The sequence below is a fragment of the Lepidothrix coronata genome, unplaced genomic scaffold (assembly GCF_001604755.1).
Source record: "Lepidothrix coronata isolate B3197 unplaced genomic scaffold, Lepidothrix_coronata-1.0 Scaffold182, whole genome shotgun sequence".
NCBI classification, from domain to species: Eukaryota; Metazoa; Chordata; class Aves; order Passeriformes; family Pipridae; genus Lepidothrix; species Lepidothrix coronata.
Window position 1 is genome coordinate 1,640,674 of NW_016690362.1, and position 127,959 is coordinate 1,768,632.

Genomic DNA, 127,959 nt, shown 5'->3' on the forward strand with positions numbered 1-127,959 from the left:
TTGATTCCCAGGCACCCCTCACAGGGCCACATCTACCCTTCCTGAAACAAGAGCATAACTGCAGGGAAGGGGTCTGCTTGATGCCTGCCCTGGAAAAAGAGAAAAAAAAAAAAGTCATTCAGGAAAGAAACATGTACCAACCCATAGGGGTTAATTGGTTGGTCCAACAAAAGACATGAGAGATTGGACTTCAGGTTTATATTATTTCTCTTTATATTATTTCTCTTCAGCCAATTCATCTCCCCTCTCTGTTATTGAAGAAATAGTTGGGTTTTCTCAGGGGTTAAAAAAAAAAAAAAGCAGAATATGTAAATGGACAGCAGGATGCCTGGGGAAGAGCTCCCAGGAATGGCGGACAACCTGCTTATGAGACAAACTCTGAAAAGTAAACATGACTTCTGAGCTCTGGCCCTGACTGCTGGGCTTCAGCCAGAGAGAGCACAACTGGAACTTGCACACAGTCAGCAGCCCAGCCTGAATGCAGTGCTGCCTGTGCTGCCCTGAGGGCCTACTTCCCTTGGCCTGAAATTGCCACTATGTTTTTCACATCTCTCTTTTTTTGCTGTTTCAAAGCTGATTTTATGATAGGCTTGGAGGGAAGGCATGAGTGGGTAGTCATGGTTCAGAGAGTCAAAGCACTACAGGAGAGCCCAGGGCTTGTGCTGCTGGTTTGGAGCCTCCTCTTAGAGAAAACATTAAAGGAAGCTGGGGAGAGCAGCTTACCTAGTTTTCTTGCTGAGTGGCTGCCCCTGCTGTATGCTGTTGGTGCTGTGCGGCGGCATCTTCCTCCCTTGTCTTACAGCTCTGGATATCTTGCTCCAGAAGTGTCACCTTCTGCAAAGAAGAGCTACTGGAAATATAAAGCTGCTGCTTCCTAAACAAGCAGCTTTCTGATGCAGGAGATAACTTTGCACTGTGCAGTTTGATTTCTGGTAGCTGTGCACACTTGCTCCCACTGTATGGAGAAGAAACAGCAAGGAGAATGAGCTAGTTAGGAGACAAGAATAATGAACACAAGATGATTTTCTGTACGAAGGTATGCATAAGCCGTAGCTGCTTTTATGCAGCAGTTTTTACTTGTGGAACACAGAAGATTAACCTGCTCTGCAGGGGTAGGCAAGCTGCTGACCACCCAGGTGCTCCCTGCACCCTCCAGAGAAATGGGGTGAAGGGACTTTTTAAGCAAAGCCCACAGCCGTATCTCCTTGTACAACAGATAGATTTAGGCTCCAGCAAGTGTACTTTTGGAGGGCAAAGTAGTGGAGCAGTGACCATAGGCTCAGAGTGTGTACTCCACTTCTGAGAAAAGTCTGAATTTGGATCACAGCCTCGCTGACTCAGCAGCATGTTCCCCACTCACTGCTAGACCACTACATGCTGAGAAAAAGCTGACATGCCTGCAAGGCTGTTGGTATGCTTTCCAGCTGTACCAACTACTATTCTGAAAGCAGTGAGGTCTTCCTCCACACCATGCTGTGCTAAGCTGTGCCACCTCTGCTGCTGGTGGAGGCGAGTGGCTTGGCATTGTACACAAGAAACTGAAAACCTCATCTGTTTTTCCCTGATCTCCCAAGACAGCCTTAGCCTCGAGCATGGATTGTGAATATAGTCTTCAGTTTGATGTCACTGTGACCCATCTCACTATTGAAATAAACAATTGATACTAAAAGCATGAGGAGATGGAGAGGCCATGAGAGGTGCATTTAAAAGCCAAAACCAAGAGTAAGTGACACATCTCCTGTGAGCATTTAGAGTATTGATGGTGAGTTTTGCTGGTAAGTGTAACACATAAGAGAACTGCCACTTCCTTCATGAGAGAGCTGCAAGTGGATTTAAAGCAGTTTTTATCCATGTAAGTGTACATAAATGTCTTTTCTCCCACAGCCCCTTTCACCTTAGTCACCTCTCAGCTGAGTCAAGTTCCTGCAGCAGTCATGCTGCAATGTGCTTTACACATGGGCATCTGATGAGACTGTCTAGGTCAGGTTCCATATGTCTGATTTTACATTTTTATATCTCTACCATTGTAAATACTTTTCTTCCATCATTAGTCTCTTTACAAGCATGCCAGGTTGTTTCATGGTACTGTCTTACCCTCTGAAACTGACTGTATTGCAGGGTTATGAAACACAGGGGAGAGGGATCCTCAAAGATGACACAGGATTCATCTTCCAAGCTCAGGGTGGGGTGGATTGTCCTTAAAGTTAAGCCTTTCTTGTAGCTGTCCTACTTGTTTTATAAAATCTCCAGCTGTGGAGATTCAGCAATTTGCTTTGGTGGTCTCATCAAGTGCTTTGCTTTCCTGACCATTAGCAGATTATCCAGTGGCTATGGCAAATGGTGTACTGTGTTACACTTTGCAGTAAACTTTTACATATTTGAGGTCTGCTACTGTGTCCCACTTAAATTTTTTCTTTCCTAGACTAAACAAAGCCTGCTTCTTTCAGTCTCCCCCCAAAGGTCAGGTTTTCCAGACCTCTGATCCTTCTTGTTACTTCTCCTTTGGACTCACTCCAACTGATGCATATCTTTCTTAAACACTGGCACCCAAAGCGTGACACAGCACTCCATCCACGGCCTTAGAAATGCTGAGGGGAACAGAAGGTTTGCTTCTCATGTCCCACAAATGACACTGCTTTGTACCTGCACTTCTGGACGTGGATTTCCTGGGGGAAGGCCTGAGAAAGCTGCAGCTCTGGCATTAGCATCTGCCTACATAGCACACATGCCTTGCCATGTCACTGCAGTTGCATAGCACTCCCTGGCCGCTAACAGGACAGTCTGCTCCATATCTGTTGATGTCTGCTCTTCTGTGTTTGCTCTGCAGAAATAACTGACATAGCCTCAAATCTCACACCATGGACTGCTCCGCCTAGAATTAGACTGCAGTAGATGCCTGGCCTGCTCGTATTGCATTTTGCATTGTATCAGATTTCTACCATCCATCACTCTCCATGGTTTCCCAGGTCTGCATCATTGCACAGAGAAAAAACTGTGAGCAAATGAACTTCATGCGTGATCAGGTCTTACACCAGCTCTCTGCGACTTGTCAGGGATGGAGAGGGTGTGTGACCACAGCACAGAGCAATCTGGCAGTGCATTTCTGCAGCAGTATCTTCATATGCTTCTTCATATATCCTGCAGATCTTCCCCCAGGAATGCTTCTCTTGTGCAAAACTGTCTCATGGAGGGACAGATGAAGCCTGGAGTCTGCAGTCGGCTACTGACCACTGCAACAGCATGTGAAAGCTTGAGCAAACACTCCCAAAGCGCTTTGCTCTAAACATACCTGAGCACAGTTGTGGGTTTGGTCAGGCAGGGATGGCTGACACACTATTGCAACAACTGTGACCTACTGCTGCATGCCCTAACCATACTAGCTATAACTGTAAGGGACCCAGCATATCCCAGATCAATGATGAACAGCATATCAATGACTATTGCTGCTCTGATCAGTGTTAGACTTATAGGTTAGCGGCAGATCCATGTAGGAAGGAAGCCAGTGCAGTGTGCTGTTGCTGAAGTATGCCAAGGAAACCATACTTCTGCCTTGCTCAGAAGAAATTAAATGTTTGTTGTCTCTCTCTCTGGAAAGTGATTCCAAGCCATGGCCAGAAAAAGGTGCTCCTTGAAAACAGCCTGAGGATACCACTGTACAAGTGATGCACTTGGAGATGGGTGAGGGATTTATTTCAAGCATTGTCTATTAAATAGCAGACTTGCAATTATGGAGAACATCAAAGTGAATGGATTTTAAGTGAAGTTTTTAAGCCATGGCTAAATAACGATAGGTCTGAATGCTCAGGGACTCTCTCATAAAAAAAGATTTTCTGTGAGGGCAAAGGTGGAGCTTGAAAGAGACTAATCCCTGTGCTTGCCTTTCTGCTACCATCTTGCAACTGTTCCCTTTCCTGAAAGTCTTAACAATATTTGCCTCCAAAGCTTGTCACACTTACTCCATGGTCAGTTCTCGTGCCTGGGAAGTGAGAGGAGCAACAAATTCTGCCTCTTGCACCTTCAAGCCACGGGCATGTCATCTGGCAAGCTCTGCTTAGTCAGAGAATGAGAACAAGAGACTCAAACCTGAGTCTCTCTTTCCGTGGCACCAGGAATGAGCCATCCTGTATTTCATCTGTGGTCTCCAGAAGTAATTGGGTTCTCCTGCTTTCTTGTTACCTTAGTCATGTGGAAGGCACAGATTGGCTCTGCCTTTCAGAGCTCTGCTCGTGCAGGTGGGTAGCTGCTGCAGCAGCTGCTGTACCATGTCTCCCTCTGTGCCTCAGGGCAGCCTCTTCCCCTCCCTCCACCAGTAGGGATGGGACTGAGCATGGCCTGGATCAAGCCTTTGCTTCGCGTGTGAATACACCAGTTGTCAGGAATTTGTGTGCTTATGGTCTCCAATTTGAAGTGTGCTCTCTTCTATACTGTAATCCATTCCCTGTCTCTTGTAGGAACATGGAAAATGCTATTGTATTTAGCTTCTCTGGTCCTCAAATCTCCTTATTGTTTGGGCCAAACAGAGGTATTGTACCTGCACTATGAAATGGAACATCATTTAAAGACTGACACAGAAAACCAAAAGGCCTGTGCAAAAAAGCCCACAAAGACCTGCCCCTCTGTACAGGGCAACTTGCAGGCAAAACATGAAAAAGAGATGTACTTGCCATAGGTGACTAATGGTCTCTATGCCCATATCACAGAAAAAAGATGGTAACCCCACTGAGGTGGTCATTTAACTGCACAGTGTGTTTCATGGCATCTAACATGACTCTACGGTGCCATTGGATAATTTTACTCCTTAGGTCCCTCTGCAGAACCAGCTCAGCAGCTGCCCAAGTTGCTTTACTTGCTTGATGCTCCTGTGCGCTGCTGAGCAGCAAACACCTTGCCCTTCAGGGAGCAAAGGGGCCTAGATGAGCAATGTTGGTCAAGTACTCCTTGCAGGATGAAAGTAGATACAATAGGTATATGATAACAGGAACATAGGACTGGAGCTGTAATATCTTTTTCTACTGTTGTTCAAGTGACATCGTGAAAGCAAAGGGAGCAATCTAATGTATGCTCTGCTAGAAAAGTAAAATCATCATTTTCACAAAATTACACACTTCAAACAATATTAGCAAATATGTATGAAGACAGCTCTGTAAGTCACTTTGGCCTTAAAGCTCATGCTCTGAACAAGCATGGCTGAGCCCCAGTCAGTAGAAGGAGGAGATAACATCCTCTTCAAGTACTTGTGCAGTCCCACAGTCCAGGGTGAAGGACTGGGGAGTCAATTTTGGAAGTTGAGGTAACAGGGAAGGGAAGCAAAGTGAAAGAGGACTTAAGATAGTGAGGTCACAGTAGAAGAGGAACGCAAATTGGATAAAGAGGCTCTGAAGGAAAGAAGATGTTTTGTACTTGGGAACATCCTATGGGCCGCTTTTTTCTTTCCTCCAAGCACGGCATTCCTGCCTTGGTTGTTCCTTTTTTTTTTTTTGCCTCACTTCCAGCTATCCCTGGATGACCATGGCAATTATTCCATGGCACTTCTTAAAAGCAGAAGTTTTACCTAATTTCTGGGCACAAGCCCCTCCCTCCCCAGTTCTCATGAAGCATGGTATACCCCACTGAGCTCCACCAAATTAATATCTGCATTTCTTAGGGGCTGAGTTCTTACTGGTAATGTGTCCTGGATTGGGCAAGTAGAAATTATGGAAAAGAATTTAACTTGCTAAATTCTTTACCGTAACAGCCCAACACGCAGTTCAAATTTAAGTGCCAAATCCCAGAGCAAAAAAGTTTTTGTGTACCTGCAGAATATAGGGACTGAAACTCAGTTGTCAGACTTCCCAAAACAAAATTCAAGGGCCACTTCAATACAGCCTTGTTCACTGTTGTACAGTGGCCAAGCTCACCTGCCAGACCTAATCATAGAAGCTTATGGATGTTCTTGGCAAAAAGAACGTATGTCCCCAGGGAAGCTTGCAACCTGTAGCTAACATGTGAAGCACAAAGAGAAGGAGCAGCAAACAGTAACCAGAAATACCCCAGTGCCCTTGGGCCCCTTCCTCTTTTCCTCTGTTTCAGGCTGAAGAAGTAGGATGTACATCCAACTGTTCCCACGGTGACTCTGTCCCCTGGCCTACAAAAAGCCCACCCTCCCTTCATTGGATCAGAAACACCATACTGGAGACCCACTTGGTCTAGCAGGGTTTGAATAACACCCAAGGAAATCAGTAATGAAAGGAAGGGAAACCAGAGTACTGCTGTGGTTACAGACACCTCTCCCATCAGCAGCACTGGCCTCTGTAGCTCCCCTTGTTGCTGTGCTTCCCTCTCCTATTGCAAGCTCATCTCTTCCCCTTTGTCGCGCTGGTACAATTCTTTGCAAGTGCAAAGGTCAAGTGGATTCAGGAACTATCCCAAGTTTAGAAAGTCTTTTTTTCCCATCCTCACTATTGCTCGTAAGTTCAGAAACCTCTGGCCAAGAACACTCACTTCCTTTTGTTAAGGAGTTTGTGAAAAGCTGGGATGGGCTTAGGAGTGAAAAATTAAGATATTTCCCAGAAATCCAGGCAAGAATTTTGAGAAGTGAGGATGAGGAAGGTAGAAATACAAATGTCAGGGACAATTAGGAAAGAGGCTCTAATACACTAGAAATGTCACAGTAGTTCTTGATTTTTTAATATTTTATTGCACTGATGGTGTACATTAAATTGTCTAATTCATCCTCTGCCCCATGCAAGAATAAGTACATGAACAGGATATTGGCAACTAAAAACACTTTTCTGTTTATAGTATCACCAGCCCTCATAAGAGAGATCACTGGGTGTATTTTACATAGGTAAGAATAAACAACATTATGACTATGGGGAATAGTTGCTTTGTGACTCAGCTCCAGGAACCAAGGGGGTAGCATCCAGAAGATTCAGCCTCACAGGAATGCACTGCATGTCTTAAGGCTTGGATCTCCATGATGTTCAGCATTTCCTGGAAAATGATGAAAATCCCCACTCACTAAATGGCAGCTGACACCACTCACCACATTTGGGAAGGTCTGAAATGTGGCTTTCAGTAATGGGCTCTTAAAGTATAAGGGTGGGGAAACAGTAGAGTAGGACCCCCTGCCTTAAAATACAAAGCCTAGAACTTTTCTCAAGGAATGTGTTTCCTTCCCTCCTCCTTTTGTTTCCCCAGATCTTACCAATTCCCATATTCTTCCACATTCATCACATGGAAAGGGTCTTGATAAAGAAGAAAAATTAGAAGATGCAAAACTTTTATACATGTTCGTTGTCTCTATCAGGCTGTAGCTGTTGATTCACAATTTGTTACTGGGTGTTCACTGAATGGTTGTAAGATATAAAAAGTGGCCCTTTCTCTTCAAACCTTAATGATTTACCTATTTTCCCAAAGTAAATTCCTCCACCCTGCTCCTCAAGAAACAGCCATCATCATCTGCACCTCTCTGCAGTGCAGAATGGTGGGGGAAGTTTCTTTTGAGTCCATTACCAGCTCTCTAGAGTAACATGACTATTTTGCATTCCCTGGCACTTCATCATGAAGCACATCTAGGAGGATTTCCGAAGTGCCTGGTAGTTCTGGCTTACTCAGCTCTGGCTCCCCGGAGCTGGAATGCCCTCAGTAGCCTGATTTCCCAAATGGTCTCCAAATGGTGACATCTTACATTTCTTTTGAAAATCATGAGTATGACTGTATTTACATATTTAAATAATCTTTCTATCTCGAGTGATGCATCGCAGAGTGAATACAAGTCTCTGAACGGTGCACAGCAATTCTGATAATTATATTTGTGGTTTTGATGTCTGCAAGCGTACATAAGGAGCATCATACGACACATGAAGACAGAGTACCATACAGAGCATCTGTCCATTATAGTCTGCACAGTTATTTATGCCAAGAAGTGAAAGAATATATCCAATTTCACCTCCAATGTTTCTTAAGAATCAGGAGAAAAATTCCCCTCTTGCAAGTGGAGCTTAGGGCTAAATACTGCTTGATGTGGAGCATTTCTGCTCAATTCAACCTGATGCTTTGCAGTGTCCTTCTCGTCCATTCTCAGTATCCCTCTCTTCCACATTCCAGGGCCTAAACTCTCCGCTTCCTCTGCATGTGGATGAATTGGGACACAAGCTTACTCTGCTCTGGATGGTGTTGTGGAATGGTGTTTCTTTGGGCTTCCTCTCACTTTTGTGAGAGATGTCATTGTGCTTCTCAGTGAGACCAGGGGAAAGTAACAATTCTCCTGTCCTTTTTTCCCCATCTACTTGTTTGCGTCAAGTGTTTGCGTGTCAGTACGTTCCTTAAGATGTGTTTCTCTACTAGGGAGCTGCTAGATGAGCCAAACACACTTCAGTTTAGTGTTTTCCTGTCAAACAGGATATTTGTGGCCAGAAAGCGGCAGGAGTGTCTCGGAGGCCCTGGCGCAGTGCTGGGTGCTCCATGGCTGCACCTGCTGACTCCGGGTGTGAAGCCTCAGCCACCAGAGCTGGCAATCCCAACCTTGACAAGAGGTTACCAGTCAGGAACAGGATAAAATGGTCTTTTTTTTTTTTTGCATTCTGAGTGCAGGCAAACCTGTGGGACCCCACAAGGAACCCATGTTTTGAGTGGAGCAGCGGTCTGACTGCAGGGCTGTGACTGAGCACCCTCACTCCGGGGCCGGCAGGATGAGTCACCAGCCCTGCCACACGAAATTATCCTCGCTGTGACAGGACCTGACACACCTGAAGTTGTGTCGAGGAGGTTTAGGTTGGCTATTAGAAAAAGGTTCTTCACCCAGAGGGTGGCTGAGCACTCCCAGGGGTGGCAGGCTCCCCAGGGTCACAGCACCAAGGCTGACAGAGTTCAAGAAGCATTTGAACAATACCCTCAGGCACATGCTGTGACTCCTGGTCCTGGTCCTGTGCAGGGCCAGGAGTTGGACTCGATGATCCTTGTGGGTCCCTTCCAACTCCGAGTGTTCTGTGATACTGTGATTCTCCGTAAAATGCCGCCCGGGCTCGCTCCGCTCAGCCGTACCGCCTGTGAGGGCGCTTCAGTCACAGGCTCCCGGGCTCCCGCGCCCCATCCCGCCGCGGGACAAATGCCCCGAAAGCGGCGCTGAGCTTCACCGCACCGCACGGCACGGCACGGCACGGCACGGCACGGCACGGCACGGCACGGCACCGCACCGCACCGCACCGCACCGCACCGCACCGCACCGCACCGCACCGCACCGCACCGCACCGCCCAGGCCCAGCCCAGCGGACCCACCCGCGGCCTCGGCCCCCGCCGCCGAGGCGTCGGCGGTGATGGCGGTAGGGCGGGGCTACCGTAAACCGCCTATCGGGTCTGATTGGTACCGTGACGGACGTTAGAGATAACCAATAAGAGAGCGCTATCGCTGATGGGTGTGGGCTCTGCCACTCGGGCCGCGGCCAATGAGCGGCGCGGAGGCGGGCGGGGGGCGGGGCGGTGTGTCGCGCCCCCGCGGCTCTGCGCGCGGCCGGAGTGGAGAGGTGGGAGCGGGCGCCGCCGCCGCGCGCTCGGGCTGAGCGGCCGCGGGGCCGGGACGGGCACAGCGGGCACAGCCGCGGGACCGGCGGGACGGGACGGGACGGGCAGGGCAGCAGCAGCCGCCGCCGCCGCAGCCATGGATCACTACGACCCTCAGCAGACTAACGACTACATGCAGCCAGAGGAGGACTGGGATCGGGACCTGCTCCTCGACCCAGCCTGGGAGAAGCAGCAGAGGAAGGTGGGCGCACCTCTGTCCTCTCCCCTCGCACGCCCATCCGCCGTGCTGCCGGGATCCCGCCCCGCCGCCCCCTCCGCCACCGCAGCGGGGCCGGTGCGCGCTCGGCCGGGGGCTGGCGCGGCGCTGCGCGGCGTGGCGGGGCCGCGGGGGCGGGCGGGCGGGCAGGTGATGGCGGAACCGGGAGGGAGGGAGCGATGTGCGGCGGCAGGGCCCCCACAGCAACAGATGTCCGCCCTGTCACCGACACCTGGCCCGCAGGTGCGGCCGGGCGGAGCGGGCACGCCGGGGGGCGATGGCGGGGCCCCACCGCATCCCCCTTGCACGCCCGCCGCCGCCCGCGCCCCGGCCCCGCCGGCCGGCGGCGGGACGGCAATTGGCTTCTGGTTTGAATGGTGTGGTTTAGGGCAGGGCTTGCGCGGAGCTCATGTCCAAAAATGGTAACATTCGGCCCTTTTTTTAAACCGAAAGGGTAGCGGTGGGGAGGGGAGCTCAGGAGGAGCTCCGCTCGCTAGTTATTTTTTTTTTCCCCTCCTTCTTTGAACCAAAAGCATCCTGTATTAGATCACTCAGGAATCCTAATCCCCGAAACATTTCCGTTTTAGTCACTCCATCAGACAACAATAAAGCAGAATTTGGAAAGGCACTCGTGCTGGCATGGCTGGGGCACCGCGGGGTGCAGCAGGCTCCCGCCGAGCTTCCCAGACAGTCGCTCGTTCTCTCTTGGCTCTTTTTGGATCGCGCCTTGCGCTTCCCGAGCTGCGAGCAGGCAGGAGAACCCCAAACCTTCCATGCGAGAGGGGATGATATTGCCTTTTATACATGGATGATATATTAATATATATAGTGTAGCCTGATGTGCAGGGCTTTCTGTAAGGAGCTGGGAACAACTGGGAAGGATAACGCACCAGTGAGAAGGTGCTTATTCCTCTTTAACCCTTTTCCTCCCCTACTCCTCTGCTTCCAGATTATGGGTTTTCAGGTTCTCCCGTTCAGAGCTGTCTGAAATGGTGCCACTTAGAAGTCTTTCCCCTGGAGCCTGATGAGTTAATCGAAGGTGATATCTACGGACCTTCTGTCATTGGTTTCCTCACTCGGGATCTTGAGTGGTGAGAGTAGAGAGCATAAGAAGTAAAGTATACAAACAAGGGCATTTAATGGAGAAAGAGTTGATAGTGTGTGAGCTTATGTTTCAACAAAGGAAAAGCGAGGAATGTAATCTTGATCTGGGGTGTGAGTCCTGGATGGCTTATCGGAAGCCGGAGCTCTATTCCTTTGAGGAGGGAAGTCTCTTCCTTTTCAAAAGATCTGCCTGGCTGCAAACTCTGTTTCCAGGCCTACGCCTACGTCTGGCCAATACATCTAGAAACAGCCAGTGGGGCCCAGAGCGAGATGGGCAGCCTTGCTCATAGGCTGTTAAGGGAAATGGTTGTCATGCTGTGGGGTTTTTTTGCCTTTCATGGTGCAGAGTGAGGTAAAATATTTTCTGTATAGTGGGACACTGATTTGCTTGTCAGAAGCAGGAGTGGAACGTTTGGATTCAAAAGAAGTCTCAAACCCCAGGTTGTGGTACATGCTGTAAATATGCTTTTAATATTACTTCCTTCCAGGAGACTTTAAGTCCTGTTGGTCCTATCACAAGAGGGTGACAGAGAGCTACTCTGTTAACTTGGGTTACTTGTGCAGAGGGGAGAAGCCAAGAGGGATTTTTAAGGAATGAATACATCTGCTTCAGAATAATCAAAGCCAACTTCTTTTGATGGTAGACTGCTACCAGTTGAACTTGATGTGCTGGGAGTCACTCTCCAGCTTGCTGAGCGAGAGGGCTCTATATGGTTAAATGTCAGTTATTGGTGGTGAGATCACTTTATTGTTTCTCTTCCTGCTGATAGACAACTGAAGCTGTTCCCTTCAGCCATGAGTGCAAGCTCATGGTTTTATGGGGACCCACCCCTCTGGTGTCTGTAGTTAGGAAGGATCAGATCTGGGAGTGATGGCTCTTCCCAGTTGCAGCCCATCAGGTTAATGACCCCCCAGAGGGATTGATGACTGGACCCCAGGCTGAGCAGGCTGTGCAGATATCAAAGACAGTCTTGATCCTCTCACGGGGGTCTGAATGTGACTAAAAGCCCTGTTGGGGTCTTGGGGCTTGCTTCCTTCAGAGGTATGGAGGTAGCAATATCTACCAAGCATAAGCCTGGGATGTGTGGTGCAGTAAAACTGTCACTCCTTCTTGCCTGTGAAATGAAATCATTGCAGTAGTTAAATATTAATGTTCATTAAAAGTACATGTTAGTTAATAGCTTATGGAGATGAACAAGAGAGATTCATGCTTCCCAAGTATTTGTGTAGGTTCTCTTCAGGCTCAGTCTTTTCTGGCTGACTCAAGTGTTTTAGGTTTTCCTTCACCTAACTCTGATTGAAGTACTACTGAATTATTGTTGTATTTATAGCACTGAAGCCAGCCAGTGAGGCAGACTTGAAAGTTTGATGCTTGGGCCCTCTCTGGGAGCAGGGACAGCACGTCTAAAGTGGTGACATGGTCAGTAATGGAGTGAGCAAGTGTCTGTGCAAGAAGTGTCTGTGTCTTGCTGGCTGTTTTCAACCCATCCCCTTTGTGTCCTGGCTCAGTAAGGCCCTGTGGGCTGGGTATGGCTGTGCCACAGTGCTATCCTGCCAGGCTTTGTGCTGCTGGAACTAATTGAAACTTGGGAAGCAAGCAGTCTAGAGATGTTGCTCAAAGATGAATTATGTCCAGCTTCCCTTCTCCTGGCTGCATGGATTCAGCAGAACTCAGGGTGGATGTCAGAAGTGGGAGCATCTACTGATTTTTAGTAACAGCCTCTACAGGAGCATTATAAGGACAAGTTTGCTGAGTTTTTGGGAGCTGGTTTGCAGGTTCCCTCCCTGCACTGAGACAGATATTACAGCCTTTGCTCTTTTGGATGGTGCTTTGCAATAGGTAAATAGGCAAAGTGCAGAGTGAATTTCTTATTTGAAGGGTGAAGCCTGGCCTCTTGAATATGATACAGAGAAGAAATGATGGTCTCGCACCTCTTCCTACCTGTCTCTTCCTGGGAAGCTACTGTTTTACGATGTAGGAATAAAATGACAATTTCTGGGAGGAAAGCGGCTTTCCATATGAAGCCTATTTTTCATGTCTATCAGAAGAGACTTTCTAAGAGATTTTCAAGAGCTTGTCACAGCATTGCTATTCCTAAGTGGCAAAAAATACAATGTGCAGAATGAATTCAGCTACTTTTCATCTGATATAAACCTCTGCACAATCTTTTGTGCAGGAGCAGGGGGTCTCTTCTGGGGATTAAAATACTTTCTCCTTTGAACTACATCTCAGTAGTTTGAACTGTTGAACTCATCTCAGTAGTTTCTTTTAATAGCCTTTTCTTTCTTCTGCCCTCTCTCCTGTCTGGAGTCAAGCCTCCAAGTAGCACTAGCCAAGGCATAACAAGATTGATCCTTCTGTTTCCTAGTGTTACAAAGCAAAACCTGCTGAAAGCCAGTGCAACAGACTCACCTTGCTGTCGAGATAGACAAGCTTGCCATGTAAAAAATACACACATGGGTGTTTAGTGGCCAAGAGATTGTCACTTACGCCCACAAGGACATTTCTCCCAGTTGATGACAAATGGCCAGCTGCAGTGTTAATATTTTCCTGACGGGCTGGTTCAGGAGCTGGATTTGGCATGAGGGACTAGGTGAACCACTTGGTGCTCAGCATGCCTGCCTCATCTTTGCAGGTGAGGTCAAGAGTAATGGTGAGAAGAGCAACTTCCATCCACTGCCTCCTGAGCATCCCAGAGAGGTCAGGAATGATACTGGGGTGAAGCTGGTGTTGTTGCGGGGGGGCTGGTAGGGGTCAGCCTTCAGGCCCTCCATGCAACAGACTCTCCCATTGGCCACTCTCATTTCATGAGCTGGTTGCTCAAGGTACACCTCATTCAGGTTTATTTTGAAATCTGACCTGAAGCAACTGTTCCAACCGAAGAGCCAGCAGGAAAACTTTAAATGCCAAATTGCTTTTTGACCTGACAGCTGCTGTCTTGACAATATGAGTAGGAAGCAGTGTTCATTTGCAGCATGTAGAAGACAGCCATATGTAACTTAAATGCTGTAGGGAATGATAGTAACGCTTTTCTTTATTTAAAACAAAAATAAAATTGATGGACATAAATGTCCTTGTCTTTATCCAGTGCTGCTCTACCTCATCAGGTTTGACATCTCTGTGGCAATGTGGCAATAAATGATATCTCTGTCTGAGAGAACTGCACTGTTCAGATTTGTGGTGCTGCTGAAACAGTGATAGCACAAACTTTGGGAGCACCTTTTCTGCCCTAAAGAAGTGCTTACTAAGCACAGTGGTTCATGAACTTACAGAAATTCCCTGTTAGAAACTGCAGTCTCCCAGAACCCCTCTCATCACTCTATGCCGTGCACTGCATGTAAAGATACAGTAACCTAAAAAGCCATAGGTCTTGTGACCCTACTGTGTCTGTATCCAGCAGGTCTTACTGCTCTTGTTATGATTTGAATTTTGCTGTGCTGTTTGAGATGGGGTTGTTAATGATAGAAAGTATCCGTTAAACAGAGCCCTCATGGAAACACCCCATCTCCAAGCCTGCTGGTAGCCTGCTCAGATCAGGTGGTATGAGTGTGACTTATTATCTCTGAGAAAATGTAAAAGTCACAATCACAGTTTCTTTTTCCCTCCTATTCAGAATGCTGTGTAAGGGGGGAAACTAAGGGAAAGTAGGCATGGGTTAGAGGAGACCATGTTCTTTGAGGGAGACTCTATAACAGATCCCGAGGATCAATTTATGAGCATGATACTCACCAAACTGTACTGAACTTTTCCTTCTAATCCTCTAGGGAAGGGTGAAACACCTCAAAGGCATCCAGCTATCAGCCCAGTGATGTAAAGTGTGTCTGTCTGGGGAATTTCTTGCTGACTGCTTCAGGCAATCAGTTTAAATTCTTGTGCATGTGATTTAGTAATGACATTTTTCCTGTGCATAAGTGCAAAGGCTAGAGAGGATAACATTATTTTCTGCCTTGACCACTTGCCTGCTTGCAGTGCTCATGGCTTAGGGCATCTGTGTGCCACTTACGGCATCTTTAAGTAGAAGCTGTTTGGAAACCAGTTTTCTTGTCTGTCTGGTGAGAACTTGTCCCCTCAGAAGGAACCAGGTGCTTTATAATTCAAGTTTAACTGGATGTAACTGAGAATGTGGGCTGGTAAACCTGTTCAGTAGACGTGTTCGTGAACACTGGAATCACAGTTTTAGAGCCATGTGTGTTACAGTGGTGAACCAGTGAACGATAACTGCTTTTGCCAGCCCTGAGGTCCCAGCTGCTCCTGGTGTAGGCACTTTGCTCTTCTCGTGTGTGCTGTGTGAGAGGTGCAGTTCTCATGCGTTTTTAATTGGAGGAGGAGCAGGGTTCAGTTGGCCTCCCCAGCCAGGTTGTGAGTCTGTGTGCTTTTCTGTGCTGCCTCACTGGAATCCACTGAAAACATTGACCTGAAGTTCTTAAGGTTGGCACAAGCAGCAGTGACTGAGATGGTGAAAACTTGCATGGCTGTGCTGGGGAAGGACTGAGAGTATTTTCCAGCTGCCTGTGGATTATCACTGTTGTGCCTGACACCTCAGCTGCTCTCTGGGGTGAACTTACACTAGAAGAGAATGGCTGTGCTCTTTCTTACAATGAGGTGTGGAAAGCAGTCACTGTAGAAAAGAGGCTGAAGAACTGTCTAGGGAAATGTTGGGAAGCTGCAAAAATACAACATACAGTGGACTTGTCTCACCTTAATTTGTTGTGTCTGCCCCAGGGGCTTGCTGGATGTACTGCTGTGATTTTTTTAGAGATATTTTGTGCAATCTAAGAAATGGTGTTTGAGAAGATGGAAGACAGAGTGCAACAGAGAGAATATGTATGAGAATATACAACTGATTTCTTGCCATGTGCGACTATTGGAAACATGATGGTTACCATAAGGAATGTGCTTAGCATGACTTCTACAAATCTTCTATAGCAACTGTCATCCCCTCATATATGTGAACTGTGCCTAAAGGGGGGTAAAAGACATATAATATGCTTGACAACTGCTAGGGTAGGAAAAACATAACCTCAGCTGGAGAGGCACTTGCCTTTTCTTCATAGAGGCGTAAGATTTGCTCTAACTCTGGGATTTTGGGGCTGAAGCATGTTACCCAGAGCTTGGATCTGTTGGGATGAGTTGGTGTAGAGTGGTGAGATGAACTTGCCAGCAGCAGTACTGTCTATCTGGTGCTGGTCATGCCAGAGAAGTCTATTATTGAAATCTGTAGAGCCACCCACCACTTTATTTTGATCCTGGCATGTGACACTGACATACAGGTTCCCAATAGTCACCCAGATCCCTCAGACAGAACTGGGGTCTTCTTGGGCAAATCATGAAAATGCGTAAGTGAGCAAATCATGAATATGATTAACAAAAAAAAGCTCACTTCCCATTCCCCTCCTGCCGTTGCCTTCCCTGCTCTTGTTCCCTGCCTTCCCTGCTCTCGTTCCCCCTCTGCATGAGAGCAGAACTTGGTCATAGGATGTTTGTGGTGTGGCCTGCTGCCAGTTTTACCTCTTGGCTCCCTATTAGGCAGTAAAGCAGAACTGTTTTTTTCCCATGCTGGTTTCCTGTCGTTGTGTCTTTCCCGCTCAGCTGGCAATGAGTGTACCCTATTGGTAAGGGTTGGGTCAGGCCTTTGCAAGCCAACCCTTGTACCAGTACTGCAGCTTGCTGTCCTCATGCCTTTACCTGCAGTTGTCCTCCTCTTTTTCTTCCAAATCCATGGCTGCTTTGAAGCACTACAACATAAATGAGGCTCTGCAGAGACATTCTCAAACCTCAGTGCTCTGAAACAGCTCCCACTGGCAGGGCTGGGGTATGTGTGCATAAACAGAGAGGATTTTGGTCTCTCATCCAGATGAGTTCTCAATTTAACATTTTATTATGTAGACTGGAAATGTGTTCAACACTGTGATGTGAGAAATGACAGCAAAATTGGCCTTCCTATTGTATTAGAGCCAAGATGGGAAGTGCTGGCAAGTGAAAAGACCATGTCTTGGCTACACTGGCTCCAGTGGACACCAGCGTTGTGTGCTTCCATAGCACCTGTCTGTCACTCAGATTGGAGTGGTTTCAAGTAGGTTTCTGAACACCAGCAATCCAGAGCTAGTGGGCAATCTTACAGAAACACACCAGTGTGGATCGTTGATAGTAGGTGGGGCTGCAGGGCAGATTTCTTAAGCAGCAGCTTTTTCCACATCCTCTTAAATGGCTTATGTGGTCAATGGGAAGGCAGGGATGACTTGATGGATGAGCTGGTTGCTACTTTGGCAGCCTGCTTGACTTTGCAGTGACTGAGCATTACTGCCTGTCCTTCAGGATAGCGCAGGTGGGCTCTGCTCATGTGTCCTGTGCGTGGCCCTCATTTTTCAGAGGACCTTGTGAAATCTTGTGTCTCTGTCACACAACACAGCATGGATGTGCAACTGGTTCACTCTGCTCTTTCCATGAGCACAGTGCTGGGTGGCTGGAGAAGTTTCACACAGAATACTTGTGTTTCCTTTTACAACACTGAGGACACCTCCTGTGTCCTACAGAGATGCCGAACAAAGGCCAGTTGGCAGTGGAGGAAGGACTTCTGCTTTCCATGGCCTTTGGATCAGGCAGCCAGGACACTTGCTACTCCTCACTGCAACATATGATGCTACGCACTCAGACTTCACTGCCGCTGTAAATGGAAGTTACATCTTCACTGCAGGAGCTAGCCCATAAAGGCCTCTGAGAGACGAGAGAGAGTGAGAGAACCATGTATGGTCTCAGCATCCCAGCCGAGTGCTCTTTTCTTCATCATGGAAAGTGATGTGTACATCCTAGAGCCCTGTTTCCTGGCCAGATTCCGTGGCACTACAGCAGCTGAATTTCTCTTGCTATCCAATGTACTTCCTTACCTGTAATCCCCCTCACTTTATTTAAATCTACCCTTCAGTAGATGAAGAGTTAGTTCTGCTACTTAAATGTATTAAACCCAAGAAAGCTCTAAATTTTGACTCCATGGGTGAAAACAAAGCAAACTAATTTCTTAACTACTAAACAATGTCAAAAAAAGAGGCTGTTTAAAGCTTTTTAGACCACACCTACGCCAGGGTTTATCAAAACGGAAAGCACTTAATTTCCTAAGGAAAACTTTGATTGCTGCCAAAATCAGTTCCTACTTTTTAAGCATATTTATGCTTCCAGGTGAGTTTCCTACATGGCTTCTCTGGTTTGGGAGGTGTGGAGGTCTCCTACCAATGAAATAGGGGAGAGCAGTAGCTCGAGTGCAAGGGTGTGGTGGCAAAAGGAGTGTGGGGGTACGTTTGTTCAAGCTTCTACCGTCCCTCTAGCTCTGCTTGTAGTGTTGCTGTACAAGAGGAGCCTGTCCAGAGGAAGCATTGTTATTGGCACACCTCGTTCTCTGCACACAGCGTGAGACCCTGTGCTTCATCAGTGCTTGCTCATCAAGCACCTTTTGACAGAGGCACTTGGAGGTGGCTGCGCAGTGCGGAGAAGGCTGGGTGGGAGCAGTGGGGGAGTACATTCATGAACAGGAACCAGTCTGTTTCAGAGTGGCCGACATGTGGAAACTTGCTGTTTCCCAAGGGTTTTGTTGGGCCGTTGGGGAACTCTGGCCAGGGATGAGACTACTTCCAGCTGTGGTGAGCCAAGTCTGAACTCACTCTGGGCAAGATGCCCAGATACATTGGTTTTCTCCTGGCAGAAGTCCTCGCTCTCCAACTGGTGATACCAAGCTCAGTTTCTGCCAGTCCTCAGCTGAAGACCTCTGAAGGAAAAGAAAGCAAGGAGACCAAGCAGAGCAAGATCCTCCTGAGGAAGGGGCAAGGGGAGTCACTGAAGAGCTTGTGCAGGGGATGCCAATAGTGGTGTGTCACCACTAAGGGCTGGCTATTGTGAGTGAGGGCTGGTGAGAAGTGTAGGGACCTGCTTTTCCTAGGGCGAGTAGAGAAGTAAAAGTGGGTGGTTGTGGTGCAAGGGTTTGGCTTTCCTTGGTTAGGCAGAGCTACCTGACCTGCAGGGACATGACATATTGCTGGCAGTACCATCAGGGTAGTCATCTGTGAATGAGTATTGTTCCTGTCATTGTGGTTTCAACACACTGGGGATTTCTTCTGTGAAGCAGGATATTGCTTTCCTCTTTTGTGGAAGGTGCCCTTTAGGGTGGGGAGACTGTGTATCTGGGAGCCTTGCCTTCCTCAAAAAAGGTATGGCCACAAAAAACTTAATCTTCCAGAGTTGGCAGTCCTTCTTGTGCAGTTTCTGCATTGGGATAGGGCTTTTTGCAGGGATTCATTGATCCAGTTTGATTTTCTGCAGACTGCTCTGTAGTCAGATGCCATGAAAGAGGAAGGAGATGTGTGTGGCAGATGTGCAGGGAACCTACCTGCATGTTTCTTGTACGGACTTCTGGTCCTCCCAATGCTGGCAACAATTGCTAATGAAAGGAAATTTATGCTCTTTTTGGTGAGTGTTCTTGGCTCTTGATAGTGTGGGTGTTTTTATGAGGCTGTTTGGTTAGAGCTAGCATGTCTCTGCTAAAGAGTTTCTAAAATGCCTGTAGTCACAACTCCTTGCATGCTGAAACAAAGCATCTCAGGCATGATACTATGTCAGTAACTTAGCATGCACACACCTGCCTGCATCATGTCTTTTCAGTCCAGTCATGGAGAGGTGGTGGAGCTGAGAGGACCAGCGTATTAACAGAAGACCTTCTGTTCCTGCAAACACACCTCCTCCAACACTGATAATTTTCATGAGCCAGCATATCATTTAGTGACACATTACACTGCTCCTTGCTGTCGCAGCCTGTTGCAAGTAGTCTGACCCAGCCAGCTACTAAGAGCCTCCTACGGGGTGGACTGCTGAAATCTGTTTCCATCCTAAACCCAAAGGAGTATTTCCTCCCCCTCCTGTAATGGGTTGTTTCTTTAAAGCTGTTAACTGGCCATAATCCAACCATTACTACTGTAATTAGTGAACTGCTTACAGTAACTAAAGCATTTGAAGCATAATATCCTCTGTTTGCAGAGCTTGGAACAACTTTTGCCTGCAGTCCTGTGGGAGGTAATTACTGCCGATGGCCCAGGAGTGGGTGCAGGGGACACAGGGCAAGCCTGGCACAGCTGCCACACTGCCTTTTGTGCCAAGCCTCAACTGGTGCCCTGTGGCCTTCCCACAGCAGGGAGAAGTCTAGGAGCCCCATAGATGTGAGCCGGTGTGCCTAGCGCTTATGGTGGTGATCTGTTGTCAAAAAGGAGCCTTCTCTTTGGAAGCTGTAGCAGAAGACCGTGATGTTGGGTGGATCTGGCAGGGCAGCTGTCGACATTGAAGGTGTGATGTAGTAGGACAACGTTTGGTTTATACATGGTAGAAAATTGCTATGTTGCAGCAGGGTTGATGTCTCCTTGCTGTCAGGCTACCCCCTTGACCTATGTGCGGTGCCTGTTCTCGCCCTCCACCCACCAAATTACTAGCTTCACAGGCAAAGCCAAGGGACTTTAGCTTCTAGCCCTGCAGATTGATTCTGCAGGACTTGGGATTTCCAAGCAGGCACATCCCTCGCTGCATTCTTCAGCCACTTCTCCTTTTGGGAGCAGTGAGGCAGCTTTCCTGAAGGCTTCACCTACTCTCCCCGGTATACCCTGACAAGGGGGCAGTACCAGCATGCTTGTCTCTGTTCTGCTTCCTCATGTTTACCTCCTGAGATGAAGCTTGTTGTAACTTAAGCTCTTCCTTCTTGGGGAGGAGGAGGGGCATGGTGAGGATCAAGTGTGGGCAACTTTTAAAATGGAGAGCCCTGCTGGATGAGGAGGAGTGAGGGTGGATGAGAACATGCAAATACAGCAAGAAAAGGCCCTGCAGTGGTAAAATACCTATCTGCCCAGCTGCCAGCCATCAGTTGGCAGGCACACTGTACTCAGTAGCTGAGCAGGGTATTTGTTTGCAATATTTGGCCTGTGATGGGGTCAGAAAAATGAAAAGTCTTTTTGGCCTAAGGAGGAGGTTTTTCAAAAAAACCCAAAGAACAACAGCAACAAACCCCCCCCCAAAACAAAAAACCACCACTACTAGCACCACTGTCAAACCTACCCACCCAAAACCCACTCCCTATGCAGGGTTTTCATTTTGCTCTCGAGCAATTATTGTGCAATGTCTCCAGGCTTCATTCCTGTATGGTGCTGGGCAATAGAGGCACTGTGTGCAGCATGGCCCTGGCAAGTGAAATGAACAGAGAAACAACCTTTGATGAGAATGAGTTTGTTCAATGTGCTCTGGACTTAGCCTAGGAAGGAAGAGATGTTCTCACCCCTTTGGACCTTATGCATGCTGTCAGCCTCTGCCACTGCTGTCTAATATACTTACCTTATTTCCCCAGAAATCTACTGTTGTCCCTGAGCTGTGTGAAAGGTTGAAAATATGCTTGTTGCCATGTCAGTCAGAGTGGTCAGTAAGGTGGGAAGGAAGTCTAGGGTGCCAGTGGCCCGAGATTTATGTGGTGGGCACTGTGATATGCCAAGATCTCGGCCTGCTGGCCTGAGCAGAGTCTGCCTGTTGCCTTGCACTCTCCCTGCATCTTCCTGCAGTCTCTTGCTGGTCTTCTAGCTTGCAGGGTAATTAGAGAAAGGGACCATGTTTCTTTTCCATGTTTGTACACCTCCCTGTGCCACAGAACTCTGACCTGTGAGTGTGGTTCCCAGATGCTGCAAGGCCAAAAACACTGAAAAGATGGTAACCGATTTTAAATGTTCCTTTTTTTTTTTTTTATTTTTAAGTTTAAGACACTTGAGCCAGTTTCAGCGCATCGTGTTTGTAGTACTTCCATGCAATGCTCTTGAGTCAAAGAAATGATTTTCAGTTCCATGTTCATTTGGAACACACTATGCATTTGACTGGTTGTTGGTTTTAGGTGCTGATGCAGCCACTATCAGTACACCCTGACTGCGTGCTTCTCAATCTCTCTTCAGGACAAAATCTAGTGATGGATCACTTCAAAGTGGTGCCTCTGTGTTTCTGTCATCTTTAGCTTCAGATGTCTGCTTTCTCCACACCCTTTCAACTTGCTACAGTAGCAGAGCAGTATTCGGTAGTGTGTTTCTGATGTGGGTGTAACTAGAGAATAAAATCACCACCATGCTACTTTTGTTAAATTTTGCTTTAGTTTAAAGCATCTTGTAGTACTCCGTGATATCTTTTTCTACCTATATTTCTTTATCCCAAATTCTACCTCCTCCTCTTCTTTGTTTCCTTGTCTCACCTTCATTAACAGGAGTTGGGGAGGGAAATCTCTGTTCCCATCTTACTCTGCCGTTGTGTTCAGTGATCCTATGCTTTGGATTGAAGATTGCTGTTCTTCTTAGGTGGGTTGTTGGCTTTCATGATCTGATACATTAACAAAATGATGTGGTGCTGAAAAGACATTCTAAACTTTTTGTTAGTAAGATTTTAATAATTATCTTCATTTCTTTCATGTAGAGACTATTCTGGTGGTGTCATTGTTCTTCAGAGGTTATTTGGAAGTCCCCCACTGGCACTGGGCTCCAGCAAGCCTTGCTCTGCTTTTGAGTTGGGCAGCAGCAGGAAGGTTTGAGGTAGTGTTTGTACTGGGTGCAGTCAGGCTTTGGGAATTGAAGGTGTGGATTTGGGATGCACAGCCCATCCAAAGGAACAGCTCTCTAGGCAAAGAGCAAAGCTCTTTATCAGTGCTGGGGCACTGTACACAGTACACAAGTACACAGTAAGAGATGTCCTTTGGATAAGCATGCCTCTGGGAATGAGTATTGTCCATACTGTAGCAAAGAGCGAGGCATCTGCAAAGCTCACTTGGGTTTGTGTTCCCCTCTGACCTTCTTGTTTGGTGGATTGGTAAGTCACATTCTCCTATGACTTCTCATGTGAACCCTTAGCACAGTTTTGTAAGGGTGCTAATTTGTCATGAATTTGCAGTGTCCAGAAAAACCACCAACTTTCTCATCTTAGCAGAAGAGAAGTATTAGCTAGACGTGCCCGTTTCTATCAAGCTAACTGGGACTTAATTTACCTACTGTTTCTTGCTTGCTTTGCCTACCTACCTAGTTGATAAAGGGAAGACAGTTGATATAATCTTTTTGGATTTTAGTGAAGCTTTTGGGACTGTCTCTCACAGTACCCTTCTGGATAAAATGTCCAGCACACAGCTGGATAAACACATCATGTAGTGGGTGAGCAATTGGCTCATGGGTCGAGCCCAGAGGGTAATAGTGAATGGGGTGACATCAGACTGGTGACCTGTCACTAGTGGAGTTCCACAGGGCTCCATCTTAGGGCCTGTGCTCTTCAACATCTTCATAAATGACTTGGGTGCAGGACTGGAAGGGATACTAAGGAAGTTTGAAGGTAACACAAAACTGGGAGGAGCTGTTGACTCCCTTGAAGGTGGGGAGGCCCTGCAGAGGGACCTCGACAAATTAGAGGACGGGGCAAACGCCAGCCATATGAAGTCCAACAATAAGAAAGTACTGGATTCTGCACCTGGGATGGGGCAACCTTGGATGTACATACAGGCTGGGAAATGAGATGCTGGAAAGCAGTGCCACAGAAGGGGACCTGGTGTCCTGGTCAATGGTAAGTTGAATATGAGCCAGGAGGGTCAACTGTGTCCTGGGGGGTATCAGGCAAAGCATCGCCAGCCAGTCAAGGGAGAGGATTGTCCCGCTCTGCTCTGCACTGGGGCGGCCTCACCTTGAATATTGTGTGCAGTTTTGGGTACCACAATGTAAGAAAGATGTTAAGCTGTTAGAGAGAGTCCAAACGAGGGCAACAAAGATGGTGAAGGGCCTTGAGGGGAAGCCATATGAGGAGGGGCTGAGGTCACTTGGTCTGTTCAGCCTGGAGAAGAGGAGACTGAAGGGAGACGTCATTGCAGTCTACAACTCCTTGTGAGGGGAAGAGGAGGGCCAGGCAGTGATCCCTTCTCTGTGGTGACCAGTGACAGGATCTGAGGGAACGGTCTGAAGTTGTGTCAGGGGAGGTTTAGGTTGGATATTAAAAAAAGGTTCTTCACCCAGAGGGTGGTTGGGTGGTGGAACAGGTTCCCTAGGGAAGTGATCACAGCACCAAGGCTGACAGAGCTCAAGAAGCATTTAGACAATACTCTCAGGCACATGCTGTGATTCTTGGGGATAGTCCTGTGCAGGGCTAAGGGTTGGACTCAATGATCCTTGTGGCTCCCTTCCAACTCAGCATATTCTGTGATTAGTGGGCAAAATATTTTACATCTGTATATTGGGGATAATGCATTTCAGAGCTTATAATATAGTTTATGTAGTGCTTATCTGCTTTTGGCTTATCAGCTTTGCTACTTCTGCAGCCTTACAAAATGGATGAATAAATCTGTGGTGTAATTCCTGTCTTTAAAGTGTATTCTAGAGAGTTTGCCAGAGGGTGACATAAGGTATATTCAAATTTGAGTCCCTGATGATTCCAAATACACAAATCTTATGTTTCGCACCTAATTTATTTAACTTTTGCATATGCAAGTGCTGAGTGTTCTCTCTTCATCTATTTACTTGGTATAAGACTCACTCCAGATGCAGTTTTACAGTCTTTAGTCCAGTCTGACTGTGCTTATCTGTCATTTGTTCTCAGTTGGATGCACTCATGATCAGTACCTGCATATGCTGTGGAAAAGTGAGTTTTCAGCCAGGTAAGAGTTGATCCAGCTGAACCTAAGGTTAAGAGAAGGAGGTGTCAAGGTGGGGAAAGTGAAGGGTAAATGCAGAGTGGGACTGCCCACTTTAATGGCAGCTTGTCAATAAAGTGATCAATGTCAGCCATGAAACCAATCCCTTTGGAGCTGCAGCAAATGTAGACAGGACCTGGCTCCTGGCAGCCAAAGGAGCTTGAGGTTTGTGCTTTGTTCCAGGCTTCTAAATACCTTTTGCTAGGTTAGAAAGCAAAGCAATGCTTTCTCGCTTTATTTAAGCCCTGCCCAAATTCCTTGAATTTTTGCAGCTTGGTCCAGGTGATAGTTCTAGTCTGCATGTGAAAAGAAAAAAGTGTCCACAAACTCTCCGTGGGTAGGAATGCAGTTTAAAACCACCTCTAGCCATGCAGGATATCTGAGACTGAAGGAAGGGTTTTGGAGTGGGGAATGGAAATCTGCCTGACACAAATAAGTCATGTTGAAAGCTGTGAGACTGTGCTTATGGCTTGATAGAATAAGGGGGCTGAAATTAGCAATAACTGCTTGAGAAATAGCTGTTCCTTCCTCCCCTTGCAAGGCACAGCCTCTGCATTGCTCCAACATTTGCTACTTATGGACATGAACTGTGAGCCAGATGAAAGAACTTAATTGGCGTTAAAATTAATTTACCAATACAATAATAGGGAGAAGAGTTAAACCTAGATCTCTCTCCACAGTGAGGGAGCAGCAAGAGAACGAGAAAGAACTGGAGAGAGTCTAAGAAAAAAACCCAATCTTGACTTTTTGCTGTGGAAATAAATCCCAGCACATCTGTGTTCTGAACATCACATTGCCTGGGTCCCCAAGCACTGGCCCTGGACTGGGATTTGGCGTCTGTCTCATTTTCAAGTCCAATGCAGTCTCCTGCCTTCTGGAAGCGAGTGCTTAATGGCTGGTCAAAGAACTACTGTGCAGCAGCTGCTGAGCTGGGAAAGAAGCTGCTTCTGTTACCTATGCAGGAATGTTTGCTGCCTCCTCTTAGGCCCTGTAGAGATTGCCAGAGCTCAGTGCAGTTCTCACAAACCCAGTTGCTGAAGCTTTGAGGAAACAAAGCTGCTCAGCAAGTGCAGTCTTTAGCCATCCAAGTTTGAAAGATCAAAACCTGAAGACTTTGCCATGATGCTTTGCAGAACACCAAACTTCTTTTATGAACAGATACCAGTAGTCTGATACCCATCTTTTAAAGAGGGACAAGGCTGCTGTAGGGAGTTTAGGGAGCAAAGGGTTGTGATGTGGGTTGGCGTCTCATTCTTGGGAGCTGGTGCTTCCCTTTAGGAATAATGTAAAGGGGGTTGTTTGCTACTACAGTGAGGGGCTCGTTGCTGCTATAGTGAGCTAAATGGGAATTCCCTGACAGCAGGGAGATGCTCTGCTGTAGTGGCTGCACTGATGGGTACCTGGCTCTTTATTCCCTATCCAATGCATAGTGCTCTAATCTGATCTGGTTTTGCTATCCTGTCACTGTTCATATGGACATCTGTTGTTCTGCTAACTTGCTTCAAATGTAGTTCAAAGTCGGCAGCATGAACATGTCAGGACGCTGTGCTGAGTCTTTGTGGGTAGACTTCAGCCTACAACAGTCCTAAATACAGAGAAACCACACAGACAGCTGGAGACAGGCTCTAAATTATCAGAGTTGGGTTCTTAAGCATCAGGAAGTCAGGGAAAAAAAGTTGCAGAGTAGCCTGCTAAGCAAATGCAAGAGGCTTAGCTATTCTGCTAGCTGAGAAGGGTAGAAATAAATTCTAATTCACTTAACAATACTTACCTGTGTGCAGAAATGAGTTGGCTTGCTCATGGCATGGGAGACAGTTTAACGTGGAAATGACTAACTTCCTCTGGCAGTTACCAGTACACTGCGTAGGATGTAGGAGGTAGGGTGTGAAGAGGTCCTTGGCCACTAATAAGTGTAGCTAGGCTTGCTAAGTATCAAGTTGAATTTAATGCTGTGAAAACTCAGAAATTAGAGTTGGATTGCCTTATTTCTGCAGGAAGAAAATGTTTCCCTTACTAGCACATTGCTCTGTGGCCATCTGACTGCATAAGAGGAAGCAAGAGTCTTGCAAAGGTTGGGTCCTACATGCCTTGATAATAGGATATGTGATCTAGTGGAAGGAAAGAGAATCCCATGGGAGAGAGGGCCTGAAATTCATTACTATTATCTGCTAGCCTGCTGGTTCAGGTCACTTTCTTTTTGCAGCCTGTGGTGGGTGCTGCTGTAGGGTTGCATGGTCATAACTGCATGACACGTGTGGCAGCAGTTGGAGTGGGAGAACAGTGTGCAATGCTCTGCACTGGATGCTTGTGTGGCAGCCACTGTGTCCCTGGGTGATGGCCAATACCTACTGGGGAGTGTAACAATAGTGTGATTGCTTGCTGAGGAAAGGGTTGGGACAACTGTACCCTTGTTATTGAAGCCCACTCACTGTTTATTCAGCATGTTGGGAGTGGGATTATTTCTTCCTGGCCCACAGGCAAGATCAGCTCAAGCCTCCCACTGCGGGATCTTAATTATCCATACCCTTTTTTCTGTGAGGCTGCATGTAATATTGCCCAGCCATATGCTTGGATAAAGGTGGGGTAAATCACCAAACAGCAGACTTCCAGGGGGCTGAATGTGGTTAGAATTGCATACATCCTTCTGCAACCTTCCATTGTGTGGCTCTTCAGAGGAGACAGCAGCAAGCAGCAAGCTGAGGACAAAAGGCCAGTTGGTTCCTGGAGATAGCTTTGCTGTTCCCACTGCAACTTTGTGGTGACGTGCAGCTGCCAGCAGGAAGAGGGTTAAGCCCACATATCACATGGCATGATTCTGTTTACTACATACTTCTCATAATCGGGGCTGGCATCCAAATCCGGATGATTAGCACTTAACAAGAGACCCTGAAACAAGGTGTTTTGTTTTGGTATTCCTCTGAAGCTATGCAGTCTGCCATCATTTCTCTTGCAGAGATGTGGTTCTCCCTGCAGCCTTCAAAGGGAGCTATGGGGAGAGCAGAAAAATAGTTTTAGGACAAAGACTGGATTGGACTGAACTGCATTTATCCGTGATGTAAGCTTGAAGCCAGGGGAGTTTTGCCAGGAATCCACTTATACCTTAACTTGATTTCTACTAAAGGAGGTTTTTGCCTGACCCTCATCTGAGATTAATGCACCGGCTCAACAGTGACTGGTCAGGGAAATGGGACTGTGCACCTTGGCTTAAGGATTTGGATGAGTGTCATTGAGCGATTTGTCCGGTGCTGAATACAAGCAGTGGTGGTGGTGGAGAACTAAGTGTAAAATTTATATTAGTTTTTGAGGTGTGGCTTTGGATAAGAAGGAAGGTGTAATTTTGCAGCACAGTCTATGCTTTATTCTTCCTATCAGCATGGGCATAAGTGTAGCAAACTTCCATGGGGCCCAAGGTGACAGTTCCTCTGTTTCTTTCTCTCTCCTCACAAACTCATTTCTGCCCATGCATATACACAACACGAGACTTTTCCCTTCAGTGTAGTAGCAGCTCATTTGTAAAAACCTGCATTGTCCTCTCTAGAGCTTCAGCATTTGGCAGCAAGCTGCATTGCTGCTGTTTCTGAACACAGATTGCAGAAGTCTGTTTTTCTCAATATTTCCAAAGATCTTTTTCCATCACCCTCTTTCTGTGTTATATGAAAAGTCACATCATCATCCGTGATTAAAGTTTATATGAATTAAACATGGAAGAGGAAGGACAGAGTTGTACTTTTTTCTCCCCTCTCTATGATGAAACCAATGTTAATGGAAAAGAACTTCTCTTGACCATTCTATTTGTTATTGAGGTCTACCTGCTTAGGAAACTCTTGAACTGAAGGGAATTAGGAGAGGTTTTCTGATCTAAGCACAAGCTTGAAATAAACCTGTCCATATATCTGCTAGTAATGTCAGAAGGGCCCTCCTTTTTTTTCTCAACTGCAGCGACTTTTTTTTACACAAAGGAGATGAGTTCCTGCCTCCTATTCTATCGAGTGCTGGCTGTGGCTGCTAACCTGTGGTACAGTTTCTTAGCCACAAGTATTAAAAAATAGCAGTTTGTGTCTCTCTTGAATTAACTTTTTTGTATTGGTTTTACACTGAACTGCATTATTGTAGGAGAAACAGAAAGCTACTTGAACTTCCAGAAACAGTCCCAAATTCTTCTGATTAGAAGACTCATGGCGGATGTCTTAGTGACAAGATACCTTCTTCCAAAGATATTGACAGACCATGTATGGACATTTCTGGAATAAGGTTTTTAGGTCTTCTGAAACAAGTGACAATAAATGTTCCTTGACTGCTTGTATCAAAGTAATTTGACTTTCAGGTGGTAACTTACACTGCTGTCTGTCATGTGTATGCACCTTACCTGGCTCAGATAATTTTTATTTGAGAAAACAGACAACAAACATCATGGCAATGATGACTTCAGGATTGCACGTGAACTGCCATTCGAGTTACCTATTTCTTGTCAGTGGCTTGTTTGGGTTTGTTTTCATAATGTAATATGATGCATTGTTCTGCTAGTTTTATTATTCCTACTGTATCCATGCATGCATATATTGTGATAGAAGTTATTTAAGCATTCCCCAGCCAAGGAATAAAATATCTTGAGTGTCATAGATCTTGGGAGGGGGGAGAAGAGTAGGTCAGAAAATGAACCATGCTCAACAGCCATGCATTTTTTACTATGTAACCATTACGCATAGTCACTATGTGTCAGTTGTGAGACTAAAATGAACTGCAAATGTTTTGCTTAGCAACTGTTGCAAAGGAAAATTGTCAGGCAACAGCAAAATTAGGAATGGAGATTATGGAAGGCACTCTTTGTAGGAGATGAGCTGTACTCTGACGTGTTATCTGTGACTAAGTGATTTGGCATTTTCCTACACAAACATGTAAGAATATGAGCATTTGCGAATAAGCATCAAAGCAAGTTCAGTCTAATCCCTGAGCTTTGTCGGTGCTCTTGCTGGCTTGGCTTTTTGTGTATAGTTGATATCTCTAGGCAGGTTACCAATACAAGGCAGCAGGGTCAAAGAGCTTGACATGGTAGTAGCTTCTACCACCAGTGAAGAATTTGAGTGGCCATCCAGCAGTGGTAACTGAAGAAAGCTGGTTGGCTGAGTCATTCTCCATCATGAAACTATTCCCTAAAATAAATGATGTTCCTGAGAGGACTGTAACCAATACTGCATTTGAGATTTCCCTCCTGTGGAATTACACCAAGGTTGATGGTGATATAAGCACGAGCATGAATGAGATACTGCTGTGTCCACTCTTAAGTACAGAGCACGACAGGGCAAAATGACGAGTGACACCATATGCTGTCTGCAGAAGTGCTTGCTCAATAGTATTGGCAGTGGAGCCACCTGAATGGAGGGTGAGTCTACAGCAAAGTAGGCTATAATTTTATCATGTATAGGTATGCACATATTATAGAGAACACTGTGTTTAAAGTCTCCATGAAGGGGGCTGATCCAGCAGTCTTTAGGCATAAAGTCTGAAATAAGAATTTGGTACTAAGCTAAATGACTGCTTTAAGCATTTATGTTGAGCAATGTCTGTGTTGATGTCTCCTGCCCTTGCTGCTGTAATCTTTACAAGAGACTGTCTTAGGAGAGGCATATGAGTAGCAGTTGGATATCGAAATACAAATACTATCAGGGTAAGAGCACTTTCATGTTACTTATTCATGGGAGAAATGATTAAAGGCAAAAGAAACCTACCTTGAACTGGCACATCACAGATGTGCCTCAGAGTGCGTGGGAGCCTTTCTACTGGGTTATCTGTGAGAGGGTGCTTGACACTTGTCTTGCAGACTGCTTTTTACTTGATTATTAAATTTATGCAAAAAAAATAGATTAGAAAATTATGTAAGGAAGAGTCGAAGTACAGCTTAGGAACAGTCTGCCCAGACTGCTTGCCTAGTCTTGACGTGAAGGTTTTGTTTTTCCCAGTATCCCAGTGTTGCAGTGAGGTTTCTGTAGTACTTTCAATGCCCTTACAGGCCAAGGTTCATTTAGAACCAGAGCACAGTCTCCTCAGTACCTGCCCTTTCTTCCTTGCCTATCTCCAATGTATATCATGTGGGAGGGTGTAATTGCTGTTTTGCTTGGATGACAACATAGCTCAAGTGGAAATTCTCCAAAATGAGAGCTTCCATGTTTGAACCAGGCCATGCAAGAAACTGTTTTCAGCAAAGTGTTATCTTTTCCTGAAAGTTGCTTCCTACCTGAGACCAGAATATTTCTGCAAGTCCTGTCCCTTCTGGTGGAAGGATGCTGGAGGGGACATCCCTCACTGTGATGGGTCTTGGCAGATCTGGTATGAGCATTGATGCCACTTGCTGTGGCTTGGACTTGCAGTTCTGTCACTTTGTCTGCCTCATATGGGTTTTGTGTCCTTATCAGGAAGGACATCTTGTTGCAAGCAGTAGCTTCCGAATAAAGGTAGAATCCCTGCTACCTCATCCTACCCTCAAGTGACATGTCTTGTGTAAATAATTTGCCTTTCTCTGGGCAAGAGACCTCATGTTTATCCTTCACATCAGGAGTGGGAGCCTCTCCAAGCTCCTTGCCCTGCTGTACCTGTGGAGTTTAAGTCGTCGTAGTAAGGGGTGCATGTTGTTCTGTGCTGTAGCTTTTGTACTTGATCCCTCCTGCATCTCCTTCATCGCCATGCTGATGAACACAGTGTGAAACAGGCCCTGGGGACCCTCCAAAGCTGCTGGAGGAGGCAGACACTGGAGAAGCCTGTGCTATCATTAGTGACTCACTATTCCTTGCAATTAATAAAAAAAAACTATTTAAAAAAAAGGTGCTACTTGGATGCACCTGTTTTTCCAAAGGCTGCGCAGCTGGTGGAAAGCAAATGGTGTCTCTCAAGAAGTGAATGGGGCAATGTAAGAAGGCATGCTGCACAGCTCCCAGGCCCTTTGCAATGTAGGTGAGAGGGTCTAAATGAGAGGGTTTAAATTAGATATAAGGAAGAAGTTTTTTACAATTAAGGTGATAAAACACTGGAACAGGTTGCCCAGAGAGGTGGTGGTTGGAAACATTCACCTGGAAACATTCAAGATCAGGTTGGATGGGGCCCTGAGCAACCTGAGGTAGTTGAGGATGTCCCTTCTCACTGCAGGGAGGGTGGACTAGAAGACCCTTAAAGGTCCCTTCCAACCCAAACTATTCTATCATTCTATGCATCTCAGGAAACAAGGTGTACCTGTGTCCTGAAGAATTTCTAGGTGAAAGTAGTGGTTCCAGCTATCCCTGTGCAAGTGTAAAGCAGCGGGCATCCTTGTACTTAGTTCTTCCGGACAAGCCAGACTGAATCATTTCCTGTGGTCACGAGCCACATCTGAGAGTTTCAAGAACAACGTATGTCAGTTGGAGACCTTGTAACTAAAACAACATACCTTTCACATGAGATCAGAGCTTCCTAGAAAGGAAAAAAATCTGAGGAAGGATATGAATTAGAGATATGATTGCATGCCTACTCAGTTTAGGCAAATAATGTGTTGTGGTGGTTCACAGTGGTTTTGATAACCTGTTTTATAGGGGGTGCTGAAGCACTGCTTTTTGAAGCATCCTGGTTCTGATATCCACCCAAAATTAGTATCTTTGTAAGACTATTTCAAAACTTGCAGTACACGAGGTAAGAAGTACCCCATCCTTTGAATGGCTTCGCTTATGTGTATGAGAGAAGGGCACCTCCCTATGCTGCTCTCAGAGCTGCTGTTGTCAGGGGTAGTTAATATGCAACCACAATGTCCACAGAAAGTCTAGATTTCCACAATTATTACTGTACCTTGACAATGTCTTTTTCAAGAGTGGCAAGGGAGGGGCAGGAAAGGGGAGATTTCCTTTGTATTGCCTTAAAAGAGCTAAACAAACTAACTGTAAGCCACAGAGTATTGATCTGACCTTCACCTGAGTCCAATTTGATATCTGCTGTATTGGTATGGGAACAATCGCTGCATAATTGTATTCTGCTCTTTCCTACTGAACTGTTAAGTAGAAGTAAATTGAACATCCCAGATGATTTAAGGAGTTTGCTTACAAAAATGTTTTGTTCCTGCTGCCTCGTTGTGCAGGTTCAGGACCTCACTGTGCTCTGCATGCAGGCACAGCATGGAGCAGTGTGCTCTTACTGTGATGTCCATAATTCTTGTTCGTCCCATTCTTTCCTCACCTGTACTTGCGGTCTCCTGTCTACAGTATTGCTGTTTGTTAAGTGTATGAGTAGGTGGCTCTTCCCTGTTTTGTCCAACTTTATTTTGAATTAAGATTTTCCAATACAGCTTAATCCTTGAGGATTTATCATCAGTGAGTTTTGTCATTATGTTACTCAGCTGTCTTTGATTACATCTAGTTCTTCATGGCTAGGCTGTGTAAAACAAAATATGTTTACACCTTACTGATCATCCTCTTTATCACTAGTAATTACATCAGGTGATATTTTTGCTTGTATGAGATGGTGTGTAACCTCCCGCTTAGTTGTCTCCATGATGGAGACTGGCCACTTTCATTTTCCATCTTCTAGCTAGTTTATATTTCAGGAGAGCTATTTGTCTTGGAAAGGTCAATGGTAACAGCAAAGTTGGGGGAAATAAGTCAAAAGCTGGGCAACAAAGACAAAAGGTGCAGACTGTGTGCTTATTTCTAGAGGTGTGGCAGAATGGGAAAAGCCAAATAGGTTCATTCCTTACCTAAACACCAGCACACTGGGGCAGCATAGGGAGCCAGAACTGGTTAGTACCACTGCTTGTTGAATGGCTTGTTATCAAAGAATGAATAGGTTAATATTTGACTTTGGGGGTGAGGCATTACTTTTCAGGAAGAGGTGAAAGCAATTAGGAATTGAATACAACCGTATGTAGGAAAGTGTGCACTAGCATTATTTTGCATCTTTCAAGAATGGCATGTTGCCTGTTTCATTACTATTGATTTGTTTGAGTTGCCAAGGACAGCTGATGTTTAGTGGTGCTTGGAGGCTAAGGCAGCTTCCTGGGAAAAAAGCCCTACTGATAACCAAAGCAGCTGTGGGCTTTAATAGCCCAGCAAAGGGGAGAGGAGACAGGGACACTCCTTTCAGTGCTGTTTCAATTGGATCCCATTTTAATGGTTAGCCATGATCACTTAAAGCCTTCACTAGGAGGATGATGTTGACTTAATGCCTGTGAAAGGTTCAGTCAGTGTAGCTGTACTCTTGCAGCGGCTTGTTTCAGTGTGATGGTGGTAATGTAGGTAGAGCCTGTTGTCTGGAGGGGCGGTACTCTTTGGGTGTTGTCCGCTCCTGCCCTTTGCAATGAGACAATACTTCCTGAAGTAATGGATTTCCATTCCTTTGCCTGGGAGGCAAGGCCTGTGATTGGGTACTCATTTTGGTCACCTGGCATAGAAGGCTAATGGATTGCTCTTGGCACCACAGTTAAACTAACTTCTTGGTGGGGCTTTCTTTGTGTTGGTCAGCTCTGCTACAATTTTTGAAAGCTTTGTCTAAGTGGGAATTAAGCTCCTATGTTGACTGTACCACATCTCTCTTCAGAAGATGAAGACCACAAGTAGGACATACCTCAGGGATAGGGAAACCTTTCTAGGGCCATAATTTCACCTGCAAGATTCTCTTTGTTCTCAGCTCTCAGGATCTGTGAGGGCTCCTGGTGTATTAGTTGGAAAGCCAGGTCTCAGCCTTCAAGACTTCAGGAAGAACACATGCTTCTTGGGGTGGTTGCAGCGCATGGAGGGCTCCTGAGTTCTCTGTTAAATTCAAACAAGTGGTACAGAGATGAAGAGCAGCATACAGGCCCTTTAAGAACCAATTGGCAAAAGAAGAGCTCAGTATTTAAATTTAGTGCAGACGAAGAGGGAAAAAATTCCCTATAGCATCTGGTTTATATTACTGCTCTTTGCCTCAGTAGATGGTGTGTTTACAGTGAAGCTCTCTGGTGCATAGCGAGGGGAGTGCTCAAGCTGTTCGTTTCTCAGGAACTCTGAGCTCGGGGTATGCCTTGCATCTATCTCCATGTCCTCCCTTTGGCCGCCTTAACTAATCCCATCTCAGCTGTTGAGCAGAGCGGAGGGGTGCCCTCAGGGGTGCCTGAGATGCCTGAGCATAGCGTTCCATTTTCCATGGTTCTCCAACATTGCATACTATTGTGGCTTCTTCCCATTTTGCTCAGCCTAGAAATGGAAGTAAATAGTCCTCTGGTTATGAGTTTATGCAGACATATGACCGGTGGCTGTGTACAAAGACTAATACTGCTGATGCATCCGTGTCCTGGCTGTTTTAATGCATTTAACAGAGACAGTCACTTCTGATCTTTCTAAATGTAAGTTTGAAGCTCAGTGTGGGAGGTGGAAAGAGCAGAAGGATGTCTGGGTTTTAGCTGTGGTAGAATTTCTCTTTTGTGTGTGTGTGTTTTGTTTATTAAAGCATGGTTTGTGGTCTCTGAGCAGTTTCAGCAGAGCCCAGCACAGGAAACCTGAACACAGTAGCAGTAGTGGAGTGAGCTGCTCATCAGAAAGTACCACAGCTTTGCACAGGTAGTGCTTTGCATAGGGTTGTGGTAATCCATGCAAATGCTCGCCTCCACAGGTAGCCTGTGCATCCTGTAGTGTATCTTCTTAAGGACTGACTGCACCTCTGATCATGAATGCTGTAAAAGTACAGCCGTTGGACTTGGCAATTAGCTCCTGCGCTCTGTTTGGAGGACAGGGAGGTTAAAAATTCACTTAATGAACATATCACCTGATAATATATCTTGTATTGTAAATTTCATCATGTTCAAGGATAAAATACAATTTTTTTTAGACCTGAAGCTGTGGAAAAAATAATTCCTTGCCCACAGAGCTAGTGATAATTTCAGTGTTTGCTATTTGAAACTTTTGGGAATAGATGCCATATGCTTCCAGGCAAAAAGAAGAGAATGGAAAATTCTGTATTTATATTCTTGTATAATACAGATTTTTGTTGTGGTCATTCTCTCCAGTTGCTGCTGGACTAAAGCCTGTTGCCACCACTGCCAGACTGAGATTAAAACTTGTAACACAAATTCTTCTCCCAGCTATTTTTGCAACTTCTCCCATCCAAGAAAACACAAAATTAGTCCCTGCCTTCCTTTTTGCCTCGTTCTGTCCCAGAACGAGTCAGAAGCAGTTCTCATCTTGCAATTTTCATTAACTCTTCTCTTTGAACAGTAGCGAAGGCAAATAATAATTAATCTTTGCCTGACCCTATTCAAATCAGTCACCTCAAATATTGGTCATCCATGCATCTCCTTACAGATGAAACTTGAACCCTGCCCTTGCCTCTCTGCCATCCTCTTTAAAACAAACCTCCATCTTTTGAGCTGCCATGTTCCTTTTCCAGTGACTGTCCTCCTAGGGACAGCTTGCTAGCACTACACTCAGGAACTGCATGACTGATAGCAAAACTGGCAGCAATATGTGTGTGCCCTGTTCCTTGATGATGCTTTGGGAAATGCTGGTATGTAAGGGGATGTTCAGCAATTACTGCAAAAAGCCAATCCATCTCAAACTGTTAGAAATGTTCTTTGACCAAAAATGCATATACTCTTTATTGTATTATAGTGCGGGGCTTTTTTTGTTGTTTGGGGTTTTTTAGTTGGTTTTTTTGTTTGTTTGTTTGGGTTTTTGTTTGGTTGGTTTTCTGTTTGTTTTGAGGGTTTTGTGTGTGTGTGTGTTTTCCATGGGGGGGAAGGGGGAGTGATATTGGGGTGATTTCTTGTTTTGATTATGGCCCCTCCTCCCCACCCCCCAGCCAAAAAACCTAGATCCTGGAAACAACAAAATCCCAACATTTTGGCCAGTTTTCTTTCCCTTCTGCAAAATACATTTGGGTATGCAGCTAAGAATTCATTTGTATATGTGGAGTGGTTTCCAAAGGGAATTTCATCTCCCATGATATGCACCCTGTAAAATACCATCCTACTTGGAAGCTTATTGTGGATGATGCCTTTAAACAAGTTCACGCACAGCAAAAGAAAATGGGAGCTTAAGACATCTGAACTACAGCTCCTGAAACACATCAAAACTCCACTGCCAGAGAAAAATCCTGCAACTTGTGACAAAGTATTTTTATTATATGCACTCTTGCTGTAAACAGACCCTTTTCTGTAGAGCAGGAAAAAGATATCTCAAATTGTCAGAGCTATCCTGAAACTCGCTCCATGCTTTCCTGAAAGAGTTGCATTTGTACCTATTGATTGGGAGCACTATTTAAAATGAAAATATCTGGGACTATGTTTAGGATTGAAATGGAGCTACAGAAAGGAAGGGAAAATAGTAACAAGTAATATAGAATTGTCTATAAAAATTTAATTTTAACTTTGGTTCTGCTGCGATTTTACTCTTCTTCTATCTTTGCTCTTTCCCAAGATATTTTCATTAATGCACATCTTGAGACCTTTATCATAGCAAAAAAGAATTGTTCCAATCCTCTTTCTTCCAGCGTAGAGCTGGTTTAAAAAAAAAAAAGCTATCTAGCTCTTTTTGTTAAAAATTGCAAAGATACTATAAACTCAAAGGTGCATTCATTTTCCTTGAAGAAAATACATGATTTTTCTTCTCGAATCTCACTTCCAGTTCTCTGCCCATCTGACAGCTCCTCCTTCACGAGTGAAAACATTGGGGTTTTTTGCTCTCATCCCCTAACTGAGCTTTGGCAGCAGTGCTAACATTTTTATACCCAGAATGATGCCTCCTCCAGCCTACTGAAGAATGCGTCTTTTATACCAATGGCCTTTCCTATAAATGGAAAGGCTCTGGGTATGTGCAGAGCTCAGTGGAAAAAAAAAACCTAGTGCTGGCACTCAGCATCCAGTTTACATCATTTGTCCTCCCTTGTGGTGAACTCTTTGACCTCATCTCCTAGAAATGAGAAAATGCAAGAATTTGAACATGTCTGTGGCTAGGGCTTAAATCACACTCTGTCCTCAGCCATTGGAGTTGCTGCAGATCTGGCTCCTGCCTTCAGATTATTGATATGCTTTCCTGACAGGCCTGTGTGCCAGTCTCCCCAGACAGACACAGTAGTAATTTGTTACATTTGGGCTTGTCGCATGTCTTTTGAGGGTGACTGTGGAGCAGAGTATGACTTTTAATACAGAACTCGGTCCTGGGCTGATCCCCAAGTCCTCACCAGTCAATGGAGATGTCCATTTGCCCAGGGCATCGATGTTGGAACTTGTGTCCCTTATGTCCCTTTGTGCTCTGACTCTCAGAGAACGTAGTTTCAAGCCTCCAGCTCTTTGAGGTGGAAAAGTAGAAACAGCAAACATTTCCTGCTGGGCCAAACTGGCTGATAGCAGTGTTTTCCTCCCTTCTGCAGTGTGTTTCCCACTATGTTCCCTTAGATTTTCCTGTCATCAGGATGGCAAAAATCTTGCTACTAAGTTTAAAAAGAGATCAAATTTTTCTCAGTAGTATCTGGTAAAGTGTTCTGCATGTCTGCTTTTAAATAATGCAGCAGCTCCTTATGGCTCCTTTGGACTTGGCTGGGAGTCATCAGACTTTTTCTGTCATTCTGCCACTTTCCCCCACAGCGCAGGGCCTGAACCCAACTCCCTGCAGTCACTGGAAACATTCTCTGTGGTAGCCTTTGCGTTAAGTCCAGAAAATTTGCTGACTGCCTTTCCCGGGCTTTACCTAGGGCAGCTATTCTAACAAGCTCAACACCCTCCCAAAGTATTGCAGATCCCTGGTGCATGTGTCATAAAAGTCTCACTTCCTTTTTTCCTTTTCATAAAAGTTTTGGAAAATTAGACTGTAAAACCATAGCACAACCTTTTAAAATAATAAACAATACTAATAGATATGAGCTTAGAGCTACTATGCTAGTGGGAATTGAAACTGCCTTTGCTAATGGTTCAGATTGAAAAATAGATCAAAGAAAATCCAAACCTGAATGTTTCTCTTTTGCTTGTAGTCCTTGATATCAGTCCCACATCTGACTTCTTTTAGATAGTTCTTCTTCCTTTGATAAACTGTATAAACAGTCTTAAGACAATATAATCAAGGTAAAAATAGATAAAAATACGAGGTTTTACTCATGAGATCAAGTAAGTTTTTAAAGACTACATTCCCCTCAAAGTTGTCATATTCTCCTTAGGTTCCCAGTCTGGAGTCTTGGTGACTGAGAGCAGGGCAAAGGAGCATGAGTTTGGAACAAAGACAGCAAGTTGAAGGAAGCACAGGAGAGTGCTGTGCTGTCCTCAGCCTGGTGTTATGTTGGTTGAGCTGGCATTGCCTCTCTCTCTCTCCTAATGCAATTGCTACTCTCTTGGGTTTTCTGAAACATTGAACCACAGCAGTCTGGAACAAAGCTCCTGCTGTAGTTACGCTCTATCATAATGTTTAATCTTCAACTGCCCTTTTTTGTTACTTTGTTTTAAGATCTCTATCCTGGTCTGAACCCAACATGCTGGGAAGACCTGACCTGAACTCCCTGTCTTTGCACTACTGAGCCTCAGTTCGTATGTTTGCTAAGTGCTAATCTCTACAGGGGGCTGTGCCCTGGACCCCTGTAACAGCCTCTACATTGGATAGCCCTTGTCAAGCTGTGTTTTCCTACCATCACTCTTTCTGGTACCTTGGCTTAGATACTCAGACACCTCTGCATTGTTTTTCACTGTGCTGTCCTGGTGTACCCACAGACTTGGCACAGATCACTCAAGCACACCTCAGTACCAGTCAAGGCTATATATGCTGCATGAAAATAGGAGATCCCATCACATGCAGTGCATGTGGTGGTAAGTCTGTGTTAGAAGCTTGCAGTGGTGTGCAAATGCCATAAGGCCCATGAAGATGCTCACTAATTTAACCCCTTCTTGGGCTGGGATGTACACTGAGAAATTGCCTGCTATTCAGTACTGCTGTAGATAGTTTAAATCCTTTTGTATCCTAGCTCTTAGATGACATATTCATGCCTCATCAAGGAATATGTCTCAAGATTTCAGAAAAGACCATCTTCGTAATCTCACCACCCACAGAAGCTTTAGCACTTTTGCTATCCAGTTGAAATTAAATAACCATGCAATTCAATTTTAAATATGGCTGTCACCTTATAAAATACCTTTTCCCACAACCACAGGACACACAGATGCTGATCTGTATCAATTTGTGTTGTTCTTAGTGGTTTCACGTGCTGGTTATTTTAACTATAAGAGAAAAAACTGTTGAACCTACAACTGTACAAATATGTGAGCCCACTGAAGAGTTACAGCCTGGGAGGTGAGATGCCTGTGGTCAACTCCCAGGAATTCACTGAGCATCTGATCATTCTGACATGGTTGTCTGTGTGCTGCTGAAGGCCTGCAGGTTCAATAAGACACGTAGTGGACACACTGGCAAGGTTGTGCCACAGTAAAGGCTTACCTTCCCTTAATGCATGAGAAGGTGCAGATCTCAACCCTATCCCAATTGTCTGTGCTGGCTTCACAGACATAACAGCTATAAAAAGTGATGACAACTGCTGCTCTGTGTGAGTGAAAGGAGCACATCTACTAAGGGATAGATAGAGGAGCAGTTCCACCTTTTCAAAGTCTCTCTGTTGGTCTGTGTTGCAGGGGTGGAGATGGGAGGGAGAAGGGGAGTCAAGGTGGTCCCTGTTCAGCGTTCCCAAGGCTCAGTTCTGTGTTTTGCCTTTTGAAAGACATTTACTGGTCACATGGATTAGCAGTGGGACTTTTTTTGTAGTGCCTTTACATAAACATTCAGTATCTTGCCTTCACCCAGATCAATTAAATCCTTTCATCCAGTAATAGATGTGACATTCCCTACTCTGACCTGACATTTTATTTATTCCAGAATGGCTGATGAACCTCCCATACAGCTCCCACATAGGCTCTCAATTATCTTATTTCTGAGTAATGGCAACATTCTTTTTTTCTGACCTCCATGAAGCAATCCAATCACACTCACCCAAACAGCTGCAGCAATAATTTGTCATCTATCACTTTTAAACATGCCCTTCAGTTCATGTCACTTCAGTAGCACCCTTTTCTTCACCTTATTAAATATGGGGTACCTGTCTTTGTTTTCAAGTCCCTATGTCACCTCTGCCATTCTTATCTCTCTGCTGTGAGATGTCACCTCACACTTCTATCAGCCCCTGATGCCAACTGTCTGCTCATTGCATTTTCAAACAAATGCTTTCTTGCATTTGTTTGTGCCACCTCTCTCAATTAGGAGTGATCTGCTATAGACAAGCACAGTCCTTTTGTTTCCCCTACAGTTAGGTTGCCAGTGCCAACTGCGTGGACTAAACTAGAGCAAAATGCACCATGGCAGCAAGATGTAGCTATTGAGAACAAGGTGATGGCTCCAAACATTGGAGTGTGAGGGAATCAGTCCTGTGGTCTTGCATGGGAGGCTGCAGTTCAGACACATTTACGTAGCTTGTAGGGATTGTGAACTGTTTGTTCCTTTCTTCAGATAGGATCAGTCTTTTTCTGGATCAAACCTCTCTTTAGTTTACTATGATCTTGATATAGAAGGTGATAAGAAGTAGGTTGTGGGTGTGCTGAGACCACTGCCAGGCATCCTGACTAACACTGCCTCTTTATTTCAAGGTGCACTGTCTCCACCTTCATCACTGGGTCTCATATTGAAAGTGCTTTGGAGCACAGAGCAGCTTTTCACCCTGTGTATGGTAGTCCCTACCACAGTAAGATCCCTACCTCTGCTTCTTCGGTAGCACATGTGAATCACAGTCATATTGTCCCAGGAGCTGTTTTCTTAATTTTGGAACAATTGCAGATCTTGTTCAAAAGGTGAATCCTCTGGAGCTGGCTTTGTGCTTCACAGCTGAAAATGAGCATGAGAGCTCTGAATGTTGACAGCGCATTGCGTCAGGGACAGTGATGATGGCCAAGGAGGCAAATGTATCCGTAAGTCTTACTTTTCTTCTGTATGTTTTAGCCAAGAGTTTGTGTTACTGGTGACGGGAGTAAAGCCCAAATACATAGTACATCTATGCCATGTAGCTTTCAGACACTCTGTTGGATATAGGTATTCTTCTGATTCCTTGGTCTTTGACAGGGACCTCTCAGGCTTTGTGCCAGACACTGCTTTGGGGGCCTTTCTCACTGGAAAGGCAGCTATAGGTTCTTTTATCCAGAACACTTGCCATCATACCTTAGAAAATCAGATTATTTCAAGTTTTTTCTGTCTTCCAGAGCTGCAGAGTCACTAAAGTTCTGCAGTCTGTAAAGCCCAGCCAGTGTTCTGTGCTAATTTTGCAGCATCCATACAGAGCAGTGGACAAATACATTAAGTCGTTTCGATTATTCAACCTGTTTACTTAGTTCTGCATTTAGAAAGCATGGATAAATGAAGCTGTAACTTCCTCTTCCTCCCATCCCCTTCAAAGTAAATAATCGAAGAAGAGCCACATAGAAAACACCACCTGTGAATCCTCCCAGGAGGCTCTGGGTAATCCCAAATGTCTCTCAACCTGCACTGCAGAAGGGCTTTCAGCCAGATCAGCTCCTGCACTGCTGGCTTCGTGGACTTAGTATAAACTGATACCCCCCCCACCACCAGGGCAGAAGCTCAAGACAAATCTTCATCAGAGCAGTTGTGAAGCAATGTGAATCCACTGGAGGGAAGGTCCTTCCCTGACCTGCTTCAAGTTGAAAGACATCTCCTACCCTCCGCCCGTGCTCTCAGAAAAGCCAGAGCTGGCATGGAACTGCATGTCTTGGTTTGTGGTACAGTGCCAGGTGTTTGCTGTCTTCCCCCCAGCCTTTTCCTGGGCTCAGGTGGGTGACACCTCATGATGAAATCAGTACTGGGTCTGGATAAACATTCTGAAAGCGTTTGACTGGATGGTGAGATGTAAAGTGCCAGGCCTGCCATCAGGGACATAAGGCTGCTTGTGAAGGCTCTCCTCCTGCTGTCCTGGCCCAATCCTGTACTGAGCAGTTGGAGTTCATGGAGCCAGACCATGAATCAGTCTGGCTTTCATTGTTTTGTTGCCACTTTTCAGTCTATAAATAGTTGCATCCCAGTGCTTGGTAAAGTGATTTCTTCCATTATAACTTCAAATGCTGTAAAGCAGTTGGGAAACTCAGCATATAAAATGCAGAGACAAGCTCTGTTTAATTTTTCTTATGAGAGAGCTTGAAGCAAGTTGACATTTATGAGCTGATTTCATAGGAGAGAGAAGAGCATAATGAGTCTTGCTAGTCTGAGCTTCATGATAAACTCTAAAAGACCTTACTTCTAGCCAGTTGATATCCTTGTGTATTTTGTTGGGGGTTTTTTGTATGGTTTTTGCATGTCTGAAGGCTTCTTCTAGGTTCCTAGCTATTCGTGCTCCCTGGTAACTCAGGGATAAAGAGAGCTTAGACTTTGCTGATCTGAAATGCCAGCCAACTCACTGATTAATTGGTCAGTAGCTTTCAAATGCCAGAAGCAGATTCATCTTGAAATGGTGCAGTTCTGTAGCAGAAATGGAGTTAAAGGCTCCAGAGGCACAAATACGTAGAGAAGAACAAATATTTACTCTGTGTTAGACAGGAAGTGTGCTGGATGGAGATTTCTGCCCTCACCACTTAAGCCCGTTGTTAGCTAATAAAAGGGAGTGTTCTGACTCCAAAGCAGTTAATACCTCACCGGTTAAAAACCAATGTAGAACATGCTCTGGCTTTTTCTTTCTTTGTCCTCTCTTCTGGGATATGAGAATTAAAACCTGTGCAAGACACTGAGAACTGTAGTCCACTGAGCAACAATGAAAACTCCTGCACTGAATTACTTGCGCTTCTTGCAAGTGATGTGCTGATTCATTGCCAGTGTCCGAAAGGATGAACTGACTGTCAGGAGGGTTTATTTTCCCTATGCAGCAATTCTTAGCTACTCTGGACAAGGAGAGGCTTTGGCAGAGAGCTTCACATTGCCAGTGGGATCAATGCTGGCTTCTGGTGTTACACTTAGGGCTGGGACTCTTACTGCTGTAGTGTTGTTCTCATCCTGAGCTGGAGAGATGGGTTTTGGGAAGTGGCTAAGAAGTAGTAACTGAGTTCTGTGTTTCCAAGTTGCAGGGGCTCTGCCCTGGAGTTGAAAATGCAAGTAGACTTACAGTTTGCCTTTTCACCCTCGGTAATTCCTTATGCAGTCACCAAATGGTTCTTTACGTGGATGCTGGTAACGCATGGTACAACCTCCTGTTTTCAGGGCGTAGCACTTCAGAAGCAGTGTGGGCTATGTTTTGTCTTTCATCTTGGAACTCAGCAGCTGCAATTAAACCAGAACAGGACATTACTGCTGATGCTAGTGGTACTAAATTCCTTTTGTGGAGGTGGAGAAATTGTGCTGCGGGTGTCTGTAATGATTCCTTCTGAATATCCACTTAATTCCTTCAGCCTTTTTAAAAGGCAAACTCTATTGGAAAGCAAAGCTCTTCATTGTGAAGCATTCATCTCATTGAGCATCATACATGTAATTCTTTAGAGGTCACCTGCTGATAGTGTAACTCGTCAACACAAACCCATGTCCTGGAGAGTGGGCTTGGAACATAAATACCAAAAGGGTTTATCAAATGCCTTTCTTTTGTATTGTGCCTTCAAATGCAAAGCAACGTTGAAGGTACTTCAGGTTAGAAGACGTTGGAGAGTATGGCAAATGGTGACTTTTAATTCAAGATCAAATAAAAGGCACTTTGGGTGGCTCCCTGGACTTGTGATGAGGTGTGTGTAGAGGATCTCCAATACCTGGAGCTCTCCTGCAGGGAGAGGACAGCTATTTGTGAGTATTTTTGGGCATCCTAGCAGACATCCAAGTACACCAAGGACTAATCCAGTAGGTGTAGTATACAGAAGTGAAGGCTGTTGTAGGTCTGCACTTCCTCCCTCACCACTGAAAACCACTAATATGTATGTGTATAAAGCTTCTGTCACTTGCAGCATGTAGACACCAAAGATATTCAATGAGCCAGTTGTGCTTCATGAGGGGTGCTTTCAATGCCCAGTTTTCTTCACTGGGGTTGTTGGTGTGATCTGTCCTGTCCAGCCATGTGCCAGGGTGTCAACAGGATCCAGGATTACTTTGTAATTACTCCCCAATTAAATGAGCACCTCCTTGTCAGCTTATATCACAGATTTGGACAGGAAAAGAAGCTGCAACCAAGCCTGTCAATTGAGTCTGTGTTGAGTGTGGGGAGAGTGTTAAGCAGCCACCCACGAGACCCCAGCAGTTCTTCCAAGTGTTTTAAGATGTAAAAGGAGGATTTGGAGAAGAGGGTGCCACAGAAACTGTCAGAGCAGTACCATCAAGAAAGGGAAAATCACATCAGAGCCTGGGAGGTAGTGCTGGTAATGAGTTAATGCTGAGTGAAGGGAAACTGAGGCGAGATTGTTGAGATTTATTTTTCATGACCTGCCCAGCTTTTCAGTCCAAACCCTTCCAATTAATAAGCTAATGATGGCCTAGTCTGTCTGTTCAAGGAGCAAGAGAGAGATACTTGTGGTCACTGTGGGTTAGCATCCTCTTTAATTGATACAGTATATTCAGCTTCCAGACTACCAAGGTGGAAAGGATCCTATTTTAAAGGTAGCTGGACTTGCTTTATTAGTAATCGTATTGCTTGAAAAAGCTGTATGTGCAGCAGTTTTCTGGCTGCTCTTAATAAACTATTAGTTATTAAATGATTGCCTCAGTCCTTGTTACAGATAATTTCATTTAAATAAAATTCCTTGCATCGTGGACTCAGCTGTAGAATTTGTTGCAAGAACTAGCCAATCTGTCTCGGCAGTCCTGTACTGAATGTGTGGCATTGTAGTAAGCAGGTGCCATGGAGGGTTTGCTTTCAGGCCAGACAGGGAACGCAGCCCGGCTGTGCAGTCTGAAGCCCAGATGCACTGCTCTGTACATGACTACCAGAAGTGCAGTATTTGCAGCTGGGTAAATTGATTTTGTTTTCCAGCTGTGTATGATATATTGTTTGAATATCCTGCTTTCTTTTCCGGTGACTGGAAAGGGAATCCTGCTGTCATTTCCCTTACAACACCAGAAGAAAGCCTGGGCTAGCACCTATAGCTTTCAGCTTACTCAAGACCTCACTTTGCAGAGCACATGTGTAGACAACATAAAACTGTGCTACTAGGCTGAGATTTGTGTGCTAGCGGGTCCATACCCTTCTTAACAGGAGCCAAACCTTTGTGGACACATCTCAACAGCAGAGCTGTGTTGAAATACTTGATTAAAATTCATCCCCCAGCATAAACACAAGGAAGGAGGGTGCCATGGTGGCTGTGAACACTGCCTCCCTTTGAGCACAGTGGTGGTGGTCCAGAGAGGCACTGCTCCAGTGAATTCTTTCTTTGATTGCTTAAGCCAGACCTTTCTTCTGTCAGAAAGAAGGCAAACAGCACTGCTCTGGCTCAGTTACAGCTCCTCCAGGGCTGTTACACAAATATGGCAGTCTCCTGGCTGTGTCAGAAAGTTTACATTCACCCATGGAAAGCAGGGCTACATGGAAGAGTGATTTAGCAAGGAGAGAAGTAAAGAGCATCTGTAAAGGTCAGATAAAGCTGGAATGTCATTGCTGCAACCACAAAGAGATGAAACTGCCCATTTAGGTTTTTTTTTAATATCTGTCATTTATATGGTTGTGGTAGCTTTGACATTTACATTGCTGAAATTGCTCAGCAGCTGAAGTGCCTTATGACTGTTTTCTTGCAGCAAAGAGCTCTCTAGATCTACTCCGAATGGTGTCACGGCACTGCTGCTTTCCAGGCAGAAGCATTCTTTAAAATGTTGACTTACTGTCCCACTTTCCTAGGTTTCAGGAACATTGCCTGAGCCACTTTAGTTCCTGAAAGGTACTCAAATTGGAAAGGACAGCATGGACAGGAAAGGTTATTGGCTTTCAGAAACAAAAGCAAATGTTTGAGAAGTATGAAAGAGTATCAGAGAGTGCATATGTGTATGCACAAATAATACAGGTAGGTTTGCAGTTGGCAGGACTGAGGGATACCTGGAAGGAGCTGGCTGGAGACGGTATCTCATTAGAGTTTTGGCTGCAGGACCTTTAGCAGTCGCCTGGCTGGTTTTTTTTAATTAACTCATGACTGGGCAAGGGCTAATACAGTGAAGAAGCAAGGACTTTTCATATTGTGTGAGTGAAAGGAAGTGCATTCCTGTTAAAATAGGTGTGCAGGTAGGCTTATAAAGGATACCCTAACAGTAAATATGCTGAGGCAGCAGAACAGTTAATCATATTTACTTGCTTTTAGTAACATTTGTTATTCTTTTTATTGTCTGACAGGTTGTATTGTGGTAGAATATGAAGGTCCTATTGTTCATGCAGCACCCAGCACACAAATAGCAAGAGTTGATCTTGGTGTCAGGGATCTTGCTGATGAAGCTGGGGTGTTTAAAAAAATATATATATAAAAAAAGCAAGCTACAAATCATAGCTAGATGAGAGCAGGGAACATAGAGAGCAATAATGAGAAATGCATTTCCACGTGCATGCAAACTCACACGTGCTCCTTCATCAGACATCCTCTATTGTGAACACTGAACAAGAGGCAGACCTGCAGGGGGGCCTTGGTGGTCTGATGTGTCCAAAAATGAAATTAAGTGTATGGAAAAATCCAAGGGCCAAGAAACACAGCTCTGTTTGCACCTCTTCTGCAGTTACCATAGAAAATTTATGGTGTGAGGCTTTTGCTGGTATGTTTTTGTGCTATTATTTAACAGTAAGTAGTTTTCCACCTCTGAAATTTCCATAAGCCTCAAGATTGAGTATTTCTTTTCTTGTCTTTGGGGCAGGGAGTTAGAAGTAAGCAGGAGAATAATCTCCAGGATTCTGTGTCTGCAGACAGCAAGGAAGCACATCTGCTGCTTCAGAGCAGCTTCCCACCTGGCAGTGTATTTCTGCCCTCTGAACTGGGGTGCAACTCACCTCACCCCAGCAAATGCAGGTGGGGTGTTGGTTTTTTTTTTCTTGCCTGGCTGATCCCGGGGCTGGACCTGCACCAGAAAGTTGGCTGGCTGCTCTTGACAGGCCTTTCCACTTTTGAAAACTTGTTTGCTGGTGACAGGCAGCACATCAGGGTTTAGCAGCCACGTAAGCCAATTGCCAGCATTATCTGTGACTCAGGGCGTGGGGAGGAGTGGCTGTGCTGCCCAGAAGGTTGATGGGGCGAGTGGGTGGTTTCGGTAGGTTTCCTAGAATAACAAAAAGTATCCTGTGCAGATGGGTGAAGCCAAGGCAGTAAAAATGAGTCTAAACAAGACTGCCGGGACTACGAGACCCAGCGGACAGCAAAAATTTTAGCTCTCCCTTCTCTTGCCCCCTGCCCCCCCCAACTTTTCTGCTGCATTTCTCCGGGCTTCTCCTATCTGTCTGTCAAATCTCTTTCCATTTTACTACTTTTAAGTAAGAAGATATTTTACCCCTGTGCAGTATATGCAGCAAATGCAACATAAAGCTGTTTTCTGATGATTGTGTTTTGATAGATGTTGCTCTGGGTTGGTCTGTGAAGAATATAGTTTGTGAGTCCCACCGCAGTTATTAAAAGTATTCATAATCCTACTTTCTTGTAAAATGGCCTAATGCATTCACACTGGGCTGCTGATTGTTGCTGTTTGCATATGCTGTTGTGCTACTCATGGTATTATGCTTATTGGAGTTCATGTTGAGCCTGAAGGATGCCTTGAAAAAATGTCTGCACATCTGGGAGTTATCTAGTGGGAAGTGTGTGTTCTGTCTATCAACCCTTCATGATCCATGTTCTTGAAAAGCTGAGGTGTTGGTTCTGCCACTCATGGCTAATGGCAATGTTTTGCAGAATTGTTTCACTGCAGCATGTCTAAGGTCATGATGAGATGGAGATGGCTCCAATAGAGAACCTGGAGTGCTGGCTCTGTGACTTTGTTTTCCTTCAAGCCCTAGGTGACTTTTGCAGCAATAAAAATACTTTCACTGATCTAGCTATCCTGCCAGGCTTTATAATAATGCAAAATTTAGAAGATTTGCATATCATTTCATCTGTGTTTATTGGAAATGTAGACCTGGTCACCCTCTTCCACTCTCAAACTTTGCAGAGGGATGCCCTGTTGAGCTCTGTTAGGATTATCAGTGATTTAAAGCAGAGCTTTCTGGTCTGCTTTGGGCTGATGGAAAACAAAACTAAAATTATTTCAGAGAAGTCATACAAGAAATAAAAGTGCAGCCTTGTGGCCTGTGAGTTAGATCTCAGGCTTCCTTCTCAAGTCAATACAAATTTTGTAATGTCACCCAGGACCAGGCACTACCTCTAAGTATCTTGCTTTGTCTGCTTTCCAAATATGAGAAGGAGGTTCATGGACATCCACGATGTTTCTGACATAACATGCTCTCATATCTTGATATATGATGATGATGTAACATTTGAAAGCATGTCTGCTCTCATTTGCCCTTCTGGAGGAGTGAAGTAACCTGGCAGCAAAAGGGAGCCAAATAAGTTAACCTTTCTTCTTAAAATACAGCTCAGGCACTAGAGTGAAGAATATAGGGCCAAAAGGATGTACTTCAGGATACAGGGCCCTTTTTCAATTAAAATCGCTCTTATTTGAAAAAAAAACCTCACACCTCTTTTATTTCTCAGGGGATTAACAAGAAAAAGCAATAAAAGGTGCTTAATGTCTTACACTTCTTTTTTTCCAGTCTTCCAAATCTGGGAGGAAACCAGGCCATCTTGAAAAAAGAGATCCCAGACTTTCACAATACATGCATCTGTCTAAAGGGCCATTGCCATGAAAGTATTTACAGCTGCACTGTTATCCTGCTCTATCCCACAGTCCCAGTGGAGAGCAAGGACAGAGCACAGCAGTGGGAAGCTCGACAGCTGTTGAGCAATGCTTTTTACAAGTAAAGATTCTGCCACACTATTTGTAGTCTGGCAAACTCAAATGAAAGCAGGTTAGTAGTGAAAACGCAGCTTTGATACAACTGAGAACAAGCCCTTTGCCATTCGGGGTAATGTTTCTTTTGAAATCCTGTGCGTGGTGTAAGCAGTCATGAAGTATTTCTAAATTTTTGGCATGCTATTCTTCGGTATGAGTCCTTACTTCTGTGGTTCCCCAGCAGCCTAAGACAAGAATGGCTGCTGTGGTCCACTCCACCCTCCTGCTTGGCCCATGTATGCCACATTTTCTCCTGCAGAGGCTTGTTAGACTCTGCTGAACTGTCTCCATGCACTACTGAACAGAAGACTAGCCTTAAGAAAGTAAACAGTTCTTTGCTGGGTCATTGAGTTGAATTGGCTCTCAGATCACATCTGGGAGAGGGAGGGAAGAGTTTTCTTGTAGTAGCACTGAGCTTGGTTATTTTTGAGAAACCTCACCCTTCTATTTAAAGAATGATTGAGGGGTTATCAGGTTGTACAAAGGAAAGGGTTTACTTGGTGTCCTATTCAAACACTGTGAAATGCATTCGTTAGCACTTGAACAAACTTGTCATCTTTAAAAGACCTGGTTTCTACCATTTACTCTTCCAACAGTAGTTTTGTGTCAAACAGCTTCTGCGTCTTCAAGTTTGGCTCTATGATTCTCGCCTGTTTAACTCTATGCCACACAGAGGTGTCTAAGGTGTTTTATATTTGCTTCTTGTGTTTTGACCATCAAATGGCAGCACTTTTCTCTTTCAGACCCTTTCTCACAGTGCTCTTTTGAGATGATCCCTACTATCCCATCTCTTGGAAGAGGCGGTCTCTCCCCTGTCAGTGCCCCACATGCCCATTGTTCAGAGCATGGGCTTACAAATTGTAACCACAGAAAATGTGTCATGTCATCTGTTGTGGTGGAATTAATTTCTCTCATATGAGAGGTCCTTTTATCCTGACCACTTGAGGTCAGAAGGTGCTTTCAAAAAAGAGTTTTGTTTAGCCAGAGTACTACTGGCTATGTTGTGGTTTGTATCTCAGTTTGTCCCACACTTCAAACTCAAATTATTTTTCCAGTGGTGGTGCACAATATCACTAATTACAGAGTGGCTGTGATTTTTATTATTGAGATGGCTGCAGTGGTGCATCTGCCAGAGGCTCTCAAATAGTGGGAGTTTGGAACTGTGCTAGACAGTAGTGTTGCTAAGTCATCGTTACTTATATCCTTTCTAGGACCTGCACTTCTTCTGAAATGAGTGATAATAGCATCATTGTTCAGAAAGTATTTACTCCTTCACATGATGGGGGAGGGGGAGAAGGTGGGACAGTCACAGGGTAGGGAAGTCTACTCAGCAGCTAGTGAGTGAGAATGGAGGCAGCAGGACAGACACTACTGGGATGTGGTTTATGTGGCTGAGGAGCTCAACATGTTGTCCCTTACTGTCTGTCTAAGGGTTGCGGTGTTTGCTGGGACGGAGTAGACCAGAGGCAATTGGATGTATAAGAATGGTTCTTTTTTTTCTCAAGCACCTGTCTAGAGACAAGAAGATCTGAAATGCTATTCTCTGTTCTCCTTCATATTATGTTATTATGTGTCATCTAGCATCGCTGGAGTCCCTAGCAATCTGAGCATGCTTTAAAATCGGTTTCGAGGTATTCTAAACCAAACAGAAAATGAGAAGCCTCTCCAGAAAATCAGATGTACTGGAGCTGTAATGTGACAGTCTGACTCAGACTCCCTCTTTTATGGGAACACCCTGCAACTTTGAATATTTAGAGATGGTATCCCTTGTGGTCCACAAGGACATCATGTGGAAAGGTGATAACCTAATGAGATTTGAACCTTTGTCATGGTACCTAGCAGCACTGCTTTGGTTGTGAACTGTTGTTTTGTTTGTGAAGATTGCTAACTGCTTTTTTTTTTCTTGCTTTCTTTCCTATGTTTTAGACATTTACAGCATGGTGTAATTCTCACCTCCGCAAGGCTGGGACACAGATTGAGAATATAGAGGAAGATTTCAGGGATGGTCTTAAACTCATGTTACTTCTGGAAGTCATTTCAGGTGAGAGAGGTTATGTGTGGTGTTTTCAAGTTCTCAAGCATCTTTGTGCTGAAATCCGTCCTCCTCCTCCTTTCTTGCAGAATACGGACTGCAAGGGCTGTAATGCTGCAGATTTTGCTTCCTGATTCAGAACAAATTTCTCCCTAATGAATATCTGTCTCCAGCAGTGACCATTAATGTACTTTTGAAATGTACTCCAAAGCTCATGACCTGTGCAGGCTGCCCACTGTGTTCCTGCTCCTGCCGCTCAGCTTTTCTCTGCCTGTCAGGAATGCACTGCTTCCTGTGAAGGCTCAAGCAATGGCTTTTACTGCTTGGCAGGGCTGATGAAACAGCTCTGGGAAGTGTGGGAATGCTGCACTGGCAAATCATACCAAAGCCACATGGCAGTGGGAGTACGGTAGAAGTTATTTGAAGAGAGGAGTCAAACCAATAAATCTTTTGTGTTCTTCAGTTTCAGCTGTGACTGAAGTCATTCCATTCTAGTTTTAATCTGAACTCAGTGCTCAAGCCTTCATGGGAAAATAAAATCCCCCAGAAAAGCAAAATCTCAAAAAACTCAGTCTGAAATAAAAGCAGTGGCATGAACAAATTAGGTTGTATTTGTTTTTACTCCGAGTCGCAAATGTCCCACTACTAGATAGATATCTCCCAGGGATTGTTTCATATAAGCAGTAATCCCTTTTGATGTGCTGTTGAAATAAATACCGTAGTAAAGTGTTGTGGGAGGCACTAAGAGAGAATAAGACTGTATGTGTGAAAACTGGGACTGTATGCTCACAGACTGTCTTTTGGTGGCTTTTGAGCCAGTTACAGCAACCCAGTGACTTGCACTCCTGACCTTGGTGCTTGTTCCAAAATGGCCATGATAGAAGCACTCGGACTGCCTTCCCTCTCTCCCTTCTTTTCTTTCCTTCCCCTTCCTCTTTGCCAGTTTCTGCGAACGTGCTATCAGTATACTGTCAGTGTTTTTCAGAATTTATGAATATAGAATGAAACCTCAGGGGTTTTGCCCATGCTTGTGGTTTGGAGGAATCAGAGTTCAAAACACTATCAGAGCTTTGCAGCATGCACATTTTTTCTGCAGTGCCTGTAAGAAATGAGGTAGCAAAGTCATATTGGTTTATTTTCTGTATTTAGGTACCTTTACAGAGGCAGGGCTGCAGCCTGGACACCAGGGCAGATGGGCCTTGATGGCTTACTTTCTAATCACTGAACTGGAAGAAAGGGGAGAGAAGTATGTAGAGGAGAGGGCAGATGAGGCTCAGTGCTAAAGCAGGGGGTCTCCTGTCTCACACTGCTTAATTTCCTTGCATTGTCTCCCACTCTTCCTCTCCTATTGTCCCTTTGAGAGCCCACTGGCAGGGCTTGTCAGATCCACCTCAGTTTGAGAAAAAGCAAGTGGCTTCCAATTGCACAGGTGGTGTGGGCAGAGCATGTACCTATCCCAGTGCAGAGCGGCTCTGTGCCTGCAACTTGCTGCTAGATGAGTGGGCAAATGCATGAAGAGCAGCTGGGGACTGCATCCCACCAGAGACCATGGTCCTTCACACACGTAAGACTGAGCATCCTTTCCCTAGAGACAGCAGAAGGTAGAACTAAGTTCTCCTAAGTACAGTGGCAAAAGAAGATAAATTTAGCACATTTTTTCCCCATTTCATTTCTGTCATTGGTAGTTCCATTATCAGTTGTGAGCCCCACTGATCATATAGATCATATAGCTACTGGCTGTACTAGCAGCCTTTTTGGTCTGTAGTTGGGGAAGCACCAGCCCATCTGAGGAGCAACATGTGGGGGTCTCCTGATGTTTGGCAAGGGCTCGTCTGTAAGTTCTTGCCATGGTTCCCACTCATCATCTGCCAAAAGGGTGAGTCCCTGGAAGACTATTAGCCCTCTAGTTCCAGCTTCTGGCCTTGCCTTTCAGCTCTTGGCTCACACCTTCCTCTTCACATATACTGGGGAGCTGCAGAGCTGCTGATGGGAATTTGGCATGGGCAGAGTTACTCTGTGAGACTGATCTCCTCTAACCCAGAGGATGATGGCCAGAAGACCTTTCAGCCATGAGAGCGCTGGTCCAGGTTGGCTGAGAGCCATGCAGAGCTGAGTGCCTCCTCCACCTGGCTGTATGGACGGGATGTGTGGAAGTGAGGGAGGGAGCACTATCTCCCTCTGCCCCTGCTGTGGGGTGGTTGCTGCCACCCTGCCGTGGTAGGAAGGATGGAGCCTGCATGAGGGAAGCTACTGGAGGCCCTATGGTGGAAGAGGGACTTTGTCACTGGGACTGTGGGAGACCTGTTTCAGGGCAGACTTCATGTATGTCCTTGGGAGCACATTGCTACCAGGCAGCTAGGGCAAGTAGGAAGCAGTTTTCCCATTTGATGCAGTTTCCCAAAGCTGGGAAGCAGTGATGATCTGCAAGAGGAGCGTGCTTCAGTTTTAGTCAGCCTAGTACCTTCTGGCGGTGAGTTGTGCTGCTGACAGGTCCTCTTTCAGCTCCACCAGAGCCCCTTGGTTCCCCAATCTCTGTGCACTGGCAGAAGTTCCACAGACAGTCCTGAGACTTCTTCATTGCAGGTCCTCTCCTGCTGGAAGTAACAACTGCAGCCTCCCCTAGAAATTGCCCCAAAAGATACAATTCCATTTTTCACCATGTGTTTCCTTCCCCAGAGAAAGCTATTTTAAAAATAATATTACAAGACTGGAAAAGGATAAACTGACATTCAGTACTTTTAAAATAAAGTTATAAGACTCTTTCCCCCCCCCCCAACAGAAGGAGGGACTAATTGAATTTTTTCCTAAATGAACTTGTAGTAAACAACTTCTATGCCAACACATCCTTGCATTGTTTAGCGTTTAAAGTACAGCCTTGGGCTGGTACATGAGGATCAGAGAATGGAAGCGAGTAGACCGTTTTCATTGTCTCAGCTGGGAGAAGTACTGAGAAATAAAGCAGTGATGCAAATAGCTGAAAGTAGAACATATTTCTAGCAGGCTTCCTTTTAACAGTCTACATCATTAATAATATATGACATGGAACCAGGTGATGCTTTTTTCTGGAAAACTAAATTTGTAATAAAGTCCAAGGCTGAAGGAAGTAGCCACTTGGTTTTGGAACTTAAAAAGTACACAAAAAAAGGATTCTAATCTGGGAAAGGGAGACTGCAATTTTGCAATCCACCAGCATTGCTGTCAGGGGGAACAATCCTGCTCTTCCCAGCCTCAGGGAGAGCAATTCAGCTGCTCTCCCCCTGTATTGGCATTGCACATGCGGCCACAAGGTGAATTGGATCAGCTTGCTGTTCCAGCTGAAACCTAATCCTTGTCTTTATTTTTGTTTTTGCAAGGCTAGTTTACAGTCACATGAGCTGAAGAAAATGGTTATTTTTTAGCTGGCTCAGCCCATTTGTTGACATTTGGTAGCATAAGTCTGCTTAGGTCTATTGTAAAATTAAACATATAAATGTCATTGTGAAACTGTCACAAAAAATGCTTCAACTGTTCTTTAGAATTACTAGCATTGTCGAAGTGGAAAAATAAAGCAAGGTACCATAATGTGTACTTAAGGTTCCATTAAAGTAAAAGAGATTTTTTTTTTTTAATCCTAGGATGGAGGTAGGAACATAAAATACATTTTTTTACTTAAATTGCCAGACACCCATGTTCCATTTTGAAAATTAATCTCGTTTTATCCTTAAGCATGAGAGCTAATGACACCAGCCTACAGTAACCACTGAAACATTTCTATAGGATTTCAATTTCTAACCTTTTTTTCTTGTAGGGCATGGTTATGGAGATAATATTTTTTCTCTGTTTTAGCTTTTCCTCACACCTCTGTTGGGAAACAAGCCAAGTACTTTTCTTTCTCACACTTAAGCATTGAATAAGGTTTTGAGTTAGGAGGCATTGGCTTAAATATTCAATTCAAGATACAGCAGGAGACTTTTGGAACTGAGTAGGTCAGGTGAATAATTACTTGCCTAGACTTGCCTATTTGATCTCTTTTTAATTATAACTTTTTTTTTTCTAAAGTGCAAAACATACTTGGATTTTCTTTAGATTGTTTTTGTATTCTGGAGCTTGTGATCTGAAAGTGGACATTCTGTTCATTTTTGGTGTTGTGTGTCACACACAGATGATTCCTGATATCGCATCTAATTATATTTCTAATTGAGGTTCCTTTGAAAAGCCCACCTGTCCGTCCAAGCTTTAATTTGCTTACTCTGAGTGTTGGGTTATTGTTAGTAAAAGTAGACTGTGAGCATAGTTACAGGCAGCCTATCAGGAAGGACATGACTGCACTTAATGCAACTCTTTCAAATAAATACAGTCAGGAAAATGCTTTTCCAAGTCTGTCAGCTTTGTTGCAGTCAGGAACTGTTGTTATCCTGATTTCTATCAGAGATTAACCTGCTCTTACCTCAGGGCTAGGCTGCTTCCTTCTCTGTGCCTCATTATAAACATTTTAAATGAACGGCTGTGTAAGAGACCTTGTGTAGAGTTAGAAATACATCAAACTTAATGGAAAGGAGTTGAGATGACAGTCCTGACAGTTATAAAGCCACTTGCCAAAGAATTATTTTATTTCCTGAAAGAGGTAGTTTTGGCCATTCAGTGTTGAGACCAGAGAGATAGGAGGTTTGTTTCTTGGATGGAGGTAAGAAAAGGCAAGCTATAAGATCACCCTCATATTTAACTGTAGGGACTTCCATGGAGAGATTTGCTTTGTAAATTGGATGTTGCAAATGCTGGAGGAGACTTCCTCACTTGTCTTTGTCAGGGAGGGAAATTTGTGCTGTTTCCAAGCATCCTCCTCATCTGTGGTTCATGAAGGTTAGTTCTACTGCCTAGCTCAGAGGGGTTTCAGCTGACCTTTTCACCGCAGATACAAATCTGCTCTGAAAAGGTGAGGTGCTGACAGGTTCTCTGTTACTAACTTATATCTGATGCAACAAAAGATACTTTTCTGTCTTTCTAGGGCTGTCCGGGGCTGTGAGTGTGGATGTCCTGAAAGGATGCTCTCTACCTGGCTGAGCCATGGGAGCCACCAGCATGGGAAACGCTCACCAGGGAAAAACAGGTTCAGAATTGTTTTGTAACACTTTTTTTTCCTCTTTTCTTATTAGGTGAACGTTTGGCTAAGCCTGAAAGAGGCAAAATGCGAGTGCACAAAATATCCAATGTGAACAAGGCCTTGGATTTCATTGCCAGCAAAGGAGTCAAACTAGTATCTATTGGAGCGGAAGGTAAGGAAACCAGCTGGTTTGTCTGGGCCCAAGCTATGCTTAGTCATTATCTTTCTTATTGGCTGCATGTCATTTCTCTTTGCACCTCCTTAGCCCTACTGTGTTCTTGTAGAATAAGCCATCGAGTTAAAAATGGGATATAGTAGGCCTTTACTCTGGATTTAAATCCTGCCTTCACACCAGACTGCTAAACCTGATTCCCACTTGGGCTTATGGATCAGGTCCTCCTGCTTTTCTTCTGGTTTTCATGACTTAAGGAAAACTTTGGGCAGTGGCAGAAACAAAATAATTGAGATATTTCTTTCTCAAATGAAGAAAAGTCTCAACTGAAGCATAGCAGAAGGAAAGTATTTAGCTAGTTGCAGAGCTGCTGGGGAAGATCGCCTGTTGCTGTAGGACACCGCATGGGTCAAAGCCAGGTGCAGTCCCCAGCACAGGACAAAGACCTCAGAGATTCCAATTTTCAGGGCTTCCAGTCTTCTTTTTGTGCACCCCAGAAAGCTGGGTGCTTGAAACTTGTGTATTGTTGTGTAGAGATCATTGTGGGCAGCACCAAGGGATGCCCCCAAGAAGAACTTGTGGATCATGCAGAAAGCAGGCAGCAGGGAGTTGTGTAGGATTTTTGTCTTTTTAGCAAAGATGGTGGGTGTTTTGCAGATATGTCACCCAAGACCCAGAAGGGCTTGCAGGTTTTTCTGACATTTGTTTTGCTTTGTTCTGGATCTGTGTGTAAATGCTGCCTATGGACTCAAGTTGTCACTTGCTGTGGAAACACTCTGCTTCTATGGTATTTCTAGGTTCGTATTTACAGTGACTGTGGAAAATGAGGGAGGTTTGTTATCTCCACCTTGCAGATGGAAATACATGGTTTCTCTAGGGAAATTCATGACAACCAGGAAATGAGCCCATGATAGTGTTCTGGATGAGCATTCCTCCTTTGGGAGGGTCTTGGAGCTACGGGGCTGAGCCCTGCCTGTTCTCAGCTCACGAGGTCAGTGCAGTCTCAGTGTGCTGTCGCCAATTTTGGCCTTTCAGGCATGCTCTTGGGGCATGTCCAAGACATGTACCCACTCTATGGTTCACTTGTTCCATGTCAGATCAGGCAGAATACCTCTGCCGCTGCAGGTGCTTATGTTTATCTTACCGAGACCTTTACCTCAACATGCTGCTTTAAATTCATGGAGACTTTGGAATAATTTGGAGCTAGTGTCCAGGGACATTGCAGACACCTCTTTACTGTGTTGGGTATAGAAGAGCAAAATATAAGAGGTGAATGGCTGAATGATATTGATATTTTCCATGGAAAACTTTTCTTCAGATTTCTTAGCTTTTCCAGTGGTAGCACCCTGAGGCTATTTTTGGCCCTGAGTATTGGTTATGTAGCACAAATACCTATCTAAGGTCATTTTTGCCTTTAAAAAAAGACTGATGTGTCCGGTGTCTGATACAATAGTCCACATCTATGTGGGACCCTTTTCAAGCTGGAAGTTGGACCTGGAGTGAGAGGTCTTCCACCTTTAGACAGCTCCTGTTGTCATTTGGATCTCAGACAGACATTTGAATCCTTCTGGGAGTCTAAAGCATGTGCAAAGTTCACCTTTCTTTCCTGCTCTCCTACTCTATTCCCCTTTTTTATTTTCCTGATTCTACGCTCCCTGGCACTAGTTTGTCTTTTTCTCTTTTTCCGCTGGATTTTGTTTTTACTCTCTATTCCTTAGTCAGCTGTGACTGTACCCTCAGAGCACCTAGAAATTATTTGCAAGTAAAATGATCTCTGACCAAAGATCACTAGGGCTCATTTATTCAGTATGGATTTGTAGCAGTTACCCTGTTCAGAAATAGACCCTGACGTGCCATTTTGAGACAGAAGTATGTTTCATATCAGTCTGAATGGTGATCCTGTCCTCCCCCGCCAAATGTTTCTGGCTTTCCTTTGTCCTGTTTCCCATGTGGCTACATGGTGAATACACATGGGTTTCTTTATACTACCAAAAGTAGCACGGCACTGAAGTTTAGACTAAGGGTTAACTTTGATTTTTATAGAGAGTGCTTGGGCCTGTGCTGTGATGCCAGCTCAGGACATGTAAGTGTGATCACATCATGGACTCCCCAACACCAGTGCTTACCCTGCACACAGACTGAGCCCAGGCCACTCTGGTTGTCAGCAAGAAATATAACCTGGTGCAGAGGCTTCTGCCCAGCCCATCTAGGTCTTTGGTGTACAGTAAATTGCACAGCAGCTATAAAAATAGACTTTTACTTTAAACAGCACAGCAGTTAATTCTGTCCCCAGAAGGGATTATAAACCTTCCTGGAGCATAAATTTTAAGGACTTACTTCTAGACTTTAAGAAGACATCATGCAGCAGCAAGCTAGAAGATCAAAACCAATGAGTCAGTCATAACTCTGCACCAAGAAAATGAGCTGTAGATGCCTCAATCAGGTTGGACTGATCTAGGAAGTTTTCTAGGTGGCTTTTCTCCCAGAGGAGAAAACCACCATCCAGCAGCAGTGTAGTGGTACTGTCTAGGACAGCACACTCCTTACCTCAGGGTGTCTTGCTCCATCTCTGGGTGTCTGCTGGGCAGCAAGGTCCTGTATCTGCAGGCCAGCTGTAGTTCTCTGCACACATTGGCCATCAATGTCCTGGCTTTTATTTATTTATTTATTTTTATTTTTATTTTATTCTAAACACTTTGTTAACCAGAGTCCATAGAATCGAAGTAGTTCTAGCATTCAGCATATAAGTGTAAATCTGGATCAAGGAAGACACTAACCTGGTGCAGCTTCCAAATGGTTTTCATCTGCTTTGAAATCTCACTGTCATCAGACACCTCAGAAGCCTTCTTTTGATGTGATAGATTCCATTGTAATGTCAAATGATCCTGGGATTTAATAGATTGAATAGGTCAAGTATGTGACCCTAAAACTGTTTTATTTTTAATCTGTATAGAAAGTTGCTGCTTTCTTAAAAAGATCTGGTTCCCTTCAACATACAGATAACTTTGAATAAACTGATCCCTATTCTCACCTGTGAAAGTGAAAGGAAAAATAAAACTTAGAGATTTCAACATTTGTAGAAGTCCCATCTGAGCAAAACATCTACTGAAGCACCAGGCAGTGCAAGCAGACACAGTGGAAAGTGGGGGAAAATAAGGTCCCTCCATGTCAGTGAGTGAAACACAGCATTGTATTTGTCCCTATGTCCTGTCCACTCACAGTTAGGGACTCCAGAGGTACACCCTTAACAACAATGCCAGCTATCTGTCCTAAATCTGACTGGACCATCATTAGCAACTTGATTTCTGAAGATAGGGTCATGGATACTTGTTAGGATAAACAAAATGCAGAACAGCCTTGATTTACGTCACCGTTGTTGTTCTATGTCTCCAATTCCCAGATCATAACACTATCCTGCCAGTTGTTCATACCCTGCAACAACTTCTCTCCATAGGTAACCAGAGGCTGTGCTCTCATGGGCAGCTCAGAATTAACTGGGGGAGGATAGCAGTTTCTGTATTGTATTCTGCTTCTAACTACCCAGGCCATGGCAGAAAAGTAATCTTAATAATCTTTGCATTTTTTAAAATCAGTTCATGCATTTAAAAAAGGTGGTGGCATTTTAAAAGGCACATCTCTATAGCCAGCCAGGCTTCCTCTTGAGGGCTGGATATTTGTCAGATCCTTAATTGGTTGTCAAACAAGTGGATGAGAGTACTGTAGTTTTTACATACTTAGTTCATGTTATTTGATACAGTAATGGGAGGTAGGTGGAAGCATATTCACTGACACAAAAAATTTCCTTCCAGTGGACGCAAATGCCTCACCAGCTTTAGCCAGCAACTGATCAACCCCCAAGTTGAATGTAAATCACATTAATAACATGTGCTTGCTGCTGCTGTTCAGCCAACAGCTGCTAGTGGTGGAGGAAGTGCAGACGGTGCTTGCAGAGATCCTACCTAGGAAGAGCACTTGGAAAGCACAGTCAGGCAGAAGATACTGTTTGATTGCTAGCCTTTTAATATGTGAATTGCTCTCACATTACCGAGCATTCCTTATATCAGCAGGGGACAAAGACAGTATCTTTAATTAAACATTACATTGTTCTAGCTTTGTAGTGTTACATTCAACTTTTTAACACTTCCTGTGGAGTTTCTTTTTCTTCATCACCAGGAAGCAGAAAGCCTCATGCAAACCTGTTTTGCAACCACGTTTTTCACTTTTGTCTCTTGGCCATATTCCACTATATTAGAAAGAAACTGGCAGCAGCTGAAGAGTGCTTGAAGGGATCCTCAAGGAAAAGGTTAGCATTGGGGAATGCAGGGGTGGAAAACCAAGTAAGTGAGGGCCAAAGAGCATAAGGCCTTTCTGATCAGGCTACCTGACTGTAATCAGGTTGCCAGGAGTTTTTTAGCACTAGAAATGAAAAATGCTTGCCTGCTTCCAACAAATAATAAAAATTCTGTCAACTCTATTTAAAAGAGAGAAAAAGAAAAAGACTGGGGATTGTGTGGCTTGTTAAATGTGCATCCTGGGATGAATCACTCAGTAATCTCACTGACATCAGTATCTGCTTGGTAGGTGGTGAATTTTCTCTATATCAAGAAAAAGAAAATGATATATAGAGATGAAGCAGTAGAAATACTTTGTATTTCTTCCAGAGCAGCTTTGTTTTGGTTCACTGCTAAGGAATAATCAGATGGGAGCAGGGAATACATCTTCCTTTTTAAATGAGTAATGTAGTGAAGAGGACTGGGGAAGAAGGGGTGCTTCCACCTTAACTCCACCAACTAACTTTATAAAATTGGAATTTGACAATGTAACCAGAGCAGAGTGCTGAGTTCCTATGCCACATTAGCAACTTAGAGCTATCTGGTTTTATGTAAGTGTCTTGACCTTTATTTCTAATTAAAAGCCATGGAACAGTAATATTAATTACCTGTTTCAGCTCACTGATTGATTTATTAGTATTCATGAAGCGTTTTCAGCATTAAAGTATTGTCATCAGATTTTAATCTAGCCCATTAAAATAGAGAGCTCTATTTAGTTTCAGATCTTAAATATATCCTAGGGGAGTCCTGCCAACTGCTGTGGTTTTTAAAAGCATTGGGTTTTTTGCTTTTTGAAAATCCCCACAAAGATCTATCACATGAACGAAACAAGAAAGCTGAAAACATAGATGCTTTCTTATATATTTTAGCTGCAGTATCTCAAGTATCTGTAACAATAGTAAGGATTTTCCTTTAAGTTGATTGCAGTGCTTTTTTGTAGGGGAAAAAATTCCAGGAAGTGCAGAACTGAGTATACTTGCCATCACATGGCATTTTCTTGCATCAGCCTAGCAGACAACCCCTTGACCCTAAAATGCCTGTAAAAAATTAATTTGTGAGAAAACTGTCAACAGGCAAGCGTAGTTTTTTTATGCCAGCAACAGTAACTGTAGTTCTTTTGTACTGCAGTGAAAAGTTGTTGGCTGTTTAATTCTGGGCAAACTGATGCCCCACCAAGGTATGTATGTGTACTCTGAAGTGCAGAAAGGAGCAAACACAGGGATTTACTGGTGTAAAACAAGGCGGCATGTCTTGTTTTCTATCTTTTACATCTGTAAATCCCTAATGGAGGTTTGTGTCAAAGGACAGTGGAGCTTATCATTCTAATTTGCACTGTAAGTTGTGTGACATGTATCAGTAAATCACAAGCTTTCAGGAATTTGGACCAGGTAGACATGGTACCTAAAAAGATGTGTTTGGAGTGTGTGCTGCTTGTCTGTTGGTTTTGAATACGAGAATCACATTTTGAGTTTTTTCCATAAGAAGAAAAGGGGTATTTTTAACAGCTTAAAAGGAAAAATTCAAATATTGTTTCTTTTGTGTCAGGATCCAGACAGGTGACAGTTGCCTATACTGCAACTTCCTACTTGTCCCAGAACACAATTTGTTGCTGCTGGGCAGCTTTATGGAAGCAGTGGCACAGAGGTGTCTACAGGAGTACAAAAGGTTTCTGACAGCCTTCTCGGGACTTGAATTATTCTACCTCCAAAGAGTGGGTTAATTCTAACCATTTTCTTGCTGAAAATACTCTTAACTTGTCAGTTGTTTGAGAAAGGTCCTGCAATGCAGGAACCTGCTAGAGAATGAGTAGGAGGAGGCAGCTCGGCTAGTTTCACTATACAAAAATGTGAAGGCTGTAAATTCTGTAACGTGTGTATATATATATATCTGTGAAATTTTTGTAGATGCTGAGTATCAGCATTTAAGACCCATCTGCTCACTGTTTGGACTGTTTGGCTCTAGTCTATACATGGTGGAAGCCCCTTTCTGGGCCAGCATTGGCCCAAATGCCTCCCACCAGGACCTTTATCCCCATCCTAAACAGACTCTACCTCACACACGCAAACAGTCACCTTGTAAAAGCTCCAAGTTGTTGACCCTTGCTCATTTATATTGTGAAGTCCAGTGAGCAATAAATCACAATCTGCTTAACATCATAGTTTGTTATGGTCTGTGCAGACTGGTCAGCAGGAATCTTTGCTTCCACTTCCAGCAGGATGCATGTACTTTGAGAAATGCTCTGTGTCTTTGGCAGTTACAAGACTGAAAGAAGTCCTATACAGGCAGTCTGATGTATTTAGGCTTGTTTGAAATGGGAAACGTTTAGGCTTGCTTGAAATTAAAATATTGATGTTACATGGTTTTCTTAGTGGTATCTTGTTCACAGGACAAAACTAGCTGTCAGAGCTCATCTGCACTGGGAAGTCTCTGGTTCTTCTGGTATAATTATGCTTGGGCAGTTATATAGGTGACTTGGAGGAGACATAGGAGAGTAAGAGAAGGAAGGCTTTTTTTTTTTCTCAGTTTGGCTTCTATGACTTCCAAGGAATTGTAATTAAACCTGAACAAGGTGTTTTTAGGCCCCTGTGGGAAATTACACTGATCTAAATTGGTCCTTATTCCTGATCTTTGGGATCATCTGTGTCTGTTTTATTCTCAGTATTATACTGCAAGAGAACCAGTCTGAGTACTGGGTACTGAGCTGTACCAGCAGAACATCTGGGAAGGCAAGGAAAAACAGTTTTTAGCAGGAATGCCAGTTCTCCCATCTGCAAAAAGAAATGCTCCCCAATGCTCCTGTTTTACAAGGATTTGTATTTGCAGCTTGATGTCTTCTATTTCTTCTCTTTCTACCTTTTTTTTCCCATAGAAATTGTGGATGGCAATGTTAAAATGACCCTTGGAATGATCTGGACCATCATCCTTCGTTTTGCCATTCAGGATATCTCAGTTGAAGGTAAATTTTAGTTCTTTCCAGCCAGTGTTCAATAATGAACAACTAAATGGCTTTGCTACTTAAAAGGCCCAAAATGTGCTCTTAAGTGAGTCACTGAAAGGTCCTAGGAAGCTACCCTTCCCACGCTGCCTTGTCATCTCAGTGACATTTATGACCAGGTTCAGGTATACTGAGAAGAGTTTTTCACATCCTTCTCTTACAAGAGATTTCAAGGGTAGCTCAAAAGGATGGCTAAACCTGAAAAACAACTTTAATGTTGGAATCTGTTGGATTTCTTGCAGGCTGATTCAGGCACTAGCACTGAAAATGGACCTATCTCATACAAGTCCTACAAGACTCTCTGGTCTCAAAAGGCTGTCTCCATATTACTGAAACTCATTAAGAAAATAATAGTAACAAAGCTATCCCAGTAGACTCTTCCAAACAAGAAATTTTCTGACAAGTGAAATTAAATAAAGCACAATTCAGTGCAGTCTCTACCAAAGAGAAGTTGATGATTGTTTTCTAGCATATGCTCCAGAGGCTCCTGTTTTCTAAGAAAATGAGTTCATTGCTGTGTTTTCTTTCTTTCACCAGAAACATCTGCTAAAGAAGGACTTTTGTTATGGTGTCAGAGGAAGACAGCCCCCTACAAAAATGTAAACATCCAGAACTTCCATATCAGGTGAGTCAGAAGCAAGAACTTAGCTTTACAATCTCTATTATTTTCCTATATCTCTCAGTATATTCAACAGTGTTCTTGACAGACCTCCCAAGGCAATGCATATGTGCATTACATAGTAACAGTGTAGTCCAGAGAGATGCCTAGGAAATTAAAGGCAGAGATACTAAGAGGATCCGAGTACCTATATCCCAATTCCTCATTCTGGTTACTATTGCTGCTTTCATGAAGTTCTTCAGACCATTGGGTCCTCTGAGAGCAGTGTATGTGCTGTGGGCTAAGCAAGAGAGCATTTGCACTGTGAAAACTCAAAACACTTTAGGAACCAAGAAAAAAGGACTGCACTCAGACCTTTCATAGTATGGGAGAGTTGGGAAGGCATAAGAGGTTTTCTTGCTCTGGTCTTTAGTATTTCCAAACTGGCAGATGTTCCAGTGAAGATTCTGCATAATAGTGCTTTTCCAGCACATCTTGGAGAGTTGAATATATATATGAATATATATTAATCATATAAATGTAAAGCACTTTTAAGAGCTTAACTGCCATCCATGCTAGCCAGTACTGTAGTGGAGCTAGCTGTGGACATTTGCCCTTTCCCTAAGGAATGCATTTATTCCTTCTTTAGGGCTTGTGTCTACACTTTTTTTCAACCCTGAGCTCTATACCTGTCCTCACATGCTCCACAAGATATGCATAGAGATTTCAGCACAGAGAACTGCCAAAAAGGAGGTGGCAATTCAATGGGCAAGTCCTAATCACAGTGGATTTTTGTAGGGACTGAAAGGAATCTTTGTTGTAGTCTCGTGCACATACAAGACAATCCCTCCTTCCCAGCACTTACAGAAGCACTGTTAGTTAGAAACTAAACCAGAATTAGTTGTCCCAATGCCTTCCCTCATGCTCATCACTGTGTGTCTCCCTGGCTGAGCAGTGTTCATTGTTCTCTCTTCTGTCTCTCTTGTAGTTGGAAGGATGGCCTTGGTTTCTGTGCTTTAATTCATAGACACCGTCCAGAGCTCATTGACTACGGGAAGCTACGAAAGGTACAACTCAATTTGTTTGTCAGAACAGATGCTTGGCTCCTTGGAAGTAAAGAGGGAGAAGAATTAGCTTGATAAACATAATTGGAGAATTTCAGCACAATCTGGCAGTTGCAGGACTGGAGGGGGAGGAAGGAGGGATGAATCAGTACATTCAGGCTTCTTAGTGAAGCATGAACTTAATGAGCTTCCTGCTTGACTTTCCCTGCTTTCAGACTGCTTTGTGTGAGACACACATGCCCCAATCCCAGCTGATGAGCAAAAGCTGGCAAACTCAGTAACACCAAGTGTGAGACTATTTCTATGCTAATGTCACAGACTAGTGAGACAAATCAGACTTAAAATTTCTGTGGCCAGTTGGATAGAAACCAGTTACCTGTGTTCAAGTGCAATAGCTCATTGAAGAGTTTGTGTCCTCTCACTGGACACTTATCACATGCTTCCAGCTTAGCACCGAGTCATCTGCAGTAGTAGGCTTCTCCTAGCATGTAGGTACCAGGTGCCAGAAATACATTTGTCACAAAGCTCAATTTTACTTTAAAATTGCCACTGGTAACATGATATCAAGCTGCTCCAAAGTTTGCTTCCAGTGTTTTTTGGAGACAAGATTGTTAAGTGGATGATGAGAATAACCATTCAGTGGTTTGTGCTTCTAGCAGTGTCTTGACCCAGCAATGCAATGGAAGATCAAACTGGATTCTTATCTGAGATTCTTATGCTGAGATCCAGTTTCACTGTATCTGTGTGCATGTGGAATGAAATGCCACCAAGAGCATAATTCATGTGTCGTTACTGGGTTAACACAAAAAGTTTGTCCATCAGATCTCATGGGCTGGGTGTTATAAATGCGTACGTGTTAGCTAGAGAAATAAACATAGAAGCCCATCACCAGTAGACCTGGGCTCTTTGATCACTGTGAGAATAGACAAAATGTAAATGACCTAATCAAATTAGTTGCATCCTTGAGGCAATGAATTGTACAATGCCTGATCTGCTTTTCAGTAACCTTTTAGATCTTTACTCTCTTGCAGAGCAGTTAATTGTATTATCTGATCAGTTTTAGTGTCTGGAGTCAGCATATGGTGAATAAATGGGGGGGTGGGGTGGACTGTACCTGTTTACATAAACAACAGCAATAAAAAAAGGAATTATTAGGGTGACATTTTCATTGCCCAATCTTGGGAAAATAAAGCAGCTAAGCAATGTGTGTCTGACAAACCCAGCCAGCTAAATGCTAAGGTGCTCTCTGTTATCAAAAAAGCCCTAAGCCAAACCCAAGCGAAAACAGAGTAAAGGAAAGTGAGTTATTTGGTAATATTACTTGCAAGCTTTTTAAGGTGAAAGGTAGAGAGATTGTTCTAACCAAATTTAATGTACATGGGAAGAGATTTCTCCTACTTGGAGTAAGGTTAAAGGAAACCACCATCTTTTGATCTCTGCTTGCTTTTGATCCCATCCTTCATCAGGTTCCCTCTGCCTTCCTGCAGTCTTCTCACTTTTTCTGTATAATTTTTATTGTTGTTCTGCCTCAATTACTGCAAAGGCACGAGATTAAATGTATGTTAGAGAACTCTACAACAGCTGAAATCTTGAGCAAATAGCTGGGAAGAACTTAGCTCAAAGCTTAGCCTTTAGTTCTGGCAATTCATGTGTGCTGAAGGGAAGTTGCCTTTTTTATGCTAGATCTTTGAAAAGCATTTGTGGAATGTATAAACACGGAAAAGGCTGCTGAGAAGCAGCCATTTCAGTGGGTGGTAGATTAGAGATCCACCACAAGTTCTTTTCCAACTCTAGGGAGCAATTATTGGCATCTCAATTGCACCTTTGGCAATGCTATGTGTGTTTCTGTGTACACACACACACAGGTACAAGATAGGTGAAATCGGTCCAACCTGCTCACAGTTCTGCATTTTACCTCCTGTCTGGGCAGTGTTCTTTTGCAGTTTTAGTGTTTTCTGCTCTTTCACAGAGACTATGTCTATGCTACCAACCCTGTATTGGCAGCGTATGCCTGCAAAAGGTAGCCAGTGGAGTAGCTCCATGTCTTCTTCCCAAAATTTAGCCACTTATTCTGTCAGCATTGTTTTGTATTGAGTTTGTTCCTAGCTATTTTTCCTAGTCTGGCTATATTAGCAGAACAAGCACAATTCTTTTCTACATATGTGCACTGCCTAGGTAAAGTTACTTGTATGGTCCAGGACTCAAAATAAAAGGTGCAAGTCCACCTAGCTTGGTGTCAGTGATTCCCTGACACCACAGCTTATTTAGTTAGATAGTTTCAATTCAGTGCAGGTCTGTCTGCTGTTGTTCAGCTCACTGTAGATAAGGTCTCAGGATTCAGCTCATGGTTTGCCAAGTGAGAGGTATGCAGAAGATGGGATTTCCCTTCCTCCTTTTACCCCTGACTGTAGCTCAACCATGAGCTGTATCTAAGATATTTTATCAAGTATAATGACTGACTGATGGCTCTGACACCTCCTCATATACCACAGTCTACTTAGAACAGTGTACTGCTGTCTTGTATGCATTTATTACAAATCTTCCTGAAAACATGAGTTTTGGATTTCTTTCCTAGTGTCTTCAAATCTAGCAGATATAGTAAGTGCTTGCTCTCTCTTGATTTTCCTCCCCCTCCATCTCCTTTCCTGATTGCTAGGTAATAGAAGATGTTTTTTATGTCACATTGCAATAATTGCCATAGCAACCTTGTGTGCTGCAAGGATTTGGAAATAACTGGGGGAAGAGAGAAAAGTCCCTGTGTCAGTTAGGGTTGTGGCGAAAGATGAAGACCTGTGATAGTCTTTAGTTAGCAAAAGTAGAGAATGTGCCAGATCGGCATCTGTTTAGGGCAGGTTTGCTGTCTGCCACCATTGAAACAAAGTAACTTCTCCATGGTAAAACTGCACATTTCCTCGTGGCTAGCCCAGCTAGAGCCTGGCAAGTTACTGTTCCTATTTGTCCTTCTGCCATTGCTATGGTCATGTAAATGAAATGACAACTGAGGCACCTCTGCAGAACCTCATCCTGGTCAGTGCCCTTTTGGGTGTGTGTTTCAGCTGTGGAAGGAATTAGGGGACAGGTGACTTGGCCTTTGGGTCCCTAAAGTGTGCCTGCAGCCATGGTGCTGCAGTGCAAGGCTTGGAGCTGCCTGGCCGGTCTTTATTATTTTATCCCTTTTCATCGCTGTCAACTGAAACAGGTGATTTGAAATAAGGATTAGCTGTTGTTCAATGGGAACTGACAGTGGTGGAGTCTGGAGGAATTTCATAGGACTTAAGATGCTAGTTGTAGTCTTGGACAAGCCCTGGGGAAACTCTGTCACTTGCATGAAAAAGTATCACTTTTGTGATGAGCAGCTCTACTGTCCTTGATGGGTGAAGCTTTTCCTACAGGGAACAGGGTCTTACTTGGGTTTAGCTCTCTGCTTGTCTCAGAGCTAGTCTTGGACTTAGATAGCTTGCTTTAAGTATTGCAATCTTTAGTTTCATTCCCCAAGAGACATTGTGATCACACATCTTTCTTGCATATGAAGTAGAAATGTGCTGGCTTTATCTAGGTGAGTCTCCACTTTCCCACATGTTAAGACTTCCAGCCCTTCCTTTGGGACTGCCCAAGCCCAGTAAGTTTTCCCATCAGGAAACCTCTCCCAGCTTCCAGATTAAAATTTCGTTTTAACCTTTGGCAACATTGCTCCTAGTGTTGTTACTTGCAAACTGATAGGAAAGCTATCTGCATTGAGTTTGCTCCTCCCTTTCCTCCAGGAGAGGCTGACAGATCTCCAGGCATCTCATTCAGATGGGTCTGTGCTAAGGAAGGATTTGTGTTAATACTAAACAATCTATAAGGATGTTAGCAACCCCATGGTTGTCATGGTCAGCATAGGTTGAAATTCGTTACATAGTGGTGACATTTTGACACACGTAGAAAATGGCATGTGGGCTAGGGGGGAGACTGTCAAGGGAGCTGCCACTTGGTATTTCTGGATGCTCCTGCACTTGAGTGAAAGAAATGCTGTTAATTTTTCTTCCTAAATGGAGGACCTGTCTACATAGAGTGAACAAGATATGTTATATACCAGCTAGTCTCACCTCCTCAAATAGGGCTTTTGGTTACACTTTGGCTCCACAGCAGGCACAGAAGACAAGTAGGTTGAAGTTGAAATGGTACCAGCCTCTAATTCCATGGCATAGGGTGGTTCCTTGTGGCTGGTGGATAGTAAAAATCCACTACCTGTACCACTGCTAAGCTCCAAGAGGTGGATATAGATATATCTGATGTAGTCATCATTGAAATGTATTATATAGCAATAAAGTACTGTTTGAGACTGTTACTGTGTGTGATAGCTGCTGGCTTCATCACAGCATGCCTGTACAACATTTCCTTGCTTAATATTGATTTGTTCCAGTGGACTAAATACTGATCACTGGTCACGTCTGTTTTCATGGCCTCTGTGTGTGATTTACTGTAGTAGGTGAAACAATGCTCTACTGAAGATATTCACCTGAAGGAATATGATGCTGATATGGGATGCCAGCTTAATAAATGCATTGATTCCTATGAAAATGCTGTAGGAAACTGCTTTTCAGAACAGCTTAGTTTCCTAGCTCATGAAGGCTGTCATCTGAGGACTACATAATGGCCAGTGCCATAAAGGAAGTTTTATACATGCCCATACCCTGTCTGCCCAAGCCTCCCTAGCTTCATCTTTCCTGCTGGGTGGATTCAAAGGAAACTGCCTGTTGATTAGAGTTCAGGCACAGCTTAATCTTCCAAGTCAATGCAATAAGCAAAGGCACATGATCTCAAATAGAAAATAAACAGAACATGGATGCCACTCTAGAAGAAGGCAAAATAATTATACTTCTTATTTCCTAATTTTTATGTGGTCTCAGTGTAAATGGCACAAATGACACTATGGAGAGTACCACTCCATCTTTCCTCTCTGCCAAAAGACACCAAAAAAGGTGTCTAAACATAAGCAGTTTGCGCACAACTTTTCATCCAGCGGAAGCCACATGTTTCAACAGTAGAAACTGATATTTCAAATGTTATTTGTTACCCATGAAGTGGATTGATCCTTCAAAATAATTATCATAGTTATTCAGGAATATAGGAACAGGCTTGTATGAGGATCTCATACGGGTTGGCAGGTGTCTTATTGCTGATTATGTTTGAATACTGGAAACAATTTGCAGAGCTCTTTCATTTCCAGTGACATTGGTGTTTCATGTTCTCTTGTCTTGCTCTTTAAAATCTATTTACCTTTGTGATATTACTCATGATCATAAGTCACATTTAACTGTGTTTAGGATTTGATTATTGTGTATTGATATCTGTATCTGAAGTGTACTCTGCCACAGTAGAAGATTTATATAGAGAGGAATAGAAATGTACTAAGGAAATTACAAGTCCTGTGCAGGAGGAAAAACAATACCCAAGGCAAAATGGGTACTTTTATATGTATTTATTTTGTAGAGATTTGTTAAAACATTTCTCTTCCTCCCACTCAAGTGGTGTTCAACAAACTGTACACTAGCTAAGGACAGAACCCTTTGCAGATGTTGCGTTACTATTTTAGTATTGCTTAGATGTTTTAACAGATATACTACTCTGCAGTTCTTTAAAATGGAAGTTGCAAGCCTAATATAAATATGAGATGTAAATGTGAGATATGGTCTCATCATTTACTGTCAATATGATGTGAAGCTAATTTTACTTCAAACTATGTTCGAGACAAAATGTATTATTCCTTCTGGTTGCAAGTACATAGACTGTATGTTAATTATCCTGTCATGAATCTCCAGGCTCTGCTTTCAAAAGAAAACTAATTATTTCATCCTGCTACATGAGGCTTCACACATAATTTTGTTTGGACAGCACAGTTACCTCAACCAAACCAAGCATAATAGCTCTTTTTGAGAGAAACACTGTATACATTCTCATAAGTTGATGCTGATGCTCTGCTTCTGTTTCTTTCCCAGGATGATCCTCTCAATAATCTAAACACAGCTTTTGATGTGGCTGAGAAATATCTGGATATTCCCAAGATGCTGGATGCGGAAGGTAAAGTAGAACCCAATGGCTTTTAACTTGCTTTTCTCAAGAAATTTTCCACTCTTCTAGGTGGACTTCTTTTGTATGAGAATTCAGTAACCTCTGAATGCTCCCTCCATGACCATGTAGTAAATGTATAGGGAAAAAACTACTATGGAATAGTGAGTCACATGTTCTGCTTCCCTCTTCCTCCTGTGCCCCTCAGTCTTTTGAGTCTGGCATGGAGATCTTAACATGGGGTTGACGTGCTAGGCAGAGATGAGTAACAGCTGGCTATATAGTCTGCTGACTGAAGAATCAGGCCAAATAAGGAGTTAATGTATGGTGTAGGACTGTGTTCTTTTTGCTCCAGATTTTTTTTTCTGGGCTCTTTCTGACATTGCTGGTGCTCTTCTTTTTGAGGGCATGATGATATTATTATTATTATTATTATTGTTATTGTTATTGTTATTATTATTATTATTAAACTGCTTCTTCTTGACTACTCGGAAGTGTTTGGCATGAAAATCCTTCACTGACTAGGTCTGGAGATCAAGGCAGAGTTCCATGTTGTTCAGAGATGCTTTTCCTACTGATTATGACTGCTTCCCTGGGCCACTGGGACAGCAAGGATTACTTTTCATAGCCTTGTCAGGACCAGCTTGGCAGTAGATCTTGAAGATTGTAACTCTGGAGTACAAACAACGGACTGAAATAGTTCACTGTTTGTTGGCTGTTTGCCTAAAGCCGTCTTGGGTTGGACAGGAGAAGCAGTTAAAGACTTTTGTTAAATAAAGGAGTGAGAGGAGCAAAGAGGAAAGGTGGGAATAGCACAGCCAAACCTAGTGAACCTATATTTCAGTAACTAGGATGCTCGTATTTCTAGGTAGTACTTCCCATCCCTAGAGATGAGTCTTGCTTTCCCTGCATTCATCATGCTGAAGTAAAAAAAAAATCATGAGGATTCCAGAGTAGATTTAAATGTTTCCTTGCTATTCTGTAGGAAATAAAGTCACCTCCAAAATAAGTAGATCTCAGCAAAGCTAGCAGCGATGAAGAAGGACCCTGGCAGGAGCTCTCATTGCTCTTTACTGATCACTCTCCTTCCTCATGGAGTCCAGCTAATGTGCATACCTCCACACCGTTAATTCTGATCTCTGGAGGTGTTGAGTTTCCCCTGAAACTAATGAAAGGGCCATTTGAAATTCAAGCTGTCATTGTATTGAAATGGATGTCGGAGGCATGGAAAGGAAGGGAGAAAGGATCTTTCCCAAAGAACAGAACTGCATGGAAGAATTGGAGTTTAATATGTTTATAAAAGTCATGTCAACCTGCTGCCAGTTTGGATTAATTCAATCCACCATTCACAGTAATGTTCTCAGAACAGGGAAGTGCTGTGACACAAGACATGCTGACATACAGGTGCATTAGCCTGGCCAGACTAGAAGAAATTCTATCATAAGGGAGGGGAACCAGAAAGGTGATCCTGGATTCTGGGGAAAGCTGGGAAGCCCTGTGGAGTTGCTATGACAAGCATGTACCCCAGCAGGCCTCCTGGACAATTGTGGTTCTACCTCTCCTTTGATTTCCTCCCATCAGCTTATTATACTCTTAACGTGAGGTTTTTTTTGACAGACATTGTTGGAACTGCCCGTCCTGATGAGAAAGCCATCATGACCTATGTTTCTAGCTTCTACCACGCCTTCTCAGGAGCCCAGAAGGTATCGCAGGATCCCAAGCTCCCTCCACAGAGCACACCTGGTGCCGTTGCTAATGTCCAAACCTTTTTTTCTTTCTCTCTCCTCTCTAGCTACGGGCATCTTTATTATTATGTTCTTGGTAGAGTTGGCTGTTGGTTCAAAGTGGTGCCCCAGATATAATACATGGGGCAGGGGAGCCAGGAGTTCCATTGTCCTGTAGTCAGCAGTACTTCCAGTGGCACTTAGGTATGCCACACTTTGGCATGCACACAAATTTAAGGCAATGGGGAGCTATGTCTTGTCCATTTGCTTTATGAACCACTGTCCTAGTGGCCGAGAACCTGTACCTTCTGTTTCTGGTAAAACTGAGCTAGGATGCTTGGTTTCACAAAGGTGGAGACCACCACATAGATGCTTTGCCCAGCAGGAAACTGCAGCCTGCCCCCATGGGAAACAATACAGATACTTATTCACTTTTTTTTTTCTTTTTCAAAGATGGAGAAACAGAGCTGACTTAGTGGTTTTATGAAGGGTTTAATGAATACCCAAAGCTTTGTCTTTTGCCTTACATATGCTGAAGGTTCCCGCACCCTTGCTTCAAGGTCTGAACCTGCTGTTTTCTCAAGTAGTGCCATAAATTCAGTCCCAGTTCACCTGGGGCTGACAAAGCATGTCTAACGAGTACATCCATGGTGATTTTGCAAACAGAGAATTGCTTATCATGATGGAGATGCCTGGGTTTTTTCATTTGTTTCTTTTTTTCCTCTTTTCTCACCCACCGTGTTGGAAATTGGGCAGTTAAGTCCTTGCTGCTTCTGTCTTAGCCCTTTTCCTATTGGTAATGGAATCACTTCAGAAAAACAGTTTGTGGGTGAAACCTTGTACACATCTCTTGCCAAAACCAAGCAGCCGCCTGTACTTGAGTGCCTTAGGAACAGGCAGTGCGCGTCAGCAGAGCAGATACTGTGTAGGAAGTGCACTGTGTAGGAAGGCTCTGATCTCCAGCTCCTCGGCATACAGAAGGGCCTTGAGCGCGGGCGTTCAGACCTCCAAACAACCTGTTTGCGTCCTTGGGCCAGACCGCAGCTGTGAAGGTGCAGAGCCCAGATCCCCATCTCAGGATCCCCCTGGATTGGGGGGGAGGGAGGGGTGCCGCTTTGAGCCACAAGCCAACACTGCTAGCCATCTTCTGATCCGAATTCCCAGCTCTCCGCATGGAAATCTGTTTGGCCTGTCCTGCAATGCATGATGGGAAGTTTTCTCCCCCTCTCTCACGCCACCCATGATTGTTTTGTTTTATCCTATGTGCTGCTTCTTACTTTATCCTTTCAACCTCTTTTCCTTCTCTGCACAGATATTATAGGCACGCTAAGGCCGGATGAGAAGGCCATAATGACCTATGTCTCATGTTACTACCACGCCTTCTCAGGGGCGCAGAAGGTGAGACTTTACTGCTAACAACCCCTCCCCTCACCCTGCCCTGCCCACTGCTCCTCTCCACTGAGGAATGCGCCAGACTCCCTGTCTGCCCCAGGGCATTTGCAGGGAAGCCCAATGCATCCAGGTATTCACTTGGATGTGCCATCTGTAGTCTTGTTAGAGAAGTGGTGAAAATGTCCTTTCAGACAGACTTGAGCTGCTCCTTCCCTCCAGTTTCAAATCCCAGCAGAGGAGAAAGCATTTAGTAAAGCTGACATTGAAAAATGAATGCATGTCTGCTCTGACAGAGGCAGTACCCTTTCAGTAACTAGTGGGCATTGTCTTGGCCAGGCAGCGTGCATCCAAAAGTATCACAATCAAATCCACCCACTCCAGGAAATGACAGCCTATTCTTGGGCTGCCATCCTGCCTTCCACACCCAGCCTCCACTAGGTCTTTTCCTAGGCTGAATCATCTGTGAGCTGGTTATGTAGCGCTTTTGTGCTCCAGCCACAAAGTTCATTTCTACCAGGTCTTGAGCTTTCCCAGACTCAAATGCTTTTCCATTCCTTGTTTCTCCCTGGTCATTCTCCTATTTCCCAAACCACTTGTATGTTATATTTCTCTTTCCTCTACCTTGCCCATTTCTATAGCTTCAGGCCTTCCTTCCTTCTTCTGCTTCCTCTTTACTCCAAAGTCTCTTTGCCTGACATCAAGACACTGGGAACCTAATAGTCACAGATCTCCTTCGGACAAACTTCCTCCAAAATGGCGATTTCCCTGCAATCCTTTGAATGGGAGAAAAAGGTTCATCCTTTCCTCATATGGTACCCTGCCTGGGTTACGGCCTTTCCACAAGATTACTGCTAATTTTAGATTGTAGGTTTTGGAACAATAAAATCCAAAGCCCAAGACTACATTCTTCATGTTATGAATATAATTAAAATCTCACTGTTTCCCCCAGCCACAACTTCTTTCTCTCATTAAGCCTTTTCTATTTGAGACACAGTCCTTGTGTAGCCCAGCTTGAGGGCTAACCTGACTCCTAGAAGATTCTTTTGTACAAAGCAGTACTGATGGTCCCAGTGTTGATGCAGATACCATGGTGGTGCTGGCTTTCAGAAGGCAAATGCAGGTAGTAGGTTCCAAGGAGCAGCTCTTTAGTTCAAACTTTTTGTTCTCTGCCCAGTTTCATATAAATTACATGATGCTGTCTTGCTTCCAAGGAACTGGTAATATGACCCACTGCAGTGCAGTAGACTTGCCTGTTTGGCATAATTTGTGTAGTCATGACTTTTCTGCTAGGATACTGCTTTGTGATCCTGTGGTTTTTTGTTCAAAACATTTAAGACCAGTCTGCAAGCTCCAGCCAGCTGATACCTGCCCAGGAAGACTGTAGTCTCAGAACTCATGCCAGCCTGATGATGAGACCTGCTATTTGCCAGGTGCCCCTGAGGGACAGCTCCATGCTGTCTGCTTAACCTGAGGAACTCCAGATTGAGGAAACAGCAAACCACAATATGAGGAGGGTTGTAGCCTGCTGCAGGACCAGCTGTACCCCTCACCAATCCCTTCCTCTTCTCTTTGCACCCATTCCATGATTTGGAAACCTGTTCAGCAGCGATTTCATCAGCAATTTAGGTGGATGCTAGGTCTTCTGGGACAACTGAAAACAACCCCTTACTTGCCTCAGGACCTGAACCAAGTAGCTGGGGCAAGAACTAGAGATGAAGCTTCTTAGTTATTGAAGTTTCAATCCCATGTAGTCAAACTGCTTACAGGGAAGATTTAATAATTTATTAATTTTTTAGCAGTCCTGATGGGCCAGCAACTCAACTGTCCTGTGGCAGGAGGGGCACAGCTCCTTTCTGGAGCTACCCTAGGCGTACATTAGCCAGCTGATAAGTGACAGAAATTCAAACCCCCAGGCAAATGCAAAGTGATTACTGAGTACAAGCCCCAGCCCAGATATTACTGTTGCTGCCCTCATGCACAATTAGGTGACTTACTGTGATATCACTCCATTTATCATCCAGATTTTTCATTACTGTCACCAGTCCTGAAGGGGAAGTCCCATGAGCCGCTTTCTGCTTCTTTCACTCTCTTATACTGAGCCTTTGAAGGTACAGGGTCCTCAGCCTGACGTGTGTGTAGATGGCTGCTTTTTCTCTGTGCCATTTTTTTATATATATATATTTGTAGGTATACTTGCTTTGGTTGGTTTGCTTGTTTTCTAACCGCTTCTGATTTTCACACTAAATGCATGCAACTACTGTTTGGCTTAATATTTTGTAAACTTGATTTCTGGGGTGAAAATTTCTAACTAATGTTTTACCATTTTATTAAGACATTGTGTTTGGTGTACAGTATTCTGGAGTGGTCCTCTGAGGCCAGAGGACAGCAGCAGGCAGGCATCTTCCCCTGAGGCCAGAGGACAGCGACAGGCAGGCATCCCTACATAGTGCACTGTGGGAATGTCTTCCTTTATGATTTGCTTCAGCAGAAAGATTTGGATCCATGAACTAGAGAGATGGCAAACTCCACTCTTATCCTAAGCAGTTCAAGTTATGGTTGAGAAGTACAGAAAAGACAAAAGTCAGATTTATTACTGCTATTTTGGCTATTCAGTTTTCCATTTTGATTCCATCAGACAGCACATGCATATGCACAACAGAGTGGTTTCAAGAAGAATGTCCTGGACTTGCCCTCCCCAAAGTCTCTGAGTGCAAGTAGTATAATATATCAGCACAATGCTGCACTGAAGCTGATGAGCTCACACAGGTTCTCTGAGAATACAGGTATGCAGCTTCCAGACCCCAGGATGCTGCGTCTTCTCAGTGCTCCTTCCATGCCTTGTGAGCATCCTGTCTTTTTTTGGAGCCAGCATGAGCATCCTAAATGCACTGTTGCCTTTAGCAGTGTGGGGAAGCCAAAAATGGCTTTTTCAACTCCACTAATGAAGCTGTAGGGGGAGCTGCCTTGGCCTCATGTGAACATCTTGTTGTGTCACTCTTCTTTTACCTAAAAGTGTTTTACTTCAGTTTTGAGGTTGTCATCACCACAGATCAACTCATTAGCAGCAGTGTGGGGTGTATTGGAGAAGGTTGCCTGAAAGCACTGGGATTCTTTTGTTCTACCTTGCTCAAAACAAGTCAGTGTATTGTGTTGCTTGTGACATTAATGGTGATAGTGGCCACAGAGCCTTTCCTGTGGCTGTAGCAACAGCACACTATTGCACAGAGCAGTAATAAGAGTAGGCAAGAATCATAGGGAGGCAAGTACTGGTAGGGGAGAGAAAGCCCCTACATTTCTGTTATTAGGATAATACAAATAATGTCATAACTGCTGACATTCTTAGGGTCTTTGTGTTTGGACAGTTGTTCAACACACGTACATAGACACACATATTTAAACTTGGGCAGCTGGAGAAAATCTATCGTCAGATACATGTAAATATGCCTCAGCGAAATGGGTCCTGCCTGCACAGCTGGCTGCTGCTGCAGTGAGCCCATGGGGTGTAAAAGCAAGAAAGTTAAGAGTTTGCAGTGAACACCTCTTCTGGAGATAAATATTTTGTACTCCCAGTTCCCTGCAGCCACCAGGCATATCATGGTAGGGCTCTGGCAGTGTCTTTTTGACATACTATTTGATCCCATGTCTATAGTTTTCTCTGGATATCAAAAGCACTCCATTAGAGTACAAACTTTAGTAAAAACAGATCAAAGTACAAGCTTTCTTAAATGTAACCATTGTTTGCACTTTTTGCAATTTTTTTTTTTAAGTGAAATTGCTCTTTTTCCTGTACAGGTCTCTCCGATGTGTTTTAAATTAGTTGATATCTATGTATCTCTTAGCTGGTCCACTTTAGTAAAGGGGCATATGACTGATACTTTTACATCTTCTTACAAATTAATAAGATTGCCATGTCCCCTAGGACCTTAGCAATCCATACATCACTGTACAGTCTATGGTTTTATTGCTATTCTTGCTGCTCCACATCAGCTGCAAAAATTAGAGGATTTTTCTGAAACGTCCTTGGAGATTGAATAAACAGATAATAAAAGGTCTTTTAAAAATAGAAAGAGGTTGAAATTTAGCAACTCTAAGCTCAGCAAAACTTCTTTGGCATCAGTCCCAAATGTAGTTTTAAGGCAGGACACAGTGTTCACAACTGGTCTGTTGGCATGTACATGCTGGCATGTACCCTCTCCTCCTTATTTCTGTTTAGCCTCTGTAAGGAGGACTGCTCCATAGGAGTCCTGTGGGTGCCTCTAGCACCTTTCCCAGGCACCAGGGCAACAGCTCTTACTGTGGTAAGAGGGTGCTGAGCAATCTCCTGACACCCATCACAGGGACACATCCTCCGAGGCTTTGTGGCATGGCACACACCATGATAATGATAAAGGGAGCTGATACCCACAGATACAGGCTGTGCAAGGAGCAGCTTGCTTGTATGTTCCCCATACCAAACACATGCATGGCGCTTCTGAGTTCATAGCTGGGATTTTTCTGATCCTTACTTTCCAAGTTAATGGTTTAATGTGTTCATATCCCTCAAAAGAATAAAGTTTTGGTCTCAAGGGAAAGAAAGAAAAAAAGAAAAAACAACAAACCTAAATAGGAGCAATAGGCTCTTTTTTTGGTGAGACTTGTTTTGGAACAGTAAGCAGAAAGATTACCCAGGAAGGGGGGAAAAAAAATCCTCTTCTCAGCTGGATCATGAGACCTTGACTACACGATAGGTATCATGTGGCAAGATGCTGGAGGAGGTGGCCCTGTAATGAGTGCCAGAAATACAGAGAAAGCTGGAAGACAGCTCTGTTGGGCAGAATTTAAGGTTAAGAGCAGTATCTACCATTTTATCTTCCAAACAAAATTACAAATTTCCAGAAGTCCAGTCTACAGATAATTCTGTTTAGGTAGATCTTTCCTGGGATAAACATATGGAGACTGTCTCATCAGCTTGACAGCACTCAGTTACTGCAACCAAGTTGCAGCTTGGAATGCTGGTATGAAGAGTGGAGGTGTTGACAGAAACCCCCTGTCTTTGTGAAGAGGCAGCCAGGGGCCCTCTGGTAGAAAGCAAACAACAGGGCCCTCTTGTAGGAGCAGCTTCAGAAAAGGCATAGAAATGTTGGTTATCCCACAACGTATAGGGTGGAATCAGTAGAGCTGAGAATCTCTAAAGAATGTATTCACCTGAGAAGGGAAAAATAAATCATTATAGAAGGTCAAATGGAAAACAAAGAAGTCAGGACAGACAGGTTACTAGAGACAAGGGTAGGAGACTTTACCTGCAGGTACGTAGCAGAAAACTAAGCTGTAAGTTTTGGTTTGTGCTTTTTTTCAGTTTTCCTTTCTTCTGTTTTTCTTCTCTTTGTCAGGCGGAGACAGCAGCAAATCGTATCTGCAAGGTGCTGGCAGTCAACCAAGAAAATGAACAGCTCATGGAAGACTACGAAAAACTGGCCAGTGATGTAGGTGTTGGTTTCTGAGTGGTGGTATGCAGAAAGAAATTGCATTTAATGCTGATAACTAATCTTGGAGAATGCTATTGGCCCATTGCTAGTTTCCCTGGAAAATTATTTTTTGCCCTTCCTACTTGAGAATAATTAAAGATTAAACTTACCTTAAAGGCAAGAGCAATTTACTTTAAAACAGAAAGCTTCCATAGAGCACCTTTGAATTTCTCAGTTTATTAGAAGCAGACACAGAAATGCTAAAATTGAAGGAAAAAATCAAGCTGATTTAACTTTCATTCCTCAGGACTGTACAACTTCATTACATGTTTCATACAACTTGTATGCTGATATAGTATAGAAGTCAGGAATTGGATCAGGGAGAATGGAAGTTAGAGATAACTGGGGAAAGATATATGCATTTGCTGATAATTGGAAAGAATCTGTGTCAGATACAACCTGGAGTCTGCTTTGGTTAACTGAGAAGGCTGACAGACTGACAGCAGTGAAACTACAGAGAAGACTAAATGTAGACTGGAGTATGTTTGTGGTAGATAAGTAGGGAGGGGAGGGTGGATGACAGAAGGGCAAACATAGCCCATAAGCCTGGTTTCAGCCTCATCTGAAAAGCATAGGGCACTGCTCCATTCACACTACAGACCACCCATTGCATTAGCATTTTGCCAGCTCCCCAGATAGGTTCACTGAGGAGATCTGGTCAAACAGCATCACTGACTTTGAGGAAGCTAGAATGTGAAAAGTGTAACCAAAGGCAAAAACTTGATTTCTCCTGTCAGATCCTTCTGGAGATAATATGACTTACTATCTTTTAGTTATGCAACAGTCTAGCAAAACTCTGAGGCTTTAGCATAATCTGAGGACATAGTTTTGGTCCTGGTTGTGCAAAAGCTGTGCCTTAAGCATGTTGTATTGGCACTGCTGCAACAAGTGGTACTACTTAGTGTGGAAGGGAATGTGCTGCTCATTAAAGAAAATGTACTTCCAAAAAAGCTGGCAAACTTTTCTTTACAAGCTCTGCTAGTGGCAGAATCTTTCTGACAGCGAACATAAAAGTAAATGGTCTCTAATGAAATCAGAGCAACATCTGCAGTTTTAACACAGTTTTCAGTTCAAGACTTCTCATCATTGCTCTTTCCAGTTGCTGGAGTGGATTCGTCGCACCATCCCCTGGCTGGAGAACCGGGCCCCAGAGAACACCATGCAAGCCATGCAGCAGAAACTTGAGGACTTCAGGGACTACCGCCGCCTGCACAAGCCCCCCAAGGTCCAAGAGAAGTGCCAACTTGAGATCAATTTCAACACCTTGCAGACCAAGCTGCGGCTCAGCAACAGGCCAGCCTTCATGCCTTCAGAAGGGAAAATGGTCTCGGTGAGTGGGGGGAAATGCTTGTATGTACCCCAATCATACCTAAAAAATGAGACTCCCTTTCAGCCTGTGGATGAACAGAGCATGCCCACCTTTGGAGTGAGCTGCTCTGTGGGAGGAACCCTACAAAATATGAGGCCATGATAAGAGATGATCAAGTGGTCATTGCTTCCCTGTGTCTAAATCAGACTCTGAGGCTTTTCACAAGTTGCATGTCTTTATGAGATGTCTGGGTGCTTCTCATTCTTTCTGATTCAGAAATGTTTGGATTTTGTTAAAAGTTTCACGTAGGGAAGCATTTAGAGAGGCATTTTTCTGCTGACAATTGTATCTTGACACTTCTAGTTCCACTTATCTTAAGTCTGGCACTTGGTCTCCCTGACCAGTCTGCAGAACACTGTGAGATGAAAAGCCCACATTCACTCCCTCCAATCAGTTGGAACCATATAGCTAACTGAAACTAATGCTGGTGAACCTCTTCCTTCCAGCTTCTAACTTGCCTTTTCTTCTCATGCTTCTGTCTCTAGGATATAAACAATGCCTGGGGTGGCCTAGAGCAGGCCGAGAAGGGCTATGAGGAGTGGTTATTGAATGAGATCCGGAGGCTAGAGAGGCTGGATCACCTGGCAGAGAAGTTCCGGCAGAAGGCATCCATTCATGAGTCCTGGACAGATGGTAATGCCAACCTGCACGCTTCCTACTACCTGACACAGTGCTGTCAGTTATGTAGGGAGGAAAAGGTGGATTGTGCATGGGTCCTTCCATGAGAGTTTCCTCTCAAGAAGACTAGATATATTTCTTATTTTATTAGAAAATAACATATGAAAACCAGCGTGATCTCTCTTCTGCATCATACAGTCAACATTGGCATTCTCTAACGGTGGCAAAGTGAAAACTTTGTCTAGAAGAGAGCACCTACAGGACCGAGGCAAAGTTACTGTACAGTAAATGCTACAGTTGGCGTTTACAGGACCAGCATACCCCGGTTTGCACATGCTGAGACAAGTCCAGTGTAAACTGTGACAGTGCTGGCTTGAGCTACTCAGTGTGCTTCTCAGCACTAAGTGTGCTTCTCTGTTTTAAATGGCAAACTCACACCCCTTGGTTTGAAAGTGAGGATTGTGCTTCTCTAGGCCAACAGGCATGGAGACAAGCCTCGGGCAGGGTGGCTGTAGTGGGGTAGATGCCTTTTTGAGGGTCCCCAAGGCTGCCTGGGTGGCAGGGAGCAGGCTTTGGGGAGTTTTGGTCCTGTCCTTCATTCTTCTGTCCTTTGGCTCCCTCCCCAGGTAAGGAAGCAATGCTGCAGCAGAAGGATTATGAAACTGCAACCCTCTCGGAGATAAAGGCCCTGCTGAAGAAACACGAGGCATTTGAGAGTGACCTGGCTGCACACCAGGATCGCGTGGAACAGATTGCTGCAATCGCACAAGAGCTGAAGTACGGCAACCCAGAGCATGTCTGTCCTTGGGGCCAGGGAGGCTTAATGAGTCTTGCCCTCTGCCCTCTGGAGAGCTATAAATCCATCCCCATGCAAAAATGCTGGGAATTTCCTCTGTTTCTAAACAGTATCTAGGATACTGCTCTCCAGTATCCGGACATACCAGAAAAGCAGGCCAGAAAACGGATGAGTTGAGGAGGTGGCAGAATTATATTCCCAAGCCAAGTTTCCATCCTCTGCCAGCTCATTATGCTGCTGTGAACCCTTTCCTAAAGAGTCTGACCTGCTACTGGCACCTGCTAGGTTTCAGAGTTGTAACACTGTCATACTCTTCCAGGAGCAGAAAGAAAGAGGAGAGGATAGCAGGCTCTCAGTTTGCTCTCTTTTAATACAAAAATCCTCCCTATTCTAGCAGAAAAAAACCTGCTTGAGCCCATCGTGGCCTCACCCTTTGCCCCAGGAGTACTGCACTGTGTGCACTTTGTTCAGCGCTTGCTCCAGGGCATCCTCACAACAGCTCAGCTCTCTCTCTGCTTCCCTCCAGCTTGGAAACCTTCACTTCCACTTCTTTTCCTGGAGTAATACAGCTTACCAGGAGAAATGGGGGCTCATTAGTGTAGGAGTCTAATTGCTAGAGGTAGCAGGCAGGTAAAAACCCAGTCTCTGCAGCGCAGAGAGATTCTGAAATTCTCCATTTTTCTTGGCAAAAAACAGTCTGAACAACTTGGTTTTGACTCTGTTTCCTATTTTAAAAAGATTTCTATATCACAGTGGTCTATCTAAAGTTAGTGTCTGGGCTGAGATCAGTACTCTTGGGCTGAAAAGCTGTTTTTCTCTAAAAATTTCGGATTACTGGATCAAGACCATTATCTCCTTTAACAACACATATTTACACAATTGCTCCCTTGTCCACTGGAGGATTGACCTTGGAACAGGAGGAGGGTTCAAGGCAATCTCCTCCGTGTCAGTAAGATTAAAACTGAGGCTGGCTAGTCAGCAAGCATTACCTGACCTGTCACTTCCAAAGGACATGCTACATGTTAGCCAAAGCAGCTGCAGTTCTAAGAGCAACAGGGAAGACTGAGGCCTAAGCTGTGAGAGAGGTTACGAGGTACTTCCTCCGAAGTGTGAGAACGGCAGGCTCTGCCATTCTTGCAAAAGGCATCTTCCATTTCAGCAAAGAGGCCATGCCCTGAAAAACCATGGCAAAGCTCTTTTCTTCCCCAGAGATACACTGCCAGATTGATGCAGCGAGTCTGGAGGAAGCCACTGCAGCTACAGTGCCAGGCATGTTTGGGGTCATGGCATGTTCCCCTCCCCAGCAGTAGTGGTCTAGCATGGGTGTGTTACAAGTCAGACTTTCAGAAGGAGTTCTTTCATATGCAATGCTGCTCTGCAGCAAAGTAGATCAAGCAACTGATCTGGATTAAAAACCTAGCAAAGAAGTTATTTTTAGCCCAAATCAGTTTCCTGACTGGTTTACTGGAGGATTCCACCAGCAGTGGTGCCCACACACCTCAGGAGGGCAATACCATGGCATGAAGAAACAAGGCTGGGGGAGGCAAGAGCATAACTTGTATTACTGCTTAGAAAAATGCTCATCAGATGGCCCAGGATCACTCAGTATCCCTTTTTCTTTCAAGGCTGACACTTCCCAGCTCCCTCTGCCTGCAGATTTCTCCCTCTTTGACCATGTGCAGAACCATGAGCACAAAGCAGTGCAAGACCACATGCTTCAACTTGCCCCTGTACTCTCCTTTCCCCAACCATACTTTTACCAGCTTGTCTTCAATGAGTGCCGGCCTATAGATATGTCAGTAAAACAATCCCTGTCAAGCAAATAGGAGAGACCTACACTTTTATTCTGAGATTGTCCTAAATAAATTTATTGGATTGCGTAATTAATAATTCCTTGCCACCTGTGCTATGCAAATCTTATAGCTATCTTAGAAGTTTCTTAGCATTCCTAATAAAATATTTGCTTTCCATTCTGATGTACAAGATGCAGGTGGTTAGCCTGCGTAATGTTCTTAAGCAGAATGCAGGAGCAGATTGCTCTGCTCATAATCTGCTTATTCCCTGTTAGAGCAAAAGTCTGTACTCCCTTCCCCCAGTGCCAGGTTATTCCCATCAGGTAGCCAGCCCCAGTATTTGTTGAGGCCTTGGGGATCCTGTTCTGTGCTGTTTGATGTGCTATAACATACAGTGTGTCCAAAACTAAATACTGATATCTTCACTTTATTTGCAGAGACCATGAGCATTTTGTTTGAATCTGTCCTCAAGACTGATCAAGATTTTTAATGGGTTTCTCATATTTATCCACAAGGTCTTTATTTGACTTCTTGTCATTTTTTCCCCCACTTGTTACAGTGAGCTGGACTATTACGACTCTCCCAGTGTCAATGCCAGGTGCCAGAAGATCTGTGATCAGTGGGATAATCTGGGTGCCCTAACCCAGAAACGTAGAGAAGCCTTGGAGGTGAGACATATTACAAGTTGGACCTTCAGGATTATGTTGATAGGTCATTTGTGGGAAGCAAGCTGCTGTGGGTACAAGTAATTTCAGCTCATTTGTGAACTTCTAGAACATCCTGGACTGTAAACAAGGGCTACATTTCAGTATATTTAGGCTGTTTTTCTTCCAGCCCAATTATGGTGCCATTTGTTTGCTCAGGCTATTGATTTATTTCTACTTTTTTTGAGTGTTTTGTCATCTCACTCTGCTTGAAAAGACTGCCTTTATTTTGTTTTATTTCAAAGAATCTTAGATTTATTTTATTTTTCTCAGAGGAAAAAAAATCTATCCTGTGTGTAATCTCTAATAGCAGAGAGATTTTTACAGCAGTGCTATCCTGGGAACACCAAAAGGTCTGAAAAGAAGGAGCAGCTCAGACAACTCATATGTCTATGTGATTATTCTTCTCTAACCTCTTTCCTGATTTTCTTTCTTTCTTTCTTTTTTTTTTTTTTTTTGGTGCATGCCCAGAGGACAGAGAAGTTACTGGAAACAATTGACCAGTTGTACCTGGAATATGCCAAACGAGCTGCCCCTTTCAATAACTGGATGGAAGGGGCCATGGAGGACCTGCAGGACACATTCATTGTTCACACCATTGAGGAGATCCAGGTACAGAGGAGTCATTTGCATCAGTTAGGCTGGGATAGAGAGAAGTTGGGGGTCTCCTGCATTCAGTGGTGATGAATTTGTAGGTGATGCTTTGGTGCTTCTGCTCTATTGAGATAGCCTTACCCAGAGAAACAAAAATGAGTATGTTTTTCCTTGATTTTCTCCAAAAACATGGACACCACCCTAGCTGGACACAACGAACTGAAAGCAGCTTTTTCGGTGTAATTCCAGAGGCATATTAATGGAAGCCCGAAAATAGAGAGAATCTTTTCAGGTCTTGTGGAATTTTTCTTAACCCACATGAGCAAAACTTAGTGCTACTCTCAGGGTCTGCAGGTCAGTTCTCCCATGTAATGTCACATCTGAGTCATTTGGTCCTACGTGATAGGATGTGCCATGAATACAGTTGTTGTGCTGCCAGCTGGTTTTCGGTACTGAGCACAAGAATAATCAGAATTGACCACTTTGGTCCTGAATTACCATTTGAAATGCAAGTTGTCTTGCCTCCTGTAAGACAACAAAGACTGTATCTTAGTTTTTCCCCTTCTGAAAGGGTGTTAGGAAAGCAACTTGAGCTATCTACCGGTAATTTTCAAACCTCAGAGAGCAGGAATTACTCTTTCCTGGATTGCAGTGGGGACTTCTAGTTCTCCTGCTTGATGGCCTCATGAAAAGAATCCAAGTCAGCTCTTTGCCAGAATGGCTGACAGCAGTGTGACCATCAGTGAGAGAGCAAATGGGACACCAACAGGGAATACCATGCAGCCAGGGGGCGGAGGAGTAGTGACATAGTTACTGAGCAGCTAGTTGTTTCTTCCATCCTTTTCTCCCGAACAAGGGTTCATTAAGTCTTTCATAACGCAGAACAAACCTAAACAGCATTTAAACACTTCTGTCATCTCTTTGTGACTGTTTGCAATATCTTTCCCAGCCCCCTACGCTTGTATTACATCTCCATAGCCTGTGCAGCAGCTGCAAAGTAATGAGTCACCAAGTAAGGAAGGAATTTTACGAAAAGTAGTTGCACTGTGTGTGTTGTGAGAGAGAGTGGTTAATCATGTGATTTACTTTCATTCCCTCTTCTATCCACACTGTTCCCTCAGTTATCCCTGCACACACCTGTTTCCCATTTATTTTGCTGCCTCTTTCCCTGCATTTGCTTCCCTAGACTTGATCTTCTAGGTTGCTAGGATGAAGGCCTGTAGAAGCAGTGGAAGATGAGCCAGGACTAACTGGCTTGTCAACTGTCCACAAACTACCAGCAAGCATGCCCAAACCATCGGTCCTTGGAGCACAGCCCAGGCACCACAGCAAGATGGGGAGCAGAAAGGCCCTGCTGCGTTCAGGGAGAAGGAGCTGTTTTCCAACAGCAGGAGTATGTGTTGCCTGTGCGAGTTTGCTGTTGGCTGGAAGACCTTCACCTGGTTCTAACTGACTCTGTTCAGACTGAGTCTGACTCCTTCTACTCATCTGGAGTTACCTTGGATGTAGAATAAGTACATATTTAGTGGGAGAAGAAAAACATGGCGCATTTAAACTATTGAGACATGACTGTTTTATAGCAATGGTAGTAGTCAGATCTTCTTCCCAAGAGAGCTGATGGGCAGTTACTGAGCAGTGTTGGAAAAATAGTTCCCTCTAACTTATGAGACAGAATTATTCCACAATTTTTTGGTATGTGATCTCGGTCACTGGTCATTGTGGGACAGAAACGGAGGGAAAACAAGACTTCATATCATTTTACTACTTAAAACAGCCCATTTAGTGAGGCTGAGAGAACCTGAAAAGTGTGTTAGAGTAGACTGCTTTGTATCCTGGGAATATGTAAGCTTTTGCAATCACTTCTGCAGGCATCCATTTGCTGAAGAGGTTATTCCGTAAGTAATGCTCTTACCCTCTTTTTGCTGCTGCCTTCCTTCTGCAGGGCTTGACCACAGCTCATGAGCAGTTCAAAGCCACGTTGCCAGATGCTGACAAGGAGCGACAGGCCATTCTGGGAATCCACAATGAAGTCTCAAAGATTGTCCAGACATACCATGTCAACATGGCAGGAACGAATCCTTACACTACGATCACCCCACATGAGATCAATGGCAAATGGGAACATGTGAGTTCTTTCCAACCTTGCAAGTTAGCGAGGGAGAATGTCACTGCTCAACCACTGGGGCCCCAGGAACTGGATTATTTACTCTGCAGTTACCCCTCGTGCTTACTGCTGAGTTTAGCGGAATTTTGTAATTTGTTTTTGGCTCAATTGCCATGTGCTTGGAAAGTGGAAGAGATCTTTGATACAAATGCCTGAAGTGTTTCAACCCCTTTTACGTGCTATTTTTAAATGAAAGATGCTAAATTTCAAAGCTTTGAGGTTTTCAGTCTTCAGTTGACCTGCAAGTAAGTATAATAGCATCCTTTGTCACCATTCAACTCCTCAGATGTTTTATCTCCACAGCCAAGTAGCCTTTCTTTGCTGTAATCTTAAAAGAGTAGCTACTGTCCATAGTAGTTGTGGTGATGATTCTTACTACAAAACAAAATCGCCAAAGTGAGATCCTGCAACTCAGTTAACATGAGCCGCCAAAAACACAACTACTGCATAGAAGCCTCTTCTCGTCTTCCATGTCTGGAGATGAGTTTGCAGTGTGCATCCTACAGCAGATAGCATTCACATTCCACGCCCACCGTGACTTAAATGTGACTTTTCAGTGCAAACACCTACTCCTCCCTCCCGTGCAGCAACCTCTACATTTACTGTACACATGCCTTTATGTGTCTAAACTGCACACTTTGTTATGCTTTGCTGTAGGTGCGGCAGTTGGTTCCCAGAAGGGATCAAGCCCTGATGGAAGAACATGCTCGCCAACAGCAAAATGAACGACTTCGTAAACAGTTTGGTGCACAAGCCAATGTCATTGGACCCTGGATCCAGACCAAGATGGAGGTAGTGCTTTGCAAATTTTGAAACACTGTTTTCCTTTGTGATCTTCACTGATATTCTTATCCTTGATCTTTCTTGACCACTGTCACAGCCGTTCTTTCTTCCAAGTTGCAGTAAGAGAAATATCATAGAAAATACAAAGAATCTCAAGATTGATATCGATTACTGAAGCGCTTGTACTTTTCTCCCTGTAACTCTTTAGTACCAGACAAAAAGCATGACTTAAGATAGGGAACGCTGGTATTTTAAGATTTGTGTTTATATGCAGCAAGTTAAAAACTCTAGATCAGAGACATAGTTTGTGTAATTGCTTTCACAGCAATGGTCTTGATCCACATGACAAAATAAATACAATTAGCATATCAAATCTCTTCAGAGGAGACATTTTTAAGGGAGATCTCTTTTTAGGTAAGATTTGAGTTGAAGTAAATGGAGTTGATGAAATGCAAGAATATGAACCTATTACTGATGGCAGAAGTTGGAAAGAAAAGAGCAATTACAGAAATATGTCTGTATGAAGGGACTAAGTTAGTGGCGGACAGTACACCAGAAAAAGATCTGGCTTGGTACATTACTAGCTTATGGACTGCAGTTTCCTTTTCTTATGTATCCTTGTGTTAGACACATCTTATGTGATTCACCTCACTTGGAAAATGTTCAGGGCTCTGCTAAATTTTTTGCTGACACTGTCTCAGTTTATGTGAAGTAACTGCTCCATGAGATTATTTTTTTTTGAATCATCATCCTGTGTGAGAGTGAAATCGCTGCAATAAATGTCAAGCATGTTGAGGCTTGTCCTTTCAGTGGAGTCTTAACTCCTGTGACTTTGCTAATGCAGGAGATTGGCCGCATTTCAATAGAGATGCACGGGACCCTGGAGGACCAGCTCAACCACTTGCGGCAATACGAGAAAAGCATTGTGAATTACAAACCAAAGATTGACCAGTTGGAAGGAGACCACCAGCTGATCCAGGAAGCACTTATCTTTGACAACAAGCACACCAACTACACCATGGAGGTAAATGTTTTGGCAGCAGATTAGACACCCTCATCTGCTGTGACCAGGTAGTGTCAGCAACATCTAGCTCAGGCAAAGTGTTTTGGTTCTTAGGAAAATAGAGAGCTTGACAATGTGGCCAAGCATGCAACAACATGTCACTGAATTTCATTTCTGCCTTGCTGTACTTCATGCCAATCCATTCCAATGCACTTCCAAATATAGACAACAGAAACAATCTGAATGAGATCAATAGTATTGCTTGAAAAATTGTCAGGTCTCATTTCTCCTGCCACTCTATTGTGGCAGCCTATTAGCTGGGATTAGAAAGGAAAGTGCTGATGATTTTGAGCTGCCACAGCCTGGCAGAAGAAAAAAGTCCAACAGAAGTTTTTTTAAATCTGAGACTGGATTTCTGTTGACAACATGAGGTTTCTTGGGAGCAATCTGAGTTCAACATGAGTCCAGCAGAACACAGACAGCCTTTGGAACTTGTCTTTTGGTTTCTGGCCATCTCCATTAAGCAACAGGAGAGACAGTAGAGCACCAGCGTCTTCCAAGCACTGTGTTTTATTTATTTTCTCGGTAAGGGGGGTTTTTTGCTTAAATAAGTCCTAGAAGCATTGGATTTGCTTCTCATTTGTGTTAAAGGCCCCCAAAATGTTGGGAGCCTTTCTGACTAGGCAAAGGAATTTCGCAATAGGACCAAGTCTTTCTTAAGATCAGGAATTGGCCTCCTTGGTATTTTTTTTAGGTCAAAATTCAGATTTTAAATATCTGGCTGGCTCACGCTGCAAATGAGAAGGAAGCTTTTGTGAGAAAATGGACTTCTGCCTTGGACACCAGGGTCATTTAGTTTGCAATAAGTAGCACATTTGATCCACTGGCCTCAGAGGCTGAAGAGCAACTTCTTAATTTTAGAATTGTCCTGACCTCTTTTTCCAGCATATCCGAGTGGGCTGGGAACAGTTACTAACAACAATTGCCAGAACTATCAACGAAGTGGAAAACCAGATTCTGACCCGTGATGCCAAAGGAATCAGCCAGGAACAGATGAATGAGTTCCGGGCTTCTTTCAACCATTTTGACAGGGTAAGTCAGTGCTGACTGCAGCTTGGTAAGCTACAAGCTTTCATGTAGACAGCACAGTGCAATAAAAACAACCAGTCACTGTGACAAAATAAGATCAATAGAAGATATTTTATTCTTAAAAATGCTGTCAAGCAGTCATTTCTGTGAAGACTGCCAAGTGATCATTAGTCTGGGAGAAGTATATCTTCACAGGAAACTGCTATGTTTCCTGGTAAAGCTAAAGTATGGAAAGGTTTGAAGGGTTTTTTAGGTAATTAGACTTTTACCCCATCTTCTCCAGAGAGCAGATTATTATCTTGATTTATAAAGTTCTTTGGACCATCTGTTCTCCACTCTGATATGCCATCTCTGGTATATCTGGTATATGATTGCTGGTATATCTGAGGGCAGCCTGCCCTCAGAGATTGGCAACACTTTCAAATTGCTTAACACTGGCTATTTCAGCCCCTCTCTAGCTATCTAAGAAAAATAAACCATGGCTTCTTTTCTTAGAAGAGGGACCCATAAAGTTCTATAGAGATTTTAATTTTGACCTTCATATCATTTGCCCCTTCCTTCACAACAGTCTGAAGGGGCAGAACATGAGTTTCCCACCTTCAACTCTCTATTTGATTTGGACATTGACTTTAAAAGCTGAAACTTCTGAGGAAAGTCACTTAAAATTGTCCCCACCATCCTGTCTGTAGCTTCCTTGATCTGGCAAGAGATGGTGGCAGCACGCAGGGGGTCTTTAGTGCTTGGAGGCTGTCCTGAGCTAAAATGCTGCAGGGTGGATGGCGATTCTTAGTTCCTGTGGTAGCTTGTGTGTTGTTTGATTGGTATATCCAAACACTGGGGGAGTGGGCATGAGCATAAGGAAGAGCAGCTGCCAAGCCATGTCGTGCTGTGCTGTACATCCGTGCTGTTTGCAGAGCTGAGCACTTGAAATAGCTTTGCCAGTCAAAGCTCCACCTCATGTGCAGGTCTCATAAATACAGCCATAATGCTGCTCCCCTGAGCTTCAGCTGTTTTTCTTTGTCTATTCCTGGGGTGCCCTGACAGCTAAGCTTCCTTGGGTGTGTTGCCAAACATACCTGCCCTCGCCTACTCCTTTAGTGGAACTTTTGACCATAAGATTAAGGCAATGCTTCCCACTGCCTCTGCCTGCTTACCTGCACTCCGGGTTACTAGTGAAACACAGGGCTTTTGACACTGGATAACAAGCAGTGATGCAAGTGATTCACGTGGGAGATTGATATCTTGAGGCTTCTGAGCATCAACTGTTTTTGTCATTCAAATGCTCTCAAGATGGGATGAGCTCTCTGAGAAGGAACTGTTCCAAGAGCATTTTTAGCACATCCTGAAATGTCATTGTGATATCTAATGTTGTGCACTTTTATTTTTCTTCCCTGTCTTTCTATCTGCATGTCATTCTTCCTCTCCCTCTCTCCTCACCCACTGCATGGTGCACCTATTTGTTGTCCTTTCACCTCCCTTTGAACTTCTCTGTGTCTCCCTTCCTTCTGCCCCACACCGTCACCCCACTGGCACTGCATGTCCTGCTGCCTGGCACACCGCATAACCAGGACCACTCCGGCACACTTGGCCCTGAGGAATTCAAAGCCTGTCTCATCAGCTTGGGTTACGATATTGGAAACGATGCACAGGTACTGAATGCTAGTGGTGAACACAGACAGATATTAAACTGTGAAAAAATAACAGTTTTTTCCTTTCTTTTCTTGTTTGTCTTAATCCGTCGTTGTTCTTGTGTTGGACTATATATACATCACTTTTCTATACTGCTTCCTCTCTAAATGTACTTTGATACCTATTCCTTTTTAATTCCCTAATTTTTTGTCTTGGGAGAATTTCTTTTATGTCCTCAAACTGTTCAATTTACTTCTTTGTCACTTAAAACTTTTCTTGTCCATCCCTCAATCTGTCTTCCTTGATATCTTAATTCCTTTTCTTCATCATCAATATGTTTCTTGTGTGTAAACAATTCCATGTCCAAACCTACCTTTGCTTCTTCATGGCTTCACAAACTACCCTTCCTCTGTTGTCTTTCATTGTCCTGTAAATCCTTTCTTCCATCTTCTCCCTGCTGAATCTCATTCTTTGTAATGTCTCCTATGGGTTCACTTCTTCCTGGACTGGTCTCCCCTTTCTCTCTTGGCTTTTTCCATCTTTGTATCATTCCCTGTAGAAGAAGACTGGTATGATGGATTGTGAAGATTTCCGAGCCTGCCTTATCTCCATGGGTTACAATATGGTAATGTAGAGCCCTCTGTCACTCCTATTCAAAGTGATTCTTTTAGGCACCTTCAAAAATAAAGGGAGAATGTGTAGTGAATCAAGGTAAATATAGCCTTATTTTCCAATATTATCAGCAATGGATGTTAAAACTAATCTTAGTTGTACATGTAAAATTCTTGTCTCAAAGTGGTAGCTAAAGGTAAAAAAAAATGGAAATTATTGTCTAATTCCTGTGTGGTTCAAATAACAATTGTATTTATCAAACTGTGTAGCTACCAGTGGAAGAAACAATAAACTTCCTCATAATGATACCTGCACTCTGCACAGCACACACAACCTCCCCCAGCCCTGAGTGTCAGTTGAACTTATTGCGAAGTGTATACAAGACCTCATTTCTGAATACACTCGAAACACTGCTCATCTCATTCCTACCATTTGTTCAAGTTCCAGTCATTCTCCCCATGACTTTTTTCCTCACCAGAGTACCTGAATATTCAGAGAAGTAATATGTGGCACCTTGACAGGTATGACAACTAATAGAAAGAGCTTCACCAAAGACTGATGCTCACCAAAGGGCAGAAGAGTGCAAATATATTCAGCTGCACTCTCAGTGTCTTTGCTGCTGATATCAGTCAAAGCAGTGTTTAATCATCTTACTCGTCAGCCCAGGATAAATACAGACTCTTCAGTGTAGCATGCCAAGACATGGTAACATTTGATTAGGTGCCTTAATTACTCTTGAAGGTATACTGTTCTAGATGTGTTAGGAGAGCCTGTTCCCAGGAGAAGACTCTGCTGTGCTCTCCCCTCCTTCTCTGGGAAGTCCCAGGGATGAGAATAGATGATCTTGGTTTATATGCAAAAAGGAATGCAAAAACCTGCACTACAAGGTTTTGGCTTCTGTAGCAAAACTTTGCTGAAGGATCTTCCCTGTAAAAACTACTTTCCTGGGCTACTCCAGATATGCAAGTCTTTCTTTCCAAAGCTGCCTAGTAAATATGAGTAAGATAACAATGAAATATCCCAGAGACATTTCTCTAGTGGTTTCTGTTTTGTCAGCTGAAGAAAACTGTAAAAGTTCTCTTTAAGTAAATGAAAGTAAAAGGATTTGAGGAGTGCAGATCTTCAAATACTGCTACAGGCATCTAGCACAACATGTATAGAGAAATTTGGGTCTTCCTCTGAAGTCTGTATGATATTGTTCCATGATAGGAGCGTTGTCCTAGAGCTAGATGGAGCAGGATGTTATCCTAGGGCACAGTTGACAATATTTTATTCTAAAGGACGAATGAGCGGGAAGCATTTGTACGCAACAGCAAGCTAAAAAAGAACATCCTGATTAAAAAAAGCAAAGGTGGTTTCTATTTGGCTTTGTTTTTCTAGCTGTGAGATGGGCTGCTGAACAGTTTCTCCTCACTTTCATAGCACTGCTGCCCAAATGTCCAGGCTTACATAACTCTCTTGTTCCCCAGGGAGAGGCAGAGTTTGCCCGCATCATGAGCATTGTCGACCCTAACCGTTTGGGTGTAGTGACGTTCCAGGCCTTCATCGACTTCATGTCCCGAGAAACAGCAGATACTGATACTGCTGACCAAGTTATGGCTTCCTTCAAGATCCTGGCTGGAGATAAGGTCAGGCTCCACACCTTCATTTCCTGCATCTGCATGGCTCCTGCTTTCCTTTTTCTCTCGTCTCTGAGAGAAAGTGTTGAGGGAAGCACTCTCCAGTGTGGACGGTATTTTCACAGGAACATTCTGTAGTGCTGGAGGAGTGCAAGGTTAAAGCGTGGGTTAATGAGCAGCCTGCCAAGGCACTCAAAAGTCCTGTTCAGCTCTCAGTCAGAAGTTTGCTGCCCACTCTTGCTTTAAAATTTTAATTAAGAGCTTGGTCGCGATTTGTTATTTTAAAATGAATAAGTTCAACAGACGGTTCTTGATTAGTCTTGAAAACTATTAATTACTGACAGCTGTAAACTTGAGATGACCTTTCTCAGATATACATGTGTCACTATCAGCTGTTATACAACCAACAGATTTTCATTGAGGATGTGCTGTATTTGCAAGAGGAGCATCTTTTAATCACAGAAATTGGTCGAAAGTAGGAAAACTCAGGGGATGATACAAAAAGTAATAATTTTCTGAATTTACATCATCAGTGGAAGCAGCTGATAAAAGAATATGTAATCTTATTTTTATTACATGCCCACTAATCTTTTATGTAACTGAACAAATAATATGTACATGTAATATTAACGTATTTCTATATTTGCTAATTATTTATCTCACATGAAAAGTTGGATACCACTTCTCAGATTATAATGAGTTGCCCTTAAATCCAGTACTGGTTTCTATGTTTCACTAAGAATCTTTTTGTAATCATGACGTAGAAACCCCTGATACCAGTCCTTTAGACATCTACCTGGCTGAAGCCAGTTCTATTGTCTTTTGAGGCCTGAAAATTCCATGTTATTCAGATAAACTAATCACTGAGGTACTTTGGGATGCAGTATTACTTATTAACTCATTTATTCTGTACAGTACGTTAACTATATTTGTCAGTGTTTAATATGCTCTGGTGACTATAACATGAATCAGTATTTCATTATGAAGAAAAATACCTTTTACCCAGTCATTAAACTGAAAAGCAGGGGGAAAAAATAATAAGAAGTCACAGGAGGGAGAAGGATGGTGTGAAACCTGAACTATTGTTCAGACAGACTGAAAATGCCCATGAGTCAGTTAGCTAAAGACAATATATTGATTAGCAAACAGGCAACTACTGTTGCCCACTGCATGGAGAGAAGCCAAGCTAGCTAGCTCAGTGCACTGAGTCTCCAGAAGTCCAATGTCCATAAGTTTTGCTTGCTTATTAAAAATGTCTGCAGTGAAAGGCGAGGATTGTTGCTGGAACTGTGGAAGCAATACAAAGTGTTTGCTTGTCTGCTGCCTGCATTGGTGCCACCAGCAAGAGCTAGAGGGGATGGCCCCTTCCCTTGTTCTGAAGAGAGGGAATGGCAACTCTCAAGCAGCACAAGCAGTTGTTACCTCCTGCTGGTGAGGTGCAGCATCCAAATTATATTACTGCTGCCTCACATTTGCTTTCAGCAGGACCTCCTCTGTCAACAGGAAGGCACAGTCTTAAACTAACAAGTTACCTTACTTACCTCCAGGTGTTTTCTTTATGTGCGCTGGCATCTCTCCTGCAAAACCAAGTTTTCTCTCTACTGTAAAAACCTCCTCCTTGTCCATATGGTAGGGAGCGAGTGCATGTCCTCCCAAGGCGTAAGCGCAGAGAGCTCCCTGTGTGGGTATATGTCCCCAGTGTAGTTGTTGGGGTCCTGTCCCTGAGTGTTGTCTGCTGCCCTGGTGGGAGAGGGAGTGGTTGTCCCTCTGAGGAAAGTCAGTTTTCTGAAAGTAACGATTGCCTTATCATTTGTCCTCATTGCAGAACTACATCACTGTGGATGAATTACGGCGGGAACTGCCTCCTGATCAAGCTGAATATTGCATTGCTAGAATGGCACCCTACAATGGCCGTGATGCTGTACCCGGTGCCCTGGACTACATGTCCTTCTCCACAGCGCTCTATGGCGAAAGTGACCTTTAACTTTTTTTCTCTCCCACCACACGCTCCCTCCCCTCTCCCCCGTCCAACATACCCTACTTTCTCTTTGCAAAGCAACCTCTGCTCTGCTCTTTTTTGTGTTACCCTCTTTTGCTTCAGATAATCGATCACATTTTTAAGTAGGGGGGGAGGACATTGACATGGCACCACCTACCTTGCCCTTGAAATAACAGTTTACAAAATTATTTTGTGCAAAAAAGTTACGTTTTAAAAAGAACAGACATATTTTATTATAGAAAAGGTATTTTTCTCCACCAGATTGAAGCTTAAAAAGAAAATGTTAAAATATTGCACCAAATATTTTTTGTTGTGACATAGAAAGTCAAGCACAATGTTACATTCCATCCTTTCCAAAATGAACCAAACTATGACAAAACTCCACCTGTTCTGTTAACTATTACATTTGCGTATGTCTCTCTTATCACATTTATCTTGGGAGGGGGGAAGGCACACAAGTGCATGTATTTGCTGGTTCACTCATTTCATGAAGATATTTTATGATAAACTTTTGAAATTGCTGTGTTTTCTAGGGAAAAAATAATGTACACAGCTCATTTTTTCATATTTAATTAAAAAATACAATACGCCTCCTATGTTATCAGTGCACAACTTTTTTTGTTCCTGAGCGTTGTCTGGTTTCAGAACATGAAGCTTGAGAGTTGATAACTTTGATATTGCTTGTCACAAACCATATTAAAAAATTCTTGTGATAACAACTTTAGACTTTATTCATTTGTATAGTAAAATTGTTTACCCTATTTAGTTTAAAACAACATGATGAAGAGAATCCAAAATTAATGTTTTTAACTGAAATTACAGTACTTTTAAAGGTATACTTCCTTGCCCCATAACCTTTTCATTTTTACTGAGTGGTGTTGGAATTTTCACAGCTTTATGACCACTTTAAATCCCTGATACACCCATATCGCTAGGAACAATATTCTTGTTATTCCTTAAAAACCAGGACAGAATTAGTTACTAGATCTGTACAAACAACCACCATGTCTTGAACCTTCTATGAAAAATTAATCCACTGTTCCATGCTCAGCACTGAATATCTCACTGGTTTTGATACCACATCTTTTGACATCATAAATTCCTCTAGAGATCATCCTTCTGTTGGATATAGAAAAGAAACCAGCCTTAGGATCAACTCCTTTGGGACCTTTAGTGAGTCATGTGCCTGAAAATCAGCAAAGGAAGCAGCTAATCCTTCCAGCCATCTCATATTACAGGTGCATTTCCTGCCCTCCCACAACTTTTTTAGGAAACACAGGGTCAGGAGCAAAAACTACATTACTGCTTCATGACGTGTTTCAAGTGTTTTATAGGTGTAACTAGCTAAGTCCTGAGAAAGGCGTTGTACATGGGGTTCAGCACAGCTTTGTGGTTAATTCCTGACCTTCAGGAGGACACAGTAAAAATCATATCAACGTGTTGTGATGTATCCCAACCTGACAGTATCTGCCTATTGTATTTGGGAGAGGGGATGCTAATATCTGCTACCACACTAACTACAGGAGACACCAAGATCTGTGTTCTCCTGTAGGCTGGATAACAAGTTTACGGGGAGCATGGTAATAAATGCCATTTAGCTTCATACATAGATAAGGCCAGACTGCACTCACCATAGTTTGTCTTCAAAGGTTTAAGAAGAGACAGTTCATGTAACTTACTTATAATTGTGTTGTTAATGAGGGCTGGAGTTGAGCTGAAGCTGAACTTTCTGTTTTTAAACCATGATACTGACAAGTCTGGAGGGGTTGATATGAGTTGTCAGTAACGTAGGACTTGCAGCCACATCAGTATTTAATCCACTCTAGACTTATTTTTAGCTTTTTCACTGCCATGTTGCTACAAATTAGACTGTCCTCTTCAAAGATATGGGATGTCTGGGAATGGGATTCCATTGCCATGTGTTAATGTACACAGCATAGGTTATCTCTTTGAAAGCTTCTGAGTAGTTGAATAGAGTTGAAAATATTGACAATAGGTGTGCCTAAAATATATTAGTATTTCTTCTCAGGTGGCATGGCCTCTGACAAATTGGCTGGAGTTTACATGACCTGCTCTTTCTCTCTTGGCTGTAGATAAAACCTCCCCATTCCCATCCCACACAAGGAGGAGTGCTAGGATGCTGCAAGATGTTCACCTTCCTCATGTGCAGCACAATATTTATCTTGCAACCGTGTGGTCTAACAGTCTCTGGCAGTTAAGATGCTGAAATCTGAAAACAGCTTTTGGTATTAGGCTCATGGTTTTGCAGCTAACGTGCCATTCCTTAGCCAAGTCCTGACATCAGCCTTGATGAAATTAATCTCTGGAAGCAGCTGTTTGCAGCTCAGTGACTGTCCCTTCCTCTGCCAAGAACAGAAGCAGCAGACAATCCACCTTAATCTCACACCTTCCAATAACGGGTAAACCATTATTGTCAATCTGCCATACTCTCTATTTTGAGGCATGGAAATTGAAATAATGCTTTTGCAAGAAATTAACCTTTCATGACCATTGATATCTTTGGCTGCTGAGATCTCAGGACCTGCCTCAGCCTGACTGTTTGACAGTACAGGGACAAAAACTCTTCAGTGCTCAAAAAACGTGGGTCTGCCTTGCCTGCCAGAATGTCAACTCCATTTCCAAAAACCTCTCATACCTATCTTGTGACTGTGTGTGTGTTCAGTGCTGCCAGCATCTGGTTTGAAGCAGAGTGGAGGAGCAGAGCCAGGAGTCTCAGAAGACAATGAAAGGAAACTGGTCTGCAACCTTTAATGAACTTGTTTTCAAATGTGGATATATTTCCATATATCCATGGAAATTCCATCCAGATGAATCAGACTTACTGGTCTTATCAGGGAAAAAATGGAGAGGGCAAGGAATCAAGAGTGGGTGGGTGTTTGTAATGGCTGTGAAAATGGACACCTCAAACTAAAATGACTTGTTAAAAAACCAGAAAGCAGGTACAATTTTCATACCATAACAAGATTATTTGTACAACATTACTTGCAGTACAGATGCTGGGGTAGGACAGACTAGGCAAGTACGAAGAAATCTTAATCATGTTGAATTGATTAAACTGTTGAGGTGACTCTGGCTACTGAAAGGGTTTCTACTGTGTAAACCCTTAAAATCCATTGCATTATCTCTAAGCTACTGGGAAAGTCTTAGCATAATAAACATAGATTAGCAAAGGCTAGGACATGTCCTGATGCAAACAGGTAATCAGAACATTCCCCTTCAGGCACTGAGAAAATGTGCTCAGTGCTGCAGTCAGTAGAGTAGTCAGTCATTGTGATGAATAAAGTTGGATGATTGCACCTTGTACAGGGAAGGATGTTCTCTAAGGCTATTTCAAGTAGATTTAAATCTCAGTAATTTAAACCCACTGGAAATGCAAGGAGAAAAATAATCTTTTCTATGTTCTGAGGACTCGGAGCCATTATAGACTACATCTCACCAATAAGATACTGAAATGGATTCCTCCCATGTCTTTGAACACCATACAAGAGTCAGGAAATAATTTCTCAGTTTTGTTCTCTGCTTTGATTTCTGGGACATACATGCAAGAAAATATGTTGGCAGAAACTGCACAACCTCCCATATCTGTCTTATCTCTCCTCAGCAAGTCTTTTTGCACCTTATTGCTATTAGTCAGCAGTTCACATCCTGGTGACCTAGCAAGCATTCGAGCAAAATCCTGAGGAACACTAGCTATTGTCATACCTCAGTGACCCTGATCCTGATACTGTCTGGAAAATCATGATCTCTCACTGCTGCTTTGGGAAACATCTAGTGGTATTCCCACTGTGCAAATAAAGAAGGCACATGGGGGAAAAGGGCTAGATGTCACTAGAAGGTAGAAATGCAAAGCCTGTATTTACAATTGCAATCCAAGCAGTCTCTGTTCAGCTGCTGCCTGAGTCTGGAGGTATTGCTCATAGACTTTTCCCTGTTGCACCTAAGCCTTCTCTGTACACCTATGTTTCTGCTTTGGGGCAGGCTGGAGCGGGCCATTGAGACTGCTGGATACCTGGTCCCCTGTAACAGTCCCCTTTAGGGCCCGAGCACTCCTCTCGCAAATACCCCACATCACAATATCCTGGGGGCCACAAATCTCACCCTGAGTACAAAGACCAGTACAAACCCGCAGGACTGGTGGATTCCTTTGCAAAGTCTCAAGGTAGGTTTGCCACCCATTTGCTCCATAAAAGCCTAATTGCCTAAAATATCTTCACATGAGGAGAGGAAGTTCAATGCTTCATCCCTACCTCCCAGCCCTACACCCTAACCAGGAGAAAACCTAATAGGCTGGGCCAAGGAGCATCTCTTCAGCCTCACTCTATCTCTCTCTCTGAAATAAATAAGCACTCAAGCAATAGGAGAGAAAGCATGAATCCATATCCTCATGGTTTAAGCATTCAGTTTGCAGAAAGAATGCTGCTTCTCTGTCCCTGACAGAGGTATTTTTTAGGTATATCCTATTAAGCAGTCAAAGGATAAAGACCCTTAGGGTGGGAAACAAGCCCTAGGATGCCTCTCCCAGCACCCCAACCACTAGGTCTCTCCTTACACTTGCTCTCCCTCAGTTTTCCGCTCCATAGTGGCAAAATTTGAATGAGAGGAGCCTCCCTCCTCTACCACCACAGGCTCACACTGTGGTTAGGACACTTTGGCAGGTGGGAGCCTGAATCTTCAATCTGAGGAAGACAGAAAACCCAAGCTTCCAGAGTAATGGGTATTTTAAACAATAGGCCATTTTACAAAAGGTAGCTGTTGGTCTGAACATGTCTTTTGGCAGCCAAAGAAAAGAACAAGTCCTAGTTGGTCCTTGCTAGAAACAGATGTTGGCACTCTTCTTTGAGACAAGACCGTGCTCTGTTTCCCAAGTGGAACAAGGCTCTGGTTTCCTAGCTGCAGAGAGGTGCATCTATACTGAGCAGGGGCAGGATGTTTAGACCTACACATCTCCCCAGTGCTTCCTAGCAACTTCTCATTCATTCAGTAGCATGCGGGCATTTTTGGTCCCCAGATGTCCTGTACAAGATAGCTCTAGGTCTTGAATGGATTCTTTCTGGATGGCTGGCACCTCTTAGGTGCTTCAGGGTTATTGTCTCCACTCAGGAATGACTTGCCTGTGGTCCTTAGGAAGGTTCACAGTGGAGCAAGGAACTGGGCCCAGCTCTGTCACATTCCAGTCTAAGTGCTGCAGTCATCCTACAACTATTTAAAACCTTTTCCCAGACCATTGATCTAGTTCTTTAATCGCTGTTGTGGCTTTTTGTATGACCCTGTGGCTTTCATTGTACAGATTTGCCTAAAACCAAGGACTACTTTAAACTGCAGAATTAAGAAAGCATTTTATACCGTCTTTATTATTAAGCACATTCAGACATCACCACCATCACTTTAATGAAGAATTTCTCTCCTGCTACTTCTTACTTGAGTAGGACATAGTACTTAATCTGTGGTACTGAGCCACAGCATCTTGCTTTCTGTCACAGAGAAAATAAAATGTCTTCTTCGGGGAAGTGAGAAAGCAGTTCATTTATCCCAGCAATAAACAGATTGTGGTTTTTAAGTATCCTGATTCCAGATAAGTATTTGTTTACATTTGTAGGTGTGCAGTCAGGACACTAGTAGCTCCCAGTGGGCTTTAAGATATGCTTCTGAGAGACCAATCTTTTTGTGCAACCAAAATAATGAGGGAAATAAAACACAGCTTTATTACTAAAGTTGACTTTGTGTGTGATAGCTTCCAGAAACACTACCCATATACTAGAGGCAATGCTACAGATTCTCCTAATGATATATTTCATGCCTTTTACCACCCATGCAGAGTGTCCACAGCCAAGAAAGAGAAAGCAGGACTCCAGCCCAGCTCAGGCACTGCTGGAACAGCCGGAGCTGCGTTCCAGACACACAGCTGCATTCTTTCCCACTGACATGACCCCAGAGGCTGCAGAGATGCAGGATAAAACCGAAAAAGCTTTAATTGGGCTTCTAGTATGACATCTTTATTATTGCCAGTAACTCCAATCCTTATTACTCCCATACCGTTCCAAGACTGCCACCTAAGGAGCTTTTTTCTGCTTCTGAGCTTCATAATGCAGCAGTTCGAGCACACAGGCACACAGAGACTCTTCTGCTGCTCCTGTAATAGTCCAGCTCTGCCACCTACATAGAATTTGCACAGAAAGTCACAGTGTTGCCATTTTGAGTGTCCAGGACAGTCTTATCAAATAAAGAAGTAAAACAGCCTTACAACTGAACATTGTATTCAAAGTTCTAAGACATACTTGCACCAGCTACAGCCACCCACATTTTCTTTTTTAATCACAGTTAGCTGTGTTCAGCTGTCACATTCCTCCATTTTCTTACTAAATAATAATTCACATCAGCTGCTTTGTGATAAAAGTCAACAGCATCCTGGGCTGCATTAGTCAGAGCACTGCTGGAGGGTCAAGGGAATTGATCTTGCCCCTCTATGCAGCACTGGTGAGGCCATACCTGGAGTGTTGTGTCCACAAAAGAAACATGGACTTGGTGAAGCAAGTCCAGCACAGGGCCACAAAGATGACTGTGGGACTGGAGCATCTCTAATATACGGAGAGGCTAAGAGACCTGGGATTGTTCAGCCTGGAGAAGGCTGAATGTGTATCAATACCTAATGGGAGGGAATGAAGAAGAGGGAGCTGCACTCTTCTCACTAGCATCCACTGACAATTGAAACCCATGACATTTTATCTGAACACAAGAAAACACTTTTTTTACTCTAAGGGTAGTCAAACACTGGATCAGGTTGTCCAGAGAGGTTGTGGAGCCTCCATCTGGGGAGATATTAAAAAGTTGAATGGACAAGGTCCTGGCAAGCTTGGGGGATTGGACCAGATGATCTCAAGGGGTCACTTCCAACCTAAAAGATTCCGTTTATTACATGGATGTTGAATGTATAGGTTATCTTCATCCTGAAGAATAATTAGAGGGCAGTAAATTTCAACGATGCCTAAATTTAACATACAATATCATAAATGTAACTAAGATATTTACTCCAAGTTAAAGCAGGAAATACAGACATGATGCTGTCAGACAATGGGGGAAAATGGGCAAACCAAACTGTCATTATATTTTAAAGTACTTGGACAGTGAAGACTTAATAAGCTATGCTACACTGAAGAAACAGGTAACAATTTTTATCTTGATCATCATACTGTAAAATGTCATTAATGACTCTAAGAATTCCACGAAGTGAGTACATCTGATACTGATAAACCAGGAAAGTAGTGTGCTGTTTATGCATGGAAAAACTGCTTCTGCCCAACAGTCCTGGATCTTCACTAGCCATTTTTTCCCCACCCAGGGTTTCCCTCTGGGGTCAGTGACATTATAGCAGTATTGTGGTTTTATCCAAAGCAGTACAATTCTGTGTGCTGAAGAGGAGAAGAAGGTGGTAGTAAGGGGCTAGCCACAGCAACCTTTTATTGGCAGAACTGAGTGGCTAAGTGTAACACTTCAGATGAGTTCTTTGGACGTGTGACTTTGCTCCCCCACTTATTAAGCAGAAGTGACACCCAACTTTTTTGCCGTGTCTTAGTCAAAAGTCAGAGGCAGTTCAGCACCAACAGCTTCCCCAGAGACGCTGTGGATGCCCCATCCCTGAAAATGCTCAGGGCCAGGTTGGGTGAGGCTCTGAGCAGCCTGGTTGGTGAGAGGTGTCCGTGTCCAGGACCTGGCGCTGGAGCGGGATGACCTCCGGGGTCCCTCCCAACGGCCCCTCCGCGCCTACACTTCCCGTGGTGCCGCGCGGCGCGGCGCGGGCGGGGCGGGTGAGCGCAGGCGCAGTGGCGTGGCGGTGGTCGGAGCAGCCGGCAGCCATTGTCGCCGCGGCCGCACCGAGGCTCCGCACGGCCCTCAGGACTCGCCGCTCCGCGACGGTGTGTGGTGGCCCCTCCTCGGCTTGAGGGAGGCCGGGGCGGGCGCGGGGAGCCATCGGTGGGGTTCTGGCGACCGGGCCCCGCGGTAGGGTGGGGACGGGCCGAGGTGGGGGAGCCGCGGGCGGAGGCCGCGCTGGCGCCGCGCGGCGCCGCAGGCCCGGGCGCTCGGTGGAGCCGCGGCCGAGCAGGCCCCGCGCTCCATCGCTGCCCCGCGGCGGGGAAGGCTGATCCCGGCGGGGTGGACGGGGGCCGGCGGTGTTTGGAGGCGAGCGCAAAGCTTCGAAGAGGCGGAGGGGCCGGCGGCTCTGCGTGGGCCGGCGCCGCGGTGGCGGCGGGCCTGTGCACAGGGCCCTCCTGCCTTGGGCAGGCGGCGGGCCTGGCGCAGCCCCGGCCCATCTCGGCCGCTCGAAAGGAGGGAGGAGCAGATGGCCGGTTGCTGTGGGGCCGTGCTTCTCGACGGCTTTTCCTTATTTTGTGAGCCGCCAGCGAGCGAACTCGGTGGGATTGCGGTAGGAACAACGTGTGAAGCTCCGCGCCTTGCAAGTGTCAATACAGATCTCGCAGCGACTGTAGTCTGATGGTTGAGTAAATAACGCGCAGGCGAGTTGTTCGCACCTCTTTCGCCTGTCCGTGACAGTTTCAGTGGTGGTCAGTTCCACCCACCCACCCCTTATTCATTTCCTTCTCCGATTAATCTCCCCACCTTGTTTTCCTACAGCTAAAAATACTAAACAGCAGCTACGCAGTCGTTTTAGTTTTTCAAATCTGTGTTGCTCCCCAGTTTAGCGCTATTGCCAGAGTAGCTATTCTTGCTGTGTTTTAAAGCACACAGTTACGTAAGGCTGTCTTTTCTCTGCAAGGGCTTGCCTTTCCCTTAATACCCGCTGCTGGCCTTCCCAGTGTTTGCGTGGTAAGGGTGCACCAGGGAAACCGGGGTACTCCACGCTTCGCGAGGGAGGTGAACCAGCCCACTGAACTGAATTTCTGTGTGGGCATTAAAATGCACATGTGAGCACAAAGGAGAGGATGGCTGCAAAGGGCAGCGTTGTGGAGGAAGCACAAAACTTTCCACATGAAAGTGATTAAATAAATAGCCATCACCTCAGGTCGTGGTTCGGGGATGTCTGAGGCGAGTCTGAGTGCTGTCACAGTTCAACCCCTCGCCCCACAAAAAGCCCAGTACCCAGCTTTCCAAAATTTTGGCACTTCTCACATGGCACAGCGAGTCTGAGTAAAGAAACTAATCAAAACAGACCTAATGGGTGTTCGTTAAATCGCACTAATTCAAAATACTGTATCCGAATTGACTGGAATTATTTTCACAGCTAACATGATATGTTGTCTGTTTATTCTGCCTGCTTTATAGCCCAGTGTTGTAAGGCAAAATCACATCGTATTTTCATTCCGTACAGCTTGGATTATTTGTTTATTGTATGACAGCAAGCTCACTGAGTGAGCCAAATAATATTTTCCAGTTACAGGAACTTAAAAAATTTCTAAATCACATAAACTGAAAAAGTGACACCTCAGGGTAAGCAATGGAGTTTTCATAAAGTATCTCAAATTATGTATCCTAGATCAGTAGATAGTTTTGAAAATACGAATATCCAAAATAGCGATTTTTTAAATTTTTGCTGTTGTTGAAATCTCATAATGAAAAAATGTTTTTTCAGAACCTGGCAGACTGTTAAAATAAGGTATTTATGGTTACTGGAAATGGAAACAATTTGATGATGACCATTTATCTCTTTTATGCTAATACAGCTTTTATTGCAGCAGTTCTTCCAGGTCAAAGCAAAATTTTTATGTTTCAATGTTTAGCATAACAGTTTTGTTCTTTTTTTTTTTCAACTGCTGCTAGCCCAGTAATTTAATCTTTGAGGTTATAGATTAGGGTTTTCTTTCATGCTTTGTGATACAAAAATCTTACTAGTCTGACAGCAAACAAAAATGTTATTTCAGGTATAAGAAGTCGTTAAGTTACATGCTTAAAAAGGAGAAAATGGGGAGTTCTGTGTGGGTTCTAGCAGAAGTCAGCAAGACAGGATTTTTTCACTTCTCTTGATATAGAGAATTGGGTTTTTAACATATACCTGGAGTACAGTAAAAGCAAATCCTATTAAACCAAGATTTCTGAGATGTAAAAGTGATCTTAATGACCCTATTTTAAGTTTGTTAATCTGATAAACAGTGCTGTTTTCTTTCTTAGCATCAACTTTAAGATGAGTGGCTGCCGTGTCTTTGTTGGACACTTGAGCTCACGTGCTCGTGAACGGGATGTGGAGAAATTCTTCAAAGGATATGGTCGCATACGAGAAATCCATCTAAAAAATGGATTTGGATTTGTGGTAAGTAATAACCTTGTTTTCCTGTCTCTTGCTTGTAGGTACTAACCTTGCTAGGCTGATGTCAAGGAAGGGAAGATGATTAAAAGAATAATAGTTGCAATTGGAAATGGAAAATATTAATATACATTTCAGACCGCTTTTCAGAATTTGGGATTACAGTCCAAGTTTTGCTCAAAGTCTTGGTAATATTCTAGCTTCATTAAATACATTGTTTGATCAAAGGCTTTCATGGATTTAAAATTTATCTCTCATTTCTGAAGACTGTATAAATATCCTGTTATGGCAGTGCAAAATTTTACAGAGTCCTCATCTGGAGAAAAGTTTATACAGAACCACTTATGTTCCTCTCTCACTTCTTATAAACTGTCTTATAACAAGTCTGCTTGCTCGTATCTCTAAATCACAGCCTGACATAAAACCAGAGTCATTGGCTAAAACAACAGGTATAACAGGTGCTTGCTGGTGGACTAAAGCAGCACAGCTTTTGATTCTTGTAGCTGAAGTTAGTCACATTCACCATCAATACATGTTAATAGGGCCTATGTGTCTGTCACACTGTTGAATGAAATAGATGATTCATTGGATTTCAGTTTCCTGGCACTGCTTTCTAGAGCTCTATGCTCCTAAACTGTTGTCCAAATTTTGCGGTTCTGCGGGTTCCCAGATTGACTCAGGATCAGCCCATCTCTTAAATATTACCTCCTGAGAACTGAGAATTAGCTGTTCTGCAGCACTGAGTTCAAACTGGAAAGGGTGATACTGCCCTCACACTGTGGCAGGTTTACATGCCATTCTTTCTGCCGAGATCAGTCCCTTGAGTGAAGTTATAAGAAAAAGAAAAAAAACCAGGCTTTGCCTACTTTAGCTTTGTATGAGTATTGTTCCTTAATGCCTACAAATGCTGGTTCCTGGTTGCCCTGCAGTATGAGCTACTTCTTGTTGACTGCCAGTAGGTAAATATGTGTCTCTTAAAGTCCGGAGGTAAATGGCTGATCTAGACGTGAGTCTGGGTTTATTTAGATTGCTTTTTCCAATTGCCGCTATTTCTCAATCCCCTTTCCCTGAGTGTTGCTCTTCTCTTCTTGGGCAGGGCTGTTGACTCATTCAGGAACAACTTCTGTTCAACTCCTGTAAGCGAGTCAGTCAGTCCTCCCTCCTCTCTTCTCTGGTTCCCAGGCAGAACCATTTTCCTTTCAAAGCTCACTAATAAGGTTGAATAATTGTCTCATAAATTTATCTAAAAATTTTAATTGTTCTCAGGGTAAAATTTTTTTTCCTTTCAACTGAAGAAACCTTCCCCCCCTCCCCATCATCCCCCCATGCCTCCCCCCATGCTACCCCCCCACCAGTCATCCCATCACTCTGCACCCACATGAGGAAATCATTTCTGTTGTCAATGTAACTGTGTTTTAGGTTTTGGAAGATTCTGACTGGATCCCCTTGGAGCTGCCCTTTCTTCAGGCTGAACAAACACAGCTCTCTCAACCTTTTTTTGTTCTCCAACCTTCTGATCAGTGTTGGTGGCCCTCTGCTAGCCTCATTCCAATTTTTCAATGTCTTTCATGAGCTGGAGGGACCAAAACTGGACACAGTGTTCCAGGTGTGGCCTAACAAATGCCAAGTAGGGTGGGATAACTGGATCCCCTGGTCTGCTGCTTGTGCTCCTACTTGTGCAGCCCAGGATGAGGTTTGCTTTCATTGTAGCAAGGCCACACTGCTGACTCATGCTTAGCTGACTCTCCACAAGGATTTCCATGTCCTTTTCGGCAGAGCTACACTCCAGCCACTCAACCCCCAGCCTGTTCTGCTCTTAGGACTATTTTAACTCAGGTGCAGCACTTCATGTTTATATTTTGTTAAAACTTGTGATTCTTGTTTGCCTTACCTTTCAGCCTATCAAGGTCTTTCTGTGGGATGGTTTTTCCTTCTGGTATATCTGTTTCTCCTCCTACTTTGGTGTCAGGCACAAAATTGGTGAGGGTGCACTTGATCCTGTCATCCGTCTAATTTATAAACACATTGAAGGCATCATTTGTGGCACTTCCCTTGCCATGTTTTTGCCTGTTCATCTGGGTTTGGTTATTTAAGATCTGTATTTACAGAGCCACTCACAAAACCAACTGAACATTGTTGTAGTGTTAAAAGCATGTTTCATTGTGCTTGATTGAAATCATTGCTTGTTCTGTGAAACTTATTATATATCTACTTAAATTTTGTAGATTTCAGGGTGTAATGTTTTTAAACTTCAGATCATAAAGCTAGATAGACTTGAAGACATTCAGTTTGTTAGAAACTAGCTGAAATAATGGGAGTTGTAGGTGCTGACTATTGATACTCTTAAATGCTAGGCCTAAATTTTCTCAAGATAATCTTTGCAGCATCATGTGAAGATGTGTGATGTTTCACTTGGTAGTGAAACAGATTTGAGTGCAGAATGGGGAAGATTGATTAAGCCAGTATTGCTTCTGAAAAGCGGTTTACGGTTATGCAAACACTTTCTTGAGAAACTTCTTCTCTGTTGTTTGTTGCTCACAAGCTGCAGTTCCACTATTTTTTCTCTCCGTCTACACTTGCTTCAAGCAGTCCCTACTCAGCTGCTTGTTCTCTCTGCTTTATTTCTTTCCTTTGTCCCCTTGCCTCACATGGCGTTCCTGCAGTTGTACAACCACATAATGAACCTACCTGGGGAGCCGATCTGTTTGAAAAACAACACTGTCTTTTTCACCCCACCTCCTGCACAAAGTGTGTTATTTTTCATCTGGGTAGGTTTCTTGACCTAGTTTCCTGCAGAGCTGTACAAATAGCTTTGGCAAGAACCAGTGGGTTGGATAGAGGGCAGAGGCTACTCAGGCTGACTAAAGCAGCATTTCTGCCAAAAGCAAAGTGAGAGATTCCGTTGGAACACTATATGGAATTATGCATGTTATAGCTAATCTGGACCTGCAGGTGGCCAGTGCTGAAGACGGGCTTATGTTTCATACTCTTCTTACAAGGGCACCTTTTTGCCCAGCTAGTGAGCTGAATTCACTCAGAAAAAAATTAGAAGGGCTTTTTTTCTGGTTTACTCTTTCTTTGCCAATTCAGTAAGAACTGAATTAGCCCCAGAACTCTTAAGAGGATTTTGGGAGTGCACAAATCTCCTGCTTTTGTTTGCAGTTGATCAGCTCATGTTATTATGTAGGATTTCCCTGTATATAGGGCTGTGTTTTAAACTGTATGCCTTGAAATAATTCCACCTCTCCCCAAATGTATTTTAGATACATCTGTAGTAAACCAGGTCATTTAATTAATTTATTTTATAGAGGTCCTGCAAATAGTTATACTGAAACAACTGAGAGAGGCAAAAGGAGTTTGTGGGGTGGAAGGAGAAGAAAGGGTTGTGAATAGGAACACCTTTGATTTTCAGTCATAAATGTACTATGAATTCACTTTCTTGTTCAAAGTTCTGGATGATACTTGCTGCAGAAATCTAAAATTTATAAAGAACACATACTTCCTAGTATTTGCATATAACGTGAGGGAAAAGATTTTTTTATTCCTATTTTCTTTCTAGGAATTTGAAGACCACAGGGATGCTGATGATGCAATTTATGAACTAAATGGTAAAGAGTTGTGCGATGAAAGGTAAGCGTGATATAATTTCCCTTAAGAACAGAAAAAGTGCTTTGCATCCACATGCAGTGCATTATCTGGTGCTCTGATGCCCATTTCTTTTGGCTCTGTGGTGGGATACTTTAAAGACATACATGGTGATTCAGGCTATAGTCTTCTATAAGACAGACATTAGTTTGGGACTGGAGGAAGAGTGGTTTGGAGCAGGGCTGACTGTTTTCTCTACTTGCACTTAGTTCTCTTTCAAAGCTAACTCAGGGTCTTGTTATTAGAAGAAATATTAGTAAGAGGGAATTAAACTTATTTGTTATTTATCTGTCTGTTGACCAGAAAATAAGATGATAAACCTGTCATCATTTGGAGCGTTGCCCTTCAGTTTGCAGCAATGGGGACTATGGTCATTGTATGTTACTGTAATTTTTATTATGATTGTGGAAGCTGGATTTTAGGTCATTAGGTTTTTGTTACTTATTTTGGTACTCTTTTGTCTCTGTGGTTATTCTTGGGCTCTAGTTAAGCAAATTCAAGTGTATCAGTCTAAATTACAGACCTGTGACAATTTTCATGAAAAGTCTGAGGGATATGAATGAGAAAAAAGAAACCCACTGGTCTGGCTCTTTAAGAAATGCCAGTGATTGTGTTAGAAATCATTCTTTGCAAGGGCAAGATAATTCCTGTTTGTGCACATGTGCTTCCAATTGTGAAAGATTTTTAAGTCAGTGTCAAATGCTTGAAGTTCGTTGGTTTATTTTTTCATGTGCTGTTTCATTTTGTTCCTGTCATAAGGGTCACAATTGAGCATGCTCGAGCCCGAAGAGGAAGGGGGAGATTCTCACAACGGTTCAGTTACTATCAGTCTCAGAGTGGATCTAGGTAGGTGGTCTGGACTCTTTTTCCTCCCAACACAGTAACTGAAGAACTGCAGTGAAAAATTGTTTTCGTCTTGTGATTTAGGGATCCAACACTGCTCTTGTATAGCTTCACAAATACGTTCTCAAACTGTGTAGGTCCATTACTATTATTTGCCTTCTCTGTCTGAGAAGGCAAATTTTAAAGCTGTTGAACTGTCTCACAGAGGTTCACAAACGTATTATGAAATGCTCCTTTGCCATATTGTAGGCACTACATTGGTCTTGCTTCCTACCATCAGGTAAATTATGTGAAGGAGTATTGTTGCAGTTGTAATGGCTGTTTTTAACACTAAGTCAAGAAAAATGCCAGACTTAGCATCTTGAAGCTTTTGTCATCAAACTGAGCTTACATGCTAAGTAGAATTATTGTAGAGCAACAGTTCAAGGTACTTACTGTCTAACCAAGGTTTCACATTTCCAGTTGTATGGTTATCAAAATGCTTAGGTCAGCACAGGCTAGAAAAGGAGCAGTGCTAGGGCACAAGATACTAACACGTGCAGAAGTGTTTAGATACAAGTTGACTAAGTTTGCTGACCAAGCAGGTGCCTTACTAAAGGAGAATCCCTGTTGGGGGATGGAATCTGAAAAACAGGACATAGCTCTTCTCTAGAATACCTCTAGTGGACGCGCAGTATTTGTGGAGTTGTTCATTTTCAATGATTTGAGCCAGTGGTGAACCTTACACCAACTTGCAGTGAAAGTTCTGCAGATTTGAATATATTCCACCACACAACTAGTCATTACATCTTTGTACTTTATATCTGCCTGTGTGAAGTAAAAACGTATGGAAAAGTTTGCTCTGTAGAAACATTTATAGCTGTGACCTATGCAGAATAGAGATTGAAAGAAAGACAAAGATATAATGGATAGAAACCTTTGTTTCAAAGTCAGAATTGCTGCCAGTTACAAACCAGTGTCTAGAACATCCGATTTGCATATGAAAGTATGCTAATTAGATCGTTTTTTCTTAGTGGCAGTAACCTTGATGCGGTATGATTGGTCTGAGGTCCAGGCTAAAAGTGGACTTGTAAAGTAAGAAGTGTGATTTAAGGTTGTGGGCATCTGACGCTATAGTCATGTTCATGATGTCAGACTGCCAGTGCCAGACAGGAAGAGACTGTGGTTTGCTATAATGGAAAAATGAGACAGCCTGCCAGTTTTGTGACTCTGGGACCTCTGTTTAAATACCTGGAAGATATGGATGTTCTGAAAAAAACTGGGACACTTTGAGGTATGCACTGAAATGAAATTGCCTGTGCTTCAGTGTACAAATCAATATGCACAATTTAGGATTGTGTTTCTGTAGGAGGAGAAGATGAGAATAATTTTCTCTAAGGTCAGTGCTCTCGATTCTTGAATCTTTTTTCTAGTAAAACAAAGTAGTGTCATTGTTAGAATCCTGCATTACTTACCAAAAGACTGACATACCTTTTTCTGTAATTCTCAAATCTCTTTCTATTCAGAGTGACTAGGATTGGGAGCAGAAAAGACTTGCAAGGGTATTCTTTTCAGATTTACATTCTTTCCAGATGTTTTACTGTCCTGTATGAATATTTTCAAGCCACATTTTCATTTTTGAGAGGGTCTTTAATTTTTTGTTAAATTGAAAACATCAGCTTTCATTCAGGAACTGTAAACTGCCATAGTTATTTCAGGACAACCAGTTCATTAGCTCTCGTTTTACTGAAATAGGAATATTTCTATCAAAAAAAACCCCTAATATAGATCATGGTGGTATTTAAAAATATTAACAAGTTATTTGGAATTTAGAAGCATGAACTAAAATGCCTTTGAATTGTGCCTTCTAGCTCCCTGACCTGAAGCAGAATGGAACAGCATAAAAAAAGATAGAAAAAAAGATTGTCTTTTCCATAAGTATAAGCCAAGCAGGTCAAATACCAAAATTGAACTAAATCTCTTTACATTATTTTCATTCTACCAGACATTTATTTTGGTGTATCTAGAAAAAAAATGGCAACTATATTGACTGCCTTGGTAAAAAGTTCATCAAAATTCTTTTTAATCCCCGTGTAGCAGCTTGCTTCTAGTAGTGGAGACTTAAATATGTTCTTGACTGGGGAGAAGTCTGCAGTCCAGCAACCAGGAAATTACTTCAATCTTACAGTAAACTGTAGAAAATGTCAGATTTCTTAAGTTCAAAATTCCTTACACTGGAGAATTTTTTTCTTTTTTTCCTTTGAATTCTTCCAGCCGATATGGACCTCCTGTTCGTACTGAACACAGGATCATTGTTGAAAACCTCTCCTCCCGTATCAGCTGGCAGGTGAGTTAGCATCTTATCTTTTTTTCACACCTTATTTTACTACCCTGTAAGTAGACTACTTTCAGCCTAATTTCTTAATAAAGCCATCATAAATATTTAATGTGAACAAAAAGCTTCAGTGATTGCTAAAAATTAGCATTCCAACACTTGAAGAAGTCTTTTGTTTCATAGCTGTACAAATAGCTCTATAACTAGATTTTGTAGTTGGGAAATGATTCTCCCTTACCTGTGTTTACCAACTAATAAAACTTTTGAAGGCTCTAGATTGTTTCTAAAATACTGAAGCATAACATTCATTCAAATGTCATATCATCCTTTTGTACTGTTACACCTGGAAGTGCATACCTTTGTTTTGAGTGAAATTTACGGTCATTTCATATGGTTTGCAAAAGACTTTTGTGACCTGATGCATGATTGAGAAGTCTGGTAATACGTTGTTATAATGGAGGGAATTTTAAGAGAGCTACTGTATCAAGTATGCTTACTGTAGATATTTTTTAAAAAAAACCCCAGACTTTCAGTACTTGTCATGTGAAGATTTTTTACCACCTTTCCTTTTTGTTTTTTTCACCCTTTGCTAATGTTTTGCTAATATCTAGCTGGCTTTTAACAGAATAGCCCTATATTCAATTCCTTTAGTTGTGTTCTGCGTAGAATACAGTCTATATAGAAAGTTCACTTTTTAAGGGCATAGCACCAGATGCTGTTTACGAAAGGTGAGTGAATAGTGGAGTTTAGTCTTGCTCTTTAAGCTTTAGTCATTAACCTATATTCAAAGAATATAAAGAGACTTTAATTAACCTACTGAAAGATGCAGTAGATGATGTTGAATGTTCAGAGCCTCAGTCTTGAAGCTACTTCCCCGCGAGGAGGCTGCTCAGCTTGCCTGGAGCTCTGCTGGTGTGTTTCATAAGAGTTTGGGTGCAGTCCATGCAGATAACCAGTTGAACTAATTTTGTTTATCTTCTGCATCACAGGTTCAAAGGGTTCATAATTGTACAGTTGTGTTAATTATTGAATAGCTAAAAAAAAAACCTGAGTTGATGTGATGAGCAAGTGGATTTAATCTAAATATCTTCTGGGTATGCTACGCGGTTACATTTATGAAGAGGTTGTCACTTGGAAACGACAGTAGGGACCAGAGAAGTAAGCTATAGCGGAGTGTCAAGGAGAATAAATCGTGTTTAGTGTTAAATTTGTAAGTTGAAAAAAAAAATTAGCATTTCTTTAAGTTTCTTTTACTTGTGAATATTTATAATGGCTTTATGTGTACTTACATTTTAATCTGAAGCCTATCCAATTCAGATTTCATACTGGTGAATCTTAAGTATTCTAATTAAATGTTTTAATGACTTAAATATATGATAAATTAGCATAAGAAACTTGACTTCTTGATATTTGCCTAAATAGACATCATTTGAAGCTAACAACCACATGTAAGCTGCATTTAGTTTTGAAGCTGTACTACTTTGATACTGACTATAGTGTTTTAACTTCTAACTTTGCTACTTACACAACAGGTTAAAATAGCTAATGCATTAACAGTAGTGGCATTATTCTTCCCTTCTAATCCTTGAGCTGCTAGGAAGCACAGTTGGTATAGAACCTTGCTTTAAAACTTATGCACCTAATTTCATCTTTGGTGTGTCCAGATCCCCATGCTTTGAGAACATCTGTCTCCTTTAGAAGTTATTATGTTGGGATATAAAAAAAAAAAAACAACAAAAAAACCAAACCAAACCAAAAAAAAACAACAACAACAAAAAAAACCAAACAACCAAGCCACAAAATTGTTAATAGATAATCTCATCTCTAAGTAGTAGACAAACTGTTAGAATTCTCCTACTTTAATGAACGTATTTTTCTGCATGTTCAGAGCTTTCCAACCACCCTCATTAGTTCTTCAGTATCTGTGAATTTTCAAACAGTTGAGAAAAGTAGGTCTGTATTACATCAAGATGTATTTTTTAATAGGTGTTTGTTCTATTTATGGTTGTCCTACACTTTATATTTTTTTGCTGTGAAGGACAACAGGGTTTTCTTGTGCTGTTTAAAGTGAATCAGAACAGTAAACTTCGGATAAAATTTGGTTGTTCCACTGGTTAAGTAAAACTAGATAACTTCAAAACAATCCTCTTAATAACAGAACGTCGAGCTTTTATAACACATGCACACTTACCCTGTTTTGAGCAATAATGCCAGCATCTTAATCACGTTGTCATTGCTATTACAAAAGATACTTCATGTTGATGATTCAGCATATAGTGCGGCAAGACTGGCAGCCTCAATTTTAAAGCCTAAAGTTATTGAATTAGGAAATAATTATGTAGATTAACAGTTTAAATTTCATTTTGACTTACCAGTCCTGGTCTGGTTAAACTCTCATTGACTTGAGCAGAGCCAAAATCTCTAAACTGATGTAAACATACGGACATTGGAAGTATTGTTTTTAATGGTGCTATAGGGCCTATTTTTCATTGCTATTTCTTTGTGTTAAGTAAGACCTGTGAAACAAGAAAAATTACTACTTTGCATATGCCAGTTTTTAACAAAACTATTGAATTTTAATTAAAATACTAGATAAAATTAAGCTTTCTCATATTCTGTGGCAAATGTTCTAAAGTTTTTCTTGGCTTTTTGTTTTGTAGTCTTTTCTTCCTTAAGCATATTTCTAACCAAGTGCATTTTGAACCTCTTCTAACAACCTTGATTTGGGTAACCTTCATTTTTCTTGTGTGGAGGAAAAAGAACCAAAGATTTGGGGGTTTTCTAGTGGCTGAAATTCTAGGGTTTGGCCTGTTCTGAATTTTCCTTTTGGTTCCTATGACACTCCTGTTTTTTGGCGATCTAGATCTTGGTTTGCCTGGGTTTGATCTCGATTGGCTAGCACAGATCATCCTCGGGTTCTTTAGCCACTTCTGGAGACTGGAGACTATGTCCAGTGCTTTCAGGGCCTCTGGTACCTCCGTGAAGCATATTGCTATGAGCCATCACTCTGCCTTTCTCATGTAAGAGAGTTCCTCTTGGCCAGCTAGGTATTGGACAAGCAACTCTTTGCTTAAGGTACCTTCTTATATCACCTGCCACTTGTGGCGTTTTGCGGTAAGTAGTCTGGGATCATAAAATACCAGATACTGTTTGGTAAAACTGCTGCCTTAACTTATACAGATGTTTAGCTTTTTTGTGACCTTTTGCATTATTTGTTTGTGCTTTATCTATTGCTAAGCAAGTAATTTTACTGTTTCTGCGTGTTTCGCCTCTGTTAAGTTTAATACGAGGATTCTATTGACGTGACACTGTAGTGTGACAGATATTCAAGTGAAACTTAAGAAAAAACATTCCCTTCGGAAAAATTTTGATCATACAGTAGTTACACGGTTTTGCTTTTAATTTTATTGGGAAGTTGGGGGAGGTGAGCATATAGGATGAATTTGTCTACATATATTGGATTGTCATTTAACTGGGGTGTTAGTTATGAAAATCTGCTTTTATACTATGGTGCTTCTCATCTCTTATTGTTCTGATTTCAGTGCACATGTTGGTATTTTAAGTATTGCACTGTGTTTTCATAACACTTGTTTTTGGGATGCAGGATTATCTTAAAAGCAGTGTTTTATTCACTGTAGTTGTAAAATGAGGGCTCTTTTCTAAATGCAGCTGCTATTACAGTTTCAAAAACTGTTTTTAAATTATATGTATATTTTTATACATATAAATTAAAAAGCATTAAGCAGTTTTAGCAGAGAAAGCTTTAGGGAGTATTACTGGTAGCTGACTCATTTGTGTCATGTTTAAGACTAAAATGTTAACTTTTGCTGCAGGACTTGAAAGATGTTATGAGAAAGGCAGGGGAGGTCACCTATGTGGATGCTCACAGAAATAACAGGAATGAAGGGTAAGTTCACTTTGTGTCTAAATCTATATAACCGAAACTGTTAAGGGTACAATTATTCTTGTGATATAAAAGAAATGAAATATAAATCTATGTTGTGGCTTAGATGCTGAAATTTGTCCAGTTAAAAAAACCAAAACAACACAAAAAACAATCACTCAGAAAGTAGGAGTTCAGTATTGAACTCAAGTCTCCATACTCTGCCATGAAAACAATGTGTGAAAGCAGAAAGGAAAGGGAGAATACTTTTCAACAGTTAAATTAAGCTGTCTTTAACTTACTTTTATATAATCACTTATGAGTTGACTCCTGAGGCTAAAATACCTCCTGTCTGTGCCTGGTTTGCACTGCTTCAACAGTCAAAGCCATGGGAAATGAACATAACCAACCTCCACAGAGAATACCTACTTGCCTGCTCTCCATTCCTGATTTTGCAGACTACAAAAGTACAAAGACTGAATTTTTTGTATTCACTGTTAAAAATTCTTAAATAGGGCAGGAGAATCTGCAAGTTTATTTTGTTTCTTGGACAGCTTTGGAATGCAGTTTAGTGGAGGACTGAAAGATACTTCCTCAGCTGGTGCAGGTTTGTGTAGCTTCTTGCATTGTCTCTCATTGCAGATGAGAGTTCTGGTAATGTTAAAAGTATAGATGTGAAAGGTATAGGTGGCTAGTACTGTTAGTGTAATATTTTGCTGTTAACCAAGTTAAAAGTTCGTTTTCAGAAGATAAAACATCAAGCCATGAATCAACAGATTGAAAAAGGGCCAGACGTGTTATCCTTTTTCGGTTTCTCTGAAACTTTTTTTTTCATGGTGCTAAACAGGGTTGTGGAGTTTGCATCTTACAGTGACATGAAGAGTGCACTGGAAAAATTGGATGGCACTGAGCTGAATGGACGCAGAATTAAACTGACTGAAGACCACAGAAGGCATAGGTATGTCACCTGACCTGATAACATTCTGCTGAGGGCAGGGATTTGGGTAGTATTGATGCCAAAGTTTTATTATCTAATTTTTTGTCCCCAAGCTAAATATCACTGCACAGAACCACTTTCTAGCAATGTAAACAGATTAAGATAAGAAGTAACTTGCTGAAACAAGGTAAATAGAACACTTTTGGATGAGAGTAAGATTTTTTTGTAAGACAAAATGTGATATTATAATGAAAGAACTTTTAAAAAGCTATACATTCTGGTATTAAAACCCTTTAATTTAATGGAAAGTTGTTTCACAGTCCTGTGAAATGTTGATAAATAGTTCTTAAGGCCAGCTTTTTTGTGACAATAAAAGAAAAATAATTAGCTTGCTTGCATTATTCCTAAAGCAGTTCTACCACTTAGTCATTAAAAAAAACATGTTGGCTGAGCTTTTTAATTGTCTTTCTTAAAAATAAATCCATTTCTTTCCATGAAAAAAGGGATGCATTACTACTTAAGGTGTTAAACTTTTAGGCATTAAAGTGTGCTGGTGTTCCACATCTTTAGAGACTTCTTTAGCATCTAGAAAGAAACTTATTAATTTTCATGGGCATTTCTAGAGAGAATAAATACCACAGGTATGAAGTTTCATTTCTGTGTTTTTCTTGATAAATGCCTAAAAATTGGTTTGTCTCCCTCTGGCAGGAGCTGGGGGGAGGCATCTTTTATTCAGCAGTTCATATTTTGCCAAACCAGAAGAGAATGTTAAGGCCAGCAGTTCCGGATAGCCTTGACCTAAGATACTGTCATGATGGAGCATAACAGAAATCTAGCAGCACTCTGCAATAACTGAATGCTGTCAATAGTGCATTCAGATGTTCAGATTGATGTGCCGTGCACACCAAGTAGTTGAGAATTTTAATTGATTACTTTAAATTTAGTAGGAATCAAGACTACAGCTTTTAATTGTGTTTCTCTAGAAGCAGATCTCGATCAAGGAGTTACTCAAGATCTCGCAGCAGGTCCAGGTCTACAGGATCTTCCAGATCAGACAGCCGGTCCAGGTCCAGGTCAAGATCGAGGTCCAGGTCCAGGTCTCGCTCTCGATCCCGATCTCGCTCTCGATCCCGGTCTCGTTCTCGCAGCCGTACTCCTAAAAAGAGTTATTCCCACAAAAGCCACCGCTCCAGCTTGATAGCTTCTTCCCCATCTCCCTCTTCTTCTAAAAGAAAATCTCGTTCTAGGTCGAGCTCTGCTCATAGCCGTAGTTAACCTGCTCTAAGAGATGTATTAAAGCATTTAATTTGATTCAAGTTTCTCGAAGACTTGAGACAAATTATATATGAGAACTGGGAGGGGAAGAGTTAACATGATGAAAGGGTGACCTCCTCTTACATTGCCAAAGTGCCTGTCATCAAATAGGCCATCTCTGTGAGGAGGGGCTGGCTGTCAGCTTTCTTCTTTCAGTGAAGTCTGGAGTGGGAAGTCTTTTTTATTTTTTTTCCCTGCTATTAGTAAACATTTCTATCATAGATATATTATGTACACATAATGCTGAGGTAATGGGATGAGACAATACGCTGCTTTCTCCCTATCTTGCCCCCACTTTCCCCTCCACCTCCAAGGCCTTTGACTTCCAAAATACTATGTTAGCTTTTGTCCTTGGTATTAAGTCCGAGAACAGGAAGTATAGATTTTAATCCTTTAAGGTTCTGTGGCTACTTTTCTGTGCGAGAATGAATGGACCAGATGAAATTAGTTTAGAGTTCCCTTTTTTCCCTGTTGCTTGGCTTAACAGGCTGTTTTAAGTTCCAGCTTTACATGACCTTGACAATATGCTTAATTTGCAACAGACTTTCAGGAATACACATTGTTTAGTTGAATATTGCTCATTTGGATAGTGAATCAATACAATGTTAAGCAGTAATGAAAGCTGGAATTTTCTGTTAAAATGAAACATACCATCCAAATGTCAGGATTATTGAGAATCCATTATAATAATTTTACAGTCATTCACTAGTATGTGGTATTGTATGTATAGGCCTTATTTGACAGGTGATTCCATAAAACTGCACAGAAATGTCAATATGCATGTCCATGTTTTNATAGCTTTCATACCCAGAAGTGTGATACTGAATAACATGTGTATGACTAGCAATAGTCTTGATGGAAAGGAAGGTTATTTTAGTAACGAGAGCAGCAAAAAATATCCCAGGAAAAGTGTAGTCAAATCTCCTGAATGCACAGTTGTTTTGATTAATAGAAATTTCCACTGCAAATACTGTTCGTTCTTAAAATTTGGAATTAGGTACTTTTTTTAACTTCTGTATCGTTAAAGAAGGGAAATGTTTTTGGAAAAAAATATGTAAATTAATCCCAAAGTCTTACATGTGTTTAAATGTACCATTCCTAATAAAATCAAACCTTTTTCTGGCTTACTTTGCAGTTTCGTTTAATAGTGTTTGTTGTCTCCTTCATAAAATCTTTCTAACATGATCACAGAGAAATTTATCTGAAGGTATACCTGTATGGAAGCAAGCAAAATGTAAACTAGAAACAAGTTATGACGTGTAAGTAATGAGATCTGACTAACAGGACAGGATAGGATTTTACTGTCATGGCCAACAGTGGCTGTTTGAATGGAGGCAAAATATTCTTTCCTTGCAGACAGGTTTGTGTGATACCTTCTGTTCCACCAGTTCAGCAGGGGAATCAACAACCAAGTGGCCATAAGTGTTGGAATCTTTCTGTAGGTAAACTCATTTGGTAAACTTTTGAAATACTGTACTACAGATTCTTATTATAAATATGCACACAACTTCTGTGCATATAATGCTTCAAGGTTGATACCCTTTATAGAGCCAAGTTACTGGTGACCCTGCCCATAGGAGGAGTGTTGGAACCAGCTGACCTTTAAGGTCCCTTCCAACCCAAACCATTCTGTGATTCTTTGCATGTTTGGCATGATGTGATTTGAATATTCTAGCAGTTCAGAAGGAACACTAGACAGAAATCACTTTGCAGTGGAATCTTACTAGATATGACTCTTGGGAAACCTGGAGTATGCTCATCTGTGTTAAATGTCAGTGTTGGTTTTGGTAATTTTGTTAGGCTACCAAAAAAATTCCCCAAAATGTCTACTGAGATTGGCAAGTCCAACATCAGAGACCTTCAGTGCTTACCTCGCATATTGTTAAAATGTAGAGCGAATGTAGATCTTCTTTATTAATTCTTTCTTGTACAACATTATTTCCCTTCCATAAGTTTCCATTGATTCAGTCAGCAGTGGCAACAGTAAGATGAATATAGACCTAAGAACCAGCCTCCCCTTCTCTCCCCTAACACCTTGAGGTTATAAGCAAGTTTAGCATCATCATCATGATTGCAACCATAAATACACACAGCTTATTTCTGAACCTAAGGCCCAGTCTGCCCATAGATTTGTGTTGCTATTAATAATGGTTAGAAGTGGGTTTTTTAAACTATATGACTGAACTGATAGTGGTTTAGTGCAGGAACACCTATGACAGTATTTATTTTCTGTGCTGGCACAGTAGTGATTTAAACATCTTTGCCAGCACAGCAGCATCTAAGTTAACTGTAGTGCTGGTTTCTAAATGTAGCAACAGGTAACTAAGGGCTGCAGATTGTAGGGTGGTGTTACCAAAGCAATGTGACACAGTGGAAACTGACCTCACTAATTTTTTTTTATGTTTTTTAAGGTGGCAAGCAGTGGCTCTTTGTTCCCCTAAGATACATAAAGGTGTTTAGGTGAGGAAAAGGCAAGTTTTTGAAATACTAAGAATACTAGAGGTTAACTTTGCAGCTTTCTCAATATTTATTTGAAGGGCAAGGATAGGAATCTTCAGCTAAAACCAGTTTTCTTAAAGGAAAGGTTGAGTCCCTGGTTACTCGACTCTTAGTTGTTCCTTTTGGTGTATTAATTTTGGTGCCTGGAGAAATAATGGATTTCGAAGCCCCAATTTTTATTTATTGTGTATGTGACTTCCATGACTTTTTCTGTATCAAAAAAAGCCTAAGTCCTTAAAAAAATATACATAGGGGAGAAGGCGGACCAGTGGTCTGATGTCACGCACTCCCCCTTTCCTGCTGTGTCACCACCAGACTTGTTTTTTCTTAAAAAGGACAAGCTATGAATAGCAAATGGGATTTTTTTTTTCTTTTAGGAAAAAAAAATAACAAAAACACAACTCAAACCTCAAGACTCATATCGGGAAGTCTTAACAATTTTGTGCAGATTTCAGAGCAGCGCAGCCCTGTTTGGCACCTGGTAGAGTTGGAAATGAAAACTACATTTTTCATTGGGGAGTAAAGTTTCAACCTTATCTGACATGTAAAATGAGCTACGACTGTGTACACTTAATAAATTGCTTTAATGAAGGGTGATTCATGGTGCCACTCTAAGCTGGTCATGTTTGACCTCAGCCTGGGCCAAACCCAGTCTGGAATTTGTGGTTTTGGGGCATATGGGTTAGTGCAGAGGGGTTAAATTAAAAGAACAGTTCAGCAACCTGAATAAAATACTTATTTGGTGGTCTGCAAGCTAAGAATACAGTCTTGAGAGGAAAGAAGAGGGACTGGGATGGATAGAAGCCATGAAGGGAAAAAACAGGGAGTTTTGAGTTTTGACAGGTGGCAGTTTCAGTGTCAAGACGAGACCACAGACAGGAATACAACCTTCATACTCATCAACAGTTCAATTTTAGAGGTTTCCTCCAGCACATGACCCTGAGATAAATTGAGATAAGTGCTTGTTGGTTTTTCTTAAAAATATTCAATGTTCTGCTGAAGAGCAAAAAGGTCTAAAGAAAACTGAAGTTGTTCCTGTGAGAAGATGGTACCTATAAGTCAAGTAGACAACTTGATTAGTCGACACAGACTTGCTTGGTAGAATTTTGGGAACACAATATAGTATGAAACTTGTCTGGAATGTTGTCCTGGTTTCACCCCTGCTGGCAAATAAAGCACCACACAGCTGGTCACTCACTGCCCCCCACAGTGGGACAGGGGGGAGAATCAGAAGAATAAAAGTGTCAAAACTCGTGGGTTAAGATAAAGACAGTTTAATGGGATAGAAATGGAAGAAAATAATTATAATAATGATGAAAGAATAAGAATACAAAACCATGATGCACAATGCAGTTGCTCACCACCCACTAACCAATGCCTGGTCAGTTCCCAAGCGCCAGCCCCTGGTCACTTTCCCAACAGTTTATATACTACAGGATATCCCTTTGGTCAGTTGGGGTCAGCTGTCCTGGCTGTGTCCCCTCCCAGTTTCCCATGCCCCCCTAGCCTCCTCGCTGGCACAGTATGAGAAGCCTAAAAGTCCTTGATAAATACTACTTTGCAATATCTGAAAACATCAGTGAGTTATCAATATTATTCTCATCCTAAATCCAAAGCACAGCACTATACCACTTACTAGGAAGAAAATTCTTCTAGCTGAAACCAGAACAACTATTAGTGTATTTCTGAGAACCTAATTATTTTAAAACAGAACATTTTTAGACTACAATGGAACAAATTATTTACCCATATCAGGTGCCTTACTTCCAACTTCACAGAGCACAGAAATGGAAGTTCCACTTTAAGATAACTGTAAATAGGCTTCTTTACTGTATTGAAGTCATATCTTTTCTATCAGTGTGTTCTAACTTCTTATGATTTCCATGAGAAAGCTGGGAACCATCCCTTCCAACTGGCAGAAAACTACTGCTCCCAGCCCTGCAAAGCTGAAAGGAACAGAGCTCTGAAGCTGTGATGCATCTGCAAATAAATATGTCATTACTCCCCCCCTTATTCTGCTAATCAGATCCTTGAAAGCACAAATTTCTCCTCCGCAAATGGAGGCAACATAAGACAATACAAATGATACATTTATATTAGATTCAAAGGTTCCTTGTGAGTGCAACCAGGCCATAGGGTTGAGATCATTTAGCGGCTTGCTGCTAGGAAGACAAGCTACTATCCCTGTGTCTCCCCCTTTTCTTATGCCAGCTCTGACGTTCCTCTGATACTCCAGAAGCCAATTCAATGACATCACAAAAAGTAGGTCCTTTTGGGTTTCCTGCAATGCTGCTTTTTCCAGCACTTTCTGGGAGGGAGGAAGTGCAATGTTACCTGGGTTGTAATTCTCCTGTGATGCTTCTGTTTGCCTCCCTCACAAACACAAGTATCCTATTTTTCCTAACTTTATCCTGCCACATGTACTCCAAGTAGTCAATCTTCAAGCAGAACCCCATCACTCTCCTCCTGTCCAGCATTTCTTGAGCTTCTCTTACCACAGGACATTTTCCTCCCAGGGGAAGCCTTATGTTACAGCATGCAGCACAGGGCACAGCTGGAAGTCGAGCACTGCAATTAGCTGCTTTTCTGTAACTGGCTGCATCACACCCCAAAGAGTGTATTTTCTGTGATGTTTATGGCACTTCTTTATTATTAATTGCATTTTTGTCAGTTTAACACAGGGCTCCTCATCCAAGGATATCCCAGTAGTTTGTGAGAATAAACTTTATTGTACTTGGCTACATCACATCTCTGCTGCACTGATGAGAAAAGGAAAGCGAGTGGTGGGGGTGCTCACCTGTGGCTGCAAAACAAGGAAGTGAGGAGGAGAAGGAATATGCCCGCTGGGAAGGCCAGGATTCTTCATGGAACAGGTTTGGCTCTGGCTCGTGCCATCCAGTGGCTGTCCTTATGCCTCTGCTCCTGGAACCATGAAACGGGATGAAAAGTGTTTGGTTCTGCTCAGGGCATAAAAAGTTTCCCTTTCAATAACGAGGTGAAGTAGCAGCTTTTGAGTAGGAAGCAGTGCTCCAGGATCTGCATCTGTAGCACTCTGCTCCTACTCTAGCAGAGAGCCGAAGACAATGAATGCCAAGGGTGGAATTTCTCCGCTCTGTCAGCTCCTCCTGCTGCACCCTGATCTTAGAGCTGAGTCTGTAAAGCTCGTAAGTGGCGTTAGTCTTCTTACAAGGGTTTTGGAAGCATGCAATTTGCTCTCTATTTCCTTCATTCTCACTCCATAGCCGTTGTTTGCTGGCAGACTAAATGCTCTGTGTGTACAGTACCTGAGGGCATGTTTCCCATTGTACCAGCTCTGCAACCAGTTCCCCCTTCACCCCTTCTCTTTGCAGAAGAGGTGCTAACCCTTCACCCCGAGGTGATTTACTGGAACAATAACGACGATTAGCCAACAGTTATACCTGGCAGAGAGCTATGGCAGAGTGCTCCATGCATGCCAGCTTAAAGGAGGGGATATAGCAGAAACCCAAGTGAGCTAATCAGGCCTTAAGTTAGAGGAAAACGCAAGGGTTAACAGGCTGGGGACCTGGGTTAGAAACAAGGCCAAACTATATACTGTAGTGAAATACTAGCTAATGGCAACTCTGTATGTCTGGGTTAATCTCAAGAATTTCAAAAGACATTCACTACTATTGATTTGCTGGGCCGAGGACCATGAGGGAGTGATGAAGGAGCAAAGAATGTATGGCAAAACCTGTTTTTCAAGATTTTCAAGGGCTTACAATAAGACAGAGTTTCACTGGTAATGAATGATACTTTTGTGTTGTGTGATGGCTTTTTCCTGTAACCAGGGATGAATGTGGTCTTTCCCTGTTCTTTCCTTTTCCATTCTAGAAATCCCTTGGGCATTTAGCAGTGGCAGATTGAACTGGAAATATCCAGATCAATATGCTTAGAGCAGATGTTTTGGTTCAGACCAAGAATTTCTCCATATGTGTGTATGTAGGTATGATGCATTGCTGGAGACCCTGAGATCTGGTTCAGCAGGATCCTACATGCTGGATTTGTTTTACCCAACAGCCTGGTGTCCTAAGGCAATTGATTTCTCCTTGACTACCAGAGGCCCATGGATAGTACTTTGTGGTTCATAGAGGTAAGGTGCTGTACAACACTCTTTTAAAGGAAGTGAGCACCCACTGGTATAGCTGAAGTTAATAAAAAGTCTGAAAAGACTCCCACTGTAGAGCTTCAAAACAGAAGTACCCTAAACTGTTGTTAAAATTTGGGCCAGATTTTAGTTGGGGGCAGGGTGGCAGTAGCGCAGGTACTGCAATGACAGGAAGCAGATGTAAGGAAAAGGTATATAGGGAAAAAAAGAAACTGGATGAAATCTTTGCTTTTCACATCTACGGCTAAAAGAATTATTCCTTAAACTCAGTGAATGGGACTGTGGATCTAGGCCCCACTTACTTACCACCGTGACTTCTGTTTGGGATATTCCAAGTGCCTCAGGCTACCAGGAGTCCAGGCCAGCAGCATTCCAGCTACCAGACAGAGCTCTCTCTCCAAAACAGACTGTGATAAGGTCATGGCCTCTCTAGACAGCCTAGCCCTTTCATGCCTCTGGCCAAAGCTGGAATTTACCAGAGCTGGAGATCTGGTAAACACCCCATCTAGTTCTTCAATCTGAAGTGTTGGTATTGGTTGCACTTGGCTTTGTTCCTTCTATGTCTTTTTTCCAGTAAAGATTCAAATCACACTGGCTATTTAACAAAAAGTACAAGCAAGTAGCTGTGCTGTTTCTTACACATATGGTCATTGCCGTGCTCTCTGCATCACTGCCAGTTCCTGTGAATGCCTAACTGAAAAGTGGCATGCTCAAAAATACAAGTTTTCTTACATGTTTAAAAAGTTTTTTTGTTCTTTTCCTTCAAAAAAAGCCTGTTTCTAGCACTGTGCAAGAACCACTGCTGATCATGTAGACTGGTTTTCCAGGTTTGCCCAAAATGCTTGCTGCAAGCTTTCCGCCCACACCTGCCCTCCATTTGTTTGTTTTCTTTATCTTTCCCCAGTTCTGGCACATGGATGGTCTCA

General features: G+C 43.1%; 2 protein-coding genes across 7 annotated transcripts; both read left to right on the forward strand.

Annotated features, from left to right (window-relative positions):
• Positions 1-9,592: 9,592 nt before the first annotated feature.
• Positions 9,593-97,918, forward strand: ACTN1 (actinin alpha 1). 6 transcript variants are annotated; one of them, XM_017830685.1, is made up of 22 exons: positions 9,593-9,742; positions 51,411-51,525; positions 56,649-56,768; positions 63,969-64,055; positions 64,632-64,719; positions 65,681-65,759; positions 71,738-71,819; positions 73,425-73,550; positions 74,844-74,929; positions 80,293-80,385; positions 81,527-81,757; positions 82,282-82,429; positions 83,041-83,191; positions 85,563-85,671; positions 86,179-86,319; positions 88,244-88,426; positions 89,123-89,257; positions 90,093-90,272; positions 91,197-91,343; positions 93,529-93,594; positions 95,051-95,209; positions 97,026-97,918. In XM_017830685.1, the coding sequence occupies exons 1-22, from the start codon at positions 9,638-9,640 to the stop codon at positions 97,182-97,184; spliced, it is 2,790 nt and encodes a 929-aa protein (XP_017686174.1). In that variant the 5' UTR covers positions 9,593-9,637; the 3' UTR covers positions 97,185-97,918. The 6 variants fall into 6 exon arrangements, with proteins under 6 accessions (XP_017686174.1, XP_017686172.1, XP_017686173.1 ...); XM_017830684.1 differs by lacking the exon at positions 74,844-74,929 and adding an exon at positions 92,909-92,989 and having other exon boundaries at positions 9,594-9,742; positions 73,425-73,510; XM_017830683.1 differs by lacking the exon at positions 73,425-73,550.
• Positions 97,919-105,016: 7,098 nt separating this feature from the next.
• On the forward strand, positions 105,017-121,542 carry LOC108505052 (serine/arginine-rich splicing factor 5-like). The gene is made up of 8 exons (XM_017830674.1): positions 105,017-105,130; positions 107,340-107,478; positions 111,032-111,102; positions 111,877-111,963; positions 114,214-114,286; positions 118,108-118,181; positions 119,005-119,115; positions 120,078-121,542. The coding sequence occupies exons 2-8, from the start codon at positions 107,353-107,355 to the stop codon at positions 120,367-120,369; spliced, it is 834 nt and encodes a 277-aa protein (XP_017686163.1). The 5' UTR covers positions 105,017-105,130; positions 107,340-107,352; the 3' UTR covers positions 120,370-121,542.
• The last annotated feature ends 6,417 nt before the right edge of the window (positions 121,543-127,959 follow it).

Excerpts from the sequence above, each read along its gene's own strand:
- ACTN1 (XM_017830685.1), top strand. The coding sequence starts at position 9,638 with ATGGATCACTACGACCCTCAGCAGACTAACGACTACATGCAGCCAGAG. Across the intron at positions 73,551-74,843 it reads CCCTCCACAGAGCACACCTG|ATATTATAGGCACGCTAAGG; the intron begins GTGCCGTTGCTA and ends TTCTCTGCACAG. Across the intron at positions 85,672-86,178 it reads AACGTAGAGAAGCCTTGGAG|AGGACAGAGAAGTTACTGGA; the intron begins GTGAGACATATT and ends GTGCATGCCCAG.
- LOC108505052 (XM_017830674.1), top strand. The coding sequence starts at position 107,353 with ATGAGTGGCTGCCGTGTCTTTGTTGGACACTTGAGCTCACGTGCTCGT. Across the intron at positions 118,182-119,004 it reads AGAAATAACAGGAATGAAGG|GGTTGTGGAGTTTGCATCTT; the intron begins GTAAGTTCACTT and ends GGTGCTAAACAG. Across the intron at positions 119,116-120,077 it reads GAAGACCACAGAAGGCATAG|AAGCAGATCTCGATCAAGGA; the intron begins GTATGTCACCTG and ends GTGTTTCTCTAG.